Consider the following 141,918-nt stretch of genomic DNA (forward strand, 5'->3'; position numbering starts at 1 on the left):
CATTCAGTTTCCAATGGCATGGAACTTTGTAAAACTGAGAGCTGTTTGGTTTTTGAGATTCAACTTGTGTAAACTTCAGTTATGACTACATGCATAGGCATGTAGATATAGTTAAGCACATGGAAACTGGCTTTCCCAGTTGCACTTTTCCACATTGTTAATCTGCCTCTAGATTAGTTAACCAGCAAATGTGGAACAAAATGGCAACTTGATGATAAATTCTGGCAACAGGCAAAGACCCTTTTATTTTCAAAGGCCTTTTATATGTGAAATTGTATCCCAGGTTATTCATTTTATCTGTGGCTTTTAGATTTTATTGGTTTGGTTGTATTATTGCATTTTTATCTGTTTTATTGGGGAAATGTTTATTTGAAGGGAGACAAGAATACTTAAAATTAATAATAATAAACCTAATCTGGATTTCATGGGGCAGACTTAACTGTGTTTGCCTCATACATAGACAAAAGTAATATATTTACAGGTGTAATAGGAGTGGTTGTTTCCTAAAGCTCCCCCCCCCCCCGACTGATATAAGTAACAGAGCATCTTCCCTCTTTTTTCGCCTTTCATTTTAGATTCAGCAAAAATGATCTACAGAAATGTGGACAACACTGAAGTGGAAACCAACAAATCCCTAGAGCCCCTAAGTAGAAGCAATAATCCAATGGAATGATGACACACACAAAAAGGGCAACTATACTGTCAGAACTCCAGGTTACTCCTATGGCTGAGGTCTGCTGAACTCTGGCGACAGTCCTGCACAAAACATTATAGTGGAATCTACACACATATAAAAAATGCTGTGAAAATGCTTTTTAAAAAAACATTTTGAAAAATATATTGAATTTGCCATAGTTCACTGTCGCCATCTAGTGTGACATTTGTATATTGCACCTTACAACATACTTAAAACATTTTATCTGCAGCTGTGTAGCTGAGTCCTATGACTGTGAAGAGTGAGGAACGTTATTCAAGATTTACCGTTTTCTGAGACAAATCCTGAAGTGATTCAGCACTAATTATGTTACCTTCATTCCTGATTCAAATAAGAGTTGGTCCCATTAAGATCACCACATATGATCACCATGATCCAGGGCTAATTGTCGAACTCGCATCCAGTCATTCTTTCTTTATCACACACCTGTTTTCCAATGTATCTCACAGTTTCACAAGATTACCAAACAGCTGTAATTTACCTGTTGAAATGTTCTTAATTTTACTAGCAAATGGCTAATTATTGGGAATTTTTTTAAAAAAATGATTTTTCAATACTTCTACTACCTTGTAATAAAGCACACCACATTTATGGTCCTAAACGATCTTCCTATGCTACGTGGTAAAATTCCATAAATGATGGGTTCTAGTTTGTGGGTTCATATTATAGATACAGTGGTACCTCAGGTTACAGACACTTCAGTTACAGACGCTTCAGGTTACAGACTCTGCTAACCTCAGGTTAAGAACTTTGCTTCAGGATGAGAACAGAAATTGTGCAGCGGTGGCGCGGCAGCAGCTGGAGGCCCTATTAGCTAAAGTGGTACCTCAGGTTAAGAACAGTTTCAGGTTAAGAATGGACCTCCAGAACGAATTAAGTTCTTAACCTGAGGTACCACTGTATAGGGTTGTATCCAGTGTTAGTCCTACTCAGAGTAGGCACATTGGGCTGGATTCAGCTAACAGGTCTTGCTAGTGGAAGCCAAGCAAGGACCTCCACTAGCGCAACAGGGCTTTCCCCCTTCTTCTCCTCCCATAAGGTAAAGGTAAAGCTGACCATTAGGTCCAGTCATGGCCGACTCTGGGGTTGCGGCGCTCATCTTGCTTTATTGGCCGAGGGAGCCAGTGTACAGCTTCCGGGTCATGTGGCCAGCATGACTAAGCCGCTTCTGGCGAACCAGAGCAGCGCACAGAAACGCTGTTTACCTTCCCGCCAGAGCGGTACCTATTTATCTACTTGCACTTTGGCGTGCTTTCGAACTGCTAGGTTGGCAGGAGCAGGGACTGAGCAACGGGAGCTCACCCCGTTGCAGAGATTCGAACCGTCGACCTTCTGATCGGCAAGTCCTAGGCTCTGTGGTTTAACCCACAGCGCCACCCGCGTCCTCTCCTCCCATACCCCTCCCCCAATTGACTAAGCAAGGGCAGAGACAACCCACTGAACAGTGTGCAGCGGGGGGGGGGGAGTGGTTTTTTTGTCCAACCAGCTGAAATGTTTGCACCAATGGAATGATTGCCATAGCACTATGCTGAATACCTCCCATCGAAATTAATGGCCATGACAAACTTAGGTCCATTAATTTCAATGGGTCTACTCTGCATAGGGCTTGGTTATTTAAGCCTTATAGTTAATACCATTTGCATGATTCAGGGGATTGGATTGGCCTTCCCCATGACTAAGCCGGATTCTTGTGTCTTGAGCTAAAGCTTGCCAGGCAGAAATTCAACATTTCCACACCAACCAACCTCCACAGAGAACTGCACACCTGTTGAATGTCTGCCTGTCATGTCTCTGTTACAGGTACAAAAGCCATGCCCTGTGACTCAAAATAACCCTTGTTTTGGAGCCAAACTTTTTCCATGGAGGGAGATATTTTCTTGCAACATGATCTGAGTTGCTCAACTTTTTTGAGTGGAAGACGCTCCCTGCTGAGAGAAGGAACACTGGCCTCGGGCTGATCGCCACTGTTGTGGGGTTGAAAACCAGGGGAGAACGAGGAACGCTGCCTTGAGGGGTTTTTCTTTAACTGGAGAGGGGGCGAGGGCAGGATATAAACGCAATAAATTAGCAACCCTTCATCCTTATTGTACTAGACAGGCGCCCTGCCTTCCGTGCGGGATCCTCATCAATATAGGACCCCTTCGCTATGAATTTATATGTACTCAACACGTGCCTACAAGTTCCCTGTCACACGCAGCGCAAACAAGGCTCGCTTAACAGAACAAAAAATAGGTTTCGCGGTGGGGTGGGAACCATACAGCATCCCCACCCCGTTACCCGCTGCGCGACAAAATGGCGGCTGACTTCCCTGGGAAACTGAGCAGCCACGGCAGCGGGCAGAGCGAGACTTTGAAACACGGACACCGTGAGGGAGATATATGGTTGCATAATTCGCGAGACCCACAAAACCAGGCAGTTTTGACGCCATTTTGTTTTGCTCTCCACCCGCGCTAGCCGAGTAAAGGGGGAAGCTGCCCATGGAGAAACGCAGCGCTTTGGTTATAAACGCAGCTGCTGGGCAGCAACTTGTGCCCCGCCCCCGAAAAGGAAGACCTAAGCTGCGAATATTTCGCGTTAGCTTGTCGGCATTTGAGAAATATATATGCAGCAAATGCCTATTAGCTTCTGCATTGCAGACGGGGAGGGAAGAGGGGAGTCACCGAGAACTGCTCTGGTTGCGTCTTTATCCCTGCATTGCAGAAGTGGGGACGTAGAAGCAGCGGCTCCACAAATGTGACAGTCCCCGGTTCCTTATGCGGCTTAAGAGGCGGCACGGAGTGACTCCGCTGTATATGGATAGGACATGGGATCGCGGCGGGTTGCTTAACAGTCTGGAAATGCAGTTGACACAATGGCAAGTCCGGCTCCCGATTTCGGGCTCGCGAGCTGCCGCCCAGTAGCAGCGAGGCCTGCGTCTCGGCGATAATGCGGCAGCGCGCAAGGTGCTGCTGGAGAGGCCAGCAACGGACTCCTCCGCGCAAGGATTAACTAGCGATTTAAAATACTGCCGCTTCGACTTTGTACCTCGCCTCCCTTCCTAGCGAGAATTGTTCTGGATCTTCAGCTAAAAAAAAATCTTACAAGACTGCAAGAAATCTATACCGGACTTGAATTCGCCTTCCATAATCAGCTCACCAATCACCACCCTGCACTCAGTTGGGCATGTTTGTCATGCTGGCCACTCAACTATAAATGAAGTCAATTGAAAAGCATGCATTGACCCAGCCTCGTGGGCCTGGCAGACGGCAGCAGGAAACACATCCTCCTAGCTTCTTCTCTGAATGGCACAAAACAAAGTGCACAGGGGCTATTAGCATCAGCCTGATTTTGAGATGGCCTACTACACCCCCCACCCCAAATAGGAAGAGAAACCGTTTAGTAAAGGTTCTTGAATTGGGGCCTTCCATCTAATCCAGGCCTATGTAGTTTGCATGGCCCAGCTTCTGAATTTGCAGTCTCAAAATGCCTCAAGTAAATTCTATTTTTAAAATATAATTTTTATTTAATCTTCTAATTTACATTTAAACAAATTTATCTTGTGTACTTTTTGTGAACTGCCTTGATAGTCCGAAGAGCAATTGTTCTGCACAACTGGAAGGGCTAATTTATTCTCATGGATGTGAATCCTCCCCAACTGCTCAAGCATGTTAAGCTACTGGTGGATTTCCAGATGCTAGACCCATTAGGTAAAGGGGCCTAATAGCTGGACACAAAAAGCTGTTCAAAGGGTCATTAGGCGCACAGTGATTAAAATGTTTGTCTAGATATCACCATGTTTTGTGTAGTGATTAAAATCTGGTCAAGCAATTCCATGAAAATGCAGTACTTTCCTCTAACTCTCCTGAACCGTTAAGGAACTCAAAATCATTTAAATGCTGCAGACGGGATTTTTTTTTTTAAACAACCTGGTCAAGTTCAATATAAATCAGGCCACTGGTGCTGCTCCTACAGGGATGCATCAAGAGCCAGTGTTATCTCTGCTCTTGGCTTTTTTGCCATAGCAGAGGCTTGAAGATTAACTAAAATGGGTCGAATGTAGTGAGTGAAAACTAATGTCTACTTTGGAAAGGCAGATGCTGCAGCAAAATAAATAAATAAATAAATAAATAAATAAAAAAAATTGGGGACGGGTTGCCTTTGGCAATGTAAAACTGGACTTTATTAAGTCAGGCAAGAAAGACAGATGAAAAAGCATACTATCTTATACTGTCAGTGCAGTTTTTCTGCAATGTAGGGATTTACCACCTATGTTCTAGTTCCAGCTCCCCTTGTACTCAACCCCCCCCCCTCAAATGGAGTGCCTAGTCATGCAGAGATTATGATTTATTTGTTCTGAAAAGCTCGCCCTTAACATTCCCTGCTCAGTAGTTGTAAAGTATTGTGTATATATACACCAACCTTATGCTAACTACTTTTTTCAAAGAAAACACACAACTTTAGTAGCATTTTATTTAATTAATAATGGAGACCAAGCCAATGCAGGAACACTAAGGAAGCATGGAAAATCTGAAATAAAGCTTTATTTACAGCTGGTGTAGAGCTCTACTGCCAATAAAACGTTTTTAACACCTGAAGTGTCATATACTGGAGTACACCGATAACTAAAAATGTTCAAAAGTAGGGTTCTCTTTAAATACAAAAAAAGTTTTCTTCAAAGAGCTCTAGCAATATACATAAAGCTATGCACTTCTGACTTAATGAAGTGAGCAGGAAAAGGATTATCAAAAAGACAATACAATTAATTCAGTAACTTGTGTGGTCCACATATACAAAGCTGTTAACCCTCCCACCCCCGTTCAGTTCCTCTTTCCCAGGAGTCACATACTTACCACAACTAATAGCAAGTATGATTTAAAAGTCCCCAAGGCAAACTATTTGTTCAGTTGCCACTGTCAACAGATCTTGACCTTGAGCGTGATCTCTGGCGATCCACAGAAGCTGGAGACTTTGATCTACTTGAGGAAGCACGTTTTTTGCTCTTTTCAGGGGCAGGAGACCTACTAACTGAGCGTGACTTGCTACGGCTCCTGCTCCTAGATCTGGTGTAAGACTTGCGGCTCCTGGAGCGAGAACGGCTACGAGACCTTGAGGAACTCCTACTACGAGACCTGGACCTGCTTCTGGACCTACTGTAATGGAATAAAATATTCATTTTAGGTTCTTCTCTGTGCAGAGATCTCAAACATGTCAATATGCAAACATTTATAAATTAAAATTCTTACCTGTGCCTTTTGCTGCCTTCAATTAGTTTTATTTTCCTTCCATTTATTTCTTTGCCAGAAAGCTTTTCAATAGCATTCTTTAAATCACTGTAAGAGGCAAATTCAACCACCCTAGTAGTATAAAAGAGGACATACAAATTAGTGAATAAAATAAGCTTAAGAAAAAAAGCACATTTTACTAGGCTTTTTACTATTTCTCCTAATGGAGACCTTTCTCCAACACTATACATCAACCTTTGCCAACCTGGTGTCCTCCAAATGCTTTGTGACTACATCTAGAGGACACCAGGCAGGAAAGGACAGTATACATTATTACAGTATAACTATAATTACTCCATACCTCAATCACTATTACTGCACGATACTTACCCTTCATTTAACTTGGGCCTATGTGCATCTGCAAACGTTACTTCCCCAGCTTGTCTCATGAAGTCTTTGAGATCCTAACACAAGATCAAACACGTTAAGACAAAGCAGTAAACAGTACTCATGAATAATATTTTAAAAAATACTACTGTAAGAAAAGGTGTTAAGAATTACAATGTGGCAGATGCCACAATTGTAGATAATACTACATTTGATAGAATACATCAGGGCACGAAATAAATGAAAACAGCAAATTGCTTTAAGCAAAATGCTCAACAACTTTTAACATTTAAGTTACTTGTCTATACAGTTTACTGAACAGAATGCGTAACAGTTTATTTGCAGAAAAGCATTCTGAAATGTTTTATGATTAAACAGTACATTTACAAAAACACCAGTTATTTTGTGCCCCATATGTCATTAAAAATATAGTTTACTTTACCTTCATTAAAATTTCCCTAGGCTAGCCAAGCAGCAAACTGCATTAAGCGATCGAAGATACCGTCATGATATATGCCCGACTGGCTCTTCGCCAACCATGTGAAGAACACTACCCAGTCGAAGGAAGCCTTTAATCGCACAGCCCTCCCTATTAGCAGACTACTGGCGGATCCAGACATTCTCTAATCTTGTGAAGTTACACCAAGGACCACTTTACTGCGATCAGGATTCCAACGACCACCTAATGCGTATCTCTTTTCAACTCTCTCGGATCATCATCATCTTATTTTCGAAGCGTTACAGGAGGTACAGTTCTCAACTTAGGACTCAGAGCTCTTTAACTTTCGGGGATCGCTGCAACCCGGCACTTTAAGGAAGTGCATCGATTACGTCTAGACCAGCAAACACAGATCTAGAGGTGGCCAACTGATACACTGGAGGAGCTGACTGGATAAGTCAACCAGGCCCAACCAAGAGTGACCAAGACAGAACGATTAGGATAACCCACAGGCACTCCTCGTCATAAGGCCAACGACACAGATAGGCTGGCAAATAAAATGGATTTTTAAAGTGGTTAAAATGGATTTTGAAAACAAGGTAAAATTACATTAAAAACTCTACCATTAATCTACTTTTGAAAATGTATTTAAGCATTAAATATTAATAATTCTGATAATGTTTTAAAATTAAGATAAAAATTAGTTCTAATAAAAAACAATTTACATATTACATATTACATACCCATTAATTGATGTCTAAGAGATAATCATGTTTCAACAAACCTGCCAGCTGACTCTGGATGATAAGTTTTCTACAATGAGACGATTCTCTGTCCTTACAGGTGGAGCATTTCTGGAAGAAGCAAAATGTTTAGTTCAGTAGCAACATCTAATAAAAAATGAATTAAGTGTCTGTCAGGTCCTCTAGACCACGTTTAGTTCTAGCTATGTATGTGTACATGATACCTTCTATCATTTCGTGGACGGCGGCTACTAAAACGGTCAGAGTATCGACCTCTGCCTCTTCCACCTCTAGAACGGGCCCTTGCATGTTCAATTGTAACCCTAGAAAGACAGACCAAACCACCAATTTATTTCATTGCTCAGGCGTTCATAATAACTCAGATCAGAAAACTACAGTACCTGGGGAAGACATGTTAAGATGATCTACCTTTCACTGCAGAGCTCTTTTCCATCCAATTCATAGACTGCATCATCAGCATCTCTTGGATCTTCAAACTCCTGTTAAAAATAGGATCTGCTGAGTTCTGGCTTTGTGTTCAATTAATGTAACAAACCAGAATGACATTTTAAACACCAATAATGTTTTATTATTTTTTTACACTTTTCCCCAAATCCTTAAGTCACATTTGACCTTTACATTAAACCAAACTATTTTTCTTTAGAAAACATTGCTTCTATTTCATTAAAAATACAATTGGATGCAGTATTTTTCCACTGGCACATCCTCCCCCCCCAAAAAAAGGGGAGAGCCATTTATCCACTGAAATCCTAGTTGTACATGAACAGCTTATTTCCACTTACGACAAATCCAAAGCCTCTTTTCAAGTCGATGTCTCTGATGCGTCCATATCCCTTGAAAAATCTTTCAACATCCTTCTCTCTGGCGGCTGGATTGAGCCGTCCGATGAATACACGACAACCACTCATGGTGTATCTAAAGATGAATCAGCTGTAGATAAAAAAAACAATGCGTTAAGCAGGAAACCACGAACAGAGATGCCGAAGCAAGATGGCTGCCACAAAAATAGGTCAGCAGCTGCTGGCATCGCCCTCCCCTTTGGACTGTGCCGCAGTACCAGCTCCGCCTTTCGATGCCGCAATCTGACATCAAGGCAGGCAGAGCGCCAAACAAGCCCCGCCTCCACGCCTGCTGCTCCAGTCGGAATTCGCGTCCAAGCACCGCCTTTCCCCAAAGCCAATCAGAGAACGACGCATCCGTTTCGCCTTTTATGACATAGCGCCACCAGCCCCGCGAGGCTTCGGCGCGACCGACCCGCGCATGCGCTCTACCGCAGGCCCGAGCTTTTCGCCAGACGCCATTTCTTCCACAAAATGGCGGCGGAAGCCCGCCGCACCCGCAGCCCTCGTTTCGACTTTTCAGCAGCGGCACTGCCTGCGCTCTCCGCGGCCTAAATAAATATGCCCGCGCCCAGCTACCTTTCAAACGCAAGCCCCCATTTCCTTCTTCCGACACCTGCAAGAGGTCATAAAGACGACTCTCCCCGTTGACCCGCTAATTGGATATTCCTTCCTCACGCTTCATCCCTTCCTCAGCCCCCCCCCCCGCAGTCCCCAAACAGCTGCAAAGCCTGCACGAACCTGTATTTTTCTGATCGGTCGTTCTTGATCGAAGTAGGACAGATGCCAATCGACACTCGGCGACCAACTACCTCGAACCTTCTCCAACGGCGTCTAACTCCCGACTGGGTAGTTCGGTCGCTGACTGCGCCACAAAATGGAAGCTGGCCCACGTGACCGAGAAGGCACGTGACGCCCTTGTCGCTCAGGGATAGGTGGAAAAGGATGCAAAAATCTAGGTCAGCGGTGGAGTGGCGGGGGGAGGGCTTTCGGCTCGGCTGAGTCATGGGAAGAAAAGAGGATAAGCGGGTCAGGTTGGCCGCCGCGCGTGCGCAGTCGCGACGAAGCTCAATGGAGTTGGTGTTCCACACCGAGCTGAAAGGGAAGGGCTATTGGGAGATTATTGGGTTCTTTCCTGCAATACTAGGCGTCCTTTTGTAGCCTCCCTACTCCTGTCAGCTGTCGAGAGAATAAAATAGAATAGAATAGACAAGGGAGGGTAAATCAGTGCAAGTAACAGTAATGTTGCTAGTCTCCCCATTTCGCTAGTCTCCCCATTTCGAGTTAACTCATAAACCATCCCATGTGTACAATGCAGCATTTGCAGATTTCCTTAAATCCAGCGTGATTGTATGCTTGTTTATTAATAAGTCCTGGGACTTAACTCCCGTCTAAACGCTCATAGCATTGCAGGCTTTGCTTCCATAAAGCGATGTCGGATTTTTTTTTATTTTTTAAGAGCTTTCCTTTCGGAGGCAGCCTTTCATTTCCCACTTTTGCCCTATAATAATAACCACGAGCCAGCATGAAGTGATCTGGACGGCATTTTGAATTAAGCACTTCATGCTGCCACAGTCCCCAACCCCGACGTCCGCCTCCATAAAAATATCCGGTTACACAACGCGCAGCTTTCTAGTCCAGGCCCGACTTTTCCAGCACCTTCACAGAATTTCAGTTTGCATGATGGTTAAATCTTGGAGTGGTTGCGGGGTGAAAAATCTGCAACGGATTTGAAATGCGTTTTGTTTTTATAAGGCATGCAACTTCGTTGTTGATTTTATGCTGCCCCCCGCCATAATGTTGGTACAGAATTTTTTGCATGTTTATATAGTAATAAAGTTCGTATACACAGGATTATTAATTAAACTGCTTGCTGTGATAGCGTTTAATTCCTTTCTTAGGATGTTAGTTCTCTATCGCAAGCGAAGTTGTGAAGCTTGATAAAAGCTTATGAAAAGGGATTATATTAAATTTACAAATCCCAGATCAAAAACATTAAACAAAATGTATACAAATAAATGCAACCTTAAATATGTCAGAAGTGTCCCCTCTTTTAGCAATTGCAGCCCACTTACCTTTCTCCCCTGTTTAGTATAGGCATGTTGGACCCTCAGTAATTATTATTTTCTACAGCATCATCTATGTACACACAATGTTTTACAGAGTGGCATAAAGGAACAAAGGACAGATCCCTATCTAAGGAGAGGCAAGAGCAATTTTGGCTACCGTATTTTTTGCACTCACTTTTTTCCTCCTAGAAAGTAAGGGGAAATGTCTGTGCGTGTTATGGAGGAAATGCCTACGGGTGGCATGCCTACAGATTTTCCTCCCCTAAAAACTACGTGCGTGTTATGGTTGGGTGCGTGTTATAGAGCGAAAAATACGGTAATTTCCTGCTACCTCAAACTTATGCTTCCAATTGGAAGTGTGTTTACTTCATTAGACATATTCATTCAAATGTGTTTTTACATCAATTTTAAAGGCACAGAGTTTTGTCAAATATCACTATTTTAATGGTTAACTTTGAACTTATGCCTCCATGAGTTATTTTGAGTTACTGTAATGTGACACAGGCAGCAGTGAAAGCAGAATAAGGGTAAGGCTTTGAGGAGAGGACAGTCCCTTTGCTCTGTATGCTTTAAAGATAAGAAGTGATACTACTGCAGGGAGGAGCTGTGTATGCTTAGAAAGGGCACGGGCAGGAGCTTATGCGAACTTTGGCACACGCATGTGGAACTACTGGACTGTAAAATCCTGAAATAGTGCAAGTGGCGCCTGCTTTGCTGGCACTGCAATTGCCGCTCCTCACCCGCGCATACACTTTCATCTCCAAAGTCAATGAGTGAAGGACCAACAATGCCAAACACAACACAAACCACAGGGCTCAGATGCACTTTGGATCACATAAGAGACTCCAGAAAAAAATGGCTGATTTTGTTGCATCTGGTTTTCTATCAAGGGTATCATAGCTGCTTCACTCACTGTGGGGACAATCCAGCCAGTTAAGTCATCAGGGCTACAATTCTGTACCTGCAGTCACAAACACATGCTTAAATCTAAATTAATAGTGGGTGTAATAATAATTTTAAGGTCATATATATATATATTCATAAATGTACCAAGCAAACACATACAAATATGTAAACCACATGTCTGAAACCCACAGAAAAGTCCTGAAAACATTTTCTCTCTCCCAAAATGTCCTCAGATATTTCTCTGCAAGGTCAAAGGAAATGGGAAATCTCCCATTGTCACTTTTGCAAATCCTGTCATAAGGGCACATTTAAGATATGAACAGGGTGTGAGCCTGTGACCTGGATTCAGGAATTGAGTAACAAAAGAGTGGCCAGGATGCCCAGGTAATCCAATCAAGCAATCTAGCAGACGAGAAAAAAACAACTCAGATTTCTGTGGTAGTCCGCCCCTCCTGTGATGTAAGTATGATGTTTTTGTGGGTGGTCTGGAGTTTGAGGATGAGCAATTTAAAAAGCCTATATAAGGGCGGGCACACATTTTGTTCTGGGTCCTTCCCCCTCCCCTGTGTGCCCGGGGGAGTGGTGGAGGGAGAGCACCCTGTTGCAACAGCTTTAATAAAGATCAGGCTTACTAGCTGCTTTGCTTCTCAATATTCTCTGGTTGGTCTTTCTTATTTTCTCCTACCAATAGAGAACCTACAAAAGGACTCTGTATGGCCTCTTAAAGGGTAAAGGTAAAGGGACCCCTGACCATTAGGTCCAGTCGCAAACAATTCTGGGGGTGCGGCGCTCATCTCGCTTTACTGGCCAAGGGAGCTGGCGTACAGCTTCCGGTTCATGTAGTCAGCATAACTAAGCTGCTTCTGGTGAACCAGAGTAGCGCACAGAAACGCCGTTTACCTTCCTGCCGGAGCGATACCTATTTATCTACTTGCACTGCATGCTTTTGAACTGCTAGGTTGGCAGGAGCTGGGACCAAACAACAGGAGCTCACCCCATCGTGGGCATTCAAACTGCCGACCTTCTGATCTGTGGTTTAACTCACAGCACCACCCGTGTCCCCATATGGGCTGTTGTGTACCCCATAAGGGAAAAGGAGCAGTTTTTTCTCATAACAGTGGGCAAATGTGTTTCACTTTTACAGAGTTGTTCCCTACACTTTCTACAGTATCAAGCGAAACACTTTATGTACACATGCACAACTCCAGGCTTTATGCATGATAAGGTACAGATGCCAGGAAATTGAGCTTCTCTGCTTACTGTACATGTATAGAGAGGCAAACACAGAAGGGGGTGGGGGGAGTTCTGTATCTGTAAAATCATCCACACTGTTTCCATCTTCTGGAAAGTTGTGACTGGAAAAAAATCTTCCATCCAAATCTCAGGGATTTTCTAGACATTGGTTTGGTTTGGTTATGCTTTGCTTTTAGTGCAGTCATCATCTCTTTTGCAGGGGATCCTTCTATTTTGAGGCAAACAAATAGTAAACTGGATTACAATGTTGTTAGGCAAAAACAGTTACGATATCATGTAACCTCCCTGAATGACTCTGAGTGCCCCCAAACTAGAGGAACTAATTTCAAGTCCCCCAGCCTTCCCTAGAGTTCGGGGGACCCTGATTATGGAAAATAATCCCCAATCCAAAGGAATGTGTTTATGAATCCATATAGTGTGTATGATACTCTCAAGGCTGCTTTAGGGTGTAGTCTCCATGACCTATATATAAGCTCATGTTTAACATTCCTAGTGTGTTCAGCTGTTTCCCACCATTCCACACCTACATTTTAATTTTATTTGTAGGAGAACACACATATGTACCACACTTTTAAATCTGATCTGAACCCTCTTCAATTATACATTCATAGACTGTAATAGACCCCTTGAGGAGTAGCCAGACTGGCTTTTTATGAATAAGTTAGTTAGGTCAACATTAAAATATCCTGCTGACTGATGGGTTACTTTTTATAGTTACATCCACACACAGTCAAGATGTGGCAAAAAAGAGTGGGAGAGACTGGATCACTTTCCTTAGTTGTAACATCAGGTTAGCAGTACGACACAGATGGCTATTGCACAATGCATTTTTGTGTAAAATACTTGGCGCTCATTAGAGTAGGACGCTTTATATTTTCTAATATTGCGATCATCCTGGAGTAGGGGCTCAATCCATCCTGAGAGTAGCACAAATACCAAGTGCATTGAAAGGATTGAAATAAATTCCATACAATTTGTGCTAATGTACTTTCCAGCCTGGGAAAAACAGCTGGTGGAGATGTAGCCTAAAGAGCTTTCTCCAGAGTTATGGCATTGACAACACAATTTCAGTTTGCAGTATGTGAATAGGGTGTGTCATTGTGGAGTGGGGAGATGGTATCTTAAGAGTCAGTAATAAATTTAAAGGCTTGGCCTAAAGGAGAGCTGGAAAAAATATTCCTGATTCTTGGGGGCACATAGGTGATAGAGTAGTATGTAGGGAGTTTTTCCAGTTTTGGTAAGAGCAATAGATGAGAAATGTCCTCAGTTCCAAATACTATAACTTGACATGTTATGCTCAGTAACTGTACATAATTTGGATGCTTCACTTAATTTTCCCCGTCAGTCAGTTTGTGAGCTTTTAAAAAGTAGATATATCCTGAACACAGTATTACGTGTTCTTTTAGAGTGAGGGTACAACTGGAGTTCAGCCTGAAAGCCTAAACCCACTTTCTAGGGAGTAAACTCTGTTGAACTGCATGGGACATGCATGCAAGTGAACACGCATAGGGATGGGCTTCGCAGGTGCTTTTAAAACGTGAGGAGAGAAAGTGGAACTACATTCAACAGAAGGAATTTCAATGCCAACAATTCAGCTGTGACCAATTTGACTTGCAGATTCTGAGCAAATGAAAAGCTCCCTGCCCCCACCCCGCTGCCTCTAGAATAATGCAGTTTAATTCTGTTAAGTAAGGGAAGGGAGTGGTTTACTTGGATTATACAAAGTCTGAAAAGGCCTCTGTCATTTAGCCAGTTACTTGGAATCTATTGCATAAGCATGCCAGTATATTTTTCAGCCCTGTTTCAAGTTCCTGAGCCAGTCCTGCCTCCACAGCTGTTCTTTGTCAGACTGTTTGAGTATTTGACAGGTTTCTGTTTAACTAACTAGCCCTTACAACGTTCTTCTTTCTCTTTTTAGCTGGAGCCCTGTAGAAAAACATTATGTCCTCATAAGGCTTCAAAGCCTTTTGAGTTATCTAGTTAAGATATAGGCATGGGACACAGGAAGGTCAGCAGGGCTGGCCCACCCACAAGGTAGAAGCCTGTGTGGTGGTGTCCTAGCAGGTGCCCTGCTGCCATCACCAGTGAGGAGAAGTGACTGCAGCCGCCGGTAAAATCTCATGAGAGTTCCACAAGATCTCACGAGCTCTTGCCAGAAGTCATGCCACACAATCCCGGTAAGTGAGGCTTCTTCAGCAGATGAAACCATCCCACTTCACTTCAGGTGGTGAAATGGGACAGTTTACCCCCGAAGGTCAGGCTGCGAAAGGGAAGAGATCTCTGCATCTCTATCTCTCTCTAGACATCAAAACAGGGGGAAGGTGCACGTAAAGACAGGTGAATCTGATGGAGTCCACCTGTCCAAGTTGACCCAGGGGGGTGGGAAAATAGCCATCAAACAGAACTGAACTTCCACCCCCTGCTTTCCTCAGGGATCAGCTGCTTGAACAGCAATTCCAGCTGACACCAGGACCAGGTGTGGGGCAAGTAGGCATGGTTTGGGAAAAACAGACTGGCAGTCCAAATTTGGCCTGTGGGCTGGAGGTTTCCCACTTCTATCTAAAGATATACTCAGTGTCCACTGCTCTAACCCCACCCCCTCTTTTGATACTATCTCCCATTTGAACAGCACATTTGAAGGGTCAGGGTGCTATGACTGTAGCACCCCACATGAATTAGGACTCCTGTTTTCCTGGGATTAAGCAAGCAAGCCACCTCCCTCTCTGCATTGTGAGCGAAGCAGAATTAGCTGTATCACCAGTTAACATCATACAGACACCGGGGCTATATCCAGCAAAGTTGCTCCATTCATGCAAGGACCTCTGCTTGCACAGCAGAGCTTTTCCTCCCTCTCCCTACCAACTCCACACCCCTACCAACTCCCCCAATCAGTTTCAGAGGGTTGGGGAGAAACCTGGAACAGAACTGGGGGAGCAGGGGGAGGAGACGTTCTCCTGCCAAATGGAAGACCTTATAAAAATGGGATTCCTTTGTGGGATACAACCCCATCGTTAAAGAACTTTGATTTCCTTTTTTGCTCTTAAACATTGCTGTACCAACAGCAATCACTATCATAAAAATATCCGCTCTGAGCAAAATGGATCAAACAATGCGCCCATTCTTTGCTTGCAGTGTTGACAGAATGCCTTTTAACACCTTAGTCCTTGTGCATGCCTGGAACATTCCTACCACTGAACAGAACTGGGCTGCCTCTGTTTACACAGTGCTCCATGAGTACCTTTGTGCCAGCAGGTCATTGGGGCAAGTGTGCTGGCACCATATTGTACTGATGTTATTTGGTTGTGTGTTTGAAAGGAGTGCTGTGACTTTCCATACCTCTCCCATTCAACCAGTTATCTATACCTCTTTAGGGATTGTTGCTGAAGGTTAAGCACTTCTCTCTTATTAATCTATCTGCCTTTTGTTGTCATTTTATAGATCATCATTGTTCTTCCAAGAAAGTGAACATAAAAATTAGCCTTTTCAGTCTTTTGAAAAGCCAGGTTGCTATGACTCCTTTTTCCACCCCATATCTTAAGATCAGTCAATCTGCACCATGCGTTTTTCCCTTGAAGCAGAGCTAAGAGGCAGGATCGATCAAACCGCTAGGCTAAGCCGACTCAGAGCTGAGAGGCTTCACACAGCAAAAACTTGAGGAGAGTATTTGTCAGCTAACAACAACTTACCTACGTGAAATATACTCAGAGTCGAGTGTGAATTTCATGCTCTTTATTCAGCTCATAGTAGCAGTGAATGAAACTTTCCCCAAAACGTCTAGATACGTATACGGTACATTAGTTACACAATGGGCCCTGCGTGATTGGCTAATTCTGGGCTGCTCCTGTAGGCCAATCAGGTTGCGGATTCACCTCCTTCAGAAGCCTGCTCCTGCAGGCCAATCAGATTGCTGATTCACTTCCACCTGGAGCTGGATTGGGTGGCTCCTGCGGACCAATCAGACTGCTGCATTCTGGATCCTATTGTTCTTGGATTCAGCTCAGTACATAACACTACACATGGAGGGCTAGTCTGAAATTTTGTAACAGCAAGAGTAGAAGAACCTCAAATCATTGTAGGTGTAATGAAGTTTCATACACCAAAATTCCACCAGGTGCAACAAACCTGCACTACCAGTCTTTCCACATCATTCCATGCTTTGCACAATTAAGGTCCCATGCCCTGCTCTTAGCATCTCCAGTTAAAAGGACCTCATCCTAGAGAGATACTGAAAGTCACTGGAGACAGGACTGGGATAGGTGGACTAAAGGCCATTCTGTATTCTCAAATCCATTTCACACATGCTAGGGGGGCTCTCTTATTTGGGGAGAAGTCACAGCTCCATGGCAAAGCTCATGTTATGCTTGCAGAAGGTCCCAGGTCCAACCCCTGATCATCTCTAGTTAAAAGGATCTGCCACCTGACAGAGAAGGCAATACTTAGGTTGGATGAACCAATAGTCGTGACTCAGCAGCACAACCACTTGACAACTGCTAGAGTCTCAGCAGACCACTGAATAAAAATTGTATATTGGGGGGGGGGGTGTTCATTGGTACATTGTGGAACAAATATTCCTTTCACTTCTGGATTACTATAAAGAAAAATAAAGCACCATGTCTTGCTGCATCATAAGCATCATTGCCAAAACCAGTACCATGTTATGAAAACCATGGGCCCTAAGCCAGGACCTTGTTAATAATCTGGCTCTTGTCAAAATGGGCTTTATATCAATGGACAGCGGAGGAGAGGGGAAGGGGGGGGCAAACTACAGATTTCCTTGACCATTCTGCAGCCTTTCCACAGACCATCTGAACGGAGCTCTCAAACCACTGCCTTTGGTTCACAGAGTACAGTTTCAGAACCCCTGGTCAGACTCAGTATAAGGTGAGTTTATATGTCACTACTGTAATAATCAAAAACATATAATACCACTTTAAAGTGGCAGAGGTGCCCCAAAATACAATATTTTAAATGCAACTAAGCATATAGAAATCTCCTGGCTTTTATAGTGTTTTATCTCCAAAATAAACACAACAAAACAAAAGGATAGCAATTGGGACAAGATTAAGCTGACCTGAAGATCAGACTGAACTATCCTTTGTTTGCCTTTTTAAAGAGAGCTTACCTACTTGGTGACTCTATCAAGTACAATGTGATGTTCAAGCTAAACTACAGGTTTTATATTCCACCTAATTTAAGAAGTTGGAGCGAGGAAAGCACCGATCCAACTCAAGTTAGTTGTGATGAAAACTGCAATCCTATGCCCACTTACCTGGGAGTAAGCCCTATTGAACTCAGTGGGTAGGCATGTTTCAGAGTGCATTGCAAATGTCATTCAAACAAGTTAATCATAGTAAGTTCCTTTTTTTCTGAATGAGCCTTTGTCCTTACTAATTATAGTGGGGCCAGGAGCAAAGTATATTCCACGCAGTGTTTTCCCTAGCATCTGCAGTTTATCCCTGAAATCACTGACATCAACAGCAATGCACATGTTTTTCAGCTAAAGGCTATTACAAAATTAAAACGTAGGTATGGAAACTAAGAAACAGAGAAGCAATATTGTGACCTGTTTGACAGGATTGGCTCTTATTATGAGCTTTGGCAGGTATTTTGCAAATCAAACAGGATAGGACTTGTTCTGCTATGCAAAATGGAACTTAATAAAGATCTGTAAAAGTGGCATCCCAGGACACATATAGGGACTTTTGGCAGGTATAAAGGGTTAAGGTACCCCTGACTATTAGGTCCAGTCATTGCCGACTCTGGGGTTGTGACACTCATCTCGCTTTATTGACCAAGGGAGCCGGCGTACAGCTTCCGGGTCATGTGGCCAGCATGACTAAGCCGCTTCTGGCGAACCAGAGCAGTGCACGGAAACGCCGTTTACCTTCCCGCCAGAGCGGTACCTATTTATCTACTTGCACTTTGACGTACTTTCGAACTACCAGGTTGGCAGTAGCAGGGACCAAGCAATAGGAGCTCACCCCGTCGCAGGGATTCGAACCGCCGACCTTTTGATCAGCAAGTCCTGTGGTGGTTTAACCCACAGCACCACCCATTTGGCAGGTATGCTTAATCACTATTTCATTAATTATTTGGATTTTATTCCAGTTCATTTAGTAGCCACTATGAGGCTATTTTTCAACCTTTGTTTTTATAATACCATTTTTAAAAAAAAATCTGGCTTCTTCATTGGCTCAAAGTAGCCTACAACATCAAAAAACAGTAATGCAATGCAAAATAACATCATCCATAGAACCAAAAGCAATTTCTTAAAATCCCTGCTTTTCTTCTAGAAGACAAGGTGCCAGTACTGCGTAACCTTGAGTACCCCCCGGGGGGGGAGGACTGTTTAAAATCATTATTACGAAGAAAGAAAATTCTGAACACAGCACACATGGTCTCATTACAGCTTACAAAGCTTTTAAATATCCCAGTTAAAATGCAAAAATGCTTGGACTAATTCCAGGGAGTAATGAAATGGGCTGGATTCAGATACCATAATCTGTACATCCAGGCTGTGAGGGCTGCTGCTTATGTAGTCAAAGCCACACGTAAGAGGTGGCTCCATGAGGATTGAGCATGCTCAGGGGCCACGGAATGTGGACTATTTTAGGGTGGGTGAAGCTAAACCCGGAGAAGAGGGGTGTGTGGATTGGAGTGGAAGCGATCCTGGAACAGCACCATACCAAATGGCAACTTTTTTTGCAGACCACAGTTGTTGTTGTTTAGTCATTTAGTTGTGTCCGACTCTTTGTGACCCCGTGGACCAGAGCACGCCAGGCACTCCTGTCTTCCACTGCCTCCCGCAGTTTGGTCAGACTCATGTTTGTAGCTTCGAGAACACTGCCCAACCATCTCGTCTTCTGTCGTCCCCTTCTCCTTGTGCCCTCCATCTTTCCCAACATCAGGGTCTTTTCCAGGGAGTCTTCTCTTCTCATGAGGTGGCCAAAGTATTGGCGTCTCAGCTTCAGGATGTGTCCTTCCAGTGAGCACTCAGGGCTGATTTCCTTCAGAATGGATAGGTTTGATCTTCTTGCAGTCCATGGGACTCTCAAGAGTCTCCTCCAGCACCATAATTCAAAAGCATCAATTCTTCGGCGATCAGCCTTCTTTATGGTCCAGCTCTCACTTCCATACATCACTACTGGGAAAACCATAGCTTTAACTATACGGACCTTTGTTGGCAAGGTGATGTCTCTGCTTTTTAAGAGTTACATGTAACCACAGTTACACACATGTAAAATTAATGTAGGGGTCTTTCTACTTTTCACCACAGCTTGCTTTTTTATTTTTCTGTATGACCAATCCCCCCCCTCTCTCAATCCAGCTTTTGAAAATGAAAAACAACAAGAGTAGTGCTGTAAGCAAGAGCCCCTGAGCAAAGTGCCTTGGGAATTCCATGTCGGCAGGGCGGGCGGCCATCTGTTGCCATCTCAGTCATGTGCCAAATGACTGAACAATGATGCTTTGAATTTCAGGAATAAGGACATGTGTGATCTGCACCATTCTCGTAGGGAGGCCACAACATGCCCTTAATATTTCTGTGTTCCAGGCATGGGCAAATTGATTGGCAATGGTTAATCTCTAGAGTTTTCAGTAAACGGTTTCTTCTTATAAGGGGACAAAAACCACATAAAGCCTCTATGCATCATTAACATGTACAGCTGTAAAGTGCTATATGTGTGGGCTTGACTTTGAAGATTGTTTAGAAACTTTGGTTAGTGCAGAATGCCACTTCTAGGTTACTTAACTGGGGTCCCATCTGCACTATCGATTTAAGGCAGTATCATTCCACGTTCAACAGTCATGGCTTCCCCCAAAGGATCCTGAAAACTGTAATTTGTGGAGGATGCTAAGAGGGCTACAGTTCTGGAAGGTCTTGGAAAAGAGGGATTGGTTGATAAACCACTCTGGGAATTGTAGCTGTGGGGGAATAGGGGTTTCCAATCAACATGTTTAACGGTCTGCAGTTGTCGTCCTGTTAAATCAATAAATGCAGAGCTGTGTGAATTGTTAACAAATGGGATAGGTATGGAAATGTAGAGGGCTATGGAGAACAAAACGGATTTGGAAAATGTAGGTTTTCAGGTCTGAGCAAGCCCTCTGTCGCTTCCTTTTTTGGCACAGGTAATATTCATTTTCAGCACTAGATGGTGGCATTTAATTGCAGTTGCCTGATGTCTATATCTTTCCTTATGTGTTCATATATACTTTCATAGATGCGTCATCCACAGTGTGTTGCAGTTTTCCTACTTATTGTTATTTCAAGTACAGCGGTACCTCGGGTTAAGAACTTAATTCATTCTGGAGGTCCGTTCTTAACCTGAAACTGTTCTTAACCTGAAGCACCACTTTAGCTAATGGGGCCTCCCACTGCCGCCACGCCACCAGAGCACGATTTCTGTTCTCATCCTGAAGCAAAGTTCTTAACCTGAGGTACTATTTCTGGGTTAGCGGAGTCTGTAACCTGAAACATCTGTAACCCGAGGTACCAGTGCACTGCTGTTGCTATTCCATCTGTGCTCAGAACTCACTTGCAGCCAGTGCTTGTTTGCCTTGAACGGGGATTAGGAATCTAGTGTGCCCCCACCCACTACATGCTGCTGGACTACAACTCCCATCATCCTTTGACCACCAGTGGGTGGCTGATGGGAGCTGGAGTCCAACAACATCTGGAGGGGCACTAGGTTCTGCACCCCTGGCCTGGAGGCAAGTATTGCTCACCACAAATACTCCAGCTGTTGCCTTTTTTTACAATGCTGAGTTAGATAGACAAGTGGTTTAACATGGGAAGCTAAGTTAAGACCACTGGTCCATCTAGCTCAGTGTTTCCCAACCGGTGTTCCGCGGCACACTAGTGTGCCGCGAGACGTTGGCTGGTGTGCCGTGGGAGGGAGGTGGGCGAGTCGGGCGGCGAGAGGCGGGGCGGCGGCGGTGAGGATCCGCGTCGAGCCGGGGGCGGCTCCGCGGTGGTGGTGCCGAGGTTTCTCTCTCCATTCTCCCCTCACACACACACACAGGAAATAACACAGGATCAGCTGACAGGACCCGGCCAATGGGGCGGCGGCGGGGCAGCGCGCGCAAAAGGGAGGAGCGCGAGACAGCGGACGAGGAGGAGGCCGGCATGTCCGGGCAGCAGCAGCAACAACAGCAGCAGCAACTCCCGGCGACGGCTCCTCAAGCCCCGGGCAACCCTACTCCCTCACCGGCCTCGGCCGCCCTCCTGCTCCACCCGCCGCCGCCTCCCCCGCCGCCGCCGGCCACCTCGGCCCCGCCGCCGCCCCCTCCTCCGCCCGCTATCGCCGCCACCACCACAACAGCCGCCGCCGCCTCAGCTGGGCCCATGCCTGCCGGGAGCGGCGGCGGCAGCAGCAGCAGCAGCGCCCCGGCGCCCTTCCCTCACGGCGGCGACCCGGCCCTGAACGAGCAGGAGAAGGAGCTCAAGTGGCTCTACCCGGCCGTGGACGAGCAGGAGACGCCGCTGCCGCACTCCTGGAGCCCGAAGGACAAATTCAGCTACATCGGCCTCTCGCAGAACAACCTGCACGTCCACTACAAAGGTAGAGGGACGGAGGGAGGCCGAGGCCGAGGCCACTGCCATCCCCAGGCCCCCTCCGCCTCTTCCTCCGAAAGGCAGGCTGAGAAACTCCCAGGGAAGCTCTGAACGTCTCCCCCGAAACCGTCGGGAGGCTTCGGTTGTTGCCTTTCTCCGCCGAGGTCGGTGGACCCCGAGCCTAGGCTTCCTTCCCGCACCCCGCTTTCCGAAGACCGCACACCAGTTGGGCCAGTACATATTCCCCTCCCGTGACTGGAGCGGAATAGCCCTTTCTCTTCTTCCCCAACCCTTGTCGTTGGAGGAGTCCCTCAGTCCCTCGCTTTGCTGCCTCCTCCCCCCCCACCCCCAAAGCTTGGAGGTTCCCCGGCAAGGGGGAGGGAAAAAAATTGAAACTTACACTTTCGTGCGTCCCTCCCGGCGTGACGCTGCGCGCTGATGTCACGGGGCTGTAATGGTGGTGTGCCTCGAGATTTTTTTCATCAAACAAGTGTGCCTTTGCCCAAAAAAGGTTGGGAAACACTGATCTAGCTCAATGACCAGCAGCCGTTCTCCAGGAATTCAGATAGGAACCTTTCCCAGCCACATGTGGAGATGTCACAGACTGAACCTGGGACCTTCTGCATGACAGCATGTGCTCTGACAGAGCACAATGGCTATTCCCCAAGTCTACATGGGATACTCAGTTGCTAGCCTCTCTCCTAAGCTTGCCATTAAGGGCACCAAGCATGGGTGTTGGTTTAGAGATGTGGACATCAAATTTCCACATGCAGTTAAGCTATGGAACTCTCTCCCACAGGAGGCAGCAATGGCCACCAACTTGGATGACTTTAATAGAGGATGAGACAAATTGATGGAGGAGCAGGTTATCAGTGTCTTCTAGCACTGCCTCCATGTTCAGAGGCTGCCTCTCCCACAGAAGGCAGCTTCTGAATGCCACTTGCTGAAGACTGGAGAATAGAGTCCTCTTGAGCTTGGATCCTGCTTGCACAAGGCTTCCCATAGGCATCTGGTCAGTCCCTGTGAGAACAGGATGATGGACCATTGGCCTGATCCAGCAATCTCATCTTAAATCCTTACGTTCATTTTATTCTTGCTCAATGTAAAAATGCAAAGCTTTGGGGAAATGTCTTGCAGATTTAAAAATCAGTTTAAGTTTGGTGTTGTTTTTTTAAAAAAAACAACAGCAGCAACACACTATGGTTCTGGCCAGTTACAATACTTCTCTCTTTTTTATATATAATAGTTTTTATTAAGAATGTCACATAATAAATTATCAAAACATATCATCTTTGTCGTTGTCCCCCGTTTTTCCCCCTCCCCACTCCTTGAGACAACCCCCCCCCGAGACTTCCCTCAGCTCCTCTCTCTGATTTTTCAGCACATGTTATTCTCTGCATATTGTAAAACTGTAAAGATCCTTAAATTATCTATCTATTATGTTAACAATCAATACATTTGTGTATGTTTATTCAAAAGTTGTTGCAATACTTCTCAAGCTGACTGGTTGGTAGGGTGCAAAACATTTTCCAAAAGAAAGTCATATAGCGGCCATTGGAACAGTCCGCATGGCCTGATTCTTTGCTCTTAAAGCAATGAGCAGCATTTATGATGTGTGACAACTTTAGCCCAGCACAATTTTTAATAGTTATGCAGAGGAAGAGTTCTCCAAGGTGGGTCACCACTGTTAAAGAGTCCATAAACTGCTTTCCACTTAGGTGGAATCTACACACACATTAAACAAAAGCTGTGAAAATGTTTTTTTTTTTTAAAAAAAAAAAGTTTGGAAAAAAATATATATTGAATTTGTCATAGCTCACCATCACCATCTAGTGTCACATTTGTATATTGCACTTTACAACACACTTAAAGCGTTTTATTTGTAGCTGTATAGCAGAGTCCTTAATGATTTCAACTAACCAACCAAACAATTATTTGATTGTAAGGTTACTGTTGTCTTCTCTTGAGAAGGCAAATATGGTATATAATTCCTGAGCTTGAATGGGCTTGCATCCCATCACCAACCCTCTCTGTCATTGCCACATCCTGAATTTAAGCAGATGTTGGATGGCCATCTGTCATGTGTGCTCTACTTGAGATTCCTGCATTGCAGGAGGTTGGACTAGATGACCCCAGGGGTCCCTTCCAACACTACAATTCTGTGATCAATTTCCCTCCCACAAACACTATCAACAGGGAGGAAAATTAATTTTAATATCTTTGTGGGCTTACTGACTCTTCTTCTAATAGTGTCAAATTAGACTGGGCCCCTATAGTAGCCTTCTTACAAATTGTTGTTTACATCCCATTTGACCATGGCTTTCATTTGGCAAGTATCCAAGCTCTGTGTGTCACAGTAATTACACTATTTCTGCTGCAGGATCTAGGAATGCCAACAGCTTCAATCAATGAGTGACGTACACTGGCTGAACTTCATTGCAACCCAGGAAGTTTCGTTTGTTTTTTATAATTATTTATTATAACTGAGATAGAAGAGTAAGCACACGCTCATGATTCAGGCAGAAGGCACTTTCAGACCAGGCCTCATATTGCAAACACGTTGCTCAGAGCATTCTTGGCTTCTTAGCTTTCACACCTGCCTGTTGTTGTTTTTCAGCCGTGGATATTCATTGCCATACTGCCACTTGCCATTCACACTGATGGGCAGAGCTGGACAGAATTGTGTGTGTTGCATCCCTTTACTCCATCACTCCTCTCTTGCCCTCCATTTTTTCCTATTCTCAGCATGCACACAGGAATTTCTGTATCTCAGGAAATTGCGTTTCCCTAGGAGGTGAACAAGAACAAATGTTGCCATGTTTCACAATGAGCAAAATGAATGCTTGTGCAGTTTTTGGAGTGGGTGGGATATCAATTTCCATTTGAGTTTTAAAAAATCAATGCTGAGGTATTGTACAAGAGTGATGTTATCGTTACTAAGGCTTATAGAAGAGTGATTTTTAAAGGTTTTGTTGAAGATCTCTTTTAAAAAAAGAAGCAAAAACAACCACCGCCTCTATGTATGTACTGTGATTACAGTCTCCAAAGCAGTCCCTCACTGTGGCAATCTTGAGCGTACAGCTTCTGCTAACTGGGTTGTTGAAATTCAAACATGCACCTGGCTTGCCGCAGGAAACAAAATGGCTAGGTTGTGCTCAGGTGTGGAGCAGGGGTGTGGTATGAGAGACTACCTGCTGAAAGGTCATCGCACATGTTACAAACTGACCCCTCCCCCCCACTCCAGATGCACTAACTAGCTTCCACACAATCAGTGGCCAGTAGTGGCTTGGGATCACTGGACTGGTGAGGTGGCTTGGAAGCTAGTGGAGCTGGGCCCAAAGGGAAGTCACAAAGGCAGAGCCAAGAATGTCCCAAGCTGATGACAGGAAACTTCTGGGGAAACACTCTTAGAGGTCTCCCATGGTCTACATGCAGGACCCCTATCAATGAGGAATTGTGCCTTCGGTGTAGTTCTCTCTATAGAACAGCCTCCCAGGAGAAACTAGACAGGCACCATTCCTGCAGAGCTTCAGGCGTCTAAACAGTTTTATTTCAGAAGGCGTTTGCACCATGAATGCCACTCGAATGTTCCTGTTTTCGGATGTTTGAATCTACATCTTGGATTTCAAACACTGCATGTTTTACTTGTCGAAAGCTGCTTTGAGAAGCATGTGGAAAGGGCAAGTGGGCATGAATTCTTTTAAAAAAGCACAGGCTGGTTGAGGACGGTATAATGCGGATGCTGCAAAGAACCTTGTGTGCACAAGCAGCACTGATTCCACAATAAATGCCATCTGGAAGCACAGACAAACAGACAGACAGGTGATAAAAATACTGGCTGAGTCATTGCCTCTATCCTGCGCAAAACAGTGATTACAACATACCATGGGTTTCAACATTTTATCTTTAGCTGCATGCTTCCATATGTTCTGGTGGAGGTATGCATTTTTTGTTATGCCTACGTATGTACGGCATGCATCTTTAAAAATCCCTTGTAAGGTGTTTCTCTAAAACCACCCCATGCAAAAACATCAAATACTGCTGAGAGGAAGAGCAGCTTTTCAAGGAAGTGACTTGTCCTTGGGGGAACGAGTTTGCAGCTCTCCTTAAGCAACAGCATACCTGAAGAACAGGAAAAACAAGCTGAGGGTGACCCTTTCTGTCCTAAACTCAACTGTTCCCTGCCAGGCACTTTCATAATCTCCAATTTGCACATGAAAGAAAAATTACAGCAAGCTCATTGCCTCCTTCACAGTTTTTAAAGTCATTCCAGAAGTCAGAGCTTTCATTTCAGCCCTTTGGGTGCCTAGGACAGATTCCATTAGTAGCTTTCTTATATTCCTGGTATCTGTGTTGCTATGGCCAACTTTTCCTTGTGAATCCTTAAAGTCTCATAACCAATTAGTTCAGACTTTTCCCCCCTCAGCTCTCTTCTGCTCTTACTATCTCTGAGTCCCTTTTCTATATGCTGGGTCTCAAAATCTTCTTCATCCACCCTTTTGCCCACTGTTCCACCCCAGCAGGCTACTATTTTCTAAAGCAATTTGACTGAAACTTACCTACCTCCAAAACTGAGCTTATCTCGGTGAGAACAACATGTGGCAAAGCAAGGAGCAGGGTTTAAGGACAAATTATCCCACTCCATTTAGCCTTCTCGCATCACAATTAGCCTTACACATTTGTTACAACAGGCCCACTGTCACAAGGATTTCTTCAACGCAGAGCCATACCATCTGTGATGTCCCAGGTCCCAGGAGAATGATGTCTCTTGCTGTATATATGATAGGATGCTGCCACCATCTGAAGAGCTTTAATCAATTACTCTGGTACCCTCAAACATACAGTACCATGTACATTACCCTGATTTTTTTAAAAAAAGTTATCATTTAGAGGGTTGGGTTAATCTTGGGCTCGTTGATGTCAAGCTATTGGATTTGATACTCAAATATTTACTCCAAACTTATCTGGGAGTTCTGCCTCTTCAAAAACATTTATAAAGGAGGACATACAAGGATGCTTTAAGGAAGACCACGATCATACTGACCTTTCAAAAAGGGTTTTCTTGTGTGTGTGTTTCTTTGTGGCTGATTAGCTGCTCTCCCTGTGCAAAGGTCAGAGGGGGCAGGGTTTCTGTTGAGTCAGGTGATTAGCTGTGGGAGGAGCTTATCAGAGCTTGCAGGGCGGCGGCGCGTGCAGTTTGATCCATCTTTTAGATTTAGGGGAGCTAGTCTCAAACGTTTGTTGGGGAAGACCTAGGTTTTTTTGGGGGGGGTTATTTGTCCTGTCTTCACGCTTTTTAAGATGGAGGACCACTGTAGCCACCCCCAACGACACGTTCTCAAGATGGAGGGTGAGGGAACAGCTGCAGTCGCCTGCGGTTCCTGCGCAATGTTTGCCATCTTGCCAAAGGTTGCAGGCAGCTTTACCTGCAGCAATTGTATGTTGATTGCCCTCTTAGAAGACAAAGTCCAGCAACTGGAGGAACGTGTAGCTACGCTCCAAAGAATTAGAGAGCTGGAGCTCTTCTTGGAAGCAACAGAGAACACCGTCTCTACCAAGGAGGAGACAGGGGACACCCCTGAGAAGGAGGCTAGTTCACCAACACAGGTGCCAGATATATGGAGAAACGTGACTCAAAGAAGTAGGAGGCCCACGGTTCGCTCTGATTGTTTAGAAATACACAATCGCTTTGAAGTCCTCTCCCCTAGCATGGAAGACGAAGAACAGACTCCATTTGAGGATCTCTCCCTCATTACGGTCGATCAGGTATATGAAGATGTGCAGCAAAGTCAGTCCTCAGAGAATGTGCAGGCGACCTTGGAACGGACAGCTCACGGAAGAACCCCGACCAAACCTAAGAGGAGGCGTGTAGTGGTCATAGGGGATTCCCTACTGAGGGGAACAGAAGCAGTGATCTGTGGGCCTGACAAGATGTCTCGGGAGGTGTGCTGTCTCCCCGGGGCTAAGATCCAAGATGTAACTGAACGACTGCAAGGAATCATAAAACCCACTGACAAATACCCCTTCCTCTTGGTTCATGTGGGAACCAATGACACTGCAAGCAATAGCCTCCAGAAGATCAAAAGAGACTACGAGGCTCTGGGCAGGAAATTGAAGCAATTAAATGCACAAATTGTCATCTCATCTGTCCTCCCAGTTGAACGACGTGGCCCAGAGAGAGAGGGAAAAATAGTGGAAGTGAACAGCTGGCTTCACAAATGGTGTAAACAGGAACGGTTTGGATTCTTAGATCACAGACCGCAGTTTCTTGAAGATGGACTTCTGGCAAGTGATGGGCTGCACCACACAATGGTTGGGAGGAATGTTTTTGCCAAAAATCCCAGAAACCTCATCAGGAGGGCTTTAAACTGACTAATGTGGGGAAGGGAGACAGTGCTCCTGAAGGTAGGAGTCTATCAATTGATGAAGATGATCATCCAAATGTCATAGACCAAATGGAGCAAACAGCACGCAGACCTAGTGGTGGGAGGAAAAAATCCTTAAATAAGAGACACGGGGGAATGATTAATGGACTTCAATGTCTGTACACTAATGCACAAAGTATGGGAAATAAACAAGATGAGCTTGAGCTCTTGGTACAGCAAACTAAATATGACATAATAGGCATCACTGAAACCTGGTGGGATAAGTCCCATGATTGGAATGTAATAATGGAGGGATACAATCTATTTCAGAGAAACAGACCAGACAAGAAAGGAGGAGGAGTGGCGTTATATGTCAGGGATGTGTATACCTGTGAAGAGATCCAAGATTTAGAACCTCAAAGCCAAAGTGAGAGCAGTTGGGTCAAAATTAAGGGAGAGAAGAATAACAGGGACCTCATTGTGGGAGTTTACTATAGATCCCCAAGCCAAACGGAGGACATAGATGATGCCTTCCTGGAACAGATGGCCAAGCATGCAAAAGGAAGGGAGGTAGTAGTAATGGGGGACTTCAATTACCCAGATATTTGTTGGATGTCAAACTCAGCCAAGAGCATAAGGTCAAACAGATTCCTCACTGGCCTTGCAGACAACTTCATTGTCCAGAAAGTGGGAGAAGCAACAAGAGGAACAGCCATTTTAGATCTGGTCCTAACCAATGTTGATGACCTGGTTAGTGGGGTAGAAGTGGAAGGATCATTAGGCGCGAGTGATCATGCTCTTCTGAAGTTTACTATACAGCGGAAAGGAGCAGCCAAGCATACTAGGACTCAATTTCTTGACTTTAAGAAAGGCGACTTCATAAAACTTAGTGAAGTGCTGGGTGAGATCCCATGGACAGTAATACTAAAAGGAAAGGGAGTTCATGATGGCTGGGAGTTTGTTAAGAGGGAGATAGTAAAAGCACAACTTCAGGCAATACCAATGAGACGGAAACATGGGAGGTGCCTAAAGAAGCCAGGGTGGCTATCTAAAGAACTTTTAACTGAGTTAAGATTAAAAGGGGGGAAACCACCAAAGAGGAATTCAAACAAATAGCCAGCACATGTAGACATAAAGTCAGAAAAGCTAAAGCACAGAATGAACTCAGGCTTGCTAGAGAGGTTAAAAGCAACAAAAAAGGCTTTTATGGGTATGTCCGTAGCAAAAGGAAGAACAAAGAAACAGTGGGGTCACTCAGAGGAGAAGATGGTGAAATGCAAACAGGGGACACAGAAAGGGCTGAACTCCTCAATGCCTTCTTTGCCTCAGTCTTCTCCGATAAAGAAAACAATGCCCGACCTGAAGAATTTGGAGCAAATGATTCAGCAGAGGAAACACAGCCCAGAATAACTAAGGAGATAGTACAAGAATACTTGGCTAGTTTAGATGTATTCAAGTCTCCAGGGCCAGGCGAACTGCATCCAAGAGTATTAAAAGAACTGGCAGATGTGATCTCAGAACCACTGGCAGTCATCTTTGAGAATTCCTGGAGAACAGGCAAAGTCCCGGCAGACTGGAGGAGGGCAAATGTTGTCCCTATTTTCAAAAAGGGGAAAAGAGAGGACCCAAATAATTATCGCCCAGTCAGTCTGACATCAATACCAGGGAAGATTTTGGAGCAGATCATTAAGCAAACAGTCTGTGAGCACCTAGAAAGGAATGCTGTGATCACCAATAGTCAGCATGGATTTCTGAAAAATAAGTCATGTCAGACTAACCTGATCTCGTTTTTTGACAGAATTGCAAGCCTAGTAGATGAAGGGAACGCAGTGGATGTAGCCTACCTTGATTTCAGCAAGGCATTTGACAAGGTGCCCCATGATATTCTTGTAAAGAAGCTGGTAAAATGCGGTCTTGACTATGCTACCACTCAGTGGATTTGTAACTGGCTGACTGACCGAACCCAAAGGGTGCTCATCAATGGTTCCTCTTCATCCTGGAGAAGAGTGACTAGTGGGGTGCCACAGGGTTCTGTCTTGGGCCCGGTCTTATTCAACATCTTTATCAATGACTTGGATGATGGACTCAAGGGCATCCTGATCAAATTTGCAGATGACACTAAACTGGGAGGGGTGGCTAACACCCCAGAGGACAGGATCACACTTCAAAACGACCTTGACAGATTAGAGAATTGGGCTAAAACAAACAAGATGAACTTTAACAGGGAGAAATGTAAAGTATTGCACTTGGGCAAAAAAAATGAGAGGCACAAATAAAAGATGGGTGACACCTGGCTTGAGAGCAGTACATGTGAAAAGGATCTAGGAGTCTTGGTTGACCACAAACTTGACATGAGCCAACAGGGTGACACAGCAGCTAAAAAAGCCAATGCAATTCTGGGCTGCATCAATAGGAGTATAGCATCTAGATCAAGGGAAGTAATAGTGCCACTGTATTCTGCTCTGGTTAGACCTCACCTGGAGTACTGTGTCCAGTTCTGGACACCACAGTTCAAGAAGGACACTGACAAACTGGAACGTGTCCAGAGGAGGGCAACCAAAATGGTCAAAGGCCTGGAAACGATGCCTTATGAGGAACGGCTAAGGGAGCTGGGCATGTTTAGCCTGGAGAAGAGGAGGTTAAGGGGTGATATGATAGCCATGTTCAAATATATAAAAGGACGTCACATAGAGGAGGGAGAAAGGTTGTTTTCTGCTGCTCCAGAGAAGCGGACACGGAGCAATGGATCCAAACTACAAGAAAGAAGATTCCACCTAAACATTAGGAAGAACTTCCTGACAGTAAGAGCTGTTTGACAGTGGAATTTGCTGCCAAGGAGTGTGGTGGAGTCTCCTACTTTGGAGGTCTTTAAGCAGAGGCTTGACAACCATATGTCAGGAGTGCTCTGATGGTGTTTCCTGCTTGGCAGGGGGTTGGACTCGATGGCCCTTGTGGTCTCTTCCAACTCTATGATTCTATGATTCTTAGAGGGCTTTTGTGAGAAATACTGAAATGAGGCCTGGCAGCAGCAGATAACATCCCAGCACAGCCCATTGCTGATGCAGGGCTCCTTAAGAAAACCACACTTCTGTCAGCTTCACATGGCTGCCATCTTTGTTTTTGACAATACACATGAAGAAAACCTAACTTCTGGGTCATTGGGGGGGGTGGCCGCTCCTTAAACTGCTTGTGTCACCAAGCTAAGCCTCTTAGCTTGGGGGAGGCAGCATTGTGGGGGCCAGGATGCTCACTAGATAGCAGTTTGTGAAGAATTCCTTCAGTCCTGGAGCTCCTCTGACTGAAATAACATTTGTGAAGTGTCTGGAGCACTTCACTAAGTGTTATGTTACATCAACTAGTGCCCACATGCTCTCCTAACAGGGGAATACGTAGTGGGTGCTTTCTGTTATTGTCTCCTTAGGGAGGTTTGCCCCATACTTTTGAAACTAAATGCATGCCAACCATCCCTGATCCTTGTATGAGCTTTTAAGGTTTCATTAGGCCGGGTCTAGCTCATGGCAGGGATAGTGAAGGAGCAATTCTCCTGGCACTGTAATATTTTCATTTTGGCTCCTATGGCAACCAGAAAGGTTCATCTGTCCATTGATAGGATGTGAATTAACTTAGGTGCCCAAATCTGCCTGATACGTGCGTGTCTCCATAGATTGCTGAAAGCAGGGTGCTAAGAGCCCCATTCAGATGACACATATCCAAGTTGAAAGTGTTTGTGAGAGAGGAAAGGGAGTGTGGCAGCAGCCCCCACCTCCAATGCACATGGATGGCTGCATAAAGCATGCAAGTGTTACGCTTTCCGTGTAACTAGAAGTCCCAAAAAGTAATGTTCCTATTGGGAGGCAAAAGACCTAATGTATCCAGTTATACAGACACATGCTCTTTGCAAAAGCTAAGTGTGTGGAAAGTTTCCTCTGCTACTCTGGAAGTTCAGTGTGTGGATGTATTTTATCTGACTAGTACAAAAGGGAAGAGGGGTGAAGGACATAGACTAGGAAGCTTAGGAAAGAAGGAATTATGGGGTAGGGCATTGATTTCTCAGTATCTTCTTGGCACAAAGACAGACAGGCACACCCAAACAGCCAACTCTCAAGGCAAGTCTCAGGCAGTATATGATTTATCGGGCAGCCACATCAGGCAGAGCTTCTTATTTTTTATGGGAAAATGGCATAAATGTTTAATAATTAATCGAGTATCATTATGAACAAGAACAGTACAGCTGGGATAAGGCCGGAGAGCAGACCCAAAGTTCAAGGAGCCCAGGATGATTATCACTCTTCATTAGGCATATAGCTTGTGCCAGTGATGCAGTAAGACCTGGCCACGTGTGTCTTCAGTATCTCAGTCTTCAGTAAGCAACAAGTTTTAATCTATAACTGTTGTGATTACTCTGGGAATTGTTGTTCCAACTGAATACAGAGTCCGGCGCCTTTTTAGATAGCTAGAAGCATCTCAGCCCATAAAGGGCTTTGAAGGTTAAAACCAGCACCTTTTGTCTGGAAGCTAACCAACCGCAAGTGAAACCGTTGCAGAATGGATTGGATAGGCTCATAGTGCCAGTGTTTTGCTCTAGGTCAGGGCTTCCCAAACAGTGGTATGAAAAATTCATTCATTTGGTCCATGGCATATCTCTGAATGCATCGTGGAAGATGGAAGGCAGCAGTCCATCAGATTATTGGCTCTTTCTTTCATTTTTCTTTCTTTTTTTCTTACATTTGATTGTATTACAATTTGAAACCTATAGAATACAATGTATAAGTAACAAAAGAATAAATAAAAAGACAATGAAGTCGTACAGCAGCTAGCACAGTGCATTTTAAAAAAAAAGATATCTAGAAGCCTAAAGTTACTTGGTAGAAGTTGTAGGTAATGTAGATGTGCCTAGGAGCATTGCTAGTTATATAAAAGATGTGAATTTAGGCCCATGACACACATTTGCATAAAATTAGCATTTGTCCAGTGATATGTATAGATGCCAAAGGGAAATAAAGATGGTGTCCGGGAAAATCTGGATGTATGGCAACACATGTCAGAAGTGTATATTTGGATGAATTTCCTTAAAAATAGCTCAAAAATTCTTCTCTCTCTCCTATCTGCAACTCTCTCTTTAGATTTTGCAAAGAAAGCTCAACAACTTTGGGCAAAACTAAAAAAAAGGTCAACAACTTTGTCCCAAAAAAGCACTGCATGGAGCTGACCTACAAGCAAAGTTGTTGTTGTTTAGTCGTTTAGTGGTGTCCGACTCTTTGTGACCCCCTGGACCAGAGCACGCCAGGCACTCCTCTTCCACTGCCTCCCACAGCTTGGTCAAACTCATGTTGGTAGCTTCGAGAACACTGTCCAACCATCTCGTCCTCTGTCATCCCCATATATAAGCAAAGTTATATATGAAGTTTATAAAGGGGGAGGGTAGGAGATGCAGGAGCCATCACAGAAAACCCAGGCCTTGACCTCCACCATCCGGGACCGCCTCTCCTGGTATGCCCCGCGGAGGACCTTAGGGTCCACAAATAACAACACTTTGGAGGTCCCGGGCCTCAAGGAGGTTAGATTGACCTCAACCAGGGCCAAGACCTTTTCAGCAGTGGCCCCAACCTGGTGGAATACTCTGTCGCGGGAGACCAGGGCCTTGCGGGATTTGACATCTTTCTGCAGGGCCTGCAAGACAGAGCTGTTCCGGCAGGCCTTTGGTCTGGACCCAGTCTGACCCCCCCTTTCTTCTTTTTCTTTTTTTTTTTTTTGATGGAACCCCTTATGTGGGATCCTGCATATAAATTTTCCCTTGGCCCTTTTGCTGGCCCATGTAGGACCAGCATGGATAACTGGCCCTGGTTAATATTTGATGTTTCCTCCCCTTATGGTCTTGATTTATGTGCTGCCAGTAAAACAAGGCTGCATTTTAAGCTGTATTTTAATCAATTGGGTTTTGTGTTGTTGTTGTTTTACTGTATTTTATATTTGGTGTTAGCCACCCTGAGCCCGGTCTTGACAGGAGAGGGCAGGGTATAAATAATTTGTTGTTGTATAAATAAATTGTTGTTGTTATCCAATGGCACCCCACTGGATTTACTGTCCAGATCTTGGCCAAGTTTCTTGTCCAGATCTAGAAACTTAGACATTAATGAAGGCGGTCTACGGTACACCCAGTGGGAGAGAAATCCAACCAAATTCTCCCCCTCTGGCACGTGTGTCTTGCAGAGACTGCAGGCCCAGCTGAAGGGAATGTGTGTGGTATCGTAAGGCATGTGAAGATTTTAGTCATCTTGTAAACAATCACTGAATACAGCGCTTCTGTGTTTCCGCAGTCACTCCTCATCTCCCTCAGCGCAGATGGAATATGGCCCTTTTGTGATTCACAATGTGCTATCTGTATTGTTGCAGGACAGAGCAACTCAGCACTTTTCATGGGGAGATGTGGAAGTTGTGATGTCATGCCTGTCCTTTATGGCAGAGCAGCTGGCAGCCAGGCCCCAGAGGCAGCAGGATGGAATCCTCTCTTTTGTGTGCAGACGCCTTCCGTGTCAGAAGCTCTCTTGGGGCTCCCTCTCTCTATTCTTGCCTCCTTTCCTCCCTTGCGCTTTTAAGGGTTCACGATTAAAAGCGGAGCTGCACATAAAAGGATAATCACAGAGTAAAATAAGGGAGATAAAAGAGCACTGTGTGGCCCCACAGCAAAGCACATTGACGGCCCAGGAGGAGATTGTTAAGGCTGCATGGGAGGGTTCCTACTAGCAGACTATTTTGAGGCAAACAATCTACAGCTGGGACTGACGGATGACTGTATTTCAATGACAAAACCAGGGCCTGTTCTCCACCGATAAGCACACTTTCCCCCTTCTGGCTCATACTTCCCTTTATTCTTAGTAGATCCCTGCATTCTTCCTTTTAAGCCGTATGAAAAGCTGAACTATCAGTTCTGTCAAGACCACAGAGTCTTTGGTGGGGTGGGTCGGAGGGAGACAAGTGTGGCGAAAGGGCTTTCTCTATTGCAACCGTCTTACATACAGAGCTTTTTTCCAGCCAGAACTCAGTTCGGACACCTCTCAGGTGGGCGCAATTGCCATTTGAAGAAAACAAGGAAGGCGTCCATGGTGCATTCTGGCACCTCTTTTTCTAGAAAAATAGCACTGCACATGTAAGAGCAAGGCAAACGGAACAGTATCAGCTCTTCCTTGCTCACACCTCCTAGGCCTCATTGACACTATACATATAAAGCAGTATCATATCACTTTAAACAGCCACGCCTTCCCATCCTCCCCCCCCAAAGAAACTGTCATTTGTAAAGGGTGCTAAGAGTTGTGAACAGACCCCTGTTCCCCTCACAGAGCTGCAATTGTCACAGTTGTTTAACAATGACTTCCTCTTCCCAAAGAGGCAGAAAGGGATCTCCTCACACCTCTCAGCAGCCTTAAGGAACTACTTGATTCTTTGGGGGAAGCCATGACTGTTCAAAACAGTATGATGCCACTCTAAATGTACAGTGCAGACGGGGTCTCAGTCTTTCCCTGTTATGAGCAGCCTCTCTCCAGCACAATAGGGCTGCAAACTCACTACCCGTTTCTCTGAAACTCACCCCGCTAGAGCGCAAGGTGTTTAGAGCTCAAGCATCAACAGCTGGAGGGAAACAGGAACAGGAGGAGCCAGGGTGAATGCAAGGAAGTGCATTTACAAATACTGACACATTTGAGTCAGGGATGAGGGCAAAAGGCTATTCTGCGTTTAATGTCACAGCAGGTTACGCAATTGTAAAATCCGATAACCCTTAATCTCAAATCCCTCAATGAAGGGTTTGTTAATTTGTATTTTGCCCTTTTGAGAACGCTCTCGCTAGATGGAAATTAAGGCTTTAATGAAGGGAGGCTGAGCTGGAGAGAGCATGAGCAGTGAACCAAAGGCACCGCAAATCATCCTTAACGTTGTTTACAGGCCAAAGAAGTGCATATAATGAGTGCTGATTGGATCGTTCAGGCAAACAAACCCCATGGATTTGAATGGCTTGGAAGCAATTTCTGCAATAAGCTGAACTGACTGACAAAGTGCTGGCTGGCTGAGCGAGACAGTAGCGTTATTCTTTTTTTAAAAAAAATAATATTAAGGATTTTCTTGTTTTACAGAAGTAAGTGTAATGCCTCGTTTTTGTTTTTCCCCCTATGTAACATTTTTACAAATCCGTTTCATTTGTTGAGGCATTAGGGGGAGAAGAAAAAGAAAGAAAAAAGAAAGGGGGGGTGGAGAGAGGGAAGATGGATGGGGGTGGGGTCGGGTGACGGTGTTTCTATTATGTTTAATGTATGTAGAGTTTGGTGTCAGCGTTGCTTGTGTTGTTCACTTGTGTTCCTTTGGTGGTGAGAGGTTGGGGTTGGCCTAGGGTGTGATTGTTTGCTTGTGATTGGCTGTGGTGATCTTTGTTTTCGTGTGTGAGTGAGGTGGGTGGGTGTTTTGGATCAGGTTAGCCATATTGATTTGTATGCTGTTGGTGGATTATTGTCATTGTCCTGTTGGGCTGTGTACGTGATAAAGGGGAGCCATACCGGGTTGAAGGCATCTTCTTCTGTTTGTCCCCGTATCAGTTTCAGTTTATTAGTTAATTTTCTAGTAGGGCTGTTTCCCATACTATTTGGTACCATTGGTCCATGCTTACTCCTGACAGGTCTCTCCAGTGTCTGGTTATGGTGTTTCTGGCTGCTGAAAGTAGGTGGGTTATGAGTTCTTTGTGGTGTAAATGGGCATTGTTGTCTTAGCAGCGTTATTCTTATTCTTTGGCTGCTTTCTGTTGGGCAGGCTTGAAGGACAGAGGCAGACACTTCTCTTTGCCTGGTTCAGGCCTTTAGATGCTTGGAATGCCCCATTCTGGTTTACAGAAGCATAACCACAATTCCTTATCTGAGACACAAATACTTCCTTCCTCACCCTCTGACTAGCTCAGTCATGTCGCATATACCCCACCTCACTATTACAGGCATGAAACCATAGAGACAAATTCTTTCCAGTACATGATTTGTCAGATAAACACTGGAAGGGGAAAAATAATCCCAGCTGCAAGTGTTGCAGGAAAGCCTGACCTTGCGCAAAACAATGAACAAATAATTTTTTTAAAAAAAGCCAGTTCCCCTGAAGCTGCGGTCACCACCCACACACCTTACACGAAACCCGCCTACACAGGAAAGAGCGTTTTAAAAGCCTGGTGCTCATTTCCCCACTTACAGCCTGTGGTTTGACTTAGTTTATAAACTTAGCTGTGTGATAGACAAATCACACCCACCTTCAATGGCTTTGGGGGTTAAGGTAAGGAAAGCAGAATGAAAGATAGCAACAAATTCAGCCTCAGCTAACTCCTGCAATAGGTTCTGGCAGTCAGAGTTGAGAAGGCTAGTTGCAGGTCAGGGCTGCTTTGGAAGTTACTGTCCAAGTGCTGTTTTTCAAGCAAAAGTAATCATTTATACCAAAATAAGACCGTTCAAAAATGCATGCAAATGCATGCTTACAAAACTGAAAACCTAAAGGGGTTGTTACAGTAAGGTGGAAAATAAAGGTACAGTATCATAATACTGCACGCAAGACTATAGTATCACCATATGGACCACTGTAATGCTGACCTCTATACCTTCAAGAAACATTGGGCATCTTTACAAGTGGTAATGAGTCTTGTGGCAATTAAAGGCTAACAATTTTAAGCTTTTTGTAGACTCTGCCGCACACACCAGCTTAGTTACTGCTTTACACACACACAGTTGTAAGCCACTGGTTTTTTTTTTAATGAATAGCAGTATATAAATACTTTTATAATAAATATAATAAGAGGAGAAAGGGTGAATGATTCCAAAGCCATTACAGCCACTTTGTAAAGGATTCTTTGGAAGAAGTTATGGCAATTGAAGATATACATGGAGGTTATAGAACCATAAAAGGTGTGAAGAGCAATAAATAAGAAGCAACTATAATCCCAGACACAACCTTTATTGATATAGGTGAGGATAGTGAGATACCAGGACCATGAAACCAAAACCGGAATGGCGAGTTTACCCTTATCACCTCTCCTTATCAAGGGCTGATGGATGTAGCTTGCCATTCCAGTTTTGGGTTCCTCCTCCTGGTATCTCACTTTCCTGTTGCTGTATTGTCTGCTTGACTAGATCTTTTCATCTAGTCCTCTATCCCCCTCCAGGTTGAAGAAACCACCTGGGCTAATGCTATATCAGTGTTTTGTAAGAAGGAAGTGACAGAACTTGAAAATCTCCATGATTGTGCTTTTTAACTTGTCCATAAACGACCTGGAACTAGGGGTGGTTCTGTTGCACTCAGGTCCACTTTGCAGGCTTCCCATTGTCATCTGGTTTGGCTACTACGAGAAAAGGATGCTGGACTAGATGGGCTTTTGGTCGGTTCTTTAACATTTGTGCTATGGATGTAGCAACCCTGTTCTCCAGCATTGGCACTCATTCTGTACTTTCCCTTGGTCTTGTTTCCCAATCCTTTTCCTCTGCTAAGAGCAGAACACTGATATTCCATTGACCTAATGTTGCATCAGAATGTTACAATTGTGCATCTTAACCAAATTCTTCAGCTTATGGGAAGCCATGTTAAGAGTACACTCCTATGATGTTCAGCAACTTAAGTATTTGTGTTTCTGCGTGGATGGGAGAGCAAGAATGAGTATAAGGGTGCTGTGAATCCCTCACTTAATCCCTCTTTGTCTTTTGGTGTAGTAGTGAATTTATAAGCACCTACAGGGGCCCAAACCAAGCACTGAATACATATGCATGCTTCTACTTCTTAGAGGTCCAATATTGCTCTATTTGCAGTCCTTGTTTTGCTGATTTCATTTAATATTCTAATTTTCTGAGATTGTTAATTTGGGGTTTTCATCAGCTGTACGCCATGATCATCACAATTATAACAAATAAAGGCTTGACATATCTCGCTTTGCATGTCATGAGTCTACTGTATCTCATATATTATTTTCACCTTTTAAGTTGAATTACTGAAATAAATGAACTTTTCCACGATATTCTAATTTTCCGAGTTTCACCTGTAATCTGTGAAACCAAAGATGTTTTGAACCTAGAGACCAATCCAACATTTTAAGCTTCCAGTAAACATTAACGTTTTGTAACACCAAATCTTTGACTTTATTAACCACAAGTACACAGGAAATCTCAGCTAGAGTAGCGTGTGAATTTAATTCTTGCCTTTCCCTCTCAGAAAAGGCCTAGCAGGGGTCCTTTCCTTTTTCCTTATCTCTGCCTCTCAGCAAATAAAGTGGATACCCTGGCTAGTTCCTGAACTTTCTTGTTTAGGTCCCTCCAAACCTGAGTGTCCAAATATATGTTTCCTTTCACAGCTCAGTTCTCAGCCATCTGGCTTCTCACCCGTGGCCACCCACTCTCCACCAAAATGGAAAGAACAACCAGCTTTTAAACTATCACCAAGTAGCATGGGTGTAAAAAAAGAGACCGATGACTCCCAAACCAAGTGGGGCTGTTTCAGACAAATTTGGAACTTGTCAGAACGAAAGTAGGATCTCCCTGATGCAGAATGAACTGGTGAGGATCTCAAGTGGGTTTTCTTGGCCACTTTTGACTATTCAGATTTTTAAAAAATAAAAATAAATGCACCATGTCTCCCAAAATGGAAATACTTTGCCTCAAGCTTGCCATATAAGAAAACTGCCAGGCTGGAGAAACACAAAAGACCCTTAGTAACAGAGCAATCCAAACAGCACTTATGCTGGGCTGTTTGGGGGGAAAGGGGTTAGAGATTGAATAGGGGTGTCTCTCTGCCCAGGTGAGCCAGTTGCTGAACAGCTGCTGAACAGCTCATTCGGTACAGCATTGAGACTCTAATTCTCAGAGTTATGGGATGGAGCCCCACATTGGGCAAAAGATTTTGCAGGTGGTTTGACTAGATGACTCTCGTGGTCCCTTCCAACTCTACAATTCTATGAAGGAGGCGTGCTAGCAATTTCTCTGCCAGCAGAGAAATTTGCTTTCCAAATTGATGAGTCTTCTGTTCTATGAGCTTGATAAACGGGCCATTATTCAGCTGTATGGTATCAGGAAGGAAGGAAGCGGGATCACATCAAAATACTTCTTGTACAGGCAAAAAAAACCCTCAAGCAATTAACTTCAAAAGATTTTTTTTAATTTAGAAATGCAGTTATATACATAGAATAATTGAAATTAAATTAAACTTTGTACAAATATTAAAATACTATCTTCACACCCACTTCAATGTACAGGATACCAGAAAAATATATATATATAAAATAAAGCAAAATAAAAACTGATTGACATCCTGCACAGCGTTATGGTATTTTTAAATCCCACATATATACGAGTACCATTCTGCAAATAGTTTCATAGTGGTGCAACTCAGATTACAAACAAATAAAAAGCACTGAAGGCAACCAGGTTCTCCCTGTGTGTTTGCATCTCCAACTACCTGCAGCCTGCCCACTGGGTAACAGAAGGTGTGCAAGTGCTTGTTCTGATGGAACATTTGGTCTGAACTGTGTGAGCTTCCATGTAAAAGCAAATGCAGCAGTGCTATCTCCAGTAGAAATGGACAACCAGTATTAGCAGAAGCCAGTATCTCAAGATATATATTAACATAGAAGTGTTCACCATTCAACACACATCTCCTCTGGTGCAAGCATTGAAATCTTAATAAAGTGACAGAGGCGGTCAACTCCAAAAGCAATTTTTTAAAAATCTACAGGAAAGAAGCCCAGGACTGAAGCATGAGAGAGAGAGAGAGATATCTCCATAGGATACTACCTAACATGAATCGAGCCAATGGAAGGTTTCCTACCAAAAAAAACCCCCATACTCAGTCCTTTGTTTGTATGCTCACTACGCTACTATAAAAGCAGTAAGGGAAACAGAGGGCTGATTCACACATCAAACAGCAGTTCTTTCTGCTGTGGGCACAACATCTATTATAGATGCAGGGGTGGGATCACTCATCAGCCCCAACCAGGATGGATAATGGTCAGGGATAATTGGAGGTGTAGTCCCACAACATCTGGAGGTCCACAGGTTTCCCCATACCAATAAGAAAGTGTGACAGAAATGCACGTATTGACGTGTTTACAGACACTAGACAGTAGTCACTCCATAGACGTGTAAATTGTGAACTGATCTTAACTCACGCCCAACTTTGTTTTTCTGAACGTGTACATCATATTTGGAAATGATGGTAGAGCTGTAATACAATGCATCCAGTACTGCTTAAACCACCTGAAAACACTGTAGTAAGAAACCTCTGGTGGGCAGCAGGTTGGTCAAGGATGTCACAGACTTCCTCACAAGGATTAAGAAACAGTACACTAACAGTTTCAGTTGTGCATGTGCTATACTACCCTAGTGCAGGTACCACGAGCATCTTGATTTTGGAAATGCTCTCCCCATGCGCCACAGAAACCAACTAATGTGGTATTTACTCATTTATTTGGTAGACATGAGCATGCATTCTCATGTGCAAAAAGCCCCTGTGGTATCCAAAAGAAAATCTCTCAACGAGAAAGTGGTAAAAATAAGTATGGAGTGTACAAAGAAGCCCTTTCAATCTCCACTTACTTCTAAAAGGCAATGAGGAGTTGGGCGGCACCTTTCTCTCTCAGAGTTAGTAACATGCATTTAACACTCTGCCTAAAATGCTGCAAGGAATTATCATACAAAAGCGCTCCAGTGAGAAAAAAATGTGTACCAGAAGTGGCCCTAGAAAAGAGTTGATGCAAAAGAAGCCTGCACTCAAGTGTCCAGCCCCTCCAGTTCCCCTTCATCCATTGTCCTGCCTGTTTTTTCTCAATCTGTAGGGTGCATCAAAGCCTACTGTATTCATGCCATTAAAAATGGAAAGCCAATCCAATGTCTTACTTCACCTCTTGCTCCAACTTATTTTACGTGAGAGCACGTTTCAAAGCTAAGCACTTGGAAAACCTGAATGCACAATCCTACAAGTGTTTGCTGAAAAGTAAGCCTCACTAAGTTAAGTGGGACTTACTTCCAGGTAAATGTGTATGGTATTGCAACCTAAATGGTAATCCTATTTGCCGCAACTTGCATGGGCTCCCAGGTTTCAGATTTTCCTACAACAGGAGTGACACCATGGCAAGGACATCAGGCTTCCTGCAAATGCTAAAGCTTCTTGGGACATCGGTAGTTAATGGGCCTCATCATACCTCAAACAGACAATCTGGACTCCTGCCCTCTCTCCAGTAGGTCTCCAATGTCAGCAGCAGCTGTTTTAAGAGACACTTGCTGTATGTGCCATACATAAACTGGATGCACAAATATCCTGGCAGCTTACCACAGTAGGTATCTAACCACTGGAGAAGTGCTGCATTTTAGTTTAAACAAGTGTTATCTTGCTTTTAGCACTAGGTGCATGGAAGTGTAAGGGAAGAGCTGTTGCTCAGTGGTAGAGTACATGCAGTGTACACAAGAGGTCCCACATTCAATTCCTCAGCTCTTCACACGCACACGCGCGCACACACACACACACGCACACACCCCACTTCAGCTGGGAAAGACCTCTGCCAGTCAGAGTAGACTTTTCCGGACCAGCATTAACTCAGTATAAGGCAGTTTCATATGATCAACCAATATTCTAAATGGAGGGTGACATGGCATGGGAACCACTCATTTATCAGAGGTGTTATGTTCCAGCATTCAAAGGACAAGGTGAGCCTGCAGAATCAAATTCTAGATGCCTACAATTTTCAAAAGCAGACAAATACAACCTTAGATGAGTTTTACTCTTGCCAGGCACAAAGTGTGTCCTTGCAGCATCTGGCATTCTGTACACAAGACTGGAAGAATTTAATTAAATTAGTTGACTTATTAGGCACCTAATAGCCACACAGCATTGGGCCAGTGGTTGTTTCAACTGATGTCTCAGAATTCTTAAAAAATGTGTCATGGTTTTAAAACAGAGGACCCCCTTCATTTCCAGCCTGAGCATTAGAATAGATGCCCTGAGCATTATAGATAATAGCTATTGCTATTCTTGCCCTTCATAAATTTGTATTTAAGAACCTGAGAATAGAAAATCTTAAAAAAGGGGGCACCTACATTCTTAGCCTGAAGACCGTAGCATTTGTATTTCATTTTTCGAAAACCAAATTTTATGAAAGAGAAAAACTGCTCTTCTGTTGTCTCCCATAAGATTTCAACCATAAAGTTCTTTTGTGTCCCTCATTTAAATTACTCAGGTGAAATGCCTATTCCAGATTTAAAACCCAAGTTTATATCTGACTCTTCATGTATCTGCACAAAAATATGAACCATCCACAGGTGAATGGGGGGTGGAAATTAAGAGTGGTGTTATTGCTTCATTCTATTGTTAAACAAAAAAGGAAGAAACCAGATACTTTTCTTTGGGCTAGGTGTCACCCAAAATTCTGCCACTCTTTCACACCGTCCAAAACATTTAGCAGGAGTTCTGTCACTGCAACTCAAGATGATAGATATGGGCGCAACTAAATCCTTCTGCAAAAATGGTACTCTTTAATTGCTGATATAACCTCCCCATGCAACAACATCCCAAATATATCAGGCAGGGTAGGGGGGGCTTTCTTTTATAAACAGCAGAGGAATCTAAGCCACAGCATGGCTGTGTTGGCTGGGGCTGATGGGAACTGTACTCCAAATCATCTGGAGGGCATCCAGTTAGTGAAGGCTGATCTAAACACCACATTGAAGAAGAGCAGCACTCTTTGAACAAGGTGAGAGAACCTGCTCTACCACTGGGGGTCTCAAAGAGCAAGGCTGGAAAGCCTAAGGTTAGGGCCATGTATGTATTCTGTGATAACAGCCAATATTGGGCATCAAGGCAATCCACATTTGTGTGGCCTGTATACATTATAAAAAGCAAACTAATTGCCATCCATTGGATTACTCTTGGGCAATTTAGTTTGCTTCTGCTAATCAGGATGAAGCATGAGGAACTATGCAGAGCCCCGAGACTTTATTCTCTCTTCTGCTTAATTTTAAACTGTTACGTTAGCATGTGTATATTGTTTTCCACAGCATTGTACATATTGATTTTTAAATGATGTGTTTTTCTAATTATCATTATCATTTTTTTTCTTACGTTCTTTTAATTGCGGTTGCCAGTCCCTAGATACATTGTGAACCAATCTGAGCAAAATCCTGTGAGAAAGCAGCATACAAATAAGCCGGTGATGAAAAGACGATGGTCTGATTTCAATCAGATGCATCACCCACAGATTTGCAAGGCAATTTTCACAAAGGAGCTAAACAGCTTTGAATTAAAGCTGCAACCTGTAATTATCCGAATGCTTGGGTCTATATTCAGTACCAAACTGTGTGCTTTTGTGTGGAATGTGCACAGTGTGCAATGCCCATCTGATGCTGGAGAACACGGACAGTGGCCCAGGGAATTGTGCTGCTTCCCATTCAGATTTTTTGGTGGTAGGCAGGTTGGGGGGGAAAGGCAAAGTGCTGCCTTTTTCCACAGTTGTCTCCCATGTCAGTGCATTGTTATGAGGCAGTAAACGGGGTTGACCTCTGCCACTTCCATTTTTCAAAGGATGGGCTTTCTAGTTCCCTTGATATTTTAAAGCACACTGTGGTTCTGTGTGCTCACCCTGGCTTTAAGACAGGGCCAAGTGTGAGAACTGGCAACCAAGCCATTCCACTTTTGTTGTAGGAATCTTTAGGAAAGGTCACAGAACTGTTCAATTAAGGAAGGCTCACTGGGGAAAATCTGGGAATTTATACTTCCATGATGCCATCAAACTGCAATGCACTGACCACAGAGGGCTAGATAAACAAGAGCAATAAGTATATTTATATGGAAAAAGGTGGAGGAGGTAAGTGAACATATTCCCTGCATAGAAAGAAGCAGTGTGCAATGGGAGTGGGTGGAGGAAGAAACTGGGACGAGGGGTCTTCCAAAAGGGTAAAGACAGCAGCATGGCTCTTTCCATTCTATTTTGTTTTAAGGCAGACTATCACTGTTATTCATTCAAGGCAAACAGGACATGCCAGATACAAAAAGCTAGGTACTTGCTAATGGTGATCCATTTTCCAATGACTAGGTTCTAACAGAACCAGGAGGAAGACATAAGCAATGCAGGCTAAACACTAAAAGCCCTGGCATTGCTTTCGCAAGGATGGGACCCAACAACAGCAACAAAAATAAAGTGGTGAGGCCAAAATTGCTCTCTCATTAAGGTGGGTCAAAGTAAAGGCATAGGTGATGAACCCTACTTGGGGAACAGCACAATGTGCGCGCACACTGACATCCTACAGTCATTCCACAGAAAACGAGCTCAACACACTCCAAGATGAAAGGCTTTGGATTGACTATGGTACAGCTGTTGTATTGCTGGCAGGCTGGCTGTTCTAGGAAGAGGGCAGTCATTTTCCATGTGGGCTTCTCAATGCAAGTGCTCTTAAATCTGGTCATAGATTGAATTGCTCTAAGCTGTTTGTCTCAAGACAACCCTAGACTTCAGCTCACACCAAGTTTAGAGAATCGTCCTTGATGAACCAAGATAGAGGGGGGACAGTTTTGTTTTGTTTAAATGGAAGCTTGCAGAGGTACAGACACTTCACCCTGGCAAGTGTTCACTTTCTCCCTCTCTTTGGGAAACAAAGAAAAGCAAGTGGCAGCCTAAGCTTGCCATTAATGATCTTGCTTTTCTTTAAAAGAAAAAGAAAAAAGGTCAGCAAGTTGCAGTGGCCTTTAATATAGCCAGCACTGCCCAGGTTCAAGTGCAGCTACGTTAAGTAGTCTATGTTGCTGAAAACAACTGAGGGCTGCAGTATGTGTATGTCACTACAAGTGGACTCTGACCCAAGCCCTCCTCACAGCCCATCCAGAGGTGTTCTGACTTGCCTTCATAAGACAGTGAATAAATGGAAGGAAACTCTTTGCACCCAGAAAAGCAAGCTTGGTTGTTGTTTTTTTGGCCCTGCTTTCTGAGCAGAAATCCAGGAGCTAGTAAAGCCCACGAGAAGCTGCAACAAGCCAGTGTGAGAAGGAGCAAGGCACAAGTAAATAGCAGCTCTCCAAGGACCACACTCAAACATTTGGTGGGGTAGGGGAGAGGTATGAGTAGCTTAAGTCCACTGACGTCACTGAAGGCCCCCCCCCCCTTAATGTAGATAAAATGTGGGGAGGAATGGCTGGCACCCTGTACACCCCACTGATGCATCGAGGAGGCATCCTGGCGGCATCCTTTGGATCTTCAGCTATGGGGTATGTGTCTGGAGGTATTCAGGGCACAGCGCATGAAGGTGGGGAAAGTCTGCGAGGAGTGCTCACCATCCCGGAAGAAGGAAAATGGAGAGAAAAGGCTAGACAAACGCAGCAAGCCTCATGCTTCTTTCAACAATGGAATATCTGGATTGGGAGAGAGGAAGAGAGAAAAAAAGACAAATTAAACAATCTTTTGTGTTTACGTTCCATATCTGAAATACCACACAGCACAGTCTTGATATAAGTCTCGGCTGTCCATAAAGCCCTTTCCGTTTATCAAGTTCTTATTTGACCATGTCAAGCTTCTATAAAAATGAGCCACCCTTTAAAACCCTTGTCAGTCATGCTTCTTCAAGGACTTTCCCCTAGCAAAGCCCCAAAGTCTCTTAACTATTGAGGATTTTCTTGGGATGAGAGACTAAGGCTTACTGACTAAAGCTGCTTTCTTCAGCAGGTGTCAAAGGACTGCAAAATAATCACAGCAGAAAGGATCAACTTCCCTCTTCCCCTCCACGCACAACATCCTGCACTTTCTGTCATGCAGATGAAAATACAAAGTCCAGAGTTCAGCAGCAGGAACTAATTATGCACATTTAGAACACTTTACTAATTTGGTAGAGTTTATTCAGATTACAAGATAAGGATGTGCTTTTGTTGTTGTTCTTGGCTTGTTTCAAACACGGACAATTTTATTCGTGATGGGAAGCAAAAATTGGGTCTCATAGAAGGCTATCTGGTGGGCACAAGTTTCTGATAGTAATAAATAAATAAATAAAGTTATTATTTATACCCCGCAAATCTGGCTGGGTTTTCCCAGCCACTCTGGGCAGCTCACAGCATACATCAGAACATACTAAAACATCAAACATTAAAAACTTCCTGATACAGGGCTGCATTCAGATGTCTTTTAAAAGTCAGATAGTTGTTTATTTCCTTGACATCTGATGGGAGGGCATTCCACAGGGAGGGCTCTGCTACCGAGAAGGCCTTCTTGCCTGGTTCCCTGTAACCTCGCTTCTCACAGTGAAGAAACCAGCAGAAGACCCTCGGAGGTCCTCAGTGTCCAGGCTGAATGATGGGGAAGGAGACGCTCCTTCAGGTATAGTGGGCTGAGGCCGTTTAAGACTTTAAAGGTCAGACCAACACTTTGAATTGTGCTTGGAAACACACTGGGAACCAATGAAGCAGAGGCAGAGCAAGGTGGGTGTGGCCCACTCCGGGTATCATCCCTGAGGGGGTGTGGCATTGCTGTCCCGCCCCCGGGACGCTTGCGGTGGGCGGCGCACCCCCCCCCGGATGCTCACTGTGGGCAGCACCCCCCTGGGACGCTCGCCCCGCCCCCGGGACACTAGCCCCCCCCCGGTGCACACCGCTCCAGGTGCCAGACCAGCTAGCTCTGCCTCTGCAATGAATATCCTTTAGGACCAGTGTTAAATGGTCCCAGCGGCCACTCCTAGTCACCAGTCTAGGTGCTGCTAGTTAGCAGCTATGATCCACTTATTTCCACTCACAAAGAAAAAACTGTAATGTGCAGGGGGGGGGTTCCCCAGAATGTGCAGTACAACTGTGATTGCCAGTTTTTATGACCAATGAATGGCCACCAGAAGCAACATCATTACTCACCAGAAGCAACATCATTACTCAGTCCATTACTGAATGACCAGAACGCTGTTAGGGATTGTGCGTTGGAGAAAGGGGGAAGAGAAGGGAGGAGGATCCTAGTACTTTTAATAAAGTATTTCTCCTTGTAAATGTTCCACTATAAGGTGAAAGGCACTTTGGAAACACTAGGATATATGAACTTTTAAAATTCCAATTAGCAGGAGTTTAGGTGAAAGACTTATTTTTCAGTTTGCTTACCATCAGTGTACTCCTCTGAGGAAGCAAGTGATAGAAGGCTTTGTACATCACTGCTTTCTGAGTCTGGAGCTTCTTTGTGCCCAGGTCTGCTACAAGATGCACCAGCAACCCAAGAGGACGTGGTCGCCTGATGAACTAGAACAGCCTCCGAGTGGTGAGAGCTGCCAGCTTCACACAGTCCAGAGCGTCCAGGGATTTCATCCTCCCCAGCAAAGCAGTTGTGACCCACTTGGTCTGGTGGCTGCTGCATCTCCCTCGCTCCACTTTGCCCAGCTCCCTCCGAAAGGACAATCTGTACCCGTGAATCCGAAGGAGGTATGCAGTTCCCAGCACTGCCATAGACAGCTTCTTCATAGGATGGCAGCGCCACCTGGACTCCATCCACCACGATGGACACCTGGTCCCCAGAAACACCTTGATCACGCCTGCATTTGAATTTTAGAGAAAGAATCCACATTATGTTCGGTGATGTCCAAGAATACAAAAGCATTTGTGCAATACTGTATCTGCAGAACTCCTAGATTCAGTTCTTCTTGACATGCTGTTTCATTACACTTTATACTTGAAATCAGCCAGCATAACTGGACTTCAACACTTTCACTGGCAATGGCAAGCAAGAAGCATGATTCCTGGCCTTGGAGGTGCAGGGGGTGGGTGGGCAGGGTTCATCCCAGCAACTGTTTGGGCAATCTAATCCCCATCCCAGTTCCAAGCCTGGGAGGAAAGCTGGGGACAATTTGGCAACTGGAATGCTGGAGCAGGAAAAGGAAACAAGGGGCTTCCTAGCCTGTCATGGCACCCAGGGCACATCAGCTATGTGGCAGCCTAACTCCATGCTTCCCTTTTGGGTTGAAAAAGGAAATACACTTAAGGTTTCTAAGCTCTTTACACCTCAGCCCTTACAAGCATGTAAGGCAGGCAATATGACCATCCCTCTGTGCATTGCAGATGGGCAGGGAAGAGACTAAGGAACAATGTTAAGACCACCCTGTGCATTCATGGCTGAACTGAGATTTGAACTTGGACACTTCCAGTTCATAACTGAGCACTGGGCGATACTAACTCTGTAAGTTATACACTGAAGGGGGGGACTAAGACTCACACACATGAAATACTTGACACAAATGACTATAGAAGCTACTGAAGAGTGGTGGGACATGGTGTGACAATACACCTCATCAGCAAATGGTATCATATGAGTGTTAAGCAACAGACATAAAACTGAGGTGAATTTATTAACTATTAGCAAACACCTTATACCATAATCAGGGCAAGGAGCCACAGCTCTGGAATCAGCGCCCTGATTTTTTAAAAAAGGCATTTAACTTCCTGGGCTTGTATTGCAATATTGCTGGGCTTCTGTGGAACAGCTCTCTGCCTCCGAAGCCAGAGAAATGGTCTACACAGCAGCAAAAGTTGTCTGTTAGGAGGATTAACTGCTCGATGAGACTCCTTAACCAGGAATGCTTCAGCACTGAACCCTATATCCAGGTTAAGAACAGCTGGACTGATTGGGAATATTGTGACTAAGAACAGCATGTGTCAGAACATAGCAGGAGGGGAAATTCTCAGCATTTCCAGGAAAATGTCTGGGGTTCCTCCCACCACATATGTGTGTGTTTGTTTTAACAAACCCTCATCAAGTCTCCAGAACTGAGTAAGATTTCAAATGTCCAATTCAAGCAAGAGCTTCAGCTTCTGAGACAATGGAATTGATAGCAGCAGGGACGCGGGTTTCACTGTGGTCTAAACCACTGAGCCTAGGGCTTGCCGATTGGTAGGTTGGCGTTTCAAATCCCCGTGACGGGGTGAGCTTCCATTGCTTGGTCCCTGCTCCTGCCGATCTAGCAGTTCAAAAGCACGTCAAAGTGCAAGTAGATAAACAGGTACCGCTCCGGCGGGAAGGTAAATGGCGTTTCCGTGCGCTGCTCTGGTTTGCCAGAAGCGGCTTAGTCATGCTGGCCACATGACCCGGAAGCTGTACATGGGCTCTCTTGGCCAGTAAAGGGAGATGAGTGCCGCAACCCCAGAGTCGTCCGTGACTGGACCTAATGGTCAGGGGTCCCTTAACACTTTACCTTTAATAGAGAAACAACATCACCACTCTCCCTACTGTGAAATAGGCTTTTGCTGAGTTTTACAACTGTGAAATGGACAAGTATTATTGGCCTCTGTTTGCCCGCCCCCTAAAATGGGTGTTCCATTTCACAGCTGCTGCTGCAAAGAACAACACACCTTAAAAAAGAATGCTCATATGTTTTCTTCTTTTGGGGGAAGGGGGTGTCCATTATCCAAGAGAATGGTATAGGAAAGACAACATGTCTATATGGTTTGAGACTAAGCTTCAGATCTGTTTCCATGCAAAATTGGAGAGTGTAAAAGCAGAACAGCAGACAGGACTGCCGCAGAAATTAGCCATGAAGCAACAAAGCAGTGCCTGTTACTGTGGGCCTCATCGCCTACATACATTGCAAAAGAGCACCACAGATGTTTCTGGCGCTCTCCTCAATGAATAATTTCTGTGTTGTGTGATTGCTGCCCTGAGTTCATTATCTTGTTAAGAGGCAGACTTTCTCTCCCCAACCACCAAGCCTCCTGCTACTTCAGATACTGGGCTTAGAAAGGAAAATTATGCCTCATTCTGCATCTGTGAAGCTCACTGTTTGCTCCAGTATAAAAACTAGTAAGATGGAAAGTCCCTTCTCTCTCAAAAGAACATGCCTTTCTTCTACCTCGCAGCAAAATATGCTCTGTGTGAATAAGCCTGGATAGTTCAGTTGGTTAGAGCATGGTGCTGATAATGCCAAAGTTGCAAGTTCAATCCCTGTAGGGGGCAACTGCATATTCCTGCATTGCAGGGGGTTGGAGTAGATGATCCTCAGAGCCCCTCTGACTCTACAATTCTATGATTCTATGTGACCCAGAACCCACATACTAATGCCTGTATTTCAGCAATAGCTACTTAACTGCTGCCATTTAACAGCCTCTGCAGCAGAGACTTGGAAGGCTCACTAAGCCTCTATACTAAGCCCTCCCCTATCCCTCTAAGTGAAGACCAAAGCAAAGCTTCCACTCAGCAAGTGCATCGCCACCATCAGGTGAGCATGAGCAGCCCCCAACCTTTGAACTATGGTGGTGGACATAGTTGCAATGCAATCCCTCCCCACAGCTCCAAAAGTGGGAGGCTGGATAGGGGTTGTTTAGCTACTGTGTTACTGAAGTGCCAAGAGCACCTCAGCTGCACAAAGGTCAAGTGTGCAAGCCCCCCACTCTCCCCTTTTCTGCAGGTAAGGGTGAGAAGGCTCTTTGGGCCATGCAGTGGCCAAACCAGCAAGGGAAATTGTAGGATCTTGGCAGCCACATCTTTTAGCAGGCTGTTTTGGACCCCTGCCAAAATTCATCAGTAAAAGCTGTGCCTAAGGAATGCTTCCCAAGGAACTACCAAGGCTGAATCTTCTCTACAGATTATGAGAATGCAGTCATTAGAGGCCTGCACAACTTGAGAACCATCAAGCCCAATGCAGTCTTCACAGCCCCCGCCCCCTTTTCTACAATCCCCTGGAGGCAATAAGAAAAAGAGGCTTATCAAGCCTTTGCAGGTCGCAACATGGAGCTGCTAGACTGCATTAAGCTTAGTGATCAGTCTTAGTTGTGCAGACTTGCAGCAGGATCAGCAGACTGATAGCAACTTTTTGCCAAAGAATGCAGATACTCTGCCTACTAGAACTCAACCTAGAGAAGAAATCCACAAGAGTGAAAATAACACCAAAAGAATAATAAAAAGAAGCAGGCAATAAGCATGATTGTAGGCAGGAAAACAGCATCTGCATGCACAAACATCTGCCCTCTAGTTACAGGTCATCTCCACCAACTCCCAGAAGCTCACCTGCTGTGATGAAAGGACTTCAGCTTTGGCTGCAGCAAAACAAACAACACAACTAAGAGGAGGATGAGAGCTACAGAGCTTGCTGTGGAAGCCACTATGGACAGGGTGGGCACTCCTACACTTGGAGGTGAACCTTTATCTGTAGAGCAAAAGAAAAGGTTGTTTTTTAATGGTTTCTTCTTATGAAGCAGCTGTTTCCCATCACCAAATAAGAGTCCTAATAAACTGGGCTAGGAGAGAAAGTAGGATTATAAAGATGCTCTGGTCTTCACAAGGCCAGCTTTGTCCTCAAGTCAGTACCATGTGGAATTGTCCTAGGGAGAGACCTGTCCGAAATGCATTCATTGGGTTGTCAAGTGACCCTTAACCATTTGACAGCCAGGGCCCCTTTCAAGTGTTGAGGCTATTTGGTTACATGAATGCAAGCTAACCCTACTAGCTAGCACCCACCCACCCCTACCTCTCATCTGAATTGCATTTTATATCAAGGAAACAAGGAGTTGAAATTTTCTCCTTATTTATGTCTGGATGACTAAGTCAACTTCTCATCGAGCATATTGGTGAACTGTGAGACTGCTGCATCTTATCTGTTTAATAGCCTGTCTTCCTGCTGTGCAGAAAGCACCAATCCTTCCTCCACTCACCCCAACAATCTTTAAAAACATGCATGATTTTCAGCACATCATCCAGCTTGCAGGGAATTTCTCCTTTCCACAACATTTTATTCAATTACACACACTCCTCCCTCCCTCTGCTCCAATACCTCATGGTCAATTAAATGACAAACATTTTCCTGCAGACTTCTTGGCTTTGTGTCATGGGAAAGGAATTCCTATCCAACTGGTAAAAACCTTGCAAGACACAACTGTCAAGTTACTTTGGGAAAGTTCTTTTATTTTTGAGACAGGCAGGACTAGGCAGAGAGAACATTCTGTGCTGAAGCAGGGTACAATCAAGCAGTATCCAAATTAGACCCCTCTCCCTCAACTTGACCAGGTTCACTGAAGCTGATGGGATTTGAAATGAGACAACCTCTACAGGGCTGCTCTTAAACCACAAGCTTGCTATTTTAAAAGAAGATCAAGGGGAATCATTCAGAGTTATGCATGAAACCTTTTTAACAACCAAAACTGGTGTGTGAGAATGTCGGAATGGGCTAGAGATTTTTGGTAGAAATGTCTCTCACACAGCAACCTACACTTCAGGAAAAAACATGATTACAAGTTTGCAGTGGCAATGTGCCCTTAGATAATAAGGTTAACCCAATGCATTTTCTGAGGTCTAGAGAGGCACTGATTTATGTGCTAGTACTTGAAAGGCATTCAACAAAATGAGAGTGAGTATGTTCACAGTGAAGCATTACTGACCTTGGCTGAGCCTACAGGTAACTTCCATGTCTGGGTTCCACTTTCCATTCTTGCAAGTCAAATATTTGTAGTCTCCCTTCAGCAGATAGCCTTCCTCACATAAATACTCTATGACACTGTCAGAGGTCAATGGCTCTTTGCAGGGGGACGGGTGGCATATGTAGCCTCCATTCTCAGGCTCGGGTGGCTGTGGACAGACTGAAAAGGGAGGGGAAAGAGCAGTTATGATAACAAACTGAACAAGGGGAGAGAGCAAGAAAAGAAGCACGAAACAACAGGAAATAAACTGGATGCCCTCCCTCTACCAGCTTAATTCTTATAAGTGCTATTGAGACATATAGCACAGATATTCTGAATTTCAACCGTTAATGAAAAATGCTGCATAATAATCAGGGTCTGTTTTTTGCTCATGGCAGGTGAGAGGAACATATGCAATGGATGCTGACTGAGCACCTCAACTCCTCCACTAGCACTCTGCCACTGCCACAGGCACCATATTCTGTTGCTTCTAGGTTGGCAGCTGAAAAGCCAGGCGGCATCCCTAAAGGTCCTTCAGTTGCTTCTGATCATCACAGCCATAATCTCAACCTATTTTAATTCCAATGTGAGGGGAGAAAGACTCTGTGTTGGCCAGCTGGTAATGGCTTTTTCCACCTGCCTTGCCTCACCCGCCACCCGGCCGTAGGAGCCCTCATAAGGGAACTGTTTCCAGAAGAACTGTGAGGAGAAGGGGAGGGGAGAGGGAGAGAGACCTGTTTGCCATCAGAGGGTGGTTGGTCTCACCTGTGCTGCCCCACCTTCAGCCCAAGTGAGTTGCTGCCATGGGCATTATAAGACTGTGTATTTTAATGAGCTGTATAGAGTGAAAGAATATGAGTCATGAGGGTGTGGAGAGAGTATGTATGAACTGATGTTGTTTATTTTGTTTTATGTGATTTAAATGTTGTATTGCTAATCATGTAATATGCCTTTTGCTTTAATGGTGATTTTTAGCTTATTTTTTAGTTGTTTTGTTAACAGTGTTTTACAAATTGTAACTGTTTTACTGATGATTTGTTAATTATCCTATATTATGTATGCTGCATTTGTGATGTTCTATTATGTTCTTTTGACTTCAGCCCCAAAAGTGCACTCCTCCATTGTCTCCCGAGACAGATGGATGCCAACAACAACAAATTATGTACTATTTGTGATGTTCTATTATGTTCCGTCATGTTATTTTTATTTATTGTTTGCAAATGGTTTTGGGATTCATTTGGATGAAAAGCGGCATAGAGATATAATAAATCAAATCAAATCATTTGTTCCAATTACAACTTTTCAGTTTAAGGACTGGGAAAAACAATTTAGCTTAGAAAAGCACTAGAATAAGAACAAAAAAGCCTGCTGGATCAGGCCAATGGCCCATCTAGTCCAGCTTCCTGTTCTCAGTGGTCAGCCAGATACCTGTGGGAAACCCGCAAGCAGGAGCCAAACAAGAGCACTGTCTCTTCCTGTGGCTTCCAGCAACTGGTATTCAGAAGCACCGATGACTCTGACTGTGGATAGTCTATTCACACAATGATACAATTGCACTACTGATTACTTTCAGCAACAGGGGGCGGGACTAGGTCGATAAAAACATGCAATAATGATTCATGAATAGATTACTTTGTGAGAGTCAGATCTTTCACTCTTCCAGAAATGCAGAAACAACAGCCTCAAATAAATAAAAGATACATGCACTAGTCTTCTGTCTCGGCTTTTCTCATTATTTCCCTTGTAAATGTGCTCATCAAGGTAACTTGGTACTGGGGTGTAGAAAATAGATGGTGCCACGCCGTGTTCAAAACCATCTGTTATAAATTAGTGAGCTCTCGTTTCATTTCCCACAATATGTAAAATGTTAGCTGAAGCTGAAGTTCAGCACAGGAATGCAAGTTCAACAGCCCAGACCTTGAACAATATGGACTTTTACTGACTAGACATCTTCATTTTCCGTCTTTGTCGTGTTGAAGATCAGGCATCTTCAGCATGAGAGCAGATGGTTATGTCATGAGAAGGGCAAGTTCCAGAAGGAGCTTCTCTCAAAATCTGCCACAATAGTTGGGGGTTGCAGCTGACATCAAGCTCAGACTATGTTGATGGCTGTTCAAAAACCTGTCTCTATATCACGTAAGATGTAATGTATAATGCAATAGGCACACAGCACAAGATTTTTAAAATGAACATTTTGGTGTACTTCTTACTCCCACCCAACCGTTTATTTCACTATGAATGTTACTGAATTCACAGCAGAAAAAACTTCCACGTTTGTTGCTCCTGGTTTCTTCATATCAAATCATTATTGGGAAATTACTGTTTCCCTGTCAAGCCTGTTTTTTGAAGAAGAGTCTACTTTTGTAAGCTAATGTTGATAAATGAGAGCACGCTCAAGAGAAGGGATTTGTCTGTGTAATCATAGCTGTGCATTTATGTAATTAGACACAAACACTTATACAGTGTAAAATATGCCCAGTCATTTCAGACTTCCCCAAAGCTTTTTAATAAAAGATCCCCAAAAGAGAAATAAAGACTAATTACAGTCTTATACCAATGCAGTCACCAGCTGGTGATTCACAAGCAGCAGAGTTGAATTCTTAATTAACATGCGGCAACACTAGAAATACCGCATCCTCATTAACCCTCTACCATGATTAGCAAACCAGGGAGGAAACCTGCCAGAGTACAGCTTTCTATTAAAAATATTGGGTGGACTTTAATGCCGCGCCATGACAAACGCTCCATCCGCAAAAGCATTTCCGCTTCCCAGATGGAATGATCCCCCCTCTGCACACTGTTCTGGGGGTTCTCTGGACACCTCCCCAAGCCAATTTTGAGGCTTCACGCTTATGGGACTCATTTGGTTAATCCTGCCCTATGTCCTGTAGCGTGCTCTAACTTTGCAGTTAAAACCATCTCATCAGTAGGCCACGTTCCTAAGAACGCTTTGAGAAATTTAAAGAGTCAAATAATGGTGTATCAAATCTTAGCTGATGATTATGGAACGTAGTAACTATTTGTATCCCAAAAGCTGCCTTAATTTGGTTTCTGTATTAATATAAAATTGGGCTTTAAAAATATTATACACCAGCAAAAGTATTACTTATGAACCGGATTTAGAGTGTGTTTGCTTATGTTGACAGACCTTCAAAAACACACATATCCCATAGTTTTCCAGACATTTCACTGGGGAAAAGGTGTACTTTATTTTTGTGACACAAAACATGTCAAATCTATATTCTAATTTGTAATATATTTCTAACAAAAACAGCAACAAATGTAACAGGGGAAAATTGCATAGAAAGAGACAATCCATTCCCAGGGTTAGCATAATTCATTACAGCATTCCAGAAGCAAGCAAACAAAGGCCATTTATCATTAATCTGCTTTCCTTCAACAGAACAAAAACAACAACAAAACCAACACTGTATGCAGTCTGTATACAAAGTGTCTGCTGGCTCTCCAAGTACTTGTCACAATTAATACATTTGTGTCCACTACTAGGACACCTAAAAGCTTCAGTGTTCCAAATCAAACACAAACTGAAAAGTCACTAGCAGATAGTATGAAGGCTTCAATTTCAATCACGCACAAGGCGAGATAAGCATCACTAAAATAGAACTCTAACCAGAAGCGATAGGTAGCCAAATGTTTTAATGGTTCTCTTAATAAGGCAAAGGGACACGGGTGGCGCTGTGGGTTAAACCACAGAGCCTAGGACTTGCCGATCAGAAGGTCAGCGATTCGAATCCCCACGACGGGGTGAGCTCCTGTTGCTCGGTCCCAGCTCCTGCCAACCTAGCAGTTCAAAAGCTTGTCAAAGTGCAAGTAGATAAATAGGTACCACTCTGACGGGAAGGTAAACAGTGTTTCCATGTGCTGCTCTGGTTCGCCAGAAGCGGATTAGTCATGCTGGACACATGACCCGGAAGCTGTATGCCGGCTCCCTTGGCCAATAAAGCGAGATGAGCGCTGCAACCCCAGAGTCGGTCATGACTGGACCTAATGGTCAGGGGTCCCTTTACTTTACCTTTAATGAGGCAAACAATGACTAGAGCTACTGAAGGGGTCATGAAGCAAGCTGGAGTGGATATCACAACCTCTGAAACTGAAGACTCAGAAGTGAGAGATTTGAATGCTGATGATTACAATGAGGTTGTGATCTAATAAATCGATGAGGTAGTAGAAGGAGAATAAGCTCAGTGGAGAAGCTGGAGGAGATATGGAATTTCTCCATGGAGACAGCTGAAAGAACAGAATGAAGTGATGAGTCACAGGTGGCGCCCCAATAGACATGGGATCCCTCAGACAGAGAGGCGAATAAAGGGTGCACACCCTGAAATATTATGTCAAATAGCTTTCAAAGCACATTTGCACATTAATAGATGGGAACTGTTGCACCTGAGGTTCCCTGGCTTTCTCTGTAAGCCTTGGGCAACGTTTGCAGGTCTCAACAACCTTCACGAAGACAAATGAGGCCAAGATTATGACAGTCATATTCAGGGGTTTTGCTGCAACAGTACACTGTAACAATTCTCGGAAAGTGCTCTACTCACCAAAATAGAGTGAAAGTGCAAAGAAGAAAGTTCTCAGGGGGAAAACCCCTCAGAGAGTTCTTAAAGAGAGACCACTTTCATTTCTGGTTCTGCTAGATGCCAGTCAGAAATAAACTGAACAAAATAGCACTGGTTCAACCTTCTTGCCCCATGTGTTCAAAGCCAACTGAACCTGGGGGTGGGGGTTTCAAAAATTTCCCAAACGCTCTATGGCTGGATGCAGGTACATTCCCAATAACAGACTGCACAGAAACCCCCGCCCGCCTTCCACTTTGAAATCATTTTAAGGTACAGTGGTACCTCGGTTTACAGACGCTTCAGGTTACAGACGCTTCAGGTTACAGACTCTGCTAACCCAGAAATAGTACCTCAGGTTAAGAACTTTACTTCAGGATGAGAACAGAAATTGTGCGGCGGCGGCACAGCAGCCCCATTAGCTAAAGTGGTGCTTCAGGTTAAGAACAGTTTCAGGTTAAGAATGCACCTCCAGAATGAATTAAGTTCTTAACCCGAGGTACCACTGTATATTACCAATTTATGCAACACTAACATCAGAATATCTTCCTCAAAATCTGTGATTTCCCCCTGAAACCTGTCCCGAAAGTGAGCTAAGCCACTGAACAAAAAGACAAAGCATATTGTGTTCCATTTCTCAAGATGACACAAGAAATGAACTTTAAGAAACCAGATCGATGCTGAGACACTGTAGAAATGGAAGGTTTATACAACCTTTGTGTAACTTCTGACATTTATGAGTCATGGTTATACTGAAGTTTTAGTCATGACAGAGCTTTGAATGGATTCCTTATGATGCAAAGCACTGCTGAACTCTCAGATCTATCAAATTAAATCATAGTTTCCCCAATCAATAGAAATCTGACTTAGAGCATTCTTATTTAAGATTCAGTGAACTTCTTCACACTTTATTTTATGCTGCTCTTTGCAGGCATAAGAACTGAATGCTTTTCTAACTTAAATCATGCCTCAGATTCTCAGGATTCCACAGGAGCAATTTTAGATCATATTTATTCATTAAGGGATCCCATAGACTGTTGGCACAATAGAAACACAGAGGTTTTCAAGGTTCATGTCCCAAGACGAGTCCTATGAACTCCAGAGCTTAGCCTATTCCATTACATGATGAAACATGCCAAAACTGCTGCATCTTGCAATATAACAGCATGCACAACCTGGTAGATCACCTCACACACACGGAACTGTAAATTGTTTAAAACTACCATTTGAGGACAAAAGCCAAGATCTGAAGCCATGGTTTGATTGCTCCTGGTTTGCTCTGACTAGCCATAAACATCCATAGAAATCCATCTTCTCCAATGGAAAAAATTCTTGAGCATTAGGTTTTCAGAGTTCATTTGACTATGTTTGAATCTCTTTGGTTTATTAAACAGGTGCAGTTCATATTTCATCCTCCCTCTACATCCACAAGAGCTATAGAAAATTGCTTTAAAATAAAAAGTACATTTGACTATGTGTGGTTCTCTCTGCTAGTTATTTTAGGCTTCTAAAAATCAACGCCACATGAAAGTTTAGTCAAACCTACATGAATCATGGAGATCACAGGAAATAGAAGCTCTACCATTCTTTGTCCATGCATGTGTACAACATTAGCAAAGGCCTTACAAATTGCACACCTCTCAGAACCTACTTTTCTGATCCCCCATGTGTCAGAGCACAGGATATACACAATTAAACCAACCCATTTGAAAAAAACCAGAGCACAACAGAGTGACTCAGATTCACTGGTATGACTCTGGGGAAGTTTCTTTATAAGTGTTGGAAATAATGCTATGGTCTGCTGTGTACTGTAGCTCAGATATTTTGGAAAGGTGGTTTAAGTCAGTCCAAACTAAACATAGCCAGAGACTGGGGTTCCTTCTCTTCCTCATAAAACCTGTAAGCACAGGAAATTCCCATTTCTCCATATGAATCCAGACTACTAAAATAGAGAATTTATTATTTATAATTGCCAGTGGCGTAGCGTGGGGGGTGCAGGGGGTGCCGGCCGCACCGGGCGCAACATCTGGGGGTTAGGGTTAGGGGGCGCAAATCCACGGGTTAGGGGGCGCAAATCCACAGGTTAGGGGGCGCAAATTACTTGCCTTGCCCCGGGTGCTGACAACCCACACTACGCCACTGATAATTGCTCTTTTGAAATGAGGTAGCAGTGGCTTCCTTAAATACACAGAAGGGACTTCTTGGTGGTATCCCAACACTATGCAATGCTAGAATGGCCCGAGCCCCTTTTTACAGATTAGGAATCTTTGAAAGGAGTAATTAAAAAATTAATGATGGAGTATTTTACTGTATTAAACTACATTTAACATTTGGCTTATTTTGTGTTTATTATTTGGGAACATTTTATTACTGGATCATTTTATAATTTTTATAAGCGAGTTTATTATAGCATCCTTAGAATCCATCAATTTGAGCAAGTGTTTAGATAACATGGAATATGCAAATAAATCTTAACATCAATGTACATCTGGAATTTGTCTGAAAGCAAGATAAATGCAAGCCAATCTAAGGGAGAAGAGTTTGTTACTCTTAATGAAAGCCCAATTCTTAAGAACAGGTATATTTTAATAGTTGTGACCTTCTTCTTCTGTGATCACTCGTAGCCAAGTGTCTTCCATGAACACGGTCTTAACAGTGTGTGACTGTGGAGGCCAATTCTGGATCCACATGTCCTTCCACAGTGGTGACATAGGTTTCTGGGCATGAGATGATCATGGTGTATTGCACTACAACCTTACTGTACACTTGTGAAACATGGACCACTTATAAACGCCATCTCCAGCTCCTCGAAAGTTGTGACCTTATGCTCTACCTGAATCTACTTTAAAATAGTTATTGGAAACTCTTTTTCTATTTAATGGTGCTCTTGACAGTATCAAGTATTGTCACGAAAGCAAAAGACTTTGCTGTGAAATTTTTAGAATTTTTTTTTAATATATAGAAAACATCCATTATTTCAGTGTATTATAAATATAATCCAAATAGTAGAAAATAAAGGCAAAGGAAGAGCACACTTAATATTCTTTAGAACACTGTGATTATGATTAGTTTTTCTGAGTCTCTCCAATGATCCTCTATAGCAGATCATTCCTGCAGTTACATGAACTACTTTTAAAATCCCTCGGACCCGTTAGAAAGGATAGAAGTAGTGCCATTTGTAGACCCTTGAAATGTTAAGGTTTGTGACAACCTTCACTTTTAAAGCCTCTCCAAGTCTCACTTTTATTATCAGCTATGCATGTCAATCAGGAGTACAATAGCTACAAAGCAGCTTTTCAATTAGGAGGCAAACCATCTACCTCTTAGAACCTGGGGGTTATGGTAATTCCCCTTTTGAAATGCTAATATTATTACAAGCACAGCACCAGAAGACAAGTGGCAGAGCCTGGGTGACAAGCCGTTCTGGCTGTGCCCTTTTACAGATGGTTTAATCAGGGTCTATTGTAAGCTACCTAACCTCCCACTCTCAACAGCTATTCCCTTCCTCTGTGGAATATTTGACAGCTGTGGTCCAGATAAATAAAGTTTTGGTAACAAGTAATGGGGAACAGTGAAATGAGGAATAAGCGTGCCAACCGTCTGCAGTGTGTAGCTTCATTCTCAGCCATGCCTTGCCTAAGGCTTGCCTAAGGCTACCTTACATTCAGTGGAGGCAACATTTGAAATGAGAATTTCGCTCAAACCACTACATCACGAATTGTTCTTCAAAAGTCTACTCTCAAATCAAGATGGTGCTTAAGATGCAGTTGCATGTGCAACATCATGAAAGTACTCATTGCCATTTTCATTCCTTCAAAATGTAGGACAGAAGAATATGATTATTATTTTTTACATATCCCAAAGCCATGAATTCTTACATTAGAGAAATTTCAGAGAAGACATGCTTCAGGGTGTAACCTTTTCCCTGACCAAACATAAACAGGAACCACATTTTCAAATGGACAGAATTATTTACATACAAGGCAAGTTAGAATTTTAGCTGACCACCCAAAAATCTGCAATAGGCAGAACTGTCACCAACCAACCCAGGACTACCGGAAGATAATATTTACACTGACATGAAGCAAGAACTCTTCATATGTTGCTGTTTTCCCACCTCCAATTTGTAGGGATTTCAATGAGTCTCTAAGCAGACCACACACAGAGCTTCAAGCTGAGCCTTCAGTCAAGTGGAAACTAGGCTAACATTTAAACAGGTGAAAAAACACATTAACTGGCAGCGTACACTGCTGATCAAGCTACTGTATCCAGTGAATGAATATTCCAGTGTTCAAAAGTTGTTTCCATTCCACTGCTTGTTCCCTGGCTGGATTTAGAGATGATTGTTTTTAAGACATCTTGCCAAAAGCAGAAGCAGTAAGCTGAAGATTCATATAAAGAAACCATTTTATCACAAGTCAACATTATAGGAATACTTGCTCACCTTGCACAAACTGTCACAGCAAGGGGGGGGGAGGTAAAGAGGGAATAAAAAAAATTCAAGTAAAGTGTTAAGTAGAAACTGCTAGCAGTACATGGTAACCAACCTGTTGGGATTATTTCAACAGTGCATTTGTGTGAAAGTGTGTGAAGAATTACCATCTTGTTCAGCTTCATCATACTAGGCCCACTGGTGAGTACAGTAATATTTCAAGAAGGAAATACAGATCTGCAGGCACACAATGGACCCATACCAGTGTGTGTGGCCATTAATTCCCCAATATACAAAGAATTTCCAGGAATTCATTTACCTCTGATACATTACAGCATTCCAAGGGAGGCATGGTTATGAACCATGGAGAGACTTGCCCTGTGAAGTGTTTACCAGCCAGGTGGCCAACTGGCAGGAATGTATGGATGTGGGAATTTCAAGTTTGAATTCCCACTCGCCTGCAAAGATCACCCTTGCCTGGAGCATGCCAATTGCTCAGCCTAGCCCACGCACATCATTCCTCAGGGCTGTTGTAAAGCTAATACTGTTCTCAGCTCCTGGAAGGAATGACAATACACCATTCTATGCCATGCCATCCCACACTAATGAGGCCAACATTGCTCTTGAGCTGCTCCAAGTTTTGTCTCTTCTTTGCTGTGCCCACGCCTAAAATCCATTCACTTTTGCCTGGAGGTAAGCCATTTATTATTATTATTATTATTATTATTATTATTATTAGTAGTAGTAGTAGTAGTAGTAGTAGTAATATTAGTATCAGTATTAGTAATAGAATTAGTATTAGTATTTTGCCAAAAAGGACTACACAGTGATCAACAAGACAGGATGCCCACCTAAACTCCACAAGATTACTATGCAATTCCACGAGAACATGCTCAGCACCTCCCAGTGTGATGGCTCATGCTCAGACACCTTCCCTATTAAAAGCAGTGTGAAACGGGGCTGTGTGCTCACCCCAACTCTCTTTGGCATATTCTTCTCCCTCATGCTTTCCTATACCTTCAGCTCAACTGAAAATTGTGTGTACTTGTCTATAAACAAGACATGAAGACTGAGAACATCAACCCTGCTGTGTGGGAATCCCTTGCAGAAAACCATAGTGCCTGGAGACAGGTTGTGTATCTACAGCAGAGACTAGAGGAGTAATGACCACTGGGATGAGTGAAGAGAAGAAATGCCATGGTGCATCTGCAGCAGCACAACCAGATGCCTTCATCTGCCCCAGCTGCAAAAAACATGCCTCTCCCATATCGGTCTCTATAGCCATGGCAGGCAGGCCCTGTAACTCTCCCAACGGTTTGACTTCATCCCTAAAGGTGCACTCCTCCATTGTCTCCTGAGACAGATGGATGGCAACAACCAACAAGCTTTCCTCCTGCAATCAGTAAGCTAGTTTCCCTTTGTCTAAATGTTCCTCAGAACTCCTGTCTACTGACTAAAGCATATGTCTGCAGCCCTGTACAAGTGTGTACATTCTCATTGTCAATGCATAGGCACCTTTCATAACTCTGGCCGATATTATATTTTTTATGGCTAAAGTTTATGAGATAGGGTTGGGAGTTTTGGGGGTATTTCAAGCTTTGCTGGTTCTGAACATCTTTATAAAATGCATGTTTTGTGTGGGTAATTCAAGACACTACAAAAGTCATCCGATTTTATAAAGAATCAACTGTCTAAAATGTGCAGAAAAACCAAATTAGCCAAATTTCCTTTATAAGTATTCATTATGTACATTACACAGACATATCTGGGAAAGTGCTGTTTCTTCCAACGATCCATATGCAAGAATGAATTTTATTTGCTCAAGTCAATAAAAGAAAGTCACAACTTGACAAAATATTGACTTCAAACACAAAGCATCATAAATGTCCAATGCAGTCTCCCAAAAGACAGCTGAGACACTGTGCTTTTTCTTTCCCAAAATGTAAGAGATGAATTTACCAAGCAGAACATTCAGCCATCTGCAATTCCAAACCAAGGAAGCATCCACAAATCCTCAGCTGGATGAACTAACAGACAGAAATGCAAATGCAAGGTCATATTCACATATTGGGATCAAATAAGCTGCTCAGTAGGGATGGACAGATCAGTCCATTTCCAGTCTGTATCAATTTTATATGTGCTCGTAAAATAGTTCATTTTTATGCAAACCACTTGGAGTTTATTTTTTTGATTATTTTTGATTGAGCAGTATAAAAATCTGGCAAATTAAATAATTCTGCCTCATCCTGTTTCTGGCATTAATCTGTGAAAAATATCTGAATGAAAATTCATTTTTAAGTATTTATTTTATCAAAATATGTGCATTTCTAAATGCATTTCTTTTTAAAACATGTGTTTAAATTTTATTTTGGTACTTTTTCTGAGCAGAGGACTATATCCTAAGTTTTGGAGCAACACAAAATCTGAAGGATTGCATTCCAATTCTGTTTCATCTGTGGGACATGGGATCTTTTGAACCATTTAAGTGTTCAGAAATCCTTTTGCATGTAAATGTGCATCCATTTTTTAACACAGAAACAGAAGCAAATCCAGTGGCTTGCATTTTGAGTAACTCAAACATTGCCCATGTTTTAAAAATACTGGGTACTATACATTGTAGCATGAATGCATGGATAAGCCTTCAAGGAAAAGTTTTTTCCCCCAGCCAGAACTCACGGGAACTGAGTTCCGGCATCTCTTTGTTGTGCTGCAGAGGCGAGAGGTGGCAGAGTGATTGCTGTGGCAGAGGTGGGTGGTAAAAGTTGAAGTTTGGGTGCTCCCTCTCAAAAAAGGTCAACAAGTTCCGACACCTTTTTTTCTAGAAAGAAGTCCTACATAAACCTAAATGTGGTGTCATGAAATAGCCTACTAGAGCAATGGAAAAGAAAGTGGTCATACACAATGGAAAATGCTTCCAACAAGAAACTTGGGAAGTAAGAGTGGAGAAGAAATACCTCAAGTTCTTACCAAAGCTTTCACCCACCACAGCCCTTTTCTCTGAACAACCCTGTATTAATTAAACAGCAGACACTGGAACATGTCAACGCTTGCTGTTACGAGAACAGATCAGCATTCTGAATGAATATAGTATTACAAGCACAAAGTCAGTGATTTGCTTGCTACAGTTCAGCAGGAATAAGGTTTGATAGCATCAGCAGTTTAAACTAGTGTGCTCTCTGCTGAATGGATGTCAGCTCATCGCACCATGATGAGCACTCAAAGCTGCTAGAGCACAACGACCACCCTCATCTAGTGCTACATCAGGGGCACCTCCATGCCTGCACCAAAGATGTGTAACAGGGCTGCTCCCGACAGCAGTTGATAGTGAAATCCTTACAACCGAGCTGGAAACTGCACCAGAACTCATGCATGCAAAGATCTTCTGGGTCAGAGTGAGGGCCTAAAATTATTAGTAAGCTGCCATATGCCAGGTCAGGCTGCTTGCGCATATAGCAAAGTATTGTCTAGTTTGCCTGGCAGCAGCTATCCTAGACCCTGGCAGAGGGCTTTCACACAAACTACTAGTAAAGGTAAAGGGACCCCTGACCATTAGGCCCAGTCGTGACCGACTCTGGGGTTGCAGTGCTCATCTTCTTTTATTGGCTGAGGGAGCCGGCGTACAGCTTCCGGGTCATGTGGCCAGCACACAAACTACTACCCGATCCTTTTAAACTGGAGATTACTAAATACTGAACCCAGGACCTTTTGCATACAGAAAATCTTACCTACAACCGAGTCTTGTCAAACGTTGTGATTTATAAAGTAGTTTGGTGTGGTGACTATCCCTAAAATGTGCAACGTTAGAAGTTTTCACATGAAGTGCTTAGTTACACTTCCAAGGTCTGTTTACACCTTTGTCTGGCTCTCCTGAACAAGGACCTCTACCTTTCTCTTACCCATTTAAAGGACACATAGTCACTTAAATGTTCTACTAAGAAAGTAAGAACTATTAGTCATCTTCCAAATCATATTCAAACAAATCAGTTTCCCTTATCACGAGTTCTGAAATTCTAGTAAGTGGTAGAGTTCGCCAGAAGCAGATTAAATTAAAATTTCTCATGCCACCTTTATTTTTTGCTGGATACTGCTGCCAAGAAATGGGCCATGGGGATCTTTTGGCAATATCTGAAATCCTAAGCTTTGAACCTAGCTGCACATCATTTAGGACCGTTGTATACAATTACAGTTAATATTGTTATTCAAGATATATATTCCATATGCTTCAGATTCTGTTCCATTATACTTACTTCATTTCTTATAAAAATCTGTCCGTATCACTGTACACCTTCACTTGGCTATCTCAAAATGAATTTGGTGCTATAGGCAACTAACCAGTACATAGATTTCAATTTCCTCACATATTATATAATTTCCCCCTCTCTTCAGGAGCTACATCTGCTTTACCATGGGATGGTAAAATTAGAGGAATTTCTCCTTTTACAATATTCATGCCTGCTTTATGAGACTTTAGCATTCACAGAGGAGCATACTCAGTGTGGGGTAGGAATAATTTAAATTGATGTGTGTCAGCTTCATCTGGGGGACATCTGCTGTCAAACTTTTAGCATTTCCACATCACTTTGCATCAGTATCAAATTTTAGGAATGAAGGCAATTAAGGAACTTTACCTTTTCCACTACCAAGTGCACTCGTGTTATGACCTTTGCATTCTTTTGTATAAATGTCTAAATAGCAAGGAATCCCAGAAAGCAAGGAGAAGCTCAAAAATAGGTAGGTATGCCTACTGAAAGCAGAGCTGGGTACTTATCAATATATCAAATCCTTAGTGGACTTTAGGTTACAGTACACAAAAGACCTAACTCTGCTGCAGGTGAACTTTGTTGCATGTCTACTGTCTTCCACCTCCCCTTAAGCTATCAGTTAACTTGCAACTAACACAAAACAGCTATATCTGGAAACAGTCACATCCTTAAGGAGAAGGCTCTAGTGCAGGCGTAGGCAAACTCGGCCCTCCAGATGTTTTGGGACTACAACTCCCATCATCCCTAGCTAACAGGACCAGTGGTCAAGAAGGGCCAAGTTTGCCTATGCCTGCTCTAGTGTGTCAAGGAATACTCCTAAACTAAAACCTTTCTTCCCCACAAATACTTTTAAATGCTGTGGGGTCCAGCCACCTGCTTGTATGATACAACCTCTTTACCCATTTCAAACCCCAAAGAAAGGAAAGAATGTGATGTACTGTAAGAGACAAGCAGCCCATTTCTAACACAAGGCACAAACCTTTGAACCAAGGCAAACTACAGCTGCTTCAGGCAACTTTCTCAGACACACTTGGAAAACTACACTGAAGAGCTCTAAACAGCTTCTTAAATTCCACATCTATAGCCAGATGAGTTGCCATTACAAATATTGAAAATAAACAGATATTTCAGAAAATAATTGAGAGTTTCAGGAATGAGACATTACAATCAAGCATCCCATAGGCTTATGGCCAAAGAAGCTATGGAGAATTCAATAATAAGGATGCATGCATTTTAAAAACAGGCCTTCCCCATTCTCTAGTTATTATAATCTTATCATTATTCATATTTTATTTATTTATTTATTTAACCCCAGCCACTCTGGGGGGCTTCCAAAAAATATTAAAATACAATAGTCTATTAAACATTAAAAGCTTCCCCAAACAGGGCTGCCTTCAGATATCTTCTAAAAGTTAAAATTCAGCCATAATCTACCTGACCATCCACACCGGGGAGAGGGGGAGAGACTAATGTTGTCCATTAGCCACACCTGGACAGCAGCTAGTAAGTCTCTCTGTTCCAACCTCTCTTCTGCCCTCCAGAACCATACTTAATATTTTGCTAAGTTTTTATTACAAGTACTGTATATTGCATGGATGCACTTGCCCTATCAGGGTTCCCTTCTCAATGGGAGCTAGAATAAAGGGGTGTAAACTCAAAATAAAGACCAAGCCAGTGCCCTCAACAACAGTGACTACCTTTACTGAATGTTAGCAATTCATGTAAGAAATTGTCCCCCAGAGACATGGCGAGAAACAGAATATTTCCTGTCTAATATGTATTTCCTGTAATAAAATTTGCTTGCTTATTTTCCATATTCAGTGTCTCAGTGTGATTATACCAATGATAAAGTGTGCTCCTCCAAAGAGGGGTTTCAGTGCACAGTGCTATCCAAGGAAGGGAGAGGGCAAGTATTACCTCTTCACAATTATTATTTTTATTCCCCATCATTTTTCTCCAAGGACTCAAGGTGGTCTGCATGGTTCTCCCCTGTCCTCAATTAATCCCCACAACAACCCAGTGGGGTAGGTTAGGCTGAGAGGCAGTGACTGGCCTAAGGTCACCCAGTGAGCTTTGTTTATGCTGAGTGGGGTCCCCCAGCTCCTAGTACAACACTCTAACCACTGCACCACACAACTGCAGTCCATTGGTTCTATCTACACAAGTCAGTTCTAGGTTTTAACTCACGGTTAAACCAAAAAGTACATTGGAGAAAACCACAAGATGCCTTTAAGATATAGAGTAACCTGTCATTTAGACAACAGGACGTAACTAATGCAACTCTCACAAGATTACACCCTTGTATCTGCACTAACCAGTCAAAATAGTTCTCTGTGTATCAGTTCCATACTTCATGTGGTGAGATTAGAATCTCCACTTCATTCACAAGCATGCACTGGAGGCAATATAACCCCCTACCTAGCTCCTACCAAGATCCTTAAAGGATAAGGAAGCTGCCTTAAGCCATTTTTGTTCTCTGTTCTGTTTCTGAATTTTTAAGTGACAAGAGGCCATTTTTTAATGCATTTATTGTTACTTGCTTTGAGCCATCGCACAGAGAGCTAGAAACCTAACAAAAGTTAAGTAGGGAGAGCTTTACTTACATGAGTCCAGTCCTTCCACCGTGAGGGTACTGAAGAGAGCCAATGGAAAAAATATCCCATGACTGATCAAGGTAAGCAGTGATGTGGTGGTGCTCGTTGCTGATACCATTCCATGGCACATCTTTTAGACGCCAACTGCTTTTGATTATTTCCCCCCTCCAACGTTTAATGTTTTCTTGGCAGAGGTCAATTCTACCTACAAAAAAAGGGGAGGAGAGAGAGAGAGAAGGTCAGCTAAACTTCTAAAATGGAAAAACAATATTAGACATCTCCAAATAAATACACTCCTGACTAAATTGACTTCCATATGGGCACATGGATGTGTGTGTATGAAACAAAATTCAAGAAGCCTTTTGAAAAAAATCCAGGAAATATAAAGATGCCAGGAGTCTATAAAAAAGGGACACCTTTCTTGACTGTTGTTAAGGAAGACGATATATGTTACGAGGGTGACTTGTTTTTGTTTTAAAGATACAAGTCACCTGGCAAACTGCCTCATCTGAAGATATCACTCAAGAGACCTCAGGTAAACCAGTTTTACTAGACAGAGGCATCGGTCTTTAAAAGGAACCACTCACACAGAAATGACAGTCAGACTAGACAGCTACGATAAATAAACCAAAATCCTTCATTAGCCACCTGGAAGGAGACAGAAACCAAACCCCAAGGGAGAAAAATAGTCAGAATACATACACTACCTGAAAGGAACTGCCGTATAAGTGGAAGCCAGCGAGAAAAACAAGCTGCTGAGCAGAAATGTCAGACCTCTGAATTACAAAAGAGTGCAGCTATTTAAATTCAGGGAAGTGACATCATTCCTACCTGTGGACTATTAGATTCAAGCCAATGGTGTATGTCACCTTCTATATTCAGAACGGAAGCCAAACGAATAAACAAAAACCTGTCCTCTGGCAAGTAGCTTCAGGGGGTTAATAATGTATTCAAACACAGTTTACAGCTGTTGTAACTCTCAAACATTCAATCCCAAATCAGTACAAAATCTTCCTGGAACTGGATTTCAAAATACCGTATCTGCCCTGCAGGGGGTTGGACAAGATGACTCTCGGGGTCCCTTCCAACTCTACAATTCTGATTCTATGAAACCCTTCAATGAATATGCACTTGCATACAGGAACAACTAAACCTATGCTATTTATTTATCAGAGTGGGAGGAGGAACAACACACACCTTTGCTATTCAGTACCAGTGATCTCATGGCTTTCAAATCAACACTATTTGCCAATTAAACCAAGTTATCAGCTGGAGCTGAAGTATTTGATTCTCAACCCCACCCCAAGTTCACGGGGTGAAATATATAACTGAAAAGTTACTTGTGAGTCATATTGGCAGAATTTATATCCTGAAAGGGGGGGCAGTATAAATAACTGTAATAAAAAAATAGCACACCTCCACCTTTTGAAGTCCCCTCCCAAAAGGGCTCCTTTTCCCACTGACTTCTCATTTATTCATCTCAGCAGCTCACATAAGCCAAACTCCAAGATTCTAGTCAAGAAGAACCTCCCAGATCTTAGGCATTTGTGAGAATTCTGTACACAGATACAGTATTTACAATTTAGTCACTGTATGCAAACAATAATTCCAAAGACTATAGTATTCACTTCCATGTCAGAAAAGGCTTCACACTGCACTGAAACTCTTAAGTTAACTGAATTTGGAAGAATGACAAACATTTCCAGGCTCATATTTATTGTATTGTATCTGACTTTTACCTAGATCCCTTGGAAAAGCAAAGTTTGTGTTTGTATGCACACACACTCTTTCTGTCTTGGTGGAGGAGGGAAGCGACCAGAGAGGTTGGTGTCCATGGTACTTGATCAAAAACGCAAATGTGTCCCTGGGGCTAAAAAGGTTGGCAACCCTTATTTGTCCAGGAAGGCATTCAATAAATATTTTAATAAAATTAATACCAAACTTTGGATTGTGTGAACTACCGCTAAGTCAAATTAATTTAAAAAGAACTCATCCCAAACAGGATGAAAAACCCTCAGTAATCTCAAGGGGGAAAGTCTTTTTTAAAAATCTCCTTGTAAACCAATAGGTTTAAAGTCTAGTCTGCAAAAATTCTGTCTGCTCTTTTGTGGTTTATTTTATTTTATTATTTTATTGTGGTTTTAAGTTAAGTTCAAAGCTTTTTGAGAACACAGTTGTTTCAGAACTTATGCTTTTAATTGTTAACTCTTAAAATTATGTGGATAATTTAAGAAATGCCTTTGAAATACAGTGGTACCTCGGTTTAAGAACAGCCCTTTTTATGAACTATTCTGTTTACGAACTCCGCAAAACTGGAAGTAGTGTCCCGGTTTGCAAACTTTACATTGGACTAAGAATGGAAGGAAGACAGGAGTGCCTGGCGTGCTCTGGTCCATGGGGTCACTAAGAGTCGGACACGACTAAATGACTAAACAACAACAAGAATGGAAGCCGAACGGTGGAAGGGCATCGGCGGCGGAAGGCCTCATTAGGGAAAGCGTGCCTCGGTTTAAGAATGGTTTCAGTTTAAGAACGGACTTCCGGAACGGATTAAGTTCGTAAATCGTAAACCGAGATACCACTGTAGCTTTATCTCTCCTCTCATAGTTTTTTTTTTAAAAAAATCCTCAGCACAGAGCTCCTATAGAGGGCAGTACCTCAAAACCACTGGAAGAAGTTACAGGGGAAATGAGAAAATGAAAGAGAACCAATGTAAAAGGGTCTGCTTAAACATCTCAACTCAGCCAGCATTCATCAACCATTAAGTGGGGACAAGTGTGACTATTGGCTGCTGCAAGGATGAATAGCTTAAGGAATTTGAAAGCCTTTACACACCCAAAACACTATAACAATGGAACAGAAGCACATCTATTTCCTAGTCCTATGAAGCACTAGGCACATGACACTTTAATGCTATGTCTAGGTCTACACCTCCTGCGGACAATTCCCAACCCTTACCCTGATCCTCTAACGGTCACTAAGCAACAAAAGCCAAGCAGCTAGGGTGGGTTGTTTATGGGGAGATGTTTCCTAGTTCCAGGAGTTTCAGGTTCTACATATTTTAATATTTACCTCCTATCAAACCAACACACATAAGACAGGCACTATTCGAAGCTTTTATTGTTGTTCTCTCTTAATATGCAGCCAGGAAAAGTTACTTTGAAGCTGCTGCCTTTGTGAATTAATCCACGGACCACTCCAGTCATTCCATCACTGCCTTTTGAAGTAGCAAGAGATCAACACATTCCTTTGTTTGAAAATACTGAAGCTTTCTACTCTCATATTCATGTGAGCATGTCTCCTTAAGCAGCTATTGTTACTCAAATTTTCCTTCTTACTCAATAATGTATCTCAGTTTCTCGACAGTAAATAACCCTGGGTAGATGCACACTCATCAGAATTATACAGAGATAAATTGTTTACAAAGGCACCTTTACTTTGCTGGATAATGTTTGCCTAGGCTGTATTTTTAGGGGGGAGAGGGAAAGAAAAGGGTCTATTCAAATTAAATTTAAGGCTCACACGCTTCCTACCTACAGGCAATAAAATTCTGCTGAACAGAGTCAAAGCAGGTCTAGGTTTGAAAAAGCTGCCGGGAACAATCTCAAGTGTCAAACATTCAGCCACCAGCTGCATAAATCTCAGCAGCAGCTTGAAGGCAAATTCTACCTGGGCTGATTTCAAAAGCTAGGGTGGAAGCCTACCTTTGATCGACAAGTCACAAGATAGGCTGTATTTAATTGCCTGTATTTAATTGCCTTTGACCTAAAGGGCTGATACTCCTGTTTTTTCTCTTTCATTCTTCACCTCTCTCAACCCAAGGTGTCAGAAGCTTGTAAAGTGCTCAGCAACTGGATTCCACATAATTACTGCTCACTCTCACTACTGCAGAACTTCTTTGCTTGCACTAATTTTCCAACAGAATGCATTTTGAATTTGTCAACAATTTATCTACAAAAGCGGAATGCTTCCCAAATTCTAAGCACCTACCAGGAAGCACCCTTTTTTAGTAAGGCTTCAAATCAGTTTCAATAGACATGAAGCTCTGGCCAAACATGTGTGCACCAAGGGTTTTTTGTCACTCTAAAGCCAAGAGGGGCACAGGCCATAAAAGGGGAGGAAGAGGAGAGCAGCAGGAGACCAAGTTCAAAAGGTAAAAGCCCATCTTTAACAAGACCTCTAATCTACATTTGAAAGGAAAACTCAACAATTTTATGCTGGATTCCCCGCCCTTCATCTGCTTAAAAGGATCACATTATACAGATTTTATAAAGGAAACCCCTGCAAGACAACCTTCTGTGGGAAATGTAATTGCCATGTCAGTGGGTGGAAGATTTCTGAATGAACACATAGATACTTATAAACCACAGCAGAAAACTAGCTTGAAACAAACCTGAGTTTAGCTATTAACAGGAATGGGAAAGAACACACACAAACACAAACACAAACACACACACACACACACACACACAGAGAGAGAGAGAGAGAGAGAGAGAGAGAGAGAGAGAGAGAGAGAGAGAGAGAGAAGTACGCACCACTAACTCAAACACCCAAATGTTCTTCTCTATAAAATATCAGGAAACCTCCTGGCCCCAATAAAGCAGTCCAAGCAAAAGGATGCAAGCTAAGAAATACCCCATTTTCATACATACCAAGCATCAGGAAAACAATCAAATACAGTATATGACAGTGTGTTCAATTGATACCTTTTCTGGGGGAGCTATTATAATTGTAGCTTTTGTCCTTTATTTTGTCCCTGCTTGCCAGAAAGAATAAGCTTCCTTATCCTCCCTCTGTGCATTGTTCTGGGGGTTTTCCTGGCTATCCAGAGTGGATTTGGTGGTGGCATGGGGCAGGGGCACTAGTGGAAGCCCTTGCGTTGACTTCCACTAATTTGCTGAGCAAGGGGAATTGGGGCCAAAATATCATTTTTCTGGGTCTAAGAGAAAAATCCTGAGTTTACGAATTGCTTTTCTTGGGAAGGAAAGGGGACCCTGGAACAAGGAAGAGGAATAAAGAAGTGACAATCTGAGAACCAGTGTACCAACAAGTATAAATTTTAAAGAGTAATTTTTGTCTGCCATGGATAATCAGTTTTAATCACTGAAATAAACTAATCAGAGGAGCATGGCACTGAATTCCTCCCCATTGATTTCCCTCTCATCAAGTGATCTGATGTGAAACTGAAGTCCGGACTATGAGCATGTACGCCCCTTGATTCAAACCAACTACATGGTCTTGAGATACCAATAGATGCAAACTGTGCATCTGACTGTATCATTCTGTTAATTTATGTGCACAATCTGTAGCTGGGGTTCTTAATGATGCAGATGCGGGGACCATGGCATCCTCAGACACCCTCCATAGCACCTGCCAATGGTACCTGCCAAGAGTACCCACCTTTCGCTTATGAATTTTTAGAATGATGTTCTTTGATTTTGGGGGGATGTTTTGCTGGTGGGAGATTGCCTGCTTTGGAATTGATGGTATCTGCTTTTTTGATTTGGTGTGTGCACGTGGTTTGCCTATTGTTCTTTGGAGGTCTCAGCATCACCAGTTTTTCTTATTATCTTGTGCACCCTGCAACAGTTTTACTTTTCCAAATGAACCATCCAGGCCAAAAAGGGTAGGGGACCCCTGATCTATAGCATAGTATTCTACGCTTATTGAATGAAGATACTTTGTTGATTCTCTGAACTTCCTGTATGACTACTCCTTATATTCATTTATCTGTACCCACAGAATTGTGCCCAATACTATAATTACTAGGCTTTTTACATAATTACTTCTTATTGGTCAAATGCAGCAGTTACACTGTATATTAAAGCGGTGTGAGCCAAGAAGCCCAAGAAGCAGAAACTCTGTGCATATAAATAAAATAATGAAGTTGGTAGTCGCATCAAAACAAAGGAAGTCCACAACAAAGCTAACCATTTAAATATAATATAATGCTGCAAATTATAGATGTTTCAGTAAACTGGCATCCAAGAGCAAATAAACATTAATACTCTGTTTTAACTACCTGTGGGTGGGGCAAGTTTTGGAGAAGGATACAAGTTCTCCAAAATGTTGTAAGTCTCAGTTTCCAGCATCTGCTCAGTCTTTGGGGCTCAGCACCACATTGCCATTTTACCCTATTTGCTGTTGTGTTTATTTCTAGGAAGCTTTGAGCACACTTTTTTGGGGGGGAAATGTTAATTTTCTACATGTGAGAATCTATGCAGGGGGGTAATTGCAGCCTGCCTCTATTAAAGTATAGGGGCAGATGACAACATTGAAGGATACTGTTTTGCCCTGCGAAAATGACAGAAACTAAAACCAAATATTTGATATGGCACGTCCAAATGCAACACATGGTATGTGAATTTGCAAGCATCTAAAAATGTCTAGAGTTCCCTTTGTTCACAACGGTTTAAATATTGTATGAATTTCAGTTAGTACATAATCAGCTTAAGAACATAACAGCTATTCAAGAAACCCATTTCTGAGAACAATGGCTCTCTTAGCCTCTATGATTTATTCCCTCTGTGTTAGTTGTGGGAGAAGTTGCTCCATATATATGGATATCTTCAAATACTTCTTCAGAACAGCCTGTTGTATGCCAAGCTTTTTTCTTCTACACTTAGAACAGGAACCCAACAGCACCTCTTCAGTACATACAAGTCAGTCAGTGGGACTGGCAGAAAAACCCCACACAATTTATTCTTAACATAGATTCTTTTCTCTCTCTCTCTCTCTCTCTCTCTCTCTCTCTCTCTCTCTCTCTCACACACACACACACACACACACACACACACACACAGAAACAAAAGCAGTGAAAAGCTGTATAGAGGGTAGGCTCACTCACCACAAATGCAAGCCACTGAGCAAATTCAGCTTTATATTAAATTGGCTCTGAACAGCAGCAGGCACAACACAAAGGAGAGGATATTCAGTAAAGATGATGACCGAGAAGCCAGGATCCAGTTACTGAACTCTTTGAAAAGACAGGCTTTATTTCTACATGGTGAGCAGCTCCTTTGTCCATGAATTTTTGTATTATAAAATCCACACCAATAACTTGACACACAGCAACAATTGCTGCCTGCGTTACTGCTGACGGCCCTCTGCAGACAGGACATGTGGGAACAAAAGAAGAGATCAGGCAGCAACTGAGGAAAAGGACACAGGGAGAGAAACATCTGTTGGTTTCACTAGAAATGCCATATGGCCTGTATCAGATACAGAATACTGAGAGCCTGCCTTAACTCATTTAGAGCAAACACAAACCCCATCTTTTATTTAGAAATTTAAAAAATCAGTTCTTTCCTCAACTCACGCTGACCATATGACGTCATAGTGTCTGAAAGTATGCGAAGTAGCTGTCAGAAATGAGAAATGCTGCTCAGAACCAAGACTGTGGTATCTAAAAATACTTTTCTCTATAAAGGCAGACTCATTCTGTTGGCTCCACCTTTGGCAAACAAGTATGGGATTGACTGGCCAGACCCAGCCAGGAAGCAACTCTTTCCACAGTTGCAAATTCTTTAAGAGGTCAAGAGAACAGTTCAGAGCAGAAAGTGTTACCAAACTTGGGCAGAATTTGAAACATCCAAGATTTTCCCCATTTGCTAAAATGAAGAAATAAAGCCACCATTTTCATGTGACAATGTATATTCCAAACTAGTCCACTCTTTAGGGAGTAACATCAAGAAATTTGAGTTCTTGTCCTTTGCGAAGAAGGAAGGTCTTCCAAAGGGAGAAGCATATCTGCTCAGGGTTCAAAATTAGCATGGCACCAGGAGCATTTTGCACCTAAAGATTCTCCATTTGCAAGCCCCTCAAAAGGTCTGGGTGCCATTTTTTGCGCCTGGCTGACACTCAAGAATTGCTGAAATGTATGTGCTTTGACGCGGGTGGCGCTGTGGTCTAAACCACAGAGCCTAGGGCTTGCTGATCAGAAGGTTGGCAGTTCGAATCCCTGCAACAGGGTGAGCTCCCGTTACTCAGCCCCCGGCTCCTGCCAACCTAGCAGTTCGAAAGCACGTCAAAGTGCAAGTAGATAAATAGGTACTGCTCCGACAGCAAGGTAAACGGTGTTTCCGTGCGCTGCTCTGGTTCGCCAGAAGCGGCTTAGTCATGCTGGCCACATGACCCAGAAGCTGTATGCCGGCTCCCTCGGCCAGTAAAGTGAGATGAGAGCACAACCCCAGAGTCATCCACAACTAGACCTACGTTCAGGGGTCCCTTTACCTTTACCTTTTTATGTCTTTGAAGCCTCAAAGTATATGTTAAGGACAGACAGTATGTTAAGGAGTTTAACAATAAAGAGTAGAGTGTTTCGAAAATTGAAGTATGGTACCAATATTTTTATTGTAAACACCAAATTAAAAATGTATTAACAATTTTTTTAAAAACACACATTAACAATGAGTCACTTATGTGAACTGCAAATTAGACTAAATGGCGACTAGACATTATGTTTTGGCGCCCACAACCCAGATCCCAGGAGCCATTTGGTTCCTAGCTTTTCTATCCCAGTTTATAACACTGTATCTGCTGTCCCACCACCCAATAATGTCCATCTTTGTGTATGCAATGAGCTCTTCTCTCCCACCCACCACTTTGCCTTTCCTCTACTATGCCAGAAACTGTGAGCTTTACTGCAGTTATGGCAAGTGCATTTAGCCTCTTTACAAGCTTCTTAACTTGTTGGATTGATTGATGGCACACAGGGCCAATCAGTTTGCAGTTCATTACCAACATTCCTTGGGGGCCCTTAAAGTATGCTAAGGGCCCATAAATTTTTGAGATTGGCTTCACAGGCTCTGTTGTTACTACTAACTATAATACCCTTCTCTATCCTTTTTTTAAACCACTCATACAAACCTTCAGTACAGACTGGAAGCTTATCATCTGCTTCACCAGCACAATTAGATGCCATGCAGTTATTCAGAATAAGCTAGAGAGATGACTCAAGAAAAACAAAGCTATTTTTCCTCTTTCAAATCAGACTGTGGCTCCTATAGAAATTCAGAAATCTAGCAGCTGTGCAGTAGAGTTCAATGATTTGAGTTTGCAGTGTTTTGCATCCAAATTTGGAACACTAGACCACCCCTGAAGCCTGCACTTTAAACAGCTGCATTTTAAAAAATGGACCCATTACTAAATACAGCTTGCTTGGGAAAAGCAACCTCTTTCTTACTAATGTAGACCTGAGGCAAACACATTAAAAATGTAGTTAATCCCTTTTTGCCATTTTACAATGGGCTGGACCCAGGCTAAAATAGCTGAACTTATGTTAGATGGGAATCAATCAATGTCAGCAGCAGCAAGTGAGCTATGACCCAAGACAGAGGTTCTCAAACTTTTTGCAGTGGTGGAACCCTTTACTTTAAACAAAACTTCAGTGGAACCCATACATAAAATATTTTTAAATGCTTTTTTTAAAGGGTTGATTATTGAGACAGCAAGCAAGGGAGAGCCAGTCAGAATGTCAACCTTTAAAAGCAGCAACTTTGAAACTTTGCATGCAACCATGTGCCCCCTTGAGCTTTGTACCCCCTGGATTATTAAATCTAGCAGGATGGGGGCTGAATGTACCCAGATTTAAATATCTAGGATTACTTATTGATAGGAAGTCATCATGGAAACCCCATCTGGAAGCAATTGAGCTAATACTGGCCATTCCACTGGACAGATATAGGTTCTTCCATTCAAAGGGCAGACAGTTAATCAATCCAGCTATTAAGATACTTGTCTCTAAAATCATTGGACAAATGCTCTGTGGGGCTAAGATATGGGGAACTCATGTCAAATCTGGAATAGAGGTCCTACAAAACAAATTTATGAGGCAGATTTTGGGGTTTTCGTGTGGGACACTGGCAGCCACCTCAGAGCCGAGTTGGGCCTTCCCTCGCTAGCAGCCAGAATTGATCTAGCCTATCTGAGATACTGGTGCAGGCTAAATGCCTTTGAAGATCATACTCTTACTAAGCTCTGCTGGTTAGAGCAACTAAGGACAGGGGCTGGGCACAATAGTGCCAAGATAAGCTTAGGGCTTATAATCTCCAAATGGAGAATTACTTAGCCCACATGACCTTAGAAATTGGATTTTTGATCAGGATGCCAACCAAGACAGAGCATCCATCTTTGCTGCATGCTACTCTACTTGCTACCCCCCAAATTAAGACCAATCACTCAAGGCCCCATTACCTTGAGACTCTGACCTTACCACAACTATGCAGGGTCTTTGTAGAACTAAGATTTCAACACATGCCTTTGGCATATTTAGAGGGGAGATACCGGGGAATTCCCCATACGGATCACAAATGGATACAATCAGGTAGAAGACATCACACACTACCTGCTGACTTGTTCCCCTGTATACAACGCCCAGAGGAAAATTTATATCACCAATTCTTAATTGGCTTCCAGGTTGATCCATACAGGAAGTGACAGCTGAACACCTAGCAGATAAACATCTATATATTACATACCAGGTAGTCAAATTTGCGCTGGTAACCAAGAAGCTCTGTTCCGGCTATGTGAATGCACTCCCATCTTAAGTCTTAATGCTGTAAATTCCTTTTATGTTGTAAACTGCTACAGGTTATGTACATGATTTTAGATTAAAGTTTCATTTAATTCTCTGTCATCCATTGTAAAGGCCTTTGGTTATATACAATAAAAGTTGATTGATAGTGCCAGTATCAGATTCTTTGGGATTCTCCAAATCTTGATTCACCTGCTATTGGCATGCCTTTTAAACAATTTACTCTTCTGCAAATGGCCCATACAAAACTAAAGACACTGGGCAACCAGGTCTAAAACCAGAAAGTCCACCACTAGTCCACCACGTGCATCTGCACCAATAGTTTAAAGTGAACCAGTCTCTTCCAGACCTAGAAATGGCACTGTCTTTGATAGTATCAGTGTATGAACTATCCAATGAAGTTCCTTCAACATTATATTCTAAAATAAACAGTGGGTTGCGAACTAAGCAAGAGTGTAACTTCTTTCGGAATATACTATTAATTGAAGCAGAAATGAATACTAAGGGCCAGAGAGAAAGGGACTAATGCTATAAACCCAACAATCTCCATGAATCTTCAGATTGTTACTGACAGTAGTAGCCTTTATGTTCTAGAAGACAACAGAGGCATTCATTCCTTACAGTCACATCCACCAATGGCCAGACTTTTAAGAGAACAGTACACATAAACCAAGCACCCTCAGGAAAAAAATACTTGTGCTTTTGAGAAGGCCAACTTGAAACCACTCAGTTAACTGATGTCTAGGAAAAAGTAGCACAGCAACCTGAATATGGAATGCCTTGTTACTTGAGCCAGACAACAAAGCTGGCAAGGAAGTATTGTGCCCTGTACCCAAAGACATATAGATTTTCCACTTTGGAAGGAAGAAGGGAGAAAGGGGAATCTATCACAAAGATCATTGCTAGTCAAGGAAGCACTAAGTGGGTAAGGCCAAGGCAGTCTCAAGTGTCCACTGAGCTGTAATAAAATACCAGCAGATCATGATCACCACTCATCTGTTTCTTACAAGACATTTCTGCTTTCTGCAAACCCTGACATGATAAGGGCATGATAAGGGCACTGCTTTGAAGGAATTGTCCAAAAACATCATCATGGTGCAGCTGGACATCATGCCCTTAGGTTAAAAACATGATGTATTAGCTACAGGATGCTGAAGAGAATAGGGCTGTACAGGTAGCTGTGGAAGAGAAAACCTGGCAACTGACAGCTTGCAAATCAAAAGGGACAACAATCAACAAATTTCAGTTACACCGATTTGAGTTTTCAGTTCAGCAAAACAATACAAGATTATGTTAGAACACCTCTACATACACATGCAAGGCAGAGGGGGCTAACAAAGGTTACTCTATAGCAGCTGCACCCAGAGAGAGACGGCAACAGAAATCAGAGGTCTCCTGTAGCACAGCGCACATATGCCCCTGGGGTTATTATCTACCTTCTAATCAGCTCACCAGATCCACCTTTGCCTCCTATTTATTTATATTTTGAGGGCCCATGGAAAACCATGGAGGGCCATTGACTGAACCTTTCAGAACAGTTTCATGCCTTTCCCCTCTAGAAAGCAGGGAGATAGCCTAGCCTAAATCACACAACTACCAGGATTCTGCATATTTCTTTGAGGGAAAAAGCAAATCCATTATACTTACTATGAAAGGTATTTCTGGATCCCGTAAAAACTGTTGCCAGATTGGGATTTAGGATAGGCACCACCAAGCGGTCAGTAGGTAACATTGCAAGCTTGCAAAAAATAAAGAATTCAAACAGGAAGTTGCTGTTTTAGCTCCTCCCCTCCCCTTCCTTCTTCAGTTTTTAAATAACAAGCCAGAAAGCAAGGAGATTTAGTACCAGTATAGCATGGAAGACAGCTTTAAAATTCACTGAGACTCTGGTAGGAAAGGTAGAGAAGTATGATGGAGGAACTATTGGGGGAAGGGGGAGACAAGTGATGAGGTGCAATAAACAGCTGCTGACAGCCTGGGTGGGCTCTGGCGGCAGCTTTTATGGGATTCAGAAAAACCTTTCACAGAAACAAATGCGGCCAGATTGGGATGTATAAAAGCCTACAGACCCATGAAGGGAGGGACAAACAGTGAATGGAAGAAGATGCTGCAACACCCTCCTTCCAAAGGCAGCTGAAGCTGAAGCCAAAGTGTCAGTTTTGTAATGCTAAAGGAATATGGAAGATGTTGACCATGTGACCACTCTGCAGAACTCTTGTATGTAGATGGGCATTTAGGGAGAAGGCCGCAAGGGTGCTGCTGTCCTAGTCGAGTAGGTGGAGGCAGGTTAAGAGAAGCGCAAGCCAACAAAATGCATTGTTTCTGCCATCCAGCTCTTTTTCGACTCTTTTCCTCATCAGGAGAGGATGAAAAGAGCTGAAGAGTGAGCTGGTCTGTTGTATGGACCGTGTACGATGAATATATACCTTCACTTCTCAACGAACATCAAGGCAGTGCCCTGCCTTTTCTGACAGATGTACCAGAAAATGGCAGAGTGATGGAAGAATCAAGTCTTCTTGGCAGTGGAATGAATACCTTTGGAAGGAATTACTATCTCTCTCTGTGGAAAACACAACTCAACTGACAATGTATTTAGTTCTGAAATGCCTCTGGTGGAGGTAGTGGCTATGAGGCACAGGACTTTAAAGGATAGTAGGAGGGACCAACTTGAGTAGCTCAAAAGGAGGACATTATAGAGATGATAAGACAGTATGCAGATTCCAGGTGGGGAATTTATGTCGCACAGACAGGGAGAGAAGTGCTACTCCTTGAAGGAACGGGAGGAACGAGTGAGCTGCCATAGGACGATCTGGGTCTTTAGAGAGGATAGATGAAAAGTGTTGAGGTCCAACAACACAACAGGCACTGTAACTCTTCAACAGTTTGACTTTACCTCCAATGATGCCCTCTTCCATTGTCTCCTGAGACAGACAGATGCCAACTAAGGTTGTGGGCCTGGCTTGAATGCAGCATTTTAATTCTTTAAATATAAACAAAAGAGTCTATTTTTTTAAAAAAAATGATTCAGCAACACAAGACAAACTGCCAAAAGTTCAAATTTTAAGATATTTCACTGAGAAGGAGAAATCAAACTCAACAGTGCTGAATTGTTACAGTTAGCTACACAAAACAGTTAAATCAAATTAACCAACAGAGTTGGCCAGAGATCAAAACTAACCCAATAAAGATTCAAATACTGAGTCAACTATCACAAACAAGAAGTGGAAATGGGGAATGCAAAAACTCAATTCAAGCAAAAATGAAACTACTGTTATGTTTAAGATCCTGTTGTTACATATACAGTTTTTATGAACAGAAAAATTAGACTCCTGGCTTACACACCTCAGTCAAACTCAGCTTTTCAAGGACGGCAGGCCTCCTAAATCACAAACAAAGAAGAAAATTGGGCCTAAACATGGTACAACTGAATCTAGAAGTCTACAGCAGAAACTCCAAATATGGGAACTACACAGATATTTGGGTGTGTGAGAGAGAGGTTATTAACATAATTCCTGCAAATTTGGGGATTTGTTTGGGACTAGGATAGAACAGGATGGGACACTTTTACAGAATGCTTCTAAGAGTATCATTTGAAATCCCTAAACAAGTTACACAAGTCTGCAGAGCAGTGTTAGAAACTCAGATATATAAGCTAATTGCCAAGTGGCACCTTAAACCTAGGTTACAGTTGCCACAACAGAATTTCTAGGCACACAACAGCACACAACAGAGGTGGGGGGTTTTTTGCAGTGGAATTCATTATTATTTTCATTTCTACATTGCTTTATATTTAAAGGAAAAAATTCTCAAAGCAGTTTACAGCACATTAAAACGTCAAATAAAACAATCCAGAATAAGACAAATTCAAGCTTCAAGGAAAATATTTCCAATCCTTCTCGAAGTGACATTTTGCTTTCCTCACATTTATTTACCTACTTAAATTTTATAGCTGCCCCATAACAGAAGTACTCTAGGAAGACAGTGTGGTGTAGTGGTTAGTGTGTTGGATTAGGACCTGGGAAATCATGGTTCAAATTCCCACTCAGTCATGAAGCTCATTGTGTGAGCTAGGGCCACTTAGTCTACCTCACAAGGTCATTGTAGGGATTAACTGAGGGGGGGGGGCAAACTCCTTGAAGAAAAAGGTGGGATATAAATACAACAAATAAGCTTTCTGCATACTGGCTTTAAAAAGCTGGGGGGGGGGCAGCCAGATGGAGATATCAGTTGCCAACCTGGTATCCAGAGATCTCCACGTGGTCACAACTGGACTCACACCAGTTGCAAAACATGCCTGGCACTTGGGGAATTTCTAACACTGCTACAGAGAGAGAAGGTCCTAGTTTCTGATCAATGGAACCCATACTCTTGTTTTCTTTCCCCCCTGCCCCCTTTTTAATCCCCTGACCTGTGCGTTTGCAGAAATTTATCAGCAATACTTTAATTTTTCACAGTTTGCATTCTCAAGCTTCTAACTGAACTGAAAGCTTGGCTTACAGCCTATATTCTGCACTCAGCCTTCTCCTATTCCATCTACTGCAAAATTATGGAACAGTGCATGAAAGGTAAACTGGAAAAATTCCAGTTGCCTGAAATTCTTATGCTGCCTCTTAGAAGTTTGAAATTTTTATTCCTACACAATGATAATGTCTAAAAGAAAATGATGACTGAAGTCTACAGAGTCAGTTTTTACTGCCCTTGTGTTACAGCTACAAAATTAAGGTTTTCCCAGAAAGCATCCCTCAACCCAGGTTTGTACAGAGCTTGCTTTAGAGATATCCAACGTAACCAATTGCAGCAACGCTGGATTTTAAGGGCACTGTCCTTATTAGCAACATGTTTCTGAAACCTGCATTCCAAACATTGTAGAAGAGTTACACAAACATTAACTGCAGAAATACAGGCAATCTCATTTTCAGTGGATCCCAACTGATAATCCTTTTAAAAACATTATCAGGAACTTGAAGATAAATAACTATGACTATACTATGTCTTTACACATATTTGATAAGTAATGGCCCTATAAATTATGGACACACAATACTGATAGCTCTTTTTGCTGATGAAAAAGCAGAAACATACAGTCTCACTATGCACAGCCTACTTAGAACTAAACTAAATGCTGCATGAAAAAATGTGCACTATCACCTGCTCCTCAGAATGCTGATTTGGCAGAATGCAATTAAAATGTTTTACACCTATTGGCAAGGAAAAGGTTGAACAGCCTCCCATTCAAAGTATCCTCCCACCAATTTCCAAATTGATGCTTGTTCTTCAACATGTCTCTATAACTCTAGAAAGTGGGGATGGGGGATTGAGTAATTTAAAGCAGAACACAACAGGTAAGGAAAGGGTTTCTTTCTCTCTCTCTCTCTCTCTCTCTCTCTCTCTCTCTCTCACCCACACCATTTCTCCATTCCCAATTGCCCCTTCTTTACATTAATTAAACAAACACACTCCAAAAACAAAAGTAATGTTGCAAGGAGGGAGGGGCTTTATTTTACCTAATTTGGGACTATATTTTTATCAAACTGGTAGCCTGTGCAATACAGAACCATTTCAATGCTCAGAAGCCACTTCAAAAACGACAAATACTGAGGCTTAAAAGCACACTATTTAAAAGCAGCCCATATTAAAACACTGCCTTGCATCGAAAGCAGCCCTGGCCATTTCTTATCCACAGCCTGCATCAGCACTTTTATCTTAAAGCATCTTATAGTGCCAAGAAAAACAAAAGGCCTATACATTTAAGAAGAGTAACGGATTTTGCCCTAAAATAAAGTCTGTCATTTTCTAATTTAAGCAGATGTGGTTACAGAAGACTGACAAATAACACACCACTGAATGTGACTACAGAATGTGTAAGAACATCATCTGAATGATCATATATAGTCTCTTCCTCACCCCCCAAAAAATTCAGACTATTATTTCTACCTGAAGAATTCAGGCTTTTATGCCATAGGATTTCTGGTGAAGAAGTCTTCCTCATGTCTTCGCCTATTGTTTCTTATTTAAGCCTACCTCATAATTATATACAGAAAAGCCAAGTGAAAGAACAGTTTCCAATTATAAAAGCATACAGTAACATTGAGAAGCTTACACTGAAACACCTGGATTCAAGGACATTAATTTACTAGTAGCGGCATGCTGCATAATTCCCAGTTGACATCTGAAAAGATAATTCATCACTATACCTAGAATACTCTTAGTTTCTGTGATCAGGAACAATGGCTTCTCTTAGTATAGGCCATGGGTAGGCAAACTAAGGCCCAGGGGCCGGATCCAGCTCAATCGCCTTCTAAATCCGGACCGTGGACGGTCCAGGAATCAGCATGTTTTTACATGAGTAGAATGTGTCCTTTTATTTAAAATGCATCTCTGGGTTATTTGTGGGGCCTGCCTGGTGTTTTTACATGAGTAGAATGTGTGCTTTTATTTAAAATGCATCTCTGGGTTATTTGTGGGGCATAGGAATTCATTCTTTTTTCTCCCCCCCCCCCTCCAAATATAGTCCGCCCCCCCCCACAAGGTCTGAGGGACAGTGGACCGGCCCCTTGCTGAAAAAGTTTGCTGACCCCTGGTATAGGCATTTGTTAATCACCACCCAAGTTGATGATCTGAGGTGAAGGCTGTAAAATGTAGTCTACAATTAATCAATATTAAATGCAATGGTCTTCTGTGATTAGCAACAGAGTAACAAACAGGAGCTAGTGAGGTGTCAGCCGAGGACAAGATGAAAATAAATGTGAGTTAACATGCTCTTTTTAGCATTGCTCTTAAGTTCCCACCTCCTCACCATAAGCTAGCTTTGTTGGCTGAACCATATTAGGAAACCTTTCCAGGGTACACAAGCTCACTTACAAACATAGCACAGGAAGAGGCACTCTGACCAAATTATTCAGGAACAAGTAACCAAATGCACATACTGAAATACCATTAGACACTCAGGAAACAAACACAAATTATTGCTGCTTAACTCCCTCCAATCTTGCATTTATTATATTGTGAACTAACAGAAGCAGTCTTAAATATAATCTATATCAGCCTTTCATGTTGTGCTTCATTTAAAATAAAATTCTTGCACGACCATTTCACAAAGACAGGAGTGAATTTTAGCTGAAGCAATGTGTTGGATTTCAAATACAATAGGTAACAGCAAATCTCGAGGCAGATTCAGATAATAGAAATATTAGCACAGACAGCAGATGGGAAATTAGCCGGCTCCTCTGCTTCCTAACTACTCATTCACCTGCAGTCACGTCCATATTCCACCAATATGACCAAAGATTACATTTGTGTGTCAAGCAGCTTATTACATTGCATTAGCAGTAGGATAACATGCACACATTAATCCCTACATCCACCTTTGTACTTCAAGCCACTGTGCTCCTTTTGGTTTCCATTAGCTCAACAACTTACATAACTTCACACTTTACAAGAAAACTGAGTACTCATCTGTCTACTGAAATTGTGAGCAGTGTTCCCTGTAATGCCCAAGACAAATACACATAATGAGAAAATATGTGACATTTTAGTGTATCTTTCATCTTTGTTGGAAGCCGCCCAGAGTGGCTGGGGAAACCCAGCCAGATGGGCGGGGTACAAATAATAAATTATTATTATTATTATTACTCCATATCTGCTATGGTAAACTCTGAAAGGTACACACAGCATATAGAATATGCTTGCTAATAATACTCAAAATGTGAAACAGCTATCAGAAAAGCAATGCTTAAAGGGAATCTCAGACTTCCTTTGAAATATCACCTCTCGCTGCTCAAGTTTATCTTCTTTCTTCATTTTAAGCAGGATTCATGCATCTGGAACCCCATGTAGGGGAGAAAATGCTTGGGGTGCCATGAGAAGCCAAGAAACAGCAAGTAGGAAGAGGAATATGTACCTTCTTCCCTGCCACTTTGCTTTCTTCTGAAGCTGCTTTTCAGAATCACAGCTCTGTTTTATGCATCTGTGTAGTTAGCCCCCAAGAGATTTGCTTTAGGGAACTAACTTGAAAACCAAAACCTTGTAATTAACATTTTCCTCATTACACTTTTTGCCTGTAGGTTTCTCTGTCCTCACTGATTTTTGTCATTCAACCACAGCAGGAACTTCTAAATCCCTTTTGTGGCGTCCACTGTCCAAAGAACTATCTTGAATGTGCCAAAAGTACTAAGGCTAGTGAAAGATAACAAATAAGTCTGAACAGCCACATTGCTGTTCTTTATGGCTAGGAAAAAGAAAGGAGGAAGTTGCCTTTGTTTTGTTCTATCACCTTACACACATTCTTCATGGTTACATGCTGCAGCATGCTAGAGGCACCAAAGTTTCAGAGTTATGTGTCCAGTTTGTCTTTATATATTGTAATCATATGCACTGAGCAGTGCTTCAGTATTCCAGGCAAAAGCCCCATGGATCTTCAGTAGCCAGTTGCATAATTATTTTAGGTCTCCTGTACAATTTCACTGTTCCAAAGATCCAGTGCAGTGCCAGAAGTGCAAGGCTGAATGTTGCAAACACAGGTTCAAAATTCCGATTCAGCCATCAAGCTTCCTGATTTTTCTAATGCTAGCTTAGTTTTAGATAATTGTATTTTTAGAATCAGACATTCAAGACACATACAATATCTCTAAGTATACATTAGTTACTAAGAAAAAAAAGTTGCACCACCCTGATTAATAAGTTTTGAAAAGAGGATTTTCTATATATTAAAATAGCTTTCAGCCTGTGTGCCATTCATTAGTTTAAAAAGCGGTACAGGCAGAGAGTTAAAACAAGAGAATTTTCATGAGTATTTGTAGAAACCGATTTTGCTTCCTCTTGTGCTTTATTAGCTACTGAAGCATTACAATAAAGCTAAAACAACAGAAACATTGAAGTAGCTTAAGACTGCCAAGAAAGAATACCACTACATTCCACTCTGTGTGAAGCAGATTTAAAGGAAGGTTGGGTTGTTTCCAAGACTGCTAATTCCTTGCAGGTATTTATGTGACAGGAGACAAAACGATCCTTTCTTCAGTGAAGATGGATCTCATATGTACATCTGATTTTAGAGTATATCTGCCTCCTACTCCAATCTTCCATTTTTGTGAACCTTTAAGGTCCCAATGTGATATTAATGTAGGTATTGCAATTGACATTCTTCCATTGTTCAGTTTTGTCCCTCATCCCTAGCTCTCTGTTGGTGAATGCTGAACTGACTCAATTCAAATAAGGAAAGAGAAGCACTCCTCTGCCCCTTTCCAGTAAAAGCAGGGCAAGTACCACAAAAAATTCAGTAAAATTTGGCATGAGGAATTACAAGTAATACTTGGTAAAAAATATCATGACATTACAGAAAAAACATTTTTTATTATCTCTTAGGTTATACTTGAGCTATGTTTGTTCTGTGAAAATTTCCTGTTTGCAAACTTCACCACAGAACAAGTTTCCTGTTTGCACTCTCTCTTTGTGCTGCAATCAATGTTGAAAGTTAAATGCCGTCCTTCTATTTTTTGATATGAATTCACTTCAGGAAGAATTAGACATTTAGTATAGTTTCTAAGTTGGAACTGTAGTCACTATGACTATATTCCATTTGATTTGTGCACAGATCTTCATCAATAATTTAAAAAAAACCTCAACATAGTAACAGTGACATTTTCCTTCCTCTCTCCGAAAACTGACATTAACAAAAGAATACATAGTCAGGTAGCAAGAATCTTGATCTCAAATTAAATGTTATAGACTTCAAAAGGGCAGTGTTCTCCAAAGTCACTGCCAAATAATCACACCCATGTTTACCACTTCTTTGAAACTTTCCCCTAACATAGTGAAATCATCTTAAAATAGTAATTAATGCAAATCATTAAACCATTGCAGCAGAAGCATTGTGACCTCCACCAGTGCCCCCACCCCCTGCAAACTTCAGTCCTCATCTCAATATGGAGAAGATTCAAGTGAAAGAGTTACTGCTGATACTTAAATGTTACGTGCCTGGGATTTTTTCAGCCCTGGATCTAATAATGAATTAACGAAGCAGAGTATTGACACTCATAAATGTTCTGATATCATTATACTACTAGAAAACAAGGGATATTCAAGGAAACTGGAAAGTGCACAAAAGCACAACCAACACTCCTTACTTCAACTTTCTCATGTCTCATCTAACTCATGACAATCCCTGACCTGCTAACAAATTAGGAAACATTTTGTCACTTTTTTTGTATGCTCCCCTGGTAGTAAAGCAGATGTCAAATCAGTCTTGACAGGGTAGCTTAAGTAAAGGGGGCTAATTTTTTAGTCTGATCAGATTTGCATGCAGGCCATTCTTAACCTTTGCTGGGGTTTATATATGTTTAAAACTCTTCCTTTAATTGCTTCACTAGAAGCACTTGGAAAAGGTAATGGAAAGAAAACATTTTCTTCTTCTGCAGTTTACTTAATACTGTCTAGATTAGAAGCCAAAGCCTTGAGCAATTTTAACATCAAAGTCATTGGGTAGCTAGAACAGCAACAGCACAGGGAAGCAGCTGCAGTGATTCATGCTCTGGTAACCTCTTCTTTGTATTACTGAAACACACAATACATGGGGGAGTCTTTGAAAACCTTGCAGAAATTTCAGTTGATCCAAAATAAGATGATGGTCAACTAGGACTGGACCTTATGACCATAATACACCAGTACTTGCTTGCTTCCCTCCATCCCGCTCTTTCTTTCTTTTGCACTAGCTTTAAGTATTGTTCTGGGTCCAACTCAAAGTTCCAATATTAAGCTTTTAAAGCCCTAAAAGGTTGCAGACATGTTATCTGAACAATAGTCTCCTTTCACGTAACACCAGCCACATTAAGGACATCAAGGACCTTTTTCAGGTGTTCCACCAAATGAGATCCAGCAAGTAGCTACCGATTGAAGTTTTTATTGGTTGTTTGCTATAATTGGTTTTAGTGTTTATATTGTGCCTGGGTCACTTTTGAATGGAAAGCCCCTTATTAATAGTAATAGTATCAATAATAAGACTTTTCAGTGGTGGCACCCTAGCTGTACAATGTCTTCTTAGAGAGGCTCCCCTGACACCCACACTTAGGATTGATTGGGACAAATTTGAAAAAGACTTACTGGTAATTGTCAAAATATATCTATAACTGTTTGTTCCAAAGTATTATTGTCCTAATTGTGTTATTGTTCATTGTCCATTGTTCTTTTTATGCTTTGGAGTACACAAAAAGTAATTTTCATATTTGTGGGTCTTTATGCTGACTGTGCTCAATACATAAGGACTTTTATTGCATATTATACTGTATCTTTGAATTGTTTTTATTATGCATGTTGTGTTTTTATCTTGTATTTTTATGCTGCGAACCACCCTGAGATCTATGAAGGTCAGTATACAAATTTTAAAAATTCTACTACTAATAATAATACTAACCCAGCCACAAGTCTGACCATATTATTTTAGTTCTCTATTTGCTTTACTCATTAAAGTAAATTTATTATCATTTGTTGGACACCGCCAGGGGTGATACTAAAGGAAGGGTGATTCATAAACAACAACAACAACGGCACACATGCAATAGAGTTTAGCTTACCTGACAACAAATGTATTTCTGAGCCTTAACCACAAACTGAAAATTAAACCAAACTTAACCCTGACAACTCAGTTATTTATGAGGGGGAAAACTGGTTTTCATAACTTTCAACTGCCAATCAAAAACCACTGTACTATGCAAAGGATTCTGGAACATGTTCTTGGGTACCATTCATATGAAGCATGCACCAGCCCTGTTGGGCTTCACTCTTGCCCCCCCCCCCGGACATAATGTGACTCGGACACACCCAACACTCTCCAACTACTGTGGTACCTTTGGATGCGAACAGGAACCATTCTGGAGCCCTGTTCGCATCCTGAAGCGAATGCAACCCGCGTCTGCAAGGGGCGCGATTCACCGCTTCCGCGCATGATGTCATTTTGAGTGTCTGCGCATGCGCGAGCAGCGAAACCCGGAAGTAACAGGTTCCGTTACTTCCAGGTCGCCGCAGAGTGCAACCTGAAAACGCTCAACCCGAAGTATGACTGTACTCACTGTTTGTGAAGAGAAGGAATGCTAGGTAGCTATCTTCTAAGTTTCTTTGCTCTTTCTGATTTCTCACTGAAAACCCCTCATAAGATTCTAAGGATCAAAGCTCCCCAGAAGACATTGTAAATAAAACATATGCAATGACATAGGTTTTCCTCCTTGCAGACAGGCACACAGACTAAGCAGGCTCCAGCTTTTGCTACAGAGGCCACTTATGGAGCTGCTGCTTTGCACTTGCTGCTGCTACCTGCAAGAGAGAGAAAACTGCCCAGTTACCTATATGGCACTGTGGGCATGTAGTTTAATCCAATGCATGTTTGATTTTGTAAGTCAATCAAATTACATTCACTGAGTCAGAGGGCTCCTCCGGATGTTATCTTTGTAGAGTGGGAGCAAGAACACTGCAGTTCAAGTCTAGACTTCTTATATTATGCAAGTGGCATGGGAAGAAGCTGCACAGTTTGCAGCAGTTCCTATGTAGTGAAGCCAACTAAGAGGGTGCCCCAAGTATGACTGCAAAGTACGCTCTCTTTTGTTCCTGCAAGCATAAGTCCTAGCCAATAATTCAGATAACGCTAAATACAAATATCCATGTTATTTTACACAAACCTGTATAAACAAAGCCAAACCATTAGTTAACAAAAAAGGGAAAATATACTCTGCTTTTAAGGTAAAGGTAAGAAGAATTTAAGAAATTTCAGTTGCTACCATCTCTTGAATTTCATGTGCAGGCATAGCTTGAAAGGGAACTGCTGTTTCTATATGTTGTGAAGAAGTACAGGGGTGGGTGGGGGGTGGATGTGCCATTGTAGCCCTAGTTGCCAGGTATAAGTTATCCATACATTGTCCATAAATCCACATAAATGGGCTTCAGTGTTTAGCATTCAAAAAAGAACATCACTCACAACACTGTTTTGTCTTTCTCTGGTAGGGACAGTACCCTGTCTGAAAAGTTTCTTAGGCCTATGCAAGCATTTCCACTTCTCTCTTGCTGTAGTTCTGGGACAGGCAAGTACATTTTATTACATAAGGAGACAAAGTGGCATCCTCCTCCTGCTTCTGCACCCAAGCATCAGGCTTTAGATACTATAGTTCCAAGACTATTTCAACAACCCTGAGCAGAGTTTAGAAAAATCTTAACTTGTATTAGGAAAACAACATTCTCTTTTGTTAAAAACACTTCTTCACTTTCCTTAAGAAACTCACTTTATTTTAAAAAAGAAAGAAAGAAAAACCCTGAATATCTACCATGATAGAAGAGAGCCTGCCAAGTGAAGCTTTGCTACACAATAGCATTTACAGGAACATAAAGAAAGCACAATAAAATAAACTGGCAGTACTTGAGATACAAACAACTTCAAGCATCATCAAGACATTTCAACATCTTCACTTCCTTCCCAGTTCAGACAAATGTATGACACAAGGTTACAATAAATTGTGATGACATTCAGAAACTTCAAAAAAACCAACCACATTTCCTAAGAACTGAAGCTTGCCAAACTAGTGTCTCTTAAATTACTCCTCAGCAGGGACCCACAAATTCGTCTACCACACTTTCTGATGAGACCATCAGCTGGTGTCTTCCTCTGAACCTGTCAAATGGGGCAGTGGTTTTTCCTGTGGATGCACTATACTTTCGGGACACCAGAGTGCCTCAGAAATGCAGCCAAATTCAGGGAAGATCCTCACTCCACTCTCTAGCTCCAAGGTGGAGAAGGCAGCTATGGTTGAAGGGAAGACTGATCCCTTCCCTACTTCTACACTATGAGCTGGGGAAAGGAGCAGGAGGTTATGACTGTACAGCACACAAAGAGAATCCTAGCAGTTTCATAATGTTTTTGGTTAGCTAAGGCTTGCAAATTTGGGGATCCAAGTGTGTGCAGCTCTGCTCATCAGACACTATCACATTTTAAATTACCGTGTACTGTAAGTTGAGTATAGCCATTCAGGAAGAATCTAAAGACCAACATATCTCAACAATTCTTGCTTTTTTCAGCCGCTGGTCTTTTGATACTAGAGTGGTGACTCTTGCTTACAGGCCTAGAATCAAAATGTTATTTCAAATAACAAATAGGTATAGGTATACTGATACTGAAAAGCGGGATTTAGTAAACAAAAACAGCTATGTACTAAATAGATTCAATTGTTTGTATTATCTTTATAGTAGCATAGCTTACAAAATTCTACAAAGCCAATGGGGGCAGACCTAACATGGACAGGTGTACATTCACACACATGTACCCAAAAAGTGAATGTAAACTCTATGATGCAATTCTTCAGCATAAGACAACAATTAAAAACTGAGAATCTCATTAAACCCCCACCCTTTAATATAAGGATTTTTTTTAAGTATGTCCAAATATTGAACAAAAGTTAATCCAGACAGAGGCCTTGTATAAAAATTCAGCTCCTCAGCACTAATATGCTAATATTCAGGTGGAAACCACCACTTAGAATGAAATATTCAATAGAAAGTGTCAATGTACCACTCAAGCTGATCTTGCATATACATTTTATAGGAAAGGAGAACTAATACATGAGAAGACCTTTTGTCAGCACAAGGCTGTGCTGGTTTTTTCTACTTTAAGTTTATTATAGAACACATCCTAGCAGCTAACATTAGGATCAAACAGGATCAGCACACCAGCCACGATTATATACGATTAGCAATTCTTACGTAAAGTTTCGTGGAAGAGGAGCACATTACTGGAAAGCAAAGCATTCACTCTCTCTTAAATCCAATAATGGACTTTTATTCTTATTCATAGGCACAACTATTTTCTCATTACACCTCACAACTTATTTTAAAACAGAGATAAGCATATGAATGCAATATTTCATCTTCTAAAGCCCAAAAGGCTTTTGTAAAATAGCACAACTTTCTAAAGAGATACAGATTTTTATTATTTTTTAAAAAGAGAGTCTTCTTTCTTCCCCTATTCCTCTTTTTTAAAAGAGTGAGGTAGTTACTTACAGCCACACAACTTTCCCCAGGAAATTCAGCATTCGTAGAGCAGCACCCAAAGTACAGATTCAGACACAAAGAAACTAGACATTACCAGAGCCTAAGAGTCATTTCACCACCCACACCACCCGCTAAAAGGAGGTTTCAGAGACATGGCATAAATAAAGATTGTGTTCCGTTATGTCATCAAGCCCCAGAACTCTCTTTAGTAGCTGCCCCCAATGCAGACACAGGACAGGCACATCTGCATTTGAGAATCCATGTTCTCCACTGGTCTTCAACTAGTGGTTTGGGACATGGCCTGGACTAAGACAGGTTAGCACAGCAGTGCAATGATTACAGAAACAGAAGGTAAAATAATAATAATAGGGCCGCTGAATGCTTGTGTGGGTTAAAAACTGCTGCATCTAACTAGCCCATCCTCCAGCAACTTTGAGCGTTCTGGCATCTCCACCACAGCTTTGTCCTGACAAGTTTCCCAGGCGATGATGGGATTTCTTCCCAGGATTTCTCCCCCACCGTCACCCTTGGGAATCTAATCCTCTGTAGGAATTTTTTTTCTGGGGGGGCGGGGACGAAGAGAGTGGCTGTCAGTCTCCATCCACAGATGCTCCCGCAGAAAACAGGGCTCAAGCATCTTCGCCCTCCGCCCTTTTGCCCCAAATCCACCCAAACCGTCGCCGTCTGTACTCGGCGGCTCTTTCATTATTTTCCAGAAGCCGCCCCCCACCCCACCCACCCCCCGGGCTCCGCAGAGCAGGTGTGCGTGTCTGGAAAGGGGAAAGCCCAGGAACTCTTGACAGCCTCCCCCCCCCCCCCCATGCCTGCCCCTGTCTGCCTTCCGCGCTTGGCTAACAAAGAACCAAAGGAGGTGGGGAGGGGTGGAGAGAAGGACGCGCCTTCAGCCCCCTCCACACACCCCACACTTTCCTCGCCCGCCCTCCCCTCCCCACCCCCTTTCCCGGCAGCGGCTCGCTCACCCAGCCGCGGCTGGTTCCGGGAAGAAGGCGGCCCCTTCTTCTTCTTCTCCTCCTGCTACCTCCTCCTCTTCGCTCCAAGGCACTGAGAGGCTGGGCTGCCGCCGCCGCTGTTGCTGCTGCTGCTGCTGCAAGGCCCGCGTGCCCTTGTCTGCCTGGCCCTGGTTACGGCAGGGGAGGGACCCGTCTCCTCTTGGCGCAGGGCTCGGCCAATGCAACATTCGCGGCCGCCAGGGGAAATAAACAAACAAGCGAGGGGTTTTAAATAGATAGAAATGCCAAGGCTAAAGTAGCTCCGGGGCAACGTCGCGAGGGCGGCGGCGAAGGCGAGGACACTCCCCCCCCCCTTCCTCCTCTCGTCTCCTCAGTCCGACCCTTCTTCTTCGCTCCGACTCCGCCGCCGAGTCCCGCTTCCTCCTTCGCCGCCGCTGCCACAAGCAACAGCCGCTCTCGGTCGTTGCTCCGCCTGCGCTCTAGCGCGAGCTCGCCTCACGCGCCGGGCCTGGCGAGTGGGAGGGGAGGGAGGCGGGGGAAAGAGGGCGGCCTGCCCTCCCTCGGCGAGGGTTTAAAGGAGCAGAGTAGCTGCTGCTGCCTGCAGGGTCGAAGTTAGAACCCCGGCGGGAGGGAAAGGATTGATCGGGGCGAGGCTCCCCAGGCCGGAGGAATACAAGGAAGGGGAGGAGCCTCGCCGGCCGGCCTTCCTTAACAACGCGGGAGATCAGCCAGCGCCTTCCCGCACGTGGACTGCCGCCGCCTCCCCGCTCTCCTCGCGCGGCCTCGGCGGCTGTGGGAAGAGGAGGAGGAGGAGCAGCTCCCTCCTCCGGGGCGGGGAATATGGGAGGAAGAGAAACAGGCAGGAGGAAGCGGGCTGGCTCCGTTCTCTTCCCATGTGCGGTGTTGCCCACTTTGCGCCCTGTGGCTTTGGGGTACTTTCGTCTCTTCTCATATTGTGCCTTAACTCTGAGCGCAGGGGGACTGGACTTCTCTCTTTCTCCCCCGCCCTCGTTTTATTTATTTCTCCTCTTCAGCGTTAAATGGGCCAGGGTTGTCAGAGGAGACAAGCTTCCGAATGCAAAATGTTATATACGCTAGAGAACAAGTTGCCAGTTGTGGTTTCTGTCGCCCACCCCACCCTTTCCACAACATTACCCTATCCTTTCTGCCCTCTCCATTTTCTCTTTTGCCACTTTGTATTCTTCCCTTTTATCGGATCAACCTGCTGCATATCCATTCCATACCCATTTCCCCCCATTCTTTGCTCGCAGCCCATCCTCACCCAGTGCCTGACTGGACTTCTGCTGTAGAAAGTCAAATCTCTGGATAAGTTATTTCCCCGCTTTATCAAATGAAATTTCCGAGTCTTGCAGCCCCTCCCCTATCTAAATAAAACACTTTTTAGCATCCAGAAACACACTTTTGTGAGAGAAACCGCCAACACTAATAATTCCTGCTTTTGTCACTAATTTCCCAAAGAGGTGCAGCAAGAGGCGCTCTGAGGCACTTTTCATACAGCTTTTAATCTCATATCTTTGTCACTGGTTTTGAAAGACTACACATTTGTTCTTCTGCTTTGTTTTCCTGTTATCTCAAACTCAAAAGAAGTGCTTAAGGCTTGACAATCTGAAAGTACACAAGCCTTTGCAAAATCAGAAGCCCTCAGATTCTTTGTACCAGGGATGAGGAACTTGTGGTCTCCAGATTCTCCCAAACTACAGCTCCCATCCTTCCTGGCCACTGACCATCCTTCTGCTGTATCCAATTACCGTAAGTCCATCCCAAGAGTAGACTCAAAATTAATGAACCTAAATTAGTCATGTCTATTAACTTCATTAGGCCTGTTCTGAGTAGGACCAGCACTGGATACCACCTCAAAGCCACAGGTTCTGCTCTATATTCTTGCTCATCTGGTGTGTTCATGAGTTAAATTACACTTTGATCACACTCTTTTTTCCAGTGCTCAAATCAACCAAGGTGAAACTGAAAAAAAACTGTCAGAAAGATGTCTCTTTTATGAAGGCCTGTTTTATATTCATTAGGGGAGGGGTGTAATATTTGATACATTTATGTATATTATTCTGTGTGTTCATAATAAAAGGTAAATAAATTTCCTTATTGGCAAGGCGATTATGATGGTATCATCATATTTAAAATTGGCTACACAGCTTAGGTCCAAGCTATCTGAAAGAATGTTTTGGTTCATATGCAACTGCCTGGGATTTGAGATCTTTCTTTGTTTATCTATGCAAGACACTCTTTCTTAGCACCCACAATTGTTTGGGTTTCATATTGGTTATTTGTGTCTGGAGTCCCAAGACAACGACTATCCCTCTTCTGATGTCTAAGTGTGCAAACATAAGGCTACAGAGATGTAGCTCCATGCCAAGCGGCCTGCCATCTGAGCAAATTCTCCCTCATGGTAGTGTGCTGTGTACACCATATCCTGTGATCTTGTGTTGCAACATGGGGGGACGGTTGTCAATTCAGGGATGTCTGTAAAAAAATGTTTTTAATCCCTCCTATTGCATCAGTTTTGAGCTGATGTAGAATCACAGTGTCAACAACAGTGTGGCACTTCAAGTCAACCTTGTCAAGAGCCTGATGTGTCTCGCTGTTCCTACTGCCTGACAGGGGCTCCAACCGTGTCACCTGCCCTGTCCACTGGAAATTCCCCATGGGCAGGCAAGAATCCATTGGGTAACTGGCCACGTCCTACCACGAGAAAAATTATTCATTTGGAAAGCCCCATATGATTATGACATGGCATGAACTAGGTTTTCTTTTTTAATATATCCTCATTCTTTCTCCTTTTGTCTTTTTTTTGGCTCTCCTAAAACATAGTTTTTAATGAGCTAAGAATGACAGTGTAAAAAAGTACCGATTCCAAAGAAATGGAAAATAACAGCAAGGAAAAACCAAATACATAGACAGCACAAAGGAGACATGTGATACCACATGCCAAATATACCCCAAAAGGCCATGAAATCTTTCAAGTCCTGCTGCATCAATCTCTTAAGGAAGATGGGAAGTGTTAGATGAAAGTCAGACAACTGCATCATCTGGCTCAGTATTTGTCTATAATGGTTGCCAGCAGCTCTCCAGAGTTGCAGGCAGGGGTTTTTCCTAGCTCAACCAGGAGATGCCAGGAATTGAACCCAGGGACCTTCAGCATCCTTAATAAACTACAGCTCTGGGGGGGGAAATTGGGGAGACGCTATAGTGCTTTAAATGTATGGTGTGCATGAGGCTAATATTTTACATCCTAACAACTAAGCATACTCAGGGTTGCTTGTATTAAGCAGACTGTGCAAGAATACCCATAAAGAACATACACCTGCATTTCATGTATTTCAAACTTTCAAGAACAGTAGGCGCACACAAAGTGCAAGTTTGGTTCAGTGAAAGCTAAGAGGACTCCTCCCATTTGGCTTCCTGACAGGCACTTTGCTTGTTCCTTAATAATAAACATACTCCAAATGCAATTCAGCAGCCCTTTAGAAACCAGTCATTTCCTGCATTTTACACGTGTGTATTGCAAACATAAAAGCATATGCTAAAAATGACCCCGGGGCCAGGGAGGGAGAGGACAGGTTGCCTGTAAGTGCTGCCCTTTTAGCAGCCTTGATGACACAATGTCAGCCTGTGCACCTTCTAGGATAGCGTTAAATTCACAGGTTCCTGCTAAAAAACACCTGAGCCTTTATAAATAAAATGAAAAAGAGTGTGTGTGTGTGTGCGTGTAGAAAACACACAGTGTATAAGTATGCACAAAATGGCAGGAAGCATTTTGGTTGTGTATGTCGTCCAGAGTGGATGGGGTAACCCAGCCAGATGGGCAGGGTATTATTATTATTATTATTATTATTATTATTATTATTATTATTCCTGACTGAAGTATAAGTAGCAATGACAAGGAAGGCTAATGTAACACACAGGAAGCTTGCTTGTCTGAAAAAAGAGACAATGCACATACTTTTGTAAACCAATAAAATCTTTAATTTTAAAAAAATTATATAAAAAAAGAAAGTTTGCTTGAATTTGGTCCAAGGACATGACTACATGCTAGCTGTCAACAACACATTACCTATTCAAAATGCTCTGTGTATAAACAGCATCTATTCAGAGGCAGGAAACAGCTGTATTATCCACTTACTAGACGATTTCTACTGAGACAGGAAAGCAAAAGGTGAAAGAGCTGCACAAGAATTCCCCTGCTGTTTGTAGCATACCCTCCAGCATTTCTCCAATGAAAATAAGGACGTCCCATTCTATAATGATAATTTTACTATTTATACCCCACATCTCACTGGGTTGTCCCAGCCACTCTGGGCAGCTTCCAACATAAATAAAAACATAATGAAACATTAAAAAAAAAACCCACTTCCCTATACAGCAGGGATGTCCAACTCCCAAGAGATTGCGATCTACTCCTGGAATAAAAAAACTGGCAGTGATCTACCCATTTTTTTGGGGGGGGGGGATCCAAAGTTGTTGAGGTTTTTTTTTTAAAAAGGGGGAAGGGGGAGCAACAGTTCTCCTGCTTTTGGGGGGGCACTCCATAAATCACTCACAAACCAATAGATGCTCCGCAGCTCTCATCTATGACACAGCTTCATCCCCACTGGGGCCGTCGCAGGAAAGCAGGGAACGGATGCCAAGAACAGTCTAAGGACAGCTGATGCCATGGGTAGACCGGCACTGTTGGGGATCCAAGAAGCCTCCTAATGGAGTGAACTTGCAGCAGCTTGCTGGCAGGGACTTCCTAAACACCAATGTACCAGGGTGCCAGCAGCCTAGCAACGACTGACTCACGCCAGGTCAGGAAGGCACACACACGGATGCTCTTTTTCTCCGCAGAGAAAAATGAGCCAGTGATCCACCACAATCTATCACAATCACCCGGGGATCGACATGTTGATCGCGGCTGACTCGATGGACACCCCTGCTATACAGGATTGCTTTTAGACAGCTGGGGGGGGGGTCAGATAACTCCATACCCTCCAACATTTCTCCAATGAAAATAGGGACATCCTAAGGAAAAGTATGACATTCTGAGATCAAATCAGAAATTGGGGCGGCTTCTCTAAATCAGGGACATCCCTGGAAAATAGGGACACTTGGAGGGTCTGTTGTAAGCAGTATAGTCGTACCTCGGGTTACATACGCTTTAGGTTACATACGCTTCAGGTTACAGACTCCGCTAACCAAGAAATAGTACCTCGGGTTAAGAACTTTGCTTCAGGATGAGAACAGAAATCGTTCTCCGGCGGCGTGGCAGCAGCAGAAAGCCCCATTAGCTAAAGTGGTGCTTCAGGTTAAGAACAGTTTCAGGTTAAGAACCGACCTCTAGAACGAATTAAGTACTTAACTCGAGGTACCACTGTATATGCTTTAGTTTGATTTGTGTCTTCGTTCTGCAACAAGAAGCAAAAATGCAGAGGAGAGAACTGCAGGGGGTTTCTCTACCACATGGAGAGACTCCCTAGGTTTTGCAGGGAAAACGGGGGTGTCAAAACTACCTTCTGCCTCACATCCAAAACCATCCAAGGCTGGCGGCTGGATGTGCGTGCCGCCCTCATGCTGCCAGGAAGGGAACCATGGCAGCGGAGAGATGCACAGGCAGAAGCTGTCAGCCAGCTGGCACTGGGAGTTAGGCTGAAGGAGAGCAATGAAGCAGACAAGCACTTGCTTCCCTCTAGCTTGGGGCCTAATGGGGAAGAAAGGACCTGGCTGTGGAAAATAAACAGCTTCCTATCTTCCAAGCCTAAATTCCCACCCAAACAGACCCTTTAAGTCAGCGTTCATCAATGTTTTCAGACCTGGAACCCAACTGTAATTCAAACATACATCATTTGGGGCCCATTTCTCTCTCTCTCTCTCTCTCTCTCTCTCTCTGTGTGTGTGTGTGTGTGTGTTGTTTGTGTGTACCATATATTTGAATGGTGGTAGTGCCGCTGTTTTGACCCATCTTAGCTCAGGCCACAACCCTGTACTGGCTCGCAACACACCTGCCGGAGATCAATGCTTTAAGCTGTGAAATGAGGCCAGCAATTTTAGAGTTTAAAGGTTCCTGGGGGTGAGGTGCAGTGGGGTGGGGAAATTGGTCATGGAGGGCATGCTTGAAGATTCACATTCAGAACAACCTGTCAATAATGATGTCAGTTGATTGGCAAAATGCGAGTGGTGATGTGGTCTAAACCACTGAGCCTCTTGGGCTTGCCAATTGGAAGGTCAGCAGTTCGAATCTGCGTGACAGAGTCAGCTCCCGTTGCTCTGTCCCAGGTTCTGCCAACCTAGCAGTTTGAAAGCATACTAATGCAAGTAGATAAATGGGTACTGCTGCAGCGGGAAGGTAAACAGTGTTTCTGTGTGCTCTGGCACTCGTCATGATGTCCCTCTGTGCCAGAAATGGTTTAGTCATGCTGGCCATATGACCCAGAAAACTCTCTGTGGACAAACGTTGACTCCCTTGGCCTGAAAAGCGAGATGAGCACTGCACCCCATAGTTGCTTTTGATAATAATAATAACTGTCCAGGGGTCCTTTACCTTTACCTTTTTACCAGTTGATTGGCAGGTGTGTTGTCCTGGCCACCTGACAAAGTTGGCCCATGATCTGGCGCACCCTACCCAAAAGGTTCCTGAAAGTTTTCACAATGCCCCAAGGCCTTCAGAGGAACAAAAGAGAGCCTTTGGCTCTGAGGGATTCTGAGTAACTCACCACTCCTATCTTCTCTGCCCATTCCCATAAGCAGTGGCAAGATTTAAAAAAATGCCAAAAGGCTAAACACATGCTATATGTACAGAAGAATATGAGAAAATAAGAAGAGCCTTGCTGAGGTCTATTGAATCCAGCATGCCATTCTCCCCGTGGCCTCGGGGAATCCCACAAACAGGAACTGAATGCAACAACGCTCCTCCCAGAAACTGGTATTCGGAGACATCCCTGAAATTGTAGTCAGTGTTTCAGATGGAAATCAGATTAAAATCTGAGGTTTCCCCCCACCCCCAACTGCTTAACCTGATCCAGGAAGCAATTTCATGGGCGTCAACTGCTCAAAAGTTCTACCAACCATGCCAATCCCGCTTTGTCAATACACCTTCTATTTTTAGCAAATATAGACTAATATAAACATTTAGCCTTTTCAGATCTCGGTGTGGGAAAAGGCACACTGCTTGGGGAGTGTTCTCAAAGCCTTGGAAGTAATTGCTATGGTTGGCTCTTGAGCTTTCCTCCTAGATGAATGGTATTGCCATTCATAACAACCAAAAGGAACTTTAATGTAATGCATGACAATGACAGTGCGTTCTAACAAAGTACTAATGTGGTAATGTGGTAACACACACAATAATGCCATTTGTTCAAGGTCCCACCATGAGTTTCTTATTTTGGAGCGCTTCAGGTGGCAAACCTATTCGCCTTTCAGCCCTTGTTCAATTGTTTGAAAGTTGGTTGATTGAAAAATTAAAAATAAAGTAACTAATAACTGATCAGTGAGTGCCCTCTAGTGATGAAAAATATTCAAATCCTCTGCCTATAGATTGGAAATCCCCTATGACATCTGCCTGTTTACAGTTTCTAAGCACCGCCCTTTAAACTCAAATGTGAAATCTTATCTGGATCTGACTCAGTGTAAAATCTGTGTTTCTTCCTCCAGAATTAAGCACAATGCAAGCTGGGCTGAGCAATACTTTATTCATATTAACCCAGCACAGGAGATATGCCACCACTGCACTGGTAGAACGGCCGCTATATCCAATCCATGCTCAGTCCAGGGCAAGAGGAAAACACCCTAGCAGAAAATGCAGAAGCCAATCAGGAACTATACTGGCAATAATGCCCCTAAGCTGCCTATGCAGGAACAAATAATGAACTCATGACAATCGGAACATAGCATGACTAGTGGCTGTTGCACGTGCTGAGGTGCTGGTGTCTGTCAGGGCTGGTTCAGCATGAAGACTCAGAGATGAATAATAAAGCTAACTCTTTTATTCAAGGCAACAGAACACACACAAACCTGTGGCAGACCCTCCAAGTGTCTCTATTTTGCTGGGACTGTCCCAGATTTACAGAAGCCACCCCAATTTCTGATTTGATCCTGAAAATTTCCCGCTTTTCCTTAGAATGTCCCTATTCTCATCAGAGAAATATTGGAGGGTATGGTAGGATTTTCATCAGAAAAATGTTGGAGGGTATGGAGTTATCTGACCCCAAGCCACCTGAAGGCAGCCCTGTATAGGAAAGGTTTTTATAAAATAATGTTTAATATGTAATTTTTAAAATTATTTTTATATATGTTGGAAGCCACCCAGAGTGGCTGGGCAACCCAGTCAGATGGGTGGGATATAAATAGTAAAATTATGATTATGATCATGGAATAGGACATCCCTATTTGGAGGGATGTTGGAGGGTATGCTAGGGTATGACTGGCCCTGGTGAAGACATTCACAGAACTAGAGTTCTGGGTCTCCCACTTCCTTCCTCCTAAGCCTCCTCCCCACCCGTGTGTCTTCCCAGCAGTCTTAAACTCCACTGGAGAGGGGCCCTCTGAGCTCTCTGCTCTGTAACATGCAACACCCTCTGAGTCCTCCTCAGAGACATGTGAAGAGGAGAGCTGAACACAAGTAGGACCTGCCTGCTCCTGTGAATCTGTCTCAGCTTCAGCCCCCACCTCCTCCTCAGCTTCCTGTTCTATGTCTGCAGTGTTTTCCTTCTCTCTCTCACTCAAGCCTGTTTCTTGTTCAGCATCCCCCCATTCCTCCTCTGTCTTCATTGTCCCACTATCACTCTCCCAGCTCAGAGCTCTTCTCTTCTGAGGCTTCCCTGGGGTCTTCGGGCTGGAGCTCCCCACCATTCCTCACCATTTAGCCAGTCCCTGACAGTGTCCTCATCACCCTGAGTTCATAGGCTCTTTCTCTATGGACAACATATGAGCATTATTATCAGCTGAGTCCATGGTGGGTTGCCACTAGTGGTGTATCGTGGGTTGCCAGGGGCATGTCTGTCCCTTTTATACCATTTTTGTATTTTCTGGTTGTGTACTTTGCCCTTCCTTCCTATGATAAGCTTGTCCAGGATATTGTGGCCATTCAGCCAACAGCGCTATCTTCTCTCAAAGCATAATCATAGTTATGAGTTGCTCTGCAAATTACTTCCTTCCTGTCAACATTGAACGTGAGCTTTCAGAGTAGCTTTTATTGTTGTCTAATCCAAGAAGGGGGAGTGTGTGGCCCTCCAGCTCCTAAACTGTGACACTCCTTTCTTCACATGGCAACTATATTTTCTGTGCTCTATGATTTTACACACTGCTGCAGAAACTGTCAGTTTCAATTCGAACTGTAAAGGCTTTCACTTCCAGCCATTTTTGAAATTATGTTAATAAGGCAGATGTTTCTGTTTGTTTACTTTGCCTTGTAATTAGAAGAGAACGCTTTAAAAGTATGTGTCAAGACAACATTTTTTCCTGTTGGTATAAACTATATGCTTTGTGTTCAGGGGTTTGCTGTGGGGTTGTTTTTGTTTTTTTGGTCTGGTTAACCCACATATAGCAACTGAAAGGACCCAGGAAAGAGGAAATCTCCAATTAACATCAATGCAAACCTTAATGTATGCTAATTTCAAGGGCAGCTCATTTAAACCAAGGTCAGCTGACTTCTGTATTTCTACAGGATTAACTCTTCAACATCTGGCACCGAGGCTTGTTCCAAATATTATCAGAGTTCAAAAGCTTTTCTTCCAGCAATCTCCAATGCTGGCAACAATCCCAGATATGTGGAATGAAAATGAAGCATCTATGTGGTATACGCATGTGTGTGCACACAGACAAGCATGCCAGCCAAAATAAGTGATCCCACAAACTGTCCTACACAAACCACCCGGGAACTAATAGATTCTATGCCAGGCTTCCTCAGCCTCGGCCCTCCAGATGTTTTTGGCCTACAACTCCCATGATCCCTAGCAGCAGGACCAGTGGTCAGGGATGATGGGAATTGTTGTATGCAAATGCTGACAAGTCAAAATTGACTTTCTTGTGACTTTAAAATATCTAACATTTCAGGAAAATATTAGATTTTGGAAGCTTCCCCATGGCAAGCTCAGTATGTGCATCTTGTTCTTAGCATGTGAATGACAAAATCAGCAGCAGGCAATTTTGTTTTATCCTTTAACTCAGTGGTTCCCAATTAGCTAAATACTGAGGACCCCCTATTTTTCAAAAGGCAATCCACAGACCCCCGACCTTTGAAAATTTTCATAACTCTATGGTGGTTACCTGTGCAAAGCAATTTTTTTGAACAAAATGTGTGTTGTTGTTTAGTCATTTAGTTGTGTCCGACTCTTCGTGACCCCATGGACCAGAGCAAGCCAGGCAACAAAATGTGGGGTAACCCCTAATAAGCAAAGGATTTTAAGCATACTAAAAAACAGACTAGGGCTGAGTGATATATCATGATGTTGGAAATCAGATTTCAGCGGCTAAACATCGTGATATTCCGATATATCACGATGTCTTAAATTTGAGATCAGGTGTGGGGATGAGGGAAGAAGTAGCCTCAGAGGTCGAAGGTACAGTGGTGTAGCGTGGGTTGTCAGCACCCAGGGCAAGGCAAGTAATTTGCGCCCCCTAACCCATGGATTTGCGCCCCTAACCCGTGGATTTGCGCCCCCTAACCCCCAGATGTTGCGCCCAGTGCGGCCGGCCCCCCCTGCACCCCTAACGCTACGCCACTGAGAAGGTACTGCCATGGTGCCTTGACGTGAGGGCAATCAGCTCTGTTTTCCCTCAGCTTGAAGGAAGGCAGCTCAGATCAGCAGCGTTTATCAGCCGAGATCGGAGGTGCCTTGAAATCGGCTGTCCTCTTCTACCTCACACAAGGAGCGATATATTGCTGCATATTGCCAGGTCAAAATCGTTATCACAGTGTGATTTCAAAAGCGAGTTTGGTCAATATGTTGAAAAAATTGCACAGCGCTAAAACAAGACCATTGAATTTGTGATGTTACCATGCAAAAAATGACAAAAAAATTAGTTGTGGGGAGGCAAGGGATGGGGCTGCGGACCCCCTGGGTGTGTTCCCCGGACCCCTAATTGGGAACCACTGCTTTAACTAACAGCCACATCCTACTTATGTTTCCTTGAAAGTGCAGCTGTGCTCACTGAGACTTATTCATAGTAAATATGCTTAGGATTTCATCATGTGTGAATGAAGAGAGCTGGGGATAAGAACACAAGAACCGCCAACAGTCCATCTAATCTAGCATGCTGTTCTCACAGGGGCCAACCAGATACATTTCACTCATCTCAAGGAGACACATGGCCAGTCCCCTAACTGGAACCACCTTTTTCGGCTGCGATGTTATGGGGCCCATCATCAGACCCAAGGTCCTGAAAAGTTGTTGGACTCCAACTCCCATCAGCCCCAGGCAGCACGACGAACGGTCAGGGATGTCAGGACTTGTATTTCAACAAAATCTGGATGGCCAAAGCTCTCCCAATGCTGTTTCATATTGCATTTTAATTGTTATATGTGTTTTGCAGGCTGCCCAGAGAACTTATGTTATGGGGCAGTTATGTAGATCCAGTTGAGAACAAGAAATAAATCTTAGCATCCATTTGCAACATCAAAATGGCTCAAAGTTGCGTTGCCCAAACTTGTGTTGCCCAGGTGTTTCTGGCAGCACAGAAAGTGGGAAAGTGTTGCCGGGCAGATCTTCATGAAGCCAAGGGCAGCCTGTGTATGTAGGAAATATTATGCTCAATATTTCTCTGATCAGTTTGAGGTTATTATTGAAGGCTCTCTACTGCATCCTGTAGCAATAAAACCCAACAATGGCAAACAAAGCAAGAGGCGGGGAAGGGGGAGTGAACTGAATTTTGGTGTTGCACCAAATTTTAAAGCCCAAAGTTGTCCACTGCTGTGAGATGCTTACCTGTATTTATCCAGTTGTGACATTAGTTAGAGTGTCCTTTGCCAACAGAGGGAGCCTGTTGGGAGCAAATGTTACAGCAATATGGTCAAACAGGATGTAGTCTTGCTGTATATAGGAGAATGGGGAGCAACAGTTATATATTTCCAGCATGTTTGCCCCTTCCCTTGCTTAATTGTATGGGGTGGCCTATCCTAGAACCCCCAGTTGCTTGAATTGAGTTTTGTATTGGGTATTTGGGGTTTCACACACAACAATCCCTTCATGTGCAAAGTGACCTTTCTCACTTTTCCCCATCACCAAGTCCCCCCCTCCCTGCACAAATTCTAAGTGTGCACAGCACCAGGCCACAAAGATATAGTCCACGTGCTACATGCCCCATCATCTGAGCTGTGGTCTCCCCACCCCTGTCATCATCTGCAATGTGGAGACAGTGCTGCTGGTCAACCTTACAAAGCTGTTGTAAGGATTATTGAGATACCACGTATGAAGCTTTTTCACAATACTGTAGGGATTTTTCACATATTTATTTATTTTAATAGCTTTTCTCCAAGAAAGGTTCTCAAAGTGCATGGCTGCAAACAAGACAGTCCCTGCCCCTGTGTACAGGACACAAAAGGAAAACAGATTGGGAGGGAGGAGGAAATAAGCAAACTCAAGTATAAGTTCTTACCTTCTAAAATCCTAGTGATGTCCAACCTTAGTCATACTCAGAGACCCACTGTTGGCTATCACTCGCATTGAGCTGTAGAGGCAGGCGTGAGGGTTATTCAAAAGGCACATGGGGAAATACTGCAAGGGCAAGAAAACTCGCAGTACGCTCCATCCCCTCCTCTCTTATTCAGACCCCTCCTTCCTCCTCCTCCCCGCGTCCCCCGTCTCGCGGCAAGTGGCGCGGATCAGCGTTCCTCGCGCGTCTCTCCTTCCCGCGGAGCAGCAGCAGCGCAGCAGCGGAGGCTCCATCGCATCCTCGCAGGCGGAGCTCCGAAGGCGGCGGCGGCGGAGGGAGGGAGGGAGCGAGGCAGGAGCCCCGCAAGCGAGGCCGGTGGCGGCGGAGATGGGCAGTCGCTGTCCTCTTCCACCTTCAGCTTAGGAGCCACAACATGCTAGGGGTTGCGCAGCCCAAGGCACCTGCCAGCTGCCTCCTCCCGGCCGTGGGCAGAGGCTCTGCGCGGGGGTTGCCGGGCGCCATGGAGAGGCCGCCGCAGCCGCCACTGCTGCTGCTGCCGCCCGTAACCTGATCTGCCCCCCACACGACGCACTCACACACACACACCAATACCCGTTTGGTGCTACATCATCGAAAGCCCGCGGAGCCCCCGAAAGCCAAAACGGTGAGTGATCGGCACCCCCTCCCCCTCTTCGCCCACCCCAGATGTTTTTGTCTGCGGCGAGGGGACTGATCGAATGATGCACGTTTTGCTATGGGGCGGGGGGTGGGAATGGAAGGGTCGCCGGGAGGGGCAGGCAGCTCACCGCTGTCGCTGGAGGAGAGTGTCCGAGGCTTTCCAAGGATGGCTGTTCCCCATCAGGGTGTTTTCTGGCGAGCGGCGCTGCATCCCAGCGGCAGGGAGACGAGGCGGAGGCTTGTCCAGAACCGGGGAAACCGCGGGGAAAGCAAGCTTGCGTTAGAAAGAGGCGCTTTGGGATCCTGATCCCCTCTGTCGTCCCCGCACCTACCCGCCCTCCCCTTTCTCCGGTGGGACTTCAGGGCTGCTAGATAGACAGCAGGGCAGGTGCGAGGGGGCTCCCCCTCATTCTATGGGGGAGGCTAACCTTAATCATCCACGTTGCCCAGGGCGGAGGGAGAAGCGTTTGGGGCGGCGGAGCTTCGGTTGGGATCCCGCCCATTCACACACACACCGCCGTTAGGTTCCCCTCCCCTTGATCTCCCGTTACTCAGGACGACTTTGCAACTTCTCGCAAAACTCCGCACTCTTTCTCCTTTCAGTCACTGGGGCAAGAGCCACGGTGCATAGAAGCCAACTCCTAGGGGCCGAGGTCCCTTCGGCCCCCTCAACAAAATATTTGACACACACACACACACACACCCAAGCATTGCCATTCAAATAGTGTGCCTCTCGGCACCATGTCTTGTGATCGATTATGCGGGGTGCGGCCCCCCCAATATTTTATTCAAGTTGGCACCCCTGCCACGGTGCGGGGAGTCTCCCAGGATGGGTCTTGCCCGGGTGCTATGGGGGGTGGAGAAAGGTTGTGGGTTCCGCTGCTTCCCACTGCGCCCCCCCCCCCCAGCCATGGAGACGCAGATGCCGGCTAATCCCTCGATGGCAGCAGATTAAATCCCGGCGAGGTTATTTTTACGATTGATCCTCCTGATTTCGCTGCTTCTGTTTTTGCTTTCGTTCCCTCGCAGATCCTGCAGGAAGCCAGACATGGTGGATCCGGTGGCGGATGCGGGCGAGGAGAAAGACGCAGAGCCCGGGAGCGCAGCAGCAGCAGCAGGTGGAGACGAGGCCTCGGCGGCGGCGGCCCCGACAGCAACAGCAGCAGCAGCAGCCAGTTCCTCCTCCTCGGCGGCGGATGGTGCCTCTCCGGCGTCCGCCTCGGGCGCGGCGGCGGAAGCGGCGGCTCCTCCTGGCGGAGACGCGGGGCAGCTGCGCGAGGAATCGCCGATGCTTCACCTGGACCTGTACAACTTCGACTGCGCCGAGGCCGAGGGCAGCCGCTATGTGCTCACGAGCCCGCGCTCGCTGGAGGCGTGCGCCCGCTGCGCCGTCAAGCCGGTGGAGCTGCTGCCGCGCTCGCTGGGCGAGCTGGTCAAAGAGGCGCCCGGGCGCTCCATGCGCGTGGCCGCCGGCCTCTACGAGGTCTACGAGATGGACCGGCAGAGGAAGCTGCAGCAGTGCCGGGAGGAAAGGGAAAGGATTATCCGCGAGGAGAAGAGGAGGCTCTTCACGCCGCTCCTCACCGCCAGCCTGCCTTCCTCGCCGGCGCCCAGGATCGCCTTCAAAAGCACCAGCGGCAGCTGCACCCCAGTAGGGCAGACCAGGACCGGCTGCTTGCCTCCTCCTCCTGCTGCTGCTGCTGCTTCTGCTGCTCCCACGGGCGCCAGGACCAAGAAGAGCCACTCCCTGGACTCCTTGCAGAAGAGGAGGGATGGCCACTCCACCAAAACCTCCTCCGACTCCGGGGCCTCCTCCTCCTACAGCGGAGACAGTTTCCGGGACAAGTGGCCCAAAGAGCTGCCCAGGACTAAGACGGTGGCAACCATGACGGCCCTAGTGGGCCGCAGCTTCAGCTTGGGCGACCTGAGCCATTCGCCCCAGACGGCCAAGAAGGTGGAGAGGATTGTCAAGGAGGTGAAGAGGAAGAAGGGCCTCAAGGAGGTGTCGGAGAGGGACCGGAAGATCGCGGCGCTGATGATCGCCAAGCAGCAGGAGGAGAGCATCTTGAAGGAGCAGAGGTACAGCGCCCACCTGCAGTGGGACATCCAGCAGAGGCAGGCGGAGCAGAGGAGGGAGCGGGAGGAGAGGCAGAAGCAGAGGGCCTTGCTGCAGTGCCACCAGCTGTGGGAGTCGCGGCTGGAGAGGCGGCGCAGCAAGGTGAGCCAGGAGGAGCAGGCGGCCGCCCTGCTGAAGCAGAAGCAGAGCTGGCAGCAGGAGGAGAAGTGGCGGGAGCACCTGGAGAAGCAGGAGAAGATGAGGCGGGAGAGGCAGGAGAAGGCCCTCCTGGATGACAAGAAGAAGAAGCGCCACCAAGAGCACAACCTGAAGGCTCAGGAGGAGGTCAAGAAAGAGGCCATGGAGCGAGAGGTGCAGCTGCTGCAAGAGAAGCTGTCCTTGGCCGCCCAGAAGAAGCTGAAGAAGGAGCAGCTGCTGCAGAGGGAGAAGCGGCTGCTCAACCAGGCCGAGAAGCGGAAGCACGAGATCATCCTCAAGGAGAAGGCCAAGCAGGAGGCCGAGGAGAAGGCGGTGCTCAGGGCTTCTGTGGAAGGGAGCCTCAACAAGGCCCAGGAGAAGTACGAGCAGCTGGTGGAGAAGAGGAACCAGGAGCTGAGGGAGAGAGCCAAGCGGGAGGAGATGCACAGCCAGAGGGCCAAGAGGGCAGCGGAGAGGAGGGACCGGGAGCAGAAGGAGTACTTGAAGGCCTTGGCCAGAGCTTCTGAGCGGAAGCAGCAGCATGCGGCCCAGGTGGCCGAGGAAGTGGTGCAGCAGAAGGCCCAGAAGGTGGTGCAGAGCCGGCTGGAGAAGGAGAAGGTGCAGAAAGTGAACAAGAGGAAGGTGGAAGAGAACGAAGACATCCGTCGCAGGGAGATCTTGCAGTCCATTGAGAAGAAGCTGGAGCGGAGCGAACAGATCTGCAAGGAGAAAAAAAATGTCTTGGAAAACGCCCGCTCTGTTGCTCGGGCGTCGTTCCATGTCCGGGAAAAAGTCCGGGAAGAGATGAACATACGTACCTTTGACAGGATGGCCTTTGAGGCGGAATTGCAGGCCAGCCTGGTTAAGAAATAAACAGTCTTTTTTCCCTATTTCAGTTAAGTGGCAAAACCTTTTTTTAAAACCTTATTTATTGTTTCAGGGGAGCACAGAAACTTTGGCAGCTACTTCCAAGAACTTTTTCAAACTGCATTTGTTCAGACACCTGTTTCTGCCATTCCTACAGAGGAAAAGGTATATCTTACCCTCCACTGAAGAAAATGTTGTTTACAAGGCTCAAAACAGGGACAAATAAATTTTCTACAACCTAGTGCTGCAGTAAAAACTCCTCAGAAAATCACGGGCCATTTCAATTCCTCCTGCAGAAATTACTAAACAAGCAGCTACTTCCTTTTTTTATACACCTCACACTTAATTTGGACTCCATTCGCTTTGGATCAGGCTGCAGCATTTGCATGCTGGGACTTGCGCTCCCTTTAATATATAAAGACAAGTGTATTTTACAGTGTTTTGGCTCATATGGTGCACTTTATCCATGCTCTTGGAATGGAAACACTGGAGCTTGTAATGGACATTTCTAGACAAAAAAATGCAAGTAAAATTCTGATTAGGCCTGATCCATGGCATTAAGCAATATGCAGAAACTGGTGCAAATAAAACTAAAAATATATGGGAGGTGTTTTACAGCTCCTTTCATTAACTTTTTGCTGAGAGTTATTGGGTGGCATCCAGCTGTGTCCATTGCTGAAGGAAGGGATCCTCAGTGGAACAAGAAAGGGAGGCAATTTTCAGCAGTCCCCCCCCCAACTCATGCAGCCTCCCATGGTTCCTCTAGAGCTGAAGCTGTAGTAGGAATCACAAAAAATCCTTGCCTCCCTCATTCTGCTGCTGAATGCCTTCCATCAATGGGCAGATGGGCAGACACCAATGGATGTCACCCACTTTTTACAAGCAATGTAGTAGAAAGAACAGGCAAATGTTGCAAATATTGACCTGTAGGAATAATTGCACCAAAAGTGTTTAAAACTACCTTGAAGCTCGGTTATCTTGTTGGATTCCAGGTGCATTCCTGTAGTACCATACTGTACCTAGATTATTGGATAAAACCCGTTTAGACCAATGTGCCCAATATAAGAAGAGAGTATCGTGCCTGAGCAGAGAGCTGTATGCTGAACGTAACATCTCCACTTATCCAAAACATTAATAGCAGCTAAATGTATACACATGTGGAACTAGCTGCAGGCGAAAGCTTATGAACCACCTACATATTGGGTGGTAATTTAATTCCTTCACAGTATGAAACAAGGTCTACTCAAATTATTTCATTTGTTTGTCAAGTGAGGCTAATAATGGTGTATGGAGACATATCTTGTAACCAAATGAGTTTTGTAATATCTCTGCTCAGCATGGGATCATATCAGCCTGGATAGCTCAGTTGGTTAGAGTGTGGTGCTGATTACGCCAGGGTTGCAGGTTCAGTCCCCTTATGGGACAGCTCCAGAATTGCAGTGGTGGCCAAGCTTGGCCCTCCAGCTGTTTTGGGACTACAGTTCCCATCACCCCTGACCACTGGTCCTGTTAGCTAAGGATGATGGGGGTTGTAGTCCTAAAATAGCTGGAGGGCCAAGTTTGGCCATGCCTGGACTAAATGATCCTCGGGGACCCTTCCAACTCTCTGACTCTAAGACATTTCTACAACTTTGAACTAAACAGTTGTGTTACCAGCAGAATGAGTCCCACTAGCAGAATGGAACTCCCCCCTCCATCTCCCTCCAAATTAGCACTGTGGGGTGGGGAGTCAGGAGAACCCCAAGAACGGGGAGCAGGGGGAGGAAAAGGGAAATTGTTTCACCTGGCAAACAGAAATACTTGCACCCGCAGTACAATAGTGCAACACTAAATTCCTCTCTCTGAGTATCGTAGAATGAGTCTCTTAAGGAAGCACGATTGTCCCCCTGAAAATTGCACTATGCAGAAATAAGTTGTCATGTTCATTATTTGGCTGGTTATTAATATTGTAACAACTTAACTTAGCAAGCGAGATCTTCTCCAGTATTGGAAGGGGCGAATATAGGAATGGTAATGTCCCCAAACTGAACAGAATTGCTAATGTTGGCGACGCATCAGGACTGGCTTTACAATTCTGTTTTTACATAAACTATACAACACCATGAGCATATATGCCAGGTAGGTTTTTTAAAAAAATTAATTTGCTTATTTATTAAAATATTTCAGAGCACCTTTCGAGGCGTAATGGCCCTCACAAGGTGGTGTACAAAATTCCAGAATAAAATATCATGATATATAAAATCATCCAGTTAAAAATGGAACAGTACAAAATAATCCAAGCACAGCAGTTAATAAAACAAGGTTGAAAAAGAACGGTCTTCAGAGTTTTCTTTTTTTAAAAAAAAAAAAGCACAACCTGATAATGATACAGCCACACACATTTTTGGGAGGAGAGAGCAACCACCAAAAAAGCCCTGTTTCAGGTACCTGTCAGCCTAGTAGCACATAGGTAGCTAACCTGATGTCCTTCAGATGTTTTAGACTCCCAGCCTCTGTTGGTTTCAGCCAGCATGGCCAGTGCTTAGCGATTGTGGGAGTTGTAGACTACAGCCTCTGGAAGACACCTCATTGGCTATGCATAATCTAACCTGTATCATTAAGAGGTTGGGTGGCCATGATCTGCCAGGGATTCTTTAGCTGTGGTTTCCTGCATTGCAGGGGGTCAGACTAGATGACTCTTGGGGGTCCCTTTCAGCTCTACAATTATACAATTCTATGATAATAACAATATAAAACCAGGGAGTAACAGAATGTGTAAACTTGTAAATGAATATATACATTATTTTTTTATTTATTGGCTATAGGATATGGTTAAGGACAAGTGGGAGAAGCCAAAAAGCTTAGATGTATAGTGATAAATTCTAAAGTCCAGGCACTTTACATGACAATCCACATCGCGTTCTAAGATTACACAACAGAAATGAATTTCTGGCTAACACAGACATTGCGATTTCAATACCAAGCCAGCTTCTCTCTCCAACCCTGCACCTCCATCCTTCTGCTTTGTTTAAAATCCATGCTGATGAAGCATTTGGATGGACTGAAAAGTTAGCTTGCTAATTCATGACATTTGGATTGGTCATGATACAGGGTCTTTGGAAATGGCAAATCAACTCTCAGCTATGCTTGCCAATTTATCCTTCCCATTTCTCCCACTGGTGAGTTTCTTTCTGAGAAAAGCTTTAAAACCACCTTTTTAAAATGTGGGGTGGGGGCTTGGGGGTGGGGTGGGGCTGGCTATTGGGTTGTTGTTTTATTTTGATCATGTATTTTATGGTTTTATATTTTGATTTTATTCTGAAAACTGCCCTGAGACCTGTGGGTATAGAGCGGTATATCAATTCAATAATAAAAACAACAATAATATTTATTTTGCACGCAGATAATTGGCAAACAGCACCCCAGGAGATAATCCCTGCTGTGAAATAAGTGGCAGTGCTACATCCTTGCCTGTCCCTGCTCCTCTATGCCACTGATGTTCTCCTGGAGACACCTAGCTTGGTTGTCCCAGGGGATTTTAACATCCATGCCGACACGACCTTACAAGGGGCCGCTCGGGACTTCGTGGAAAGCATGGCCTCCATGGGGCTGTCCCTGAATAAGTCTGGCCCAACCCATAGCCGCGGACATGCCTTAGACCTGGTGTTCACCTCTATGGATGTTGGTGATCTGACACTAAGTAAAAGCGAAACGAAAGAAGTGCCATGGTCAGATCACTTCCTGGTGCAACTGGACTTCTCTGCGACCCTTCCCCTCTGCAGGGAGGCGGGACCGATTCAGATGGTCCGCCCCCGCCACTTAATGGATCCAAATGGTTTCCAGAGAGTGGTAGGGGATGCTTTATCCCATGTTGATGGCCTTTCAGCCGATTCCCTGGTGGCCCGCTGGAATGTGGAGTTAACCAGGGCTATTGACTGTTTGGCTCCGAAGCGCCCTCTCCGATTGCATGGAGCCCGGACAACCCCGTGGTTTTCCATGGATCTGAGGGCAATGAAACAATCGTTGAGATGGCTAGAGCGCCGGTGGCGGATAACTCATTCCGAATCTGACCGGACACAGGTTAGAGCTCAACGTCGAGCCTACCAAGTAGCGATAGCGACGGCGAAGAAGACGTTCTTCGCCGCCTCTATTGCATCTGCAGAAAACAGCAGCAAGAGACTTTTTCAGGTGGTTCACAATTTAGCGGAACCACCTGCGACATCGGGGCCCAGTACAGGCCACATGATCTCCTGCAATGATTTTGCAAAGTTTTTTTGCAGATAAAATCGCTCAGATTCGGGAAGAAGTAGACTCCACCGTGGGAGCAGGGCCAGGGCGGGAGAGTGCTAGAGTCCTGTCTAGTCAAGTTGCGTGGGATCAATTCCAATCTGTTACCTCCGAGGATGTGGACAGGCTGCTTGGACGAGTGAAGCCAACCACTTATCTCCTGGATCCTTGCCCATCCTGGCTTATAAAAGCTAGCCGGGAAGGACTGGGCAATGGGCTTTGTGGGGTGGTGAATGCTTCCCTCTGTGAGGGAGCCTTCCCAGACCCGCTGAAAGAGGCGGTTATTAAACCGCTTCTTAAAAAACCATCTTTAGATGCGGCCACAATGGCCAATTATCACCCAGTCTCAAATCTTCCATTCTTGGGCAAGGTCTTTGAGCGAGTGGTTGCTGAACAACTCCAGGCACGCCTGGAAGAAGTGGACCATTTGGATCCCTTCCAGTCGGGATTCAGGCCTCATCATGGGACTGAAACTGCCTTGGTCGCACTGGTTGATGATCTCTGGCGGTCTAGGGACAAAGGTGAGAGCTGTTTCCTAGTTCTGCTGGATCTCTCAGTGGCGTTTGATACCATCGACCATAACATCCTTCTGGACCGTATTGAGGGGCTGGGAGCTGGGGGGCACTGTCATACAGTGGTTCCGCTCCTTCCTCCTGGGCCGTGTTCAGAAAGTGGTGGTGGGGGATGAGTGTTCAGACCCCTGGGCTCTCACTTGTGGGGTGCCTCAGGGTTCTGTCCTCTCCCCCATGCTTTTCAACATTTACATGCAGCCACTGGGAGAGATCATCAGGAGGTTTGGGCTGGGTGTTCATCAGTATGCGGATGATACCCAGCTCTACCTCTCTTTTAAATCAGAACTAGTGAAGGCGGTGAAGGTCCTGTGTGAGTGTCTGGAGGCGGTTGGAGGATGGATGGCGGCTAACAGATTGAGGTTGAATCCTGACAAGACAGAAGTACTGTTTTGGGGGGACAGGAGGCGGGCAGGTGTGGAGGATTCCCTGGTCCTGAATGGGGTAACTGTGCCCCTGAAGGACCAGGTGCGCAGCCTGGGAGTCATTTTGGACTCACAGCTGTCCATGGAAGCACAGGTCAAATCTGTATCCAGGGCAGCTGTTTACCAGCTCCATCTGGTACGTAGGCTGAGACCCTATCTGCCTGCAGACTGTCTCGCCAGAATGGTGCATGCTCTGGTTATCTCCCGCTTGGACTACTGCAATGCGCTCTACGTGGGGCTACCTTTGAAGGTGACCCGGAAACTACAACTAATCCAGAATGCGGCAGCTAGACTGGTGACTGGGAGCGGCCGCCGAGACCATATAACACCGGTCTTGAAAGACCTACATTGGCTCCCAGTACGTTTCCGAGCACAATTCAAAGTGTTGGTGCTGACCTTTAAAGCCCCAAACGGCCTCGGTCCAGTATATCTGAAGGAGCGTCTCCACCCCCATTGTTCTGCCCGGACACTGAGGTCCAGCTCCAAGGGCCTTCTGGCGGTTCCCTCACTGCGAGAGGCCAAGTTACAGGGAACCAGGCAGATGTCAAAGCGATAAACAACTAGATGACCCTTGTGGTCCCTTCCAGCTCTACAGTTATATGATTCTATATGATTCTATACCTGACATTCAGAAGACATCTGAAGGCAGCCCTGTTCAGGGAAGTTTTTAATATGTGACATTTTAGTGTATTTTTCATCTTTGTTGGAAGCCGCCCAGAGTGGCTGGGGAAACCCAGCCAGATGGGCGGGGTACAAATAATAAATTATTGTTGTTGTTGTTGTTGTTGTTATGCAGTCTTAGTGGCACGCTTGAGGTCAAACTGCACACTATAGGCATCACATGACATCTTCTCTGACTTAAATTTAAAGCAGCAGCAGGAGGAGGAGGCTGCGATCTTGAGTGGAGGATCAGCAGGAAGGAGAGCAATGGCTTGTCTCCTGTCCCCCGCCCCCCCTTGGGATATTTTCCTACTCAAGATTGCTCCCCAATTGCTTTTCCTCTGGGGGAAAGGCACAGTGGGAAGAGAGATAAGTGCCTGTATCTTTCCCTGCAGAGTGAAAAGTAGGTTGTGTGCATGGGAGGGTAATCACCACCAGCACCCCAGCCAGCCCTCTGCTGAAACTTGCAGCCAGTTTTGCTTCAAAACGAAAGAAATTGCTAGAGAAAAGATACCTGCAGATATGTGAGCTAAACAGTTTGGTCCTTGGAAGATTGATTTAGGATATTGACGCACAGATAATGACAGCTTCATTCTGCCTACAGGAAGGTGCTTTTCACCGAGACAAAAATCAATTAGGCTCTCCCTGTGACGAGATGTTGTTAAGGCCTTTCTGTCTCACGTTCTTCGTATCATTGTATAGACTTGCTACTAATTAGTGCGCCTGTTCTTCTACCTACTACATGAGCATTTTTCTTCAGGGATTTTGCCCTGTGCATTTATCCTCCGCCACAGCAGTAAGTAGCAGTGGTCAACCTTTATGAATACAAATACTAAAGGATGCCCTGTGGATGCAGATAAGGGAAAGATGCAAGGCTCAGCACTGAAAAAACCTTCAGCATTCATTGGCCAGGCACAACTGCACAAAGCAGATGGTGAAATGGAGAGAAGGGAAGAATCTGGACGCTCCACTCGGATGCCTCCCTTGCGGGTCACACTTTTAATAATTGATTTATCAGCAAATTTATACCCTGTCAATGACACGACTCAAAATATACATACTGCTCTGCATTTGAAGAAACTGCAACAACTTACGGCACCAATCCGAACTTTTAAAGGCTGTTTTGTTGAAATTGCAAGCGGCGCTCCATTTTTTTTACTCAGGTCACTTGCAGATGACTTGTTTATCGAGCGTCTATCCAGATTGGCTAGCACAAAGTTTGCAGTGAGGTATGAGCAATATCACACCAAACAATTGTTATGCCACACTTTCCAGTCATGTTTCATGCCGTAAATTAAACGTCCAGGGTGGGGAAAGCAAGTTTGTGGCGCACAAGCACCAAATCCCTTTTAACTGCGTAACCTAAATTTGCTAGTATGTAATTGAATCTCACCCACAAAATAGCAACGATCTGGAAGTGCCCTTATCCACACTTCCTCCTGTCTTGCAGCTTTCCCCTGGGAGAAACCACTCTTTAGCTCTGTGGATTGCAGTTTGCTCTGATTTAAAGCTAAAGAGCAGGTTTTCACTGAGGAAAAAGTGAGGCAAGAGGGGAACTGCTCAGATCTTTTTTTTCTAGGCATGGGATAAATGGAAGTGTGGATGAACCCTAAATTGCTGTAATGATCATCCTGGTTACCAGGACAGCAGATTATCAGAGGCTGGGACAGTAAGAAGCTGATTAGAAATGGCCACCTTCCACCCAAATTTTTGTTAGTGTACGCATGCAAAACCATGTTCCAAATCACTTAGGTCTTCAGGTTTCCCCCCATGAATTGCTAATCTAACCGGCTTTGGTACTTCCCATAGAAGTACTGGCAAATATATCACAGCAGGGATTGTGATGTTATCTCCTGGGGTGCTATTTGCCAATTTTCTGCATGCAAAATAAATAAGCTTTTCTCAGAAAGGAAACTCTCCAAATAAACTAATCAGAGAAATGGGAAAGTTAAATTAGCAAGCATAGCTGAAAATTAATTTGCCACTTATATTTCCAATGATCCTGTATCAAATCTACCAAATGTATCAAATGTACCAATCAAAATGTCGTGAATTAGCAAGCTAACTTTTCAGTCCATCCGAATGCTTCATCAGCATGGATGTTAAACAAAGAAGGAGGATGGAGGTGCAGGGCTGGGGTGGGGAGAGAAGCTGGTTTGGGATTGAAGCCGCAATGTCCACGTTCGCCAGAAATTCAATATGACCATAAAAGTACTTCTCATAGAAGCCTGTAAATGTGCAGTGCACTGGGGAAGTAAGGTACCTACAGACTGGGAAGCTGAGCTAAATAGATAGAGGTCAGAATCAGCGGCGTAGCTAGCCGCTCAGGTGCCTGGGGCAGTAAACGAGCCCTGTAGCCAGGGGCAGAGCGAGCCACCCATGGGAGAGATGTGTCTCACCTAGCTCACCTAGCTACCAGTGGCATAGGAAGGGAGGTGCAGGAGTTTAAGAAAAAAAAAGTGTAGTGAGCCCAATTATTATTATTATTATTATTTTGAAAACACATATTTTTGCCATTTTGTCATGAGTTTGACCAAACTGCGGGAGGCAGTGGAAGACAGGAGTACCTCGCGTGCTCTGGTCCATGGGGCCACGAAGAGTCGGACACGACTAAACAACTAAACAACAACAACACCCCCCTCAGTGATTACACCTGGGGTGGACCGCACCCACCACACCTCCCTTCCTATGTCACTGGCCAGAACCTGAATTTCCAGGGAATGTTCTTTTAGAGCAGCTTTTTTAAGGGAGCAGCGGAGGGCTCAATTAGTTGATGTGGTTGAAGGAAGATGGGCTGGAAGTCCAACAGAAACTTCACAAATGAAAGTTTCACTCTCTCACTGCCAAAGGAACACAAGTGAATAGCAGAGAACCTGCAGAAGCGACGCTGACACAAAACCCCACATATATTAAGTAAAATAGAAACATCGCCACCCGACCCCACCCCCACTCACCTTTCCCTCCCTCCACCTCTTTCCCCCTTTTCTTCCTAATGTCTCAACAAATGAAACTGATCTGTAAAAAATGTTACTTGAAGAGAGAGAGAGAGAGAGACATTTTACTTTTGTAAACCAAGAAATTCTTTAATAAAAAAACATTTAAAAAACAAAAAAATGAAAGTTTCCTGGGTTAGGGCTTAGTCCTCAGTCCTGATCCTTTTTGCTCCATTTCACTCCAGTTACATTCATTTAGCAGTGCATAGCCTCTGAAAAGAGGGAAAGAACTGCTTTTCCAAACGTTAACTGCATGCATCAGCTATATTTGGACGTCACACAAAAATACTGCTGGGTGCTGATGCTCCTATGTCTTCTTCACACAGCATAAATGTCTGTGCCATATGGCTCCATGCACTCACAATCGAAATGCCCCACTTAGGCTACAGTATCCTCCAGGCTGTTAACAGAAGCGATAATGGCAATTTCTGAAAGGGTTAATAATGTAACCCTTTCTGAAGATCTCATGGTAGCAGACTTTACTGGTGGGTTACTGGGAATGGGTGGGCGGAAGTCTGGAAACCCGCCATACCCAAGCCATGCAGCAAAGATATGGAAAATATTGCCTAATGCAGCAGTTTAATTACAAAGAGTTTATCTCTTGATCCTGAGTTTAAGGATTTGCCTCTGGCAGATAACACAGCCAGCACGTGGGAGATGCTCAAGAGGCTAAACTCTCGCCATCAGGGAGGGGGCTTCGTCCTGTGGTCTCTGGCTTCATCACGGCTTCTGGAAGCAGTTCATGCTTCAAGAGAAGCTTGCCCTCGATATGCAGAGAGTGGGGTGGGTGAATGGGGTTGTAGCCCCCTGCCTTCCGCGCCCTCCATTGACGTGATACCTAGAAAGCACACACCATTCCACACATGCATCTCCATCACTATTTTGGGCAGCCAAGTGTATTTAGCAGTGTGTGCCAAGAAATAATACTTCACGGCGGGGGGGGGGGAGCTTTTAATAGTACAGGAGGTTATTAACTGAGCAGTAGGTCTGGCTCAAAGGAGAAAGTAAGGCTTCCTAATAGGAGGGGAAACAGGAGCAAAGGTTAAGTGGCTATTTCCAGCTAGCAGGAGAAAGTGAGACATTTAGGACGTAACCCTATTAGGGGTGTCAGAGAATTCTGATGAACATGGAGATGGGAGCAGAAATTCCTGATGTTCACTTATTTGTCCCATAACCAAAATGGTAATCAATCCAGCCAAAAAATCTATATATTGATATTTGCTGCTGTTGTTATTTTCATCTCCACAAATGATATTGTTGGGGAGCGGGGGGACGCTGTATGCCTGAGTCCCCTTGTAATTCCTGGATCCAGCAAGGATTAAATTACTGGAAGAGTCAGAGCAGCTTCTTGGTGAGGCAATGGCCCCCTAACTATGGGTCGTTAAGGTAACAAAGGAACTTGCTTTGTGCCATAAATCAAATGAGTGGGCCCTCCCCTCTGAACTGGCTGGTAGTTAGGACAAAATCAAGCTTAGAGCTGTGAGAGAGAGCAAGGAGCTAGAAGCAGGCCGTAGGCAGAGGACTGTGAGAGAGACATGATTGATTTCTGCTGTAATCCAAGGCTGTGTCTATGGGAGAAGCAAGACCCTCTTGTGAGCCCTTCCATCTTAGGTTCCGGTTGCATATATGTGTGAATAAACCATATATCATAAAGACCCCACAGTCTCTACTGGGCCTCATTTCCAAAAAGAAACATGAACCCTGGGTAAGTGTCTGGAATATCACACAGCTTAGAGACTGAGGTGGCATGCCACAATATGGTTTATGTTGTTCCTTTTTTCCAATTTACATTGTGTTTCTTTTGTATTGAAATGCATGGTGTTGTATAATATAACTGACTACATAACTTTTCACCCGAGCGGATGGCTAGACAAATAATATTGTTTTTGTCAGAAGCCAAACTGCAGGTGAAATGAAACAGAGGTGCTTGCAAAGAATATGGGGCAGAATGGAAACTGATGCCTTCTTACACCCCTAAATCTATATCTGTGGGGTGAAGGGATACAGGATTCCGTAGAAGTTCCACTACATTGGCAGAATCCCAGCTGGGGTTTCTTCTGCAGCCCCTATGCTCCTGGTGCGTATAATTGGGTGTTGGGACTCGGGAGCAGAGAGAGATGTTTGCCCCATGCTGTGTGTGAGGATTGGCTTCTGTTGCTGCTGAGGAGTTACGGAATATAACTTCTCTGATGGCAGGGCGAAAAGGTCTGAAGTGGAATAGCAGAGGAAAGGTAGAAGAAGCAGAGGACTTGAAAAAGAGAAGTACGTTGTTCAATGGGCGCCCACAAGATTTATAAAAAGCAGGTGCTGTTTGCAAGCAAAGGGAGCTTTGAAAACTGGGATAGTCTGAATTATAAGAGCCAAGAGGAGAAATAAGTGTTGAGTGTAAAGTAGGAGACTGCATTTCACTTATTCAATTATTCAATTAATCACAGCTTTAGCTGCAAGTCGTTAGCTGGATATTTATGATCTAGCCCTGGTGCTGAAGGATTATATATTATTTAAGGCAGATTTGGGGCTGGTCAAAAGCAGCGTGTTCATTATTCACATCCAGCAAATGATGGCTTGCACCACGCTGTTTTCTCACAAATTCGTGCCTGTATTATTCCCAGCAGAGGTGTGAGACTTCTTCAAGCAACAGCAAATGAAAGTATTTTGCTCAGAAGGAAGAAGAAGCCGATGTTGCCATTATGGGGTTGGTTGGTTGGTGGGTGGGGAGGGGAAGAAAAGGGATGAACCAGGAGTGCACCAATACAAAATCCTGATTCTCTGCCCCACACAACTGGAAACCTGTCTCATTTTATTCTCCCCCGGGGTACTACAGGACCCAGGGAGCAGCTGGCCTGAGCTGCTTTCAAATATTCTGGCAAGATAGTAAGAATGAGCAGATGGCCTTACACACTCTTTCCACGCCTGACCTCAAATATGACTTAGTGAGTTCTCTATAATTCATGTCCTTAACTGTTTTCCTTCAAACATTAAGATTTTCCTCTCTTTTCATTAAAACACACGCTGTGGCCATACACCCTTATCCTAACCGCATTTATTCAGGACTACATCTCAGTTTGATTCCAGTGGGATTTACTCTCAGGTAAGTATGCTTGGGATTGTAGCCTTTGTAGCATAAAAGTCTAACCCCCAAACAAAACAAAAAACCAGCCTTTGTGCTCAGCTCTTCTAAAGCTTGATGCCTCACTGTTAAGGCTTAACTGTGCTCTTTGGTATTGTTGCTATGGTAACCCAACAGTTTATCCCTCACTTCCAAATATATTCGCACAGTTCTTGTTAAACACTCCCCCCTCCCTTGCAATTCTCTATTGGAATCCAATTATCTTGCATTAATTCTAAATCAAATTCAGAGCAGCACAAACACCCATAACACGTGTGTAAATGATTATTTTTATAATACTGTTAGCGCCACATGCACATATATATTCTGTGCCTTTGAACACGCAAGAAAGAAGCTGTTTTCTGGTAAGAACCTGATACCAGGCTGTTTTGTTTTTGGCTTAGCTGGGTAAAATGCAATACCGCTGAAAGCTGCTGGCCTTGCAGACTCGAATTCCCAGCATCTCTTTCAATCCATAAAACAGGCACGCCAGTGGGATTCCTCCCCTGTACACATTCAGGATCCTGCCTTAAGTGGGGATGTCAGTCTCTGCAGTATATTTTCTAGCGCGCCCATCAGACAGGATAGTTTGAATTTGCTATCGTAAAATGTAGAAATGTCACTTATTGGCAGTTAAATATTAAGCAGGGTAAAAACAAAACACAAACACCTGAAACGAAAAGGAACTGTACCAAAACTTAAACAAGTAAACAAGCAAAAGCCTGATTTGACAAGGCATTGCCATCAGAGAGCTCCACTCTGCGCTTGGAAGGATTTAAGCAACAAAGCTCTTGGCATAGAGGGGACATCTGTATATGAATTCGTAGTGGTACTTTATGGAACTGTCTGATCAATAGGAATATATGGGTGCAAGTGGTTCACTGACCTCGGCCTACAGGAGTAGTCAGTGTCCTGGTGCTGAGCAGCCAATTTTGATCACAAGTCCACAATTGGCCCCCCACATACTACCCCTATGTGACCGATCCTCTCCCTCGACCGCATAGGAGCACATCTGAAAGCTCTGCCATTCTGAGGCCTATATTTTTATGTTGTACAAGAGGTACAAGAGGACAGTGTTTTGGCTGGTTGACATATGATGACCTTTTAAATGTGTTGTGGCATTATTTGTTTGTTTTTATCATATATTTTGTCTTTTTTATATTTGTGAACCGCTCTGAGATCTATAGGTATAGGGCAGTATATAAATTAAACCAACCAACAAACTTTATACATGTTTGTTAACATCTACCCGTGCCACAGTTAAGAAGCCAACATGTAAAATAATAAAAAGTGTATGTATCCTTGTGTCCTTGACCTGTCCTTGACCTGAAACCCAATGCCCATTCCTATTTCCAGGCATGACATTGAGATAGTTTTACTGAAAAAGCCCCATTCAGCTGAGTTTTGTGTTTCGGATCTTCAGATGGAGTGAAGAGAAGCTTTGCTCCAGAGATTCTATGTTGCCTCTTTGGACAGGAAGGCAGCAAGAAGGAACTTTGACCACAAACCTATGTCTGCATCTGATATCACCAGGTAAGGTGCAACTTACCTGCCTGTTACATCAGGTGCGCTTCACTTTTATGTTCTTTATACTAAAAAAAAGAGAGAGGTCCTTTTGGCCAATTAAAAGGTTGCATTCTGCTCAGGCACCACTAGAAGGCACACACTGAATTGGGTACAGAACTTCAAATGATCCTGCCCACAGCACCTGTATCATGCTCATTGGTGTGAATGGAAGATAGTGGGATCTACACACAGAACAGAGACTATGTGATGCTCACAAACCTGTGGAAAGTCCATTTCAAATTTTATTTGTAGCTTACAGCAGAAGAGCAATGGTTGGGTAGCACCAGGAGCCACCTGACAAGCTGTCAGGTGGGGAAAAAACATTGGAAATATATCTAAGGCTCCTTAAATGTTGTTATAGGACTAAATATACTAAGGTATTGATTTAACATGGAAAAAGAGTTCAAAGAGCTAGACAGCTGGAAACAGTAGCAAGGTAATGATGACCTTTTGGGTTTAGTTTTCCCAGCTAATGTTTCCTTCACAGCTAAAAACTGAGGACAGAATAGCAACGGAGGAGAATCTATGCATGGAATCAATACAAGATTCTAGAGAACAAGAGATAAACAGAGAGCTGAGCTCCAGGCCACAGATGAGACCCATTAAGTATGACAGACAGCAGTGCATGGATAAATGAGTGCTTTTAACACACACACACACACACACACACACACACACACACGAACGTGCACGCACACACAATACACTGAAGGAACTTCCCCAGAGATTACACATTCTTTCACGAACTGAAAAGCATTCTGCTAAAAATGATCATTCCAACAGCCTCTGCTGGGTTGCGGGGGTGAGGGTGGGATTTGTTACAACAATGTCAAAAATGGGGAGTGGGATACACCTGAATGGCCAAAAAAGTCTCAGGTCCCAATGCAAACAAATAATAAATTGTGAATATATCATCTTCTTTAAATTATAAGAAAGGAATGCACCTAAAAGCAAATATGAAATCTGATTTCAGATAAAATTATATCTAATACCATCATATCTAATGACACACAATTGTGTCAAATGATAGGTAAGGAAAGGGTGCACAGGGGCAAGAACAACTTTGTATAGTTTGGCTGTGTGTGTTGAGATGTTTTGGCAATGCTGTAACAAGTGGGCTACATAGCAGCAATTGCCTTCTATTTGTTGTTTTATTAATTTATTGGATTATCTAATTCCAGAAAGCTGGATTTTTGTACATTTCCATCCCATGTGGAGATATGTACTGGGTATGGTATAGCCCCTCCAGCAAGGTGGTGAGGTGCCAGGATGGATCATTGCCCGCTTGTAATTGCCACACCATTTCTCTTAATCCAACCGACCCCAAGGCCTGCTGTCATCCAGTCAGAATGTAAGTGGGCAGTTGCAGCAAGGACATAACAAGGAACTGCAAGCAGCTAGAAGAGCAGCAGCACAGGAAGGCCATTTTAGTTGGATGTTCTGGGAACTATGCTGCAGAGAAAAGCAGAGCCCTCAGGGTATCCTGGCACCCACAGGCCCCATGCTGGTAGTGCCAGGATTAAAGTCCCTCCATTTCCGTGCTGATTGAAATTGTGCCTTAGATGGATGTGCCTATTCAAATTCTGTACCTGTCTGCATTACTGTTTCAGGAATGTCTTCATTTCTATGCTAACTGAAGTTGCTTTTGGTGGATGTGCACCAGCAAGAATAGATTCCAGTCTCCATGACAGTTTTAGGACTTGGGAACCTCTGGTTTGCAAGGAAGCTAAGAGCCCTGTATAGCAGACCCGCCAGGGATAGTCCCAGATTTATAGAGTCTGGCCTGGTTTTTTATATGATCCTGGAATGTCTTGCTTTTCCTCTCTATTTTCATCAGAGAAATATTGGAGGGAGACAAAAATATATATAATTTTTTGTCCAGAGACAAAAAAATGATAAGGCCAGTTTTAAAAATCTGACTTACATCCATTCTGACTTGTAACTTTATTTCTCACAAATTCTACTGAGGTTTTAGACACACATTTTTATGATGTAGCCAGCACAGTCTATTTTGGAAAATTCCAGTCCCCTTACCGAAGGCCACATCACCAGTCTGTCTAGTGACAAACATGGAGCCAGAGTCGCCTCCAAGAGCTCTTCTCTGTCCTTTACCAGGCTTGGAACCCTGGGCTGAATAAAAGAGGAGTCCTGATTTAGAATAGTGAGAGGAACAGCACAGTCTTTCTGCTCTCTGACTGATAATGAGCCTGGCACATTCTTCCTTGTGAAAATCAAGAGAGATACATTTTAAACTATTAATGAGAGCAGAAAACAAATCTCTGAAAGAAAGGCAAATTCTTTGCATACAGCTTTTAAAGTGATGCTTCAATATCATCACCACCACATTCTTATGAGTAAACACAGTAACAGCTGGTAGGACGTCCACACAAAGAGAAGCAGAAATTGGCTTCTGGCTCTGTTGCCACTCAATTCTAGCAGACTTTTTGAAGTCCCTTCCACCCAGGCTGAACGAATGGTTGGAAACTTCAGGGAGCAGCTTAAAGAGTCTCTGAAAATTTGCAGCTTCTTGAGTTTACTGGTAGTTCATCAGAAGGGACTTTTCAGCTCACGGACATGAATGCTGGGCATTGTGTAGGGTTTTTTTTATATAAAAAATGCAGCAACTTTAATTTTCACCGTGGTGCAAGTAGACACTACTTAACACTGTCCAAGCTTACTAAAGGCAGATGTATATACTAAAATAGCGGACGGCTATGATGATTCATAGAAGTAAGCCCCCATTGAAGTCAAGGGGGGCTACTTCAACAAAATGTAATGCAGTGTAATAATGTCAAGGTAAAAACCTGGTAAAAGGCGACTTCCGGGTTGACGCGATCTGGAAATGGCGGATTCCCTCCGAGCTGCGGAGGGAATCGGCTCTACTGAGGACGGGTCTTTGCCGCGCCGGCGACGCGGGGACCCTTAAAAACCGCAGGCGCGGAAGCCTGCGGACTGAAGACTCGGCGGGTGCCTTAAGCGCCCCCCCTGATCCACGAAGAGCCTTTTTAAAGGCTGCGGAGAGGATACGGGGGTGGCGTGGCACTGAGAGTCGACCGCTACCTCGGTGGAGCGAAGCCACGAGCCATGACCAGAGAGCGCTGACTTTCTTCCTTGAAAATCTGGACTGAAAGAATTACCCGTGAGTAAGACGGATTGGGACTTTAAAAATTTTACCCTGAATTGGAGACGACCGGGGGGTGTGCTAAAAGGAAGTCCGCACCCCCCCCCCTGCAGACGATCTAAGCAACGACATAAGAGCTAAGCTGGAGAGCCTACCCTTGGTGGGGTGAGTTAAAAAGGACACTAACTTTCAAGATTTAGCTAAAGGAAATTTTGTGCTGGAGAGTGGAGTTTTGGAGACCCTCTTTATGTTTTAAACAACCCCCCCTCCCGGGCTCGGGAACGTCCTGCCTTTGTGCCTGTGTAAGAGCTGCGGAGTTTGACAGCTGTCAAAGCTGCCAAACGGGCAGTTTAAAGTGGAAAAATCACTATCTAAGATACCTCTGGATTAAGACGAGTTATAATTGAGCTAAAATTGTTGGAAACAAAGTAATAATAATAAGCTAAAGGACTGTTGGAGAAAAGACTAATAAGTAACCAGAATCCCCCTAGGGGGAATTCTGTGAAACTAGCTGTGGATGGAAAGTTACTAGTGGAAATCGAAAGGATGTTTCAATTGGTGGGAATCTTACAAGAGCAGAGCTTAGCCATGAATAAACAACTTATCACTATGACCTTGGGAACAGGCAACTCTGCTGTTTGTATTGAGGACCTGAATGAGAAAGAATCCACAGCTGAATGGGAAACAATGTCTACAGAGGTGGAAGAGACTAAACAAGAAAAAGAGAAAGTAACCTTGGGAAGCAACAACCAAAAGCTGACATCTGTGGAACACAAGCAAGGAGACTCTGGGAACATATCTACCACAAGTCTGCGAAAGACGCAGAAGAAGAAGGAGGAGGTTCTGGGACAATATGGAATACAGGAACTTAAAATAAAGAAATATGATTGGGGCCTCCGTTTGGACTTTGATTTTGAAGATACAGGCTTTGTGGAAATACTCCAGCAGTTGCTTTCAAATCTCCTTGTGGGAAGAGAATATGCTTTGATGGTGAAAGACCTTTTTCCAGACTCGACGACTGACATAAAGGACTACCAACAAGACCGGCGGAGAGGGACTGAAAGAGACTTGAAAGCCTCGGACGTGAGGAACCCAGGCTGAGAATCTTGACTTTGGATTTTTATTGGGAAGGGACAAAAACCGGGGATGGGAGGGAGGGAAGAGGAGATTCTTAAAAACTCTTAAGACTTTCAGGTTTGGTTAATATGACTTTTAATCAAGATAAAATGAAAAATCGATGGAAGAGAACTTAAGTCCAACTTAGGAAAATCAATTTTTTTTTATTAGAAAAGAGGTAAAATGAATAAGATGGTTAAGAGGAGAAATACCAACTTGCTGATATAATCTTGGGAATTGGGATGCACGAGGGGGGGTGGGGGGAAGTCAGGGAACAAGGTTATGAAACGAGGATCTGCTGAATTTATACATGTTTGTGTCTTGTGTTATTTTTGTGTCTGTATTGTCTTTATAAAAGCGGAAAACCCAATAAAAAAAATTTTATAAAAAAAAAACCTGGTAAAAGGTAAAAACTAAGGTAAAAACTGTTAAGTTGTGGGTTGACATAGCAGACAACACAGCGATTTCTCCAAAGCAGCTCTTTATTTTGTAAGCTGGAACAGAACTAAACTGAGGAGCTCAGTCAGCCTGCTTATATAGCGCTCCAGAACAATGTAACTGTTGCCATTTTCTAAAACTATCCAATCACTGAATGTCACTTTTCGATCCTTCATTTGCATACAAAACTATCCAATCACTGAACGTCACTTTTCGATCCTTCATTTGCATAACTATCTAAAGTATCCCCCTGCTGGCCCAGGGTGAGAACTTCAGTACATAACAAAAACCATATTATTGATGGCAACTATGACCGGGAAAAACTGTCTGCGGAGTGGACAAACGCCAGCTCCCTCAGCCTGTAAAGCAAGTTGAGCACTGCAACCCCACAACCCCAGAGTCGTTAGTGACTGGACTTAACTGTCAGGGGTCCCTTTACCTTTACTTTTACCAAAAGCAGAGCCATTTGAGGACCTAGAAAAGGTCAGGTATATTTCCAATGTCCCTCAGTAGGTTGTGGACTGGAGGTTTTTAAGCAGAGGTTGGATGGTCATCTGTCATGGATGCTTTAGCTGAGATTCCTGCATTGCAGAGAGTTGGACTAGAGGTTGGGGTCCCTTTTGACTCGACAATTCTATGATTCTATCTGACCACCATAGTTTAAATTCAGCCTCCATTGCTTCATTTGTTATTTCCTTAAGTTTGTCTCTTCCTTTCCTCTCCAGCGCAAGTTCCTGAAGTAGCTGAGACTCAGAACACCCTGGCCTTTCAAAGCAGTAACTGAAATAATTGGTTACATAAAGTGAATTAAGTCACAGCTGACTAGTGAAGAGTTCAACTTACAGAAGAGGAACTTCAACGGACAGAATGGGGCCACTGTATGACCTGAACAGAGAGTGCAGCCTGTAGGACTGGGATGCTTTCAGCACTACCAACAGAGCACTAAAACACCAACTCATAAGTATCGCTACCTTCAGTGTGCAAAAGTATCTCACACTACTTTTGCAGCCTGAACCTAGGCATGTGGTGCAACAAACAGATTACAACAAGGAACAGTTCCATTACTTTTCGTTACAGCCCTATAAAAGGCCTGCAGGGGGTGGAAAGGGCTAAAATTGGGGTGGAGGAGTCAGCATGTGCCATTTGCAAGATCTCATTAAGGGCCTTTGAGCATTACATTCATTTGCATGGGATTGCAGCCTTGATTATTCTGGACTGAGTCTCTCAACACCAAGGGGTTATTCTCATTGTAACTCCACGGGCAGGTTGATGGACTTCTCTGTAAAAGCAAAAGCAAAATTAAGTCCAGATCTAAGAAGGGTCCAATGCCATTAGTATGTTACATACTTACGGATCTTCCCAAATGGTCCTTGCACCAACTGAAATAAACGCTGGATTGCAGCAATTTAATTTTATGACTTTATGCTGCCAAACATACGGCAAGGAGTAACACCAGTATCCTGTGACAATCACTAATTAGAAGGCGCGTTCATTTTTAAATGTGTGTGCGCGCTGGCATATGCTAAAAACAAATCTTGCTGAGAATAGGTAACAATTAGTTGTGTTTCTGACAGCATCTATGAAATACATGGCCTGGCTGATCCACTGGGATCCCTTCCAGATCTAGTTCTGTGACTAGGGCCCTCATTGTGAATTATTCTGAGACAAGACCCCTTAAGGCCTGGCCATAGACAATGGATAGCCTAGGACAGGGTGGCCCAGCCTCTCAGACTAAGTGGACTGCAAGAGTACTTCAACACAGAACCCACAGGCCACACGCTGAATTTCCATATCATTCACTAAATTGTTTGCAATATAGTTAATATTATTTAATACACAAAGTTAATATAGTTAATTAAATATATATGATGAAATACACCATTAATGGAATTAATACATTTATTTACTAAACAAATCAAATACACAAACTCAGGTGAGTCCCAGATAGATAGATAGATAGATAGATAGATAGATAGATAGCATAGATAGATAGCATGGAAATGTGGGAGAACCTGGGGCCAGGGTGTGTGTGAGAGAATCTGACCCCTGAAATCCCATCCAGGGAAGATCCAAGTGCACAGAACAGGAGTCAAATCAATCAGTCCTCAAACAATCCTCATCACTTCCCATCCTTCCCATGCAGCTGCAGTCCAGACTATCCCTCTTCTTGTACATCCTGGAGGGGATGGAGGGAAGAGGCAGAAAGTCACAGATCCAAGGTCCCCTTTCCTTATCTGTGTGTGTCTTTTGGATGTGAGAGATGTTAGAGGTGGAGGAAATAATAATGCACAACACCCAGCTTTATATGTCTTCTTTGAGACTCCAACCACTTTTGGGTAAAGGTAAAGGGACGCCTGACCATTAGGTCCAGTCGTGACCAACTCTGGGGTTGCCAGGTGTACAGCTGGTGTACAGCTTCCGGGTCATGTTGCCAGCATGACTAAACCACTTCTGGCGAACCACAGCAGCGCACGGAAACGCCGTTTACCTTCCCGCCAGAGTGGTACCTATTTATCTACTTGCACTTTGATGTGCTTTCGAACTGCTAGGTTGGCAGGAACTGGGACCGAGCAATGGGAGCTCACCCCATTGTGGGGATTCGAACCGCCGGCCTTCTGATCGGCAAGTCCTAGGCTCTGTGGTTTAACCCACAGCGCCACCCAGGTCCCACTTTGGGGTAGGGAGGTGCAATAGTAACATTGCCAGCAGGGTGTTCTAGGGCTATGATTTTTACAACAAATCACAGCGTATAGCTTTTCATTTGTACTGTTGCTGCATCACAGCACCATTAAAATCTCATGCATCTTTTCCCTGAAAGGACTTTGGCAAAATGACCCTGTTTGCTCCCAGCAGAGGTATTTCTATCTGACAGCTTTCAAAGATCTTTTGACTTGCCCCATCAACTCCAGGCTTTCTAAAGCATTCAGCAACCCCACCCCTCCATTCCCATTTGCCATCACTCACACAGTACTTCTCTTCCCTGTGGCAAGTGCACAGCCAAGACTCTTAAGGAAACACAATGAATAGGAAAAGGCTTCTTTCTTACTGCCAATTGCTCCCCTATTGACTCCCATGCCTAAAGGCAGCTTCTTCTCCTCCACTAGCTCTTTTGTAGCAGCCAGGAAGGCAGTCTACGCAGCTCTTCGTGTTCTAAACATTTGCTTTGTAAACATGCATGTGTTGTTGTTTTTTATGTACCAAGGAGAAGACGTGGAAGCATCTGGAACCAGAAGGCAGAAGTCAACTGTCTACAGAGCTGCCGTTCATGACTCGGGTTTCTTTGGGATAGACCCACACCCTACTTACAAGCCAATAAAAGCTGCACAGGTCAACTAGAAGCTCCATGAAGACACAGACCTTGGAACATTTAGGCCATCCTATGCACTGAAGAGATAGTAAAATAAAATTTAAAAATCCAACTTTCTACTACCTTGAAATCTGGAGCCAGTCTCTTATTCGAGGCTCAAAGAAATCCCACAGATATGGGTCTCTGTTCAGATAATGAGTCTTGATCCAGTCTTTTCTAACAATGATGAATTACCTTGCTTCATATATTACATGGGTAGGGAAACTAAGGCCCGTGGGCCTGATGCGGCCCAATCACCTTCTAAATCTGGCCCACGGACGGTCCAGGAATCAGCGTGTTTTTACATGAGTAGAATTTGTCATTTTATTTAAAATGCATCTCTGGGTTATTTGTGGGGCCTGCCTGGTGTTTTTACATGAGTAGAATGTGTGCTTTTATTTAAAATGCATTTCTGGGTTATTTGTGGGGCATAGGAATTTGTTCATATTTCCCCCCGAAATATAGTCTGGCCCACCACAAGGTCTGAGGGACAGTAGACCGGCCCCCTGTTGAAAAAGTTTGCTGACCCCTGATTACCTTGCCATCAAAGTCCAACAGGTGAGATGGGAGACCAAGTGTATTGTGCCAACAATCTCAGATATATTCAAGTGAATAATGGGGGATTACCAGAATTCCAACATGACTGTATTTTCCATCTGAAAATAGCATTGGGGAAAGGAAAACTTAGGGGAAACACTGCACGAAAACAACAACACAGCACCATTTTTCATGGATAAATCGGACAACTTTTAATTCATTTCCAAATACTTGGTGAGATTATTAGCTTCACATACAGCAATATCACACCAGGATCAACTGAGCCACTCTGTTCTTGACAATACTGTTACTTCATTTGTCACAAAATAAACACTGCACGGTAAAAACCTACGCTCCTGAGTATACCTTGGTTGGGCTGATATTAAATAATTCCACATTTACTCTAGAAACAGAGGAAGTTGTCTTATACTGAGGCTGGATCTAGACATGTCAAAGAAGCGATTCAGTTAAACGCGTTGCAAACTCACACGGGGGAATCTGGGAGGGAAAGATGGGACTCCACAGTGCCATCTGGTGTCACAGGGTTATATAACACTTTTTCTTTACCAGTTTAGCTGAGTCCAGAGTCAGCTTTCATCCACCTTACTCAGTAGATGGCAGTGAATCTCCAGGCAGCCCTACTTGGACCTCTACTGGGGAAAACATGTGCTATACCATGGGCAGGCAAACTAAGGCTCGTGGGCCTGATACAGCCCAATCGCCTTCTAAATTCGGCCCGCGGACAGTCCGGGAGTCAGCATGTTTTTACATGAGTAGAATGTGTCCTTTTATTTAAAATGCATCTCTGGGTTATTTGTGGGGCATAGGAATTTGTTCATTTCCCCCCCTCCAAAATATAGTCCAGTCCCCCACAAGGTCTGAGGGACAGTGGACTGGCCCCTTGCTGAAAAGGTTTGCTGACCCCTGTGCTATACCATGGAGCCTGACTCTTTATTCCCCTCACTCTTAGATGCTATAAATGATTTGCCCATGCCCCCCATTCCAGATGTTAAAACTGAAAATGAATGCATGTCTTTTCATAAGTGCCACAATTCAGGAGACGGTTGCATCACTTGGTTTCCTTTGCCATGAGGCAATAAGCCAAAGGAAAGTGGAATCAACACAGTGAAACTGTTGCAGAACCTAGGTTCCCGAATAGAGGTGTGTGCGTGCGTTCGTTCGTGCACATGTCATTCATGTAATCTGAAAACTAAACCAGACCAAACAAAGAATGTCTCAAATATTAATGGTCCAGGTTAGATTTCAGGACCATGTGTGGTGTAGGGAGCCAGTGTGGTGTAGTGGTTAAGAGCAGTGGACTTGTAATCTGGTGAACCGGGTTCGATTCCCCGCTCCTCCACATGCAGCTGCTGGGTGACCTTGGGCCAGTCACACTTCTCTGAAGTCTCTCAGCCCCACTCACCTCACAGAGTGATTGTTGTGGGGAGGAAGGGAAAGGAGAATGTTAGCCGCTTTGAGACTCCTTCGGGTAGTGATAAAGCGGGATATCAAATCCAAACTCCTCCTCCTCCTTCATTTTATATGCAGCAACTCCCACCTTCACTTCCTTGTTCACAGTAACCGCGCTTTGGCATGACCTTGAAACTACTTTGTGTTTTGTGAACTGCCCTGAGATCTTGTGACAAAGGGGCAGCCTACAAAAACAAACAAACAAACAAACAAACAAACAAATAGGTAAACTGGGGTCATCCCGGACCACAGCTGACCTTCAAACCAGAACCCAGTTCAAACCTTGCTTTCTAATTAGGGTTAGGGGTAACCACAGTTACTGCAGACCAGGAAACATCAGAGGGAATGGCTGTGGGCGGAGGGAGGAGCAAGGAGGGACAAACGGCATTCAAGCAGGCCTGGAGCTCAGGAGCCGAACGTTGAACAGACAGACAAAAGGATATGGGGCGTATGAGAGTACAAAGGTAAATTTGCATTCATTGCTCCTCCTACTTTAGCCTTTAGCCCTGGCTACCACAAATGCAGCTCTCAGGTTGAAAAAGATGCCCTCCCCCTGAAATAGACTGAACACATATTCTATTTCAAGTAAGGATGAGCTTGGGGGGAAATAACATCTCACACAGGTGAGAAACAATGGAAGGGAAGGGAAATCCCTCACAGGTATTGAGGTGACTGCATTTCTTGGTTCTTATGGAACAACTCCATCTGTTATTTATTAGTTACGAATTCACAGCTGGAACCAGCGTGGGAAAGTGGTCAGACTAGGGCCTGGACCAGTCCCTGCCTACCTTAGGGGCTCTTGTGGGGATTAAACGAGTCGAGGGGAAGAACCATGAGCTCTTGGGAGGAAAAGGTGGTTTATAAATGAAAGTCTGTCTCGCGGCAATTGCATTGTTACCAAAGGCCACTAGAGGGAGCCCATGCTCCTCCAATACAATAACTCGATAGTAACTTGTGGCTAGGATTGACTGAATTCAGAATCATAGAATTGAGGAGTTGATAGGGACACTGAGGGTCATCTAGTCCAACCCCCTCAATGCAGAAATCTCAACTAAAGCATCCATGACAGGTGGATATACAACCAATGAAGGAGAGCCCACCGCCTTCCAATGTAGTCTGTTCCACTGTCAAATAGCTCCTATTATCTTCCCCTAGACCAGTGGTTCCCAACCTTTTTTTGGCCATGCCCCACCTAAGCATCTTTAAAATCCTGACACCACCACCCCCCGTGACATATAATTCTTATTATTCAAAAAGTGAAGCCCTATTCATGTGGAGAAAGCCTAAAAGGCTATTAACGATTAATAACTCATTTTTGAATTGCCCCTCTTAAAAATCAAATTGGGAACCATGGCCCTAGACCCTCCATTTTTATTTTTTACTTTTGTTAGATAAGGAAACAAGTAAACCACTGAAGTTTGTGTAAGCAAGCTTTTGGGTCAGGCCTCCTTGCAGAACACTATGCTGCCATGCATTCCTAGCCACAGACACCAACAGCATTAGTGCAAGTTGAGGCCAGTGGTTGTGCAACTTAGTCACTACAATTGACCACTGGCTGCACACAAGCCCCTAAAACTTTTGAAAGGGCATAATCAAAGGGATTTTTCACTGTCTCTGAGCAAAGTTTCTGTAAAAAGCCAGTGGCAATTACTTACTTACTTATTTTTACATTTATATACCACTTCTTTCTTCCAAGTAGCTCAAGGTTCTCCTCCTCCCCCTTTCATCCTCACAACCACCCTGTGAGGTAGGTTAGGCTAAGAGATGGTGGCTGGCTGGCCTAGTGAGCTTCCCGGCTGAGTGGGGATCCAAACTCTGGTCTCCCAGGTCATAGGTCCAACACTCTAACCATTACACCATACTGGCTCCATACAGGAATGGAATCCAGAATTTGGCCTGCCTTCGACTTATTGCACGTGCAAATGAGTTTGACAAACCAAGGAGACTTCTCCCCCCTACTACACTTCTCTGCCTTCAAGAAAGAAAGAAATCCAGGAGGCATTTAACGGATTAGCAGCACAACATTATGAAAAGAGATTTATGAAAGGGCAAAGTCACGTTACAACCATCTGCCTAGGCTGACTTGCCTGATAGCTGGTGGCTACTCCAAGGTGCTGGGATGTGCAGGCCTCACCGACAGCAGAGTGTGTTCAGATGCTAATACTGTGTGCTTATTGAGGAAAGCCAGGAGGGGAGGGAGCCACCTGAATTTGAGCAATAAATAAGATGAGGTAAATTTTGCCGTTGGCTAGCAAGAAGCAGCCTTGGGAAAGCTACAAAGGTATCCTATTGTTTTAAAGAGCTTCAAAAGTGTAGCAATGTCTATCTGCTGCCGCCACCCTGCCCTGCTTGTGAATTTGTAAACAAACCCCATAAAAAGCCTGTTAAGTCTTCATACCTCTTGCCTTGCAAGAGAACCAACTCTGTGGAAGGCTGCCCTTGAAACGTCCTGCCACTCTGAGGAAGTGGGAAGCACAAAAATGGTATACGAGAAGCGTGTAGTTTTTGCAGCCAAAGCGGAATAAATACAGATAACTGTTTCCTAAGTTGCCACCCTCTGCTTAGGGGAACTGCCTGCACATAAGCTGAGGAGCGTTTTGGTCATACTTGCATATTCAACCAGAAACCCAAGGAAGCAGAATAGGAATATCATTCCTCTCACCACATTGAAAAAAAGACTCTCCTCTTGTGTAACTGGAGGTAAAACTAGTTCGAAAGGTTTGGCCAAACATTCTTTAAGAGTAAGCTGTGGTTTTGATTTGAGGCAAACTATGGAGTATTGACAAAGCACATCTAACTGGGATTCTCAGTTGATGGGATGGGGCAGCTGGCAGAAAAGTCATAACATGCTTGGCAAAACGGCTCCTCTCCCCTCAGGAATGGCGGCAAACCACAACCTCCACCAATGGAGAGTGTTCTAGTCACCGCCCATCATTCCCTCAGAAAGAGTGCACTGCCAGCGGGCATCTTAATCCCGCCTCCTCGTCGCAACAATTTGGTTTTTGGCCAAGTGGAATGGTGGCAAGCTGAGTTCGGACTCTCCCTCCCAAGAGAAGGAGCAAAAGTTCACTTTTTGTTGCCTGAGGAGGAGCTCTGGCGCGATATCATGATCTGATAGATGGTCTCCCGGAAGTGCTGGTCCTGAGTCAGCCTCTTGGCCGCTTGCTTCAGGTCTTCTATGCTCTCGGCCTCCGAATACATGAATGACTGGGACTGCCGCACTGAAAATGAAAACAGCACACAACACTTAGTGCCGGGAGAGAGCCACACCAGGCGAGGAATGGGGTTGTTGAATCTGGAAGCTATTATGATAAAGTTTGACCTAGGTGGTGTTTAGCAGAAATGACTGAGGGCTCGTCCACACAACTGCTTGTCCTGCCACTTTCCCCCGGGGAAACCTGCTGTTTACTGCTGAATCAGAAAAAACATCAACCGGTTTTTCTGAAGACTGGCAAATTTGTTCCAATTCATTTGTAAGCGGTGGGTTTTCCCAGGGAAAGCGGTGGGACACACGAAAAACTGCTCAGACACATGCCTAGGAAGCCCAAGACAAGCACAAAACCTCTTGGACTGATGCTTTCTAGGCAAGGGACAAGCGGAAGTGTGGCCTTGAGACCTCATTGTATGCATATAATTCAGTGCAAAGGGCAAAGAAGAAAGGTCAACTCACTCAGCCACAGGGGCTCACAGGCCCATCAGAGCCAGAGCATGCAAGGGAAAGGGGTGTCAGAGCTGGTCTTAGCAACTGCATCCAAGTGTTGTAAGGCAGGGCTCCTGCAAAACCTGCACTTGGCACCCCACAATGCAATCCCACAGGCCATAGGAGAATATGGGGAATAGCACCTACAGTCAAGCCAGGAGTTGCTGGATCTCCTGCGATGGAAACGGCAGCTTTTTATCCTGCGAGTGGCCGCCTTGTGGAGGTACACAGAGTTCTTCATGATCACGGGCATCTTGGCTTCCAATTCAGCATTTCGGATGCACTCTTCAAAGAATTCTGCAGGGAAGAGACACCCAAGGGACCCAGTTAATATGTGCCTTAGCCAGCCTCAGTTCAGGCAGATGTAGCATTTTGGAAAATCTCCTTGAGGAGATTCAATTCCGGCTGACGAGGATCAAAAGTAGGTTTCTGCTTTCAGTTGTTCATCTGGATTTTTGGGGCGATGGCACCGGACATGTTGGGGAAGGCAAGATAAATTATGGCTCGCTTACTTTTCAGATTGCTGACGTCGGCTTTCATTTTTTCCTCCTTCTCTTTGTTACGGTGCTTGCAGTTCAGGCCTTGCTCCAGGCTCTGCAGGGCCTCCTCAGCCTCCTGTAAACGCTTCTCCAGGTCCATGCGAACCTTCACCTCTGCCTGAGCAGGAAGGAAATCAGGCAGCCCTCAACCAACCAATAAAAATAACCCAGGGAAAGAAACAAAACACCAAAAGACAAACGTAAGCAAGGACTTCCTTCCTTCCTTCCTTCCTTCCTTCCTTCCTTCCTTCCTTCCTTCCTTCCGCGCTCTCTCTCTCTCTTTCCCTGTCCTCTTCTAAGGCACATCCGGGAACTTGTATGCTGTGACCTTTTATATTGCTATTATTGTGAAGTTCATGCGTTATGTGTGTAGGAATAGGCCATATAACTTTTTGAACAAAGAATATACCTTCAGCTGTTGGCAAGAGAGAGCGAAGGATAATGAGATTGTTTTCTGAGCCTAAAGCAGAAGCCAAATTGGTGTACAACTCTATGCTATCAGTAGGGATGGGTGAATCAGTCAATTTCAGTTTCTCTCAGTTTCTCGTTTTTCCAATCTTAAGTTCAGTTATGCAGATTTCCACATTAGCTTGTGATACATATATTTTCAAAAAGTCCTCATGAACATTTATCAGCATTTAAGTACAAATTTCTACAATTTTGCCCAATATACGCATATTTGCAAAGCAATTCCCCCAAATATAATGCATTGTTAATGTTATTTTCACTAATATATGCATTTTACCTTGGCTCAATATATGCATTTTTGTCACATTACTTGGGATTGCAACGTTCAGGGAAGAGTAGCTTCTCTGAATGGCTCACAGGATGGCTGTGTTTCAGTTCTCGTATGGTTTGGGAAAGGGCAAATTAGGTAGAGTCCCCTTTAATTGCAAGCTGATTCAGATCGAACTGAATCCCCAGCTATCAGTACCTTGAGATCTCGCTCGGTTTGCTGCTTCTCAGCGGTCAGCTCCGAGAGCGAATTCTGCAAGGCCTGTGACTGGGAAGAGTAGAACTCCCGCTCCTCCTCCAGAGCTCGGGAGCGTTCTTCATTCTCCTTCATCCTGCAAAGCAGCACCAGAGACACATTCAGCCGTTGTCCCCATTCCTCTGCCTCTTTTGTGTTTCTAGAGCTGCCAGGTTACCTTCAAATCCTTCCACGCGACAGAAGTGGCTCCTCTTTGGCCCATTCCCTCCTCTGCCCCCATTTTCCCACTCCCTCTCCTGCCCGTGGGATGACGCAAGATGGCGGGAGCCACAGAGTCAAGGGAGGAATGGATACAAAAAGCCACAGATGCCAAGTCGCCCGCTTCTTTCAACCATCAACCAGGTTGCGAACAGGGAATCCTGCCTGTTTGGAAGACTCTCCTCCCCACCCCCCACCCCTCACCTTTTCTCAGCCAGGAGTTTCTC

The 141,918-nt window shown here is 43.9% G+C and overlaps 5 protein-coding genes and 2 long non-coding RNA genes across 11 annotated transcripts in view; 3 read left to right on the forward strand and 4 right to left on the reverse strand.

Annotated features, from left to right (window-relative positions):
• SLC10A1 (solute carrier family 10 member 1) overlaps positions 1-1,780 on the forward strand; it is a 9,452-nt gene extending 7,672 nt beyond the window's left edge. Inside the window, exon 6 of the mRNA XM_081204514.1 lies at positions 576-1,780. Within this exon, the coding sequence (XP_081060640.1) occupies positions 576-673 (98 nt within the window). The 3' untranslated portion in view covers positions 674-1,780. The remainder of the gene's footprint in view (positions 1-575) is intronic.
• Positions 1,781-5,217: 3,437 nt separating this feature from the next.
• On the reverse strand, positions 5,218-9,246 carry SRSF5 (serine and arginine rich splicing factor 5). Of its 2 annotated transcripts, XM_081206969.1 has the most exons (8): positions 9,087-9,246; positions 8,289-8,436; positions 7,915-7,985; positions 7,710-7,808; positions 7,527-7,596; positions 6,307-6,380; positions 5,938-6,048; positions 5,218-5,844 (listed from the first exon to the last, which is right to left on the reverse strand). In XM_081206969.1, the coding sequence occupies exons 2-8, from the start codon at positions 8,412-8,414 to the stop codon at positions 5,595-5,597; spliced, it is 801 nt and encodes a 266-aa protein (XP_081063095.1). In that variant the 5' UTR covers positions 8,415-8,436; positions 9,087-9,246; the 3' UTR covers positions 5,218-5,594. The 2 variants fall into 2 exon arrangements, with proteins under 2 accessions (XP_081063095.1, XP_081063096.1); XM_081206970.1 differs by lacking the exons at positions 5,218-5,844; positions 5,938-6,048 and having other exon boundaries at positions 6,376-7,289.
• A 31,377-nt stretch (positions 9,247-40,623) lies between these two features.
• SUSD6 (sushi domain containing 6) lies at positions 40,624-96,992 on the reverse strand. 4 transcript variants are annotated; one of them, XM_081186402.1, is made up of 6 exons: positions 96,261-96,992; positions 69,738-69,929; positions 53,849-54,046; positions 52,482-52,620; positions 48,596-49,020; positions 40,624-46,879 (listed from the first exon to the last, which is right to left on the reverse strand). In XM_081186402.1, the coding sequence occupies exons 2-6, from the start codon at positions 69,856-69,858 to the stop codon at positions 46,854-46,856; spliced, it is 909 nt and encodes a 302-aa protein (XP_081042528.1). In that variant the 5' UTR covers positions 69,859-69,929; positions 96,261-96,992; the 3' UTR covers positions 40,624-46,853. The 4 variants fall into 4 exon arrangements, with proteins under 4 accessions (XP_081042528.1, XP_081042527.1, XP_081042530.1 ...); XM_081186401.1 differs by having other exon boundaries at positions 69,738-69,933; positions 96,261-96,990; XM_081186404.1 differs by lacking the exon at positions 96,261-96,992 and adding an exon at positions 76,576-76,783 and having other exon boundaries at positions 69,738-69,933.
• On the forward strand, positions 71,512-113,278 carry CCDC177 (coiled-coil domain containing 177). Its single transcript, XM_081186214.1, has 3 exons — positions 71,512-71,516; positions 109,444-109,512; positions 110,556-113,278. The coding sequence occupies exon 3, from the start codon at positions 110,575-110,577 to the stop codon at positions 112,651-112,653; it is 2,079 nt and encodes a 692-aa protein (XP_081042340.1). The 5' UTR covers positions 71,512-71,516; positions 109,444-109,512; positions 110,556-110,574; the 3' UTR covers positions 112,654-113,278.
• LOC308582979 lies at positions 108,691-109,787 on the reverse strand. Its single transcript, XR_014005980.1, has 2 exons — positions 109,655-109,787; positions 108,691-108,923 (listed from the first exon to the last, which is right to left on the reverse strand). It is a non-coding gene; the product is annotated as an uncharacterized lncRNA (long non-coding RNA).
• An 11,042-nt stretch (positions 113,279-124,320) lies between the features above and the next one.
• Positions 124,321-127,674, forward strand: LOC308582999. The gene is made up of 3 exons (XR_014005989.1): positions 124,321-124,493; positions 126,093-126,202; positions 127,417-127,674. It is a non-coding gene; the product is annotated as an uncharacterized lncRNA (long non-coding RNA).
• Positions 127,675-133,642: 5,968 nt separating this feature from the next.
• PLEKHD1 (pleckstrin homology and coiled-coil domain containing D1) overlaps positions 133,643-141,918 on the reverse strand; it is a 24,218-nt gene continuing 15,942 nt past the window's right edge. Inside the window, exons 6-10 of the mRNA XM_081168879.1 lie at positions 141,896-141,915; positions 141,437-141,569; positions 140,476-140,620; positions 140,111-140,260; positions 133,643-139,484 (exon numbers count right to left, since the gene is read on the reverse strand). Of these exons, the coding sequence (XP_081025005.1) occupies positions 139,330-139,484; positions 140,111-140,260; positions 140,476-140,620; positions 141,437-141,569; positions 141,896-141,915 (603 nt within the window). The 3' untranslated portion in view covers positions 133,643-139,329. The remainder of the gene's footprint in view (positions 139,485-140,110; positions 140,261-140,475; positions 140,621-141,436; positions 141,570-141,895; positions 141,916-141,918) is intronic.

Source organism: Podarcis bocagei (assembly GCF_964188305.1).
Source record: "Podarcis bocagei genome assembly, chromosome: 1".
Classification (NCBI taxonomy): Eukaryota; Metazoa; Chordata; class Lepidosauria; order Squamata; family Lacertidae; genus Podarcis; species Podarcis bocagei.

Excerpts from the sequence above, each read along its gene's own strand:
- SRSF5 (XM_081206969.1), bottom strand. The coding sequence starts at position 8,414 with ATGAGTGGTTGTCGTGTATTCATCGGACGGCTCAATCCAGCCGCCAGA. Across the intron at positions 6,381-7,526 it reads CATCCAGAGTCAGCTGGCAG|GATCTCAAAGACTTCATGAG; the intron begins GTTTGTTGAAAC and ends ATCTTGTGTTAG. Across the intron at positions 6,049-6,306 it reads AGGCCCAAGTTAAATGAAGG|GGTGGTTGAATTTGCCTCTT; the intron begins GTAAGTATCGTG and ends TTATACTACTAG.
- SUSD6 (XM_081186402.1), bottom strand. The coding sequence starts at position 69,858 with ATGTGCCATGGAATGGTATCAGCAACGAGCACCACCACATCACTGCTT. Across the intron at positions 49,021-52,481 it reads AAGTCCTTTCATCACAGCAG|GCGTGATCAAGGTGTTTCTG; the intron begins GTGAGCTTCTGG and ends ATTCAAATGCAG. Across the intron at positions 46,880-48,595 it reads CTCAGAGGAGTACACTGATG|ATATTCCATTGTTGAAAGAA; the intron begins GTAAGCAAACTG and ends CTCCCAATCCAG.
- CCDC177 (XM_081186214.1), top strand. The coding sequence starts at position 110,575 with ATGGTGGATCCGGTGGCGGATGCGGGCGAGGAGAAAGACGCAGAGCCC.